Source organism: Bos taurus, chromosome 3, assembly GCF_002263795.3.
Source record: "Bos taurus isolate L1 Dominette 01449 registration number 42190680 breed Hereford chromosome 3, ARS-UCD2.0, whole genome shotgun sequence".
In the NCBI taxonomy this organism is placed as follows: domain Eukaryota; kingdom Metazoa; phylum Chordata; class Mammalia; order Artiodactyla; family Bovidae; genus Bos; species Bos taurus.
The window spans coordinates 102,746,851-102,890,703 of record NC_037330.1 but is presented as its reverse complement, the minus strand read 5'-3'; the positions used below and the strand labels follow the sequence as shown (position 1 = coordinate 102,890,703).

General features: G+C 45.7%; 4 protein-coding genes, 1 long non-coding RNA gene and 1 pseudogene across 13 annotated transcripts; 4 read left to right on the top strand and 2 right to left on the bottom strand.

Annotated features, from left to right (window-relative positions):
- Positions 1 to 25,424: 25,424 nt before the first annotated feature.
- Positions 25,425 to 38,778, top strand: CFAP144 (cilia and flagella associated protein 144). 5 transcript variants are annotated; one of them, XM_010803720.4, is made up of 5 exons: positions 25,425 to 26,080; positions 30,312 to 30,521; positions 33,532 to 33,591; positions 37,275 to 37,378; positions 38,455 to 38,778. In XM_010803720.4, exons 2-5 carry the CDS (start codon positions 30,389 to 30,391, stop codon positions 38,563 to 38,565), a joined length of 408 nt encoding a protein of 135 aa, XP_010802022.1. In that variant the 5' UTR covers positions 25,425 to 26,080; positions 30,312 to 30,388; the 3' UTR covers positions 38,566 to 38,778. The 5 variants fall into 5 exon arrangements, with proteins under 5 accessions (XP_010802022.1, XP_024845549.1, XP_059740899.1 ...); XM_024989781.2 differs by having other exon boundaries at positions 25,437 to 26,080; positions 38,587 to 38,778; XM_059884916.1 differs by lacking the exon at positions 25,425 to 26,080 and adding an exon at positions 27,181 to 27,268 and having other exon boundaries at positions 38,587 to 38,778.
- A 5,684-nt stretch (positions 38,779 to 44,462) lies between these two features.
- On the bottom strand, positions 44,463 to 51,399 carry EBNA1BP2 (EBNA1 binding protein 2). Its single transcript, NM_001034417.2, is given in 9 exon segments — positions 44,463 to 44,649; positions 44,787 to 44,949; positions 46,689 to 46,782; positions 47,200 to 47,275; positions 48,253 to 48,342; positions 49,902 to 50,025; positions 50,624 to 50,793; positions 50,997 to 51,080; positions 51,164 to 51,399. Coding segments are annotated over 9 exon segments (918 nt in total). The 5' UTR covers positions 51,230 to 51,399; the 3' UTR covers positions 44,463 to 44,598.
- CFAP57 (cilia and flagella associated protein 57) lies at positions 51,387 to 131,026 on the top strand. Of its 5 annotated transcripts, none has more exons than XM_059885170.1 (23): positions 51,387 to 51,473; positions 51,782 to 51,954; positions 56,882 to 57,198; positions 58,558 to 58,844; positions 61,012 to 61,219; positions 64,518 to 64,670; positions 68,898 to 69,037; positions 69,825 to 69,990; positions 70,969 to 71,082; positions 78,420 to 78,632; positions 79,911 to 80,084; positions 83,728 to 83,889; positions 87,915 to 88,070; positions 89,179 to 89,272; positions 89,885 to 90,075; positions 93,782 to 93,955; positions 95,365 to 95,523; positions 98,142 to 98,285; positions 106,529 to 106,645; positions 108,177 to 108,311; positions 108,394 to 108,537; positions 114,937 to 115,066; positions 120,117 to 131,026. In XM_059885170.1, exons 2-23 carry the CDS (start codon positions 51,798 to 51,800, stop codon positions 120,497 to 120,499), a joined length of 3,918 nt encoding a protein of 1,305 aa, XP_059741153.1. In that variant the 5' UTR covers positions 51,387 to 51,473; positions 51,782 to 51,797; the 3' UTR covers positions 120,500 to 131,026. The 5 variants fall into 5 exon arrangements, with proteins under 5 accessions (XP_059741153.1, XP_059741155.1, XP_059741154.1 ...); XM_024990185.2 differs by having other exon boundaries at positions 51,471 to 51,558; XM_059885172.1 differs by lacking the exon at positions 64,518 to 64,670.
- LOC132344927 (U6 snRNA-associated Sm-like protein LSm1) lies at positions 100,922 to 106,516 on the top strand (annotated as a pseudogene).
- LOC112446030 (uncharacterized) lies at positions 127,343 to 132,983 on the bottom strand. Its single transcript, XR_003034088.2, has 2 exons — positions 130,610 to 132,983; positions 127,343 to 127,618 (listed from the first exon to the last, which is right to left on the bottom strand). It is a non-coding gene; the product is annotated as an uncharacterized lncRNA (long non-coding RNA).
- Positions 132,984 to 133,045: 62 nt separating this feature from the next.
- On the top strand, positions 133,046 to 136,320 carry TMEM125 (transmembrane protein 125). The gene is given in 4 exon segments (NM_001046023.3): positions 133,046 to 133,153; positions 134,464 to 134,613; positions 134,860 to 135,020; positions 135,022 to 136,320. Coding segments are annotated over 2 exon segments (660 nt in total). The 5' UTR covers positions 133,046 to 133,153; positions 134,464 to 134,613; positions 134,860 to 135,001; the 3' UTR covers positions 135,663 to 136,320.
- Positions 136,321 to 143,853: the final 7,533 nt, after the last annotated feature.

Here is a 143,853-nt window from a genome sequence, read left to right as displayed (position 1 = left end):
TTCTTGGGAGTGAGATTACTGACTTGACTGCTCTCTCCCGCTCCTTTTTCTCTACCAGGTCACCTCTATCTCCTCCCTCCCCCTTCTCTTCTTTACCCAACTCTGTGAATCTCTTTGTGGGTTCCAGACGGTGGAGAACACTTAGGGAACAGATTACGGGCTGGATCTGTCTCTCTCCTTTTGATTCCCCTCTTTATCCTCCTGGCTACCTCTGTCTCCTTCCTCCCTCTTCTCCTCTCTGTATAACTCCGTGAACATCTCTGAGCGGTCCAGACTGTGGAGCACACATAAGGAAGTGATTATTGGCTAGCTTGCTCTCTCCTCTTTTGATTCCACCTCATCTCATTCGGGTCACCTCTAATTCCCTCCTCCCTCTTCTCTTCTCCATGTAACTCTGTGAACCTCTCTGGGTGTCCCTCACTGTGGAGAAACTTTTCATCTTTAACCTAGATGTTTTGTCAATGGTGCTGTACAGATGGAGAAGTCTTGAGGCTACTGTAAAAATAAGACTGAAAACCAGAAGCAGGAGGCTTAAGTCCAAATCCTGAGAACACCAGAGAACTCCTGACTTCAGGGAACATTAATCGACAGGAGTTCATCAAACGCCTCCATACCTACACTGAAACCAAGCACCACCCAAGGCCCAACAAGTTCCAGAGCAAGACATACCACCCAAATTCTCCAGCAACATAGGAACACAGCCCTGAGCTTCAATATACAGGCTGCCCAAAGTCACTCCAAACCCACTGACATCTCATAACTCGTTACTGGACACTTCATTGCATGCCAGAGAGAAGAAATCCAGCTCCACCCACCAGAACACCGACACAAGCTTCCCTAACCAGGAAACCTTGACAAGCTACCCATACAACCCCACTCACAGCGAGGAAACTCCACAATAAAGAGAACTCCACAAACTGCCAGAATACAGAAAGGCCACCCCAAACACAGCAATATAAACAGGATGAAGAGACAGAGGAATACCCAGCAGGTAAAGGAACAGGATAAATGCCCACCAAACCAAACAAAAGAGGAAGAGATAGGGAATCTACCTGATAAAGAATTCCGAATGACAGTGAAAATGATCCAAAATCTTGAAATCAAAATGGAATCACAGATAAATAGCCTGGAGACAAAGATTGAGAAGATGCAAGAAAGGTTTAACAAGGACCTAGAAGAAATAAAAAAGAGTCAGTGTATAATGAATAATGCAATAAATGAGATCAAAAACACTCTGGAGGGAACAAATAGTAGAATAAAGGAGGAAGAAGATAGGATTAGTGAAGTAGAAGATAAAATGGTAGAAATAAATGAATCAGAGAGGAAAAGAGAAAAACGAATTAAAAGAAATGAGGACAATCTGAGAGACCTCCAGGACAATGTTAAATGCCCCAACATTTGAATCATAGGAGTCCCAGAAGAAGAAGACAAAAAGAAAGACCATGAGAAATACTTGAGGAGATAATAGTTGAAAATTTCCCTAAAATGGGGAAGGAAATAATCACTCAAGTCCAAGAAACCCAGAGAGCCCCAAACAGGATAAACCCAAGGCGAAACACCCCAAGACACATATTAATCAAATTAACAAAGATCAAACTCAAAGAACAAATATTAAAAGCAGCAAGGGGAGAACAGCAAATAACACACAAGGGGATTCCCATAAGGATAACAGCTGATCTTTCAATAGAAACTCTTCAGGCCAGGAGGGAATGGCAGGACATACTTAAAGCGATGAAAGAAAATAACCTACAGCCCAGATTACTGTACCCAGCAAGGATCTCATTCAGATAAGAAGGAGAAATCAAAAGCTTTACAGACAAGCAAGAGCTGAGAGAATTCAGCACTACCAAACCAGCTCTCCAACAAATGCTAAAGGATCTTCTCTAGACAGGAAACACAGAAAGGGTGTATAAACTCTAACCCAAAACAATAAAGTGAATGGCAATGGGATCATACTTATCAATAATTACCTTAAATGTAAATGGGTTGAATGCCCCAACCAAAAGACAAAGACTGGCTGAATGGATACAAAAATAAGACCCCTATATATGTTGTCTACAAGAGACCCACCTCAAAACAGGGGACACATACAGACTGAAAGTGAAGGGCTGGAAAAAGATATTCCATGCAAATAGAGACCAAAAGAAAGCAGGAGTAGCAATATTTATATCAGATAAAATAGACTTTAAAACAAAGGCTGTGAAAAGAGACAAAGAAGGACACTATATAATGACCAAAGGATCAATCCAAGAAGAAGATATAACAATTATAAATATATATGCACCCAACATAGGAGCACCACAATATGTAAGACAAATGCTAACAAGTATGAAAGGAGAAATTAACAATAACACAATAATGGTAGGAGACTTTAATACCCCACTCACACCTATGGATAGATCAAATAAACAGAAAATTAACAAGGAAACACAAACTTTAAATGAGACAATAGACCAGTTAGACCTAATTGATATCTAAAGGACATTTCACCCCAAAACAATGAATTTCACCTTTTTCTCAAGCCCACACGGAAACTTCTCCAGGATAGATCACATCCTGGGCCATAAATCTAGCCTTGGTAAATTAAAAAAAAATAGAAATCATTCCAAGCATCTTTTCTGACCACAATGCAGTAAGATTAGATCTCAATTACAGGATAAAAACTATTTAAAATTACAACATATGGAGGCTGAACAACACGCTGCTGAATAACTAACAAATCACAGAAGAAATCAAAAAAGAAATCAAAATATGCATATAAATGAATGAAAATGAAAACACAACAACCCAAAACCTGTGGGACACTGTAAAAGCAGTACTAAGGGGAAAGTTCATAGCAATACAAGCATACCTCAAGAAACAAGAAAAAAGTCAAATAAAATAACCTAACTCTACACCTAAAGCAACTAGAAAAGGAAGAAATGAAGAACCCCAGGGTTAGTAGAAGGAAAGAAATCTTAAAAATTAGGGCAGAAATAAATGCAAAAGAAACAAAAGAGACCATAGCAAAAATCAACAAAGCCAAAAGCTGGTTCTTTGAAAGGATAAATAAAATTGACAAACCACTAGCCAGACTCATCAAGAAACAAAGGGAGAAAAATCAAATCAACAAAATTAGAAATGAAAATGGAGAAATCACAACAGACAACACAAAAATACAAAGGATCACAAGAGATGACTATCAGTAATTATATGCCAATAAAATGAACAACGTGGAAGAAATGGACAAATTCTTAGAAAAGTACAACTTTCCAAAACTGAACCAGGAATAAATAGAAAATCTTAACAGACCCATCACAAGCACAGAAATTGAAACTGTAATCAGAAATCTTCCAGCAAACAAAAGCCCAGGTCCAGACGGCTTCACAGCTGAATTTTACCAAAAATTTAGAGAGGAGCTAACACCTATCCTGCTCAAACTCTTCCAGAAAATTGCAGAAGAAGGTAAACTTCAAACTCATTTTATGAGGCCACCATCACCCTAATACCAATAACTGACAAAGATCCCACAAAAAAAGAAAACTACAGGCCAATATCACTGATGAACATAGATGCAAAAATCCTTAACAAAATTCTAGCAATCAGAATCCAACAACACATTAAAAAGATCATACACCATGACCAAGTGGGCTTTATCCCAGGGATGTAAGGATTCTTCAATATCTGCAAATCAATGTAATACACCACATTAACAAATTGAAAAATAAAAGCCATATGATTATCTCAAAAGATGCAGAGAAAGCCTTTGACAAAATTCAACATCCATTTATGATAAAAAAAAAAAAAAAAACTCTCCAGAAAGCAGAAACAGAAGGAACATACCCCAACATAATAAAAGCTATATATGACAAACCGACAGCAAACATTATCCTCAATGGTAAAAAATTGAAAGCATTTCCCCTAAGTCAGGAACAAGACAAGGGTGCCCACTTTCACCACTACTATTCAGCATAGTTTTGGAAGTTTTGGCCACAGGAATCAGAGCAGAAAAAGAAATAAAAGGAATCCAAATTGGAAAAGAAGAAGTAAAACTCACTGTTTGCAGATGACATGATCCTCTACATAGAAAACCCTAAAGACTCCACCAGAAAATTACTAGAGCTAATCAATGAATATAGTAAAGTTGCAGGATATAAAATCAACACACAAAAATCCCTTGCATTCCTATACACTAATAATGAGAAAATAGAGAAATTAAGGAAACAATTCCATTCACAATTGCAACGAAAAGAATAAAATACTTAGGAATATATCTACCTAAAGAAACTAAAGACCTATATATAGAAAACTATAAAACACTGGTGAAAGAAATCAAAGAGGACACTAATAGATGGAGAAATATACCATGTTCATGGATCGGCAGAATCAATATAGTGAAAATGAGTATATTACCCAAAGCAATCTATAGATTCCATGCAATCCCTAACAAGCTACCAACACTATTTTTCACGGAGCTAGAACAAATAATTTCACAATTTGTATGGAAATACAAAAAACCTCGAATAGCCAAAGCGATCTTGAGAAAGAAGAATGGAACTGGAGGAATCAACCTGCCTGACTTCAGGCTCTACTACAAAGCCACAGTCATCAAGACAGTATGGTACTGGCACAAAGACAGAAATATAGATCAATGGAACAAAATAGAAAGCCCAGAGATAAATCCACGCACCTATGGATACCTTAGGAGTGTCAAAGGAGGCAAAGAATATACAATGGAGAAAAGACAATCTCCATTGTATATGACAAAGGAGGCAAGAATATACAATGGAGAAAAGACAATCTCTTTAACAAGTGGTGCTGGGAAAACTGGTCAACCACTTGTGGAAGAATTAAACTAGAACACTTTCTAACACCAAACACAAAAATAAACTCAAAATGGATTAAAGATCTAAACGTAAGACCAGAAACTATAAAACTGCTAGAGGAGAACATAGGCAAAACACTCTCTGACATAAATCACAGCAGGATCCTCTATGACACACCTCCCAGAATATTGGAAATAAAAGCAAAAATAAATAAATGGGACCCAATTAAAATTAAAAGCTTCTGCACAACAAAGGAAACTATAAGCAAGGTGAAAAGAGAGCCTTCAGAATGGGAGAAAATAATACCAAATGAAGCAACTGAGAAAAAATTAATCTCAAAAATATACAAGCAACTCCTGCAGCTCAATTCCAGAAAAATAAACGACCCAATCAAAAAATGGGCCAAAGAACTAAACAGACATTTCTCCAAAGAAGACATACAGATGGCTAACAAACACTTGAAAAGATGCTTAACATCACTCATTATCAGAGAAATGCAAATCAAAACCACAATGAGGTACCATTTCACACCAGTCAGAATGGCTGCTATCCAAAAGTCTACAAGCAATAAATGCTGGAGAGGGTGTGGAGAAAAGGGAACCCTCTTACACTGTTGGTGGAAATGCAAACTAGTACAGCCACTATGGAGAACAGTGTGGAGATTCCTTAAAAAATTGGAAATAGAACTGCCTTATGACCCAGCAATCCCACTACTGGGCATACACACTGAGGAAACCAGAATTGAAAGAGACACGTGTACCCCAGTGTTCATCACAGCACTGTTTATAATAGCCAGGACATGGAAGCAACCTAGATGTCCATCAGCAGATGAATGGATAAGAAAGCTGTGGTACATATACACAATGGAGTATTACTCAGCCATTAAAAAGAATGCATTTGAATCAGTTCTAATGAGGTGGATGAAACTGGAGCCTATTATACAGAGTGAAGTAAGCCAGAAAGAAAAACACCAATACAGTATATTAATGCATATATATGGAATTTAGAAAGATGGTAATGATAACCCTGTATGCGAGACAGCAAAAGAGACACAGATGTATAGAACAGTCTTTTGGACTCTGTGGGAGAGGGAGAGGGTGGAATGATTTGGGAGAATGGCATTGAAACATGTATAATATCATATATGAAACAAATCGCCAGTCCATGTTTGATACATGATACAGGATGCTTGGGGCTGGTGCACTGGGACGACCCAGAGGGATGGTACGGGGAGGGAGGAGGGAGGGGAGTTCAGGTTGGGGAACATGTGTACACCCGTAGTGGATTCATGTTGATGTATGGCAAAACCAATACAATATTGTAAAGTAATTAGCCTCCAATTAAAATAAATAAATTTATATTTAAAAAAAATTTTGTGGACACAGAATATTTGAAAGGTAGCAGAAATTCTGAAGCATGTCTGTGTCAGTTCTGCTGGATAATATCAAGGATTTTTTCCTTTTTAACATACCTCATACCCAAGGTATGATCTATCAGAATTAGTCACAGAATCAGGATACAAACCCATCTCACCCAACAAGAAAAACGGTCTGAAACCAACAAGTCTGTGTCTTAAATACATCTTCATATTTTTATCAATTTGCCCAGACCCTTCCCTGAACTCCACATATCCAGCTGACTGACTACCTGAACTCTGCCTTGAATGTTTAATGGGCACCTGAAACTCATATCCAAAACTGGACTCCTAATTTTCACTATATGATCTAGCTCTTGCATCTCATCTCCTATTACTGTCTCCTTTGCTCAGTTCACCAAAACAACATTGTAACTTCTATTCTGCCAACTTGGCTTTCACCTAAATTCTTTTTTTTTTTTATAATAGCTGTTATCATTTATTGAACCTGTCATGTGTTGAATACATATCAGGTGCTCTATTTTACCTTATATAATTCCTACAATAATACTGAGACACACAGCATTATTCCAGTTTTACAGACATGAAAATTAAGGTTCAGAGAAGTTAAGTAACTTAACTAAGATCACACAGCTTGTGGCTACCTAGGATTTAAACTTAGGGATGTCTGCTTGCAATGCTGTTCTTAATCTTTACATATAAAGTTATTTCCGGTGAGGATCCACTTGTTCCAATGTCATCATTTGTGAACTGGATGATCTAGTATGAGGTTCAGTCCTTTGCAATGGTTTAGATCAAGATCAGCCATCTGGTCTCAGTGTGAATTTTAAAATCTTTTCCTTCATTTATAACATGAGCTAAGTAGTTGGACTAACTTGTCAAAGACATCCCTAATGACAGAGTGAATTTGATATGAAATCATAATCTCCAGTCAACTCAGATTTCTTTTGCCACGATATCCAGTACTTACATGCTCTTTTACCAGATATTTTCAGGGTAAGCTCTTTCACCTCCTTTGCTTTTCTGTCCAATTGTCACTTCACCAGAGAGCTCTTTCTTCACCATCCTATGTAAAGTACAACTATCCTTCACTGTCTCTTTAGCCTGCTTCACTTTTCTTCATTGTATCTCACTTCTCTAAAAAAATGTATCTATTATTTATCTAATTGTTGTATGTTGCCTCCAAATAGACTGTTAAAGCAAAGACTACTCACTACTATGACTCCTGTGGCAATCATTATGCCTGGCACATCGTAGGAACTTAAATAATATTTATTAAGTTATTAAATCAAGGATGCTAGTTTTGCACTCCATCCCAAATGTTGTGTTGGTAAGATAAGACATGATTGACATCTATCCTCTCCTGTGGAGCAAAAACATGTGGGTATGTAGAATTTACTCCCATGACCCCTGCCCTAGTGGGGTGTGTGGACAAGTTGCTGCATGTAGGAAGATATATGGTAATGGTGAAAAAATAAATCTAAGCAAGTGATAATATTTTCTCTGCAAAAATTTAAGCAAGGGAGGATGCTGTCTACAGAATATCCAAAAGGATGTGTTAGGAAAGGTTAATAAGATTGCTCTGCATAGACCCAGTTTTAGAATTATGTGTGAATTTTACCAGGATAACAAGTTTCAATTTGACTAGAGAAAATGTTCTGGCTCTCAGAATCGTCCATAGACGAAGAATTGTCCTGAAAAGCGATGAGCTCCCTATTGTGGGTTGAGCAGTTCAGGCTGAACCTAGCTGACTGAATGTCTGGGATGCTCTGGGATCAACCCAGACTTAGAGAAATGTGGGACAGGCAGACTCTTGCTGTTCATTCCACGTGGAAGAGTTAAGAACTTTCCCATCTTCTCTGTTCTCTTTGTTCTACAACTTTGTTCCTAATGCCTACTTCCTGGAGCACTGCAGTAAATTCTCACTTGTGACTTTCACCCCCTATTCCTACAGCATTTGCTAGAAGCAATTTTTCACTCACTGTGACCTCCATTCTCTTCAAGTCTCTTTAAGTATGGTGCAGAATATGTGCAGGAAAGACCACTGGGTACTTAGAGGAGAAGAAACAAGGGGAGTGGGGATAGAGGATAGATAAACAGGTTCCAAAAGCCCACTCAGTCCCCAATCCCTGCTGAGTATGACAGAGAGCATCAGTGGACTGCAGGTATCTTGTGGTAGGTGCCTGTCTTGCTCCCCACTCCTCAATGAGAGATCCTTAGAGAAACATCCAATTTCAAGGTGGTCCCCAAATCCCTGACTCCCCTGAGATCTCCTTGCAGCTCCCTTCCTTCTTTCCCATATCCTAAAAATCCTAATTGCTTCAGTCTCCCCAACAACACTTCCTCCTCCTCCTCTTTGTTGCTATTGGCAGCAGGAAGCCTTGAAGGAGTTGTGCAACTCAGATAAAGACAGAGAGTGAAAGGGCAGTTGGACAGAGAGAAGAAAACAAAAAAGCAAGTCAGAGAGGGAAGAAGAGATGTACAGAGAAGCAAAGGATAGAGCAAGAAGCACAGACATGAAAGGACATGCAGGTGTGAAGATTTGTGAACAGTAGAGAAAACTAGGGCAGGCAGAAGACGGGATGCCCCAAACGTTGGGCCCTGCTGTTGCACCCCCGCCATTCTTTACCTGCTGTTGGGCTCTGTGTGAGGGATGGGTCAGGAGTCTGAGGATATTTCCTTTGAAGCGCTCCTCCTGGGGGCCTTAATTCCTATGAGGAAAACCCAGTGCCTTACTAATGAGCTCTCTGTGCCCCAAGGTGTGAACATCAACTTCAAACTCCAACATCTAGTACTCAAGACTGATTAGCCAGCTCCCTGACCCCTCCAGTCTGAGTCCTTACCACTCCCTAAAAGTCTTCCTTTTTCTGTTTTTTTATGATGCCAAAGCTCAGTTTTTTTGTACACCAGTACCGAATCATATCTGGAAAACAGAACTTTGGATGAAGTATAAAAGGCTAGCTTTATTATTTTGCCAGGCAAAGGGGGATATAGTGGGCTCCTGACTTGAAAGTACATTTATCTCAACTTAGAGAGGATTGTGAGAGGTTTTATAGTCATGGTCCAAAGAGGAAGCGATTGGCTCACGGACATTCTTCTGAGGTAAGTAGGAGTCAAGCATCAGCAACATTCAGGTTCCACCTGGTCTGTGGTCGACAAGCTTGTGGGCAGCATACCACTGTTGATTAGTAACTTCTCCCTCCTGGAGGGTGTTTCAGTATCTGCAAAACAACTTAAAGATACTTTTGTGTGTGTCCCTTGATGGAGAAACAGGACTTTGCACCAAGGCTGCTCTATTGTTTCTCTTGACTGTTTCTTCCTGGTCTTGCATCCCTTCCCTTTCCTAAATAGCAACTGCTTGATCTGCCCATTGGAATTCAGGAAAGTTCCACCTTGGAAATTTCCAAGTTGGAAGTTCCAAGTTGGAACTCAGGAAATGTCATAGAGGCTGAACAAAGGCTATTTCCAGTAACCAAAAAAATGGGGGAGACAGAAAATCTTTGTGCCCAGGAGTCCCACTGTGTCCAGTAAAACTATCATCCAAAAATGAAAAATAAATTGAGTCATTCACAAACAAATAAGAACTGAAAGAATCTGTCGCTAGCAAGCACTATATGAAATATTAAGGGAGACTTTAAGGCTGAAATAAGAAGCTATTAGTAAATCAAATCATCATGAAATAATAAAGAGTACTGGTAGAGATAATTATAGAAGTAAATATAAAAGAGACTATATGTATTTTTGTTAGTAATTACTTCTCATGTAATTTAGAAGACAACTGCATAAAATAATAATTATAAATCTGTGTTAATGGGTGCACAACATATAAAGATGCAATCTGTATGACAATAGGAAAACAAATATACAGGAGGGAATGAAGACAAACAAGAGCAAAGTTTTTGTGTACTCTTAGAATTAAGTTTCAGTAGACTAGATGGCTATAAGTTATCAATTATAACTTTCAGGGAATCCAAACATTTACAGAAGACTTAATGCATAACTTTCTGAAATCATTGCTAAAAACTGCAGAGGAAAGAACACTTCTGAACTCATTCTATGAGACCACAATCCCCTGATACCAAAAACAGACAAAGATATCTATCACACACACAAAAAAGAGAAAATTACAGGCTAATATCACTGACAAACATAGATGTGAAAATCCTCAACAAAATGCTAGCAAATAAAATCCAAAAGCACATTAAAAGGATCATACACCATGATCAAGTGAGAGTCACCCCATGGATGCAGGGATATTTTAATATCTGCAAATAAATCTGTGTGATACACCACATTAGCAAATTGAAGAATCTTCTCAATAGATGCAGAAAAAATTTTTGACAAAAGTCAATACCCACTTATGATAAAACTCCCCAGAAAGCAGGTATAGAGGGAATATACCTCAACATAATAAAGGTCATATATGACAAAGCTACAGCTAATATCATGGCTAACAGTGAAAAGCTGGCATTCAAACTGGAAAAGAAGTAAAACTGTCACTGTTTGCAGATGACATAATCTTCTACATCAGATCAGATCAGATCAGATCAGTCACTCAGTCGTGTCTGATTCTTTGTGACCCCATGAATCGCAGCACGCCAGGCCTCCCTGTCCATCACCAACTTCTGGAGTTCACTGAGACTCATGTCCATCGAGTCAGTGATGCCATCCAGCCATCTCATCCTCTGTCATCCCCTTCTCCTCCTGCCCACAATCCCTCCCAGCATAAGAGTCTTTTCCAGTGAGTCAACTCTTCGCATGAGGTGGCCAAAGGTCTGGAGTTTCAGCTTTAGCATCATTCCTTCCAAAGAAATCCCAGGGCTGATCTCCTTCAGAATGGACTGGTTGGATCTCCTTGCAGTCCAAGGGACTCTCAAGAGTCTTCTCCAATATCACAGTTCAAAAGCATCAATTCTTCGGTGCTCAGCCTTCTTCACAGTCCAACTCTCACATCCATACATGACCACAGGAAAAACCATAGCCTTGACTAGACGAACCTTTGTTGGCAAAGCAATGTCTCTGCTTTTGAATACGCTATCTAGGTTGGTCATAACTTTCCTTCCAAGGAGTAAGCATCTTTTCATTTCATGGCTGCAGTCACCATCTGTAGTGATTTTGGAGCCCAGAAAAATAAAGTCTGACACTGTTTCCACTGTTTCCCCATCTATTTCCCATGAAGTGATGGGACCGGATGCCATGATCTTCATTTTCTGAATGTTGAGCTTTAAGCCAACTTTTCACTCTCCACTTTCACTTTCATCAAGAGGCTTTTTAGTTCCTCTTCACTTTCTGCCCTAAGGGTGGTGTCATCTGCATATCTGAGGTTATTGATATTTCTCCCGGCAATCTTGATTCCAGCTTGTGTTTCTTCCAGTCCAGCCTTTCTCATGATGTACTCTGCATAGAAGTTAAATAAACAGGGTGACAATATACAGCCTTGACGTACTCCTTTTTCTATTTGTAACCAGTCTGTTGTTCCATTTCCAGTTCTAACTGTTGCTTCCTGACCTGCATACAAATTTCTCAAGAGGCAGATCAGGTGGTCTGGTATTCCCATCTCTTATCCTAAAGACACTACCAGAGAGCAACCAAATATCACCAAAAATAAACAAGTAAAACTAAATTGTGAGGGAAAGGAGGGAAGGACATAGTTTTCTTTAGCAGAGGTGTTCCAATGTTTTAGCCAACACTTGGTTGAATCTTAGGAAGGGACAGTGTCTTAAACTCACTCCCATTTCATGACCAAATTGTAATTGGTACTGAAAAACTTTCTAGGGCTGGAATTGTGCAACTGATTGTTCTAGATGCATGACTTTATGTAAAACACAAAGTTCATAAGGAGTCAACATGTAATTTAAGAGACAATCATCTTATATAAATGGTGTATCTGTGGTTTTTAATCTGTACTAGACTTCAAAACTGTGATCTCCTGTTATTGTATGCAACTTGAACTCCAATTCTGCAGGGGTTCTTCTGTGATTAAATAGGCTATAATTATAAGTAAATTCAGAGTAATTGAGTTCTTATCTAAAAAGATTACCTTTGTCTGGAGGTGAGCTGCGCTGAAACTTCACAACAAACTTTCTCTGGGCATGGAGAGTGAGAGAAAAGAAACACAAGACACCAATTCATCCGTAATTTACTGTTGGCAAAAACAGCAGTAAATAAACATTGGACAGTTCTCTGATCTTGATGAATTTTTGACTTGCAGATGTTAACTGGAAAAGTTATATGTGTATAAATCTTGCTTCCTGGATTTGGCAGATATGTATAATTATATTAAAATGGTTCTAAAACATGCATACACAAGATACTATCAGAAAACTAGTAGAACTCCAATGAATTCACTAAACTTGCAGGATACAAAATTAATACATAGAAATCTCTTGCATTTCCATACACTAACAACAAAAGATCAGAAAGGGAAATTAAGGAAACAATCCCATTTACCGTCACATCAAAAAGAACAAAATGCCTAGGAATAAACCTATCCAGGTGACAAAAAACCTGTACTCTGAAAACCATAAGACTGTTGAAAAAATCAAAGATGACACAAACAGATGGAAAGCTATACCATATTATTGGATTAGAAGAATCAATATTGTCAAAATGACTATACTACTCAAGTCAACCTACAGATTCGATGCAATTACTATCAAATTACCAATGGTATTTTTTACAGAGCTAGAAAAAAAAATTTACAATTTTTACAGAAACACAAAAGACCCTGAATAGCCAAAGCACTCCTGATAAAGGAAAACAGAGCTGAAGGAATTAGGATCCTTAACTTCAGACTATACTGCAAAGCTACAGTAAACACAAGAGTATGGAACTGACAAACAAATAGAAATATAGATCAATGGAACAGGATAGAAGGCCCAGAAATAAACCCACACACCTATGGTGAATTAATCTATGACAAAGGAGGCAAGAATATACAATGGAGAAAGGACAGTCTCTTCAATAAGTGGTGCTGGAAAAACTGGACAGCTACTTGTAAAAAAATGAAATTGCAACATTCTTTAACACTATATACAAAAATAAGCTCCAAATGGATTAAAGACCTAAATCTAAGACTGGATACTATAAGACTCCTAGAGGAAAACATATAACACTTTTTTACATAAACCATAGCAATATCTTTTTGGATCTATTTCCTAAAATAATAGAAATAAAAGCAAAAATAAACAAATGGGACCCAATTAAACTTAAGAGCGTTTGCACAGTAAAGGATACCATAAATAAAACAAAAAGATAATCCACAGAATGGAAGAAAATATTTGCATACACTGTGACTGACAAGGTGTTAATTTCCAAAATATATGAAGAGCTCATACAGCTCAATATAAAAAAACAAACAAACAGCCAAATCAAAAAATGGGGGAAGATCTAAACAGACATTTCTCCAAAGAAGACATACAGATCACCAACAAGCACATGTAAAAATGCTCAATATCACTAATTATTAGAGAAATGCAAATCAAAACTACAAGGAGGTATCTCCTCACACTGCTCAGAATGTCCATCATCAAAAAGCCTACAAATAATAAACATTGGAGAGGGTGTGGAGAAAAAAGAACCTTGGTACACTATTGGTGGGAATGTAAATTGGTGCAGTGACCATGGAGAGTAATATGGGTGTTCCTTAAAAAAAAAAAACTAAAACTAGAGTTACCACATGATACATCTGAATCACTTTGCTGTATGACTGAAACTAACACAACATTGTAAATCAACTATCCTTCAATTTAAAAAAAGAAAAAAGATATAACAATTATAAATATATATTCACTCAACATCAGAGCATCTAAATATATACAGGAAATATTGAAAGATCCAAAGTCAGAAATAGATAGCAATATAATAATAATAAGAGACTTCCAATACCTCATTTTCAACAATGGCTAGAACATCCAGACTCTAATTAGTAAGGAGATATTTGACTAGAACTACATTTTAACACTTTTTGCCAAATGAACCTAACAGATATTAAGAGAACACTCAATTCAACAGCAACAGAATATGCATTCTTCTCAAGCACACATGAACCATTTTCTAGGATAGATCATATATTAGGTCACAAAGTAAGTCTTAACAAAATTAATAAGATTGAAATGATACCAAATACCTTTCCAATCACAGTGATATGAAACTAGAGATTTATAACAAGCGAAAATCTGGAAAATTCACAAATATGTGAAAATTAAACAACATATTTCTGAACAACCAATGGACTGAAGAAGAAATCAAATGGAAAAAATTTTTAAATATGTTGAAACAAGTGAAATGGAAACACAACATACCAAAACTTACGGGCTACAGAGAACACAGTTCTAAAAAGAAAGTTTATAGCAGTAACAAATGCCTACATAAAGAAGACAACCTGAAATAAACAACTTAAATTTATACTCTAAGGAACAAAGTAAGCCCAAAGTGAAACAGAAGGAGGGAAATAAAAAAGATTAGAGCAGAAATAAATGAAACACATATCAGAAAAACAATAGGAAAGATTAACAGAACTAATGGCCGTTTTTAAAGATAGACAGAAATGACCAAACTGTAGCTAAATTAACTAAGAAAAAAGAGAGAAGACAAAATGATAATGAATGAGAAGACATTTCAACTAGTAGAACAAATATACAAAGGATTATAAGAAACTACTATAAGCAATTATACACCAAGAAACTAGATAACCTAAAAGAAATGGATAAATTCCTAACAACATATAACCTGCCAAGAATTAATCATGAAGAAATAGGAAATCCAAACAGACCAATAAGAAGAGTGTGTTGAATCAATATCAAACATTTCCAAACACAGAAAATCCCAGGACCAGATGGCCTCTTGGGTGAATAATACCAAATATCAAAGAAGGATTAACACCAACCCTTCACAATCTCTTTAAAAAACAAAAACAGAAGAGTAGGAAACACTTCTAAACTTATTTTATGAGGTCTGCAATACCTTGCCAAAACCGGATAAGGATGCCACAAGAAAAGATTACAGATGTTGAACATAGATGCAAAAATACTAGCAAATCAAATTTAACAGCATATTGTAAGGATCGTATACCATAACCAAGTGAGATTTATTCCAGGATGCAAGAATAGTTCAATATACACAAATTAATAAGTGTGATATATCACATTAACAGAATGAAGGGTAAAAAATCATATGATCATTTCAATAGATGTATAAAAAGCTTTTGACAAAATTCAACATCTTCCATGATAAAAATTCTCAATAAAGTAGGTTTAGATAGAATATACCTCAATATAACAAAGGCCATACAGGATAAGCCCACAGCTAATATACTCAATGGTAAGAAGCTGAGAGATTTCTCCTCTAAGATCAGGACAAGTGTGCCTACTCTCACAACTCCTATTCAACAGAGTACTAGAAGTTGTAGCCTGAACAATTAGGCAAGAAAAAGAAATAAGGAAATAAAGGACAAGAAAATCAGGAAAGAAAAAGTAAAAATTGTATCTGTTTGCAGATTATATGTATATAGTGCAGGTATAATCTATATCTGTATCTATAAAACTAAAGACTTCACCCAAAAATTGTTAGAACTAATTCAGTAGAATTAAGTATTGCATAAAATTTCAAACCGATAAATTTTAAAATATAGATTCAATGAGTAGTTTCTTAGAACAATTTAACTGATCAAATCTCTCAAGAAGAAATAAGATCTCAGAATAGACCAACAAAGCAAGTTAATATGTTAATCAAGTATATATACTTTCTAAAAAGTTTGGGGTGCAGATGTTTTGTAAATGAATGCTACTAATCCTTTTACAGAACAGATTCTTCCCATGTTAACACAAACTGTCTCTGAGTGTAGGAAAAGATGGCTGCCTCCTAGATTACAAGACTGTTACTGTAGTAGGCAAAGAAAGAAGGATCGTACAAAATGTGAAAGTTAAAGGCCAATCTTTCCCTTACAAATAGATATAAATAAACAAATATTAACTGAAATGTAGCGGTATATTAAAACAATAATGTATCATAACCAAGTAGGGCTTTACCTATTGAAAGCAAAATGATTCCAAATTTTAAAATATACTAATGCATGTCCTATGTTTTCAGATTCAAGAAATAAGATTACATATAAGACAAACAAAGAAAACAAAGATAAAATACCTTCCAATTATTACCAATGTAAAGGAAAATAATATTTATAATTGCTATAAAATTATAGTTTTTAAAAAATTTATTTAAGATATTAAGAATTTAAATTTAAGAAATTTATTTAAGGTATATATAAGAAAGCTATATAGTTTTACTAATAAATAAATGCAGAATATATATGAATGGGAAACTTCAATATTGTAAATATGTCACTTCTGCAATTTATTAACTCAAAACCCAGACTAAGTCCCAAAAATATATTTATGGAAATCAGCTGATTCTCAAGTTCCTGTGGAACATAAAATATGTAAAAATAGCAAAAAGAGAAAATGACAAAAGAAAACTTGTCCTGCTAGGAAAGACAGGAAAACATACTAATTGATCAATAAGAGTAGAGTTCAAATTAAAGTCATAATTCCTTGGATCATTAGAATATAGTAATGATGGAATTTCAGATCACTTGGGTAAAGAATATACTATTCAATAAACATTATTTTGTACAATTAGCTCTCAACCTGGAGAAAATATTAGATCTCGTTCCCATCCCACAACAAAAAAATAATTCTTGATAAATTAAAGAACTAAAAGTATATAAGAAAATTGTAAAATATTTTTTATAGTTTTAAGATATAGATTAATTCCTAAGTAAGATCTCATACACAGCCATAAGGAAAAAGACTGATTGATTTGACAACAAAAAAAATACCAAAAACCTCAAAAGAAAAAATGAATAAAATGGGATAAAATAATTATAACATGGGTTTCCCTGGTGGTTCAGACAGTAAAGAATCTGCCTGCAATGCAGGAGATCTGGGTTCAATCCCTGGGTCAGGAAGATCCCCTGGAGAAGGGAATTGGCAACCCACTCTAGTATTCTTACCTGGAGAATTCTATGGACAGAAGAGCCTGTCAGGCTACAGTTCATGGGATTGCAAAGAGCTGGACATGACTGAGCAACTAACACACATACTTATAACATATTTAATACAGAAAAGAGATATATATGCATAACACGTAAGAGTATATACAATATACACAATGCATAAAGAATATATTCTCAGAATATATACATTTAAAAACAAAACTAATTTTAAAAAGTGTACCAATTATAATAAGTAATTTATAAAAAATAAAAATAACATAGTCAATAATTTTTAAATGTCCATCTCATTAGTAATTAGTGACATTCAAATTAAACAAGATGTCAATTCACTCATGAAGTTGGCCAAAAAAAAAGTTTTAAGTAATTGGTAAACAAGACAAGGGTGCCCTCTCTTACCACTCCTTTTAAACATAGTACTGGAATTCCTAGCCAGAGCAATCAGGCGAGAAAAAGAAATAAGAGACATCGGAATCAGAAAGAAAGAAGTAAAACTGCATCTGTTTGTGGATGACATAATTTTATATAGAGAAATCCTAAAGATTCCATCAAAAAGCTGTTCGATCTAATCAGGGAATTAGGTTAAGTGCAGAATACAAAATTAATAGACAAAAAAAAAAAGAGTAGCATTTCTTTACACTAACAACTAATATTCTGAAAAAGAAATGATTCTGTTTACAATAGCATCAAAGTAAAAACAAAAAATACTTAGGAATAAATCTAATCAAAGAGGTGAACTCTGAAAACTACAAGACATTGATGACAGAAGTTGAAAAGGACACAAATAAATGCAAAATGTCCTGTATTCATGGACTGGAAAAATTAATATTGTTAAAATCTCAATACTACCAAAAGCTATCTATAGATTTAATGCAATCTCTATAAAGATTCCAATGGCATTTTTACAGAAGTAGAAAACAATCTTAAAATTGTATGGAATCACAAAACATCCCAAATACCCAAAGTAATCCTGAAGACAAAGAATGGATTATCACACTTCCTGATTTTAAGCTATGTGCATATGCTAAGTCATTTCAGTCATGTACGACTCTGTGACCCTATGGACTGCAGCCCGCCAGGTTCCTCTATCCTTGGGATTCACCAGGCAACAATGTTGAAGTGGTTGCCATGCCCTCCTCCAGGGATTTTAAGCTATATATTAAAAAAAAAAAAAGAATTATGGTAATTGAAACAGCATGTTACTGGCTTAAAAGCAGACACAAAGACCAATGGAAAGGCATTGAGAGCCCAGAAATAAACCCATGCACATACAGTTATCTAATACTTGACAAAGGAGCCAAAAACACTCAATGGCAATCCTCAAAAACAATCTCTTCAATAAAAGATGCTAGGAAAATTGGATATTCACATATAAGAGTAAAATTAGACTCCTATCTTATACCACTCACAAAAATGAACTCAAAATGGATTAAAGACTTAAATGTAAGACCTGAAACCATAGAAATCCTAGAAGGAAAAAAAAAAAAGCTCCTTGACATGGGTCTTGGCAAGGATTTTTTTGGATATGACCTAAAGCACAAGCAAAAAAATTAAAAAGTGGGACTATGTCAAACTAAAAATCTCCACTGCAAACCATCAGCAAAATGTAAAGGTAACCTTCATAATGGGAGAAAATATTTGCAAATCACATATCTGATAAGGAATTGCAGGCCTTTGGCTCAGGCAGTAAAGAATCTGCCTGGGTTCTCTCTCTGGGAAGATTCCCTGGAGAAGGAAACAGCAACCCACTCCGGTATTCTTGCCTGGAAAATGTCATGGACAGAGGATCCTGGCAGGTTACTGTCGGGTTACAGTCTTGTGGGTCGCAAAGAATCAGATATGACTGAGCGACGAACACTTTCACTTCATCTGATAAGGAAGTATTTTCCAAATACATAAAGAAATCATACAGCTCAATAGCAAAAAAGGGGTAAAAATGAATCTGATTTAAAAATGGGTAGAGGAAATGAATAGACATTCTTCCAAAGAAAACATACAAATGCCCAATAGTTACTTGTATATTGATTCAGCATTACTAATCATCAGGAAAATGCGAATCAAAGCTATAATGAGGTATCACCTCATACCTGTTAGAGTGATTATCATCAAACAGACATGTGACAACAAGTGCTGACAAGGATGTGGATAAAAGGGATCCCTGGTGCACTGTTGGCAGGAATGTAAGCTGGTATAGCCACTACGGAAGACTGTACAGAGAGTTCTCAAAATTTTTTTAGAAAGAGCTACCATATGATCCAGCAATCATACTTCTGGGTATATATCCAGAGGAAATAAAAAGAGGATGTCAAAAAGATATCTGCACTTCCATACTCATTGAAGCATTATTCTCAATAGCCAAGATATAGAAACAAGCTAAATGGCAAAGATGGTGTGATATAGATAGGTAGATAGATACATAGGGACATGTATTATTCCTCCATGAGAAAGAAGGCAATCTTGCCATTTGCAATAATACAGATGGACCTTGGGGCATCATGTTAAGTGAAATAAGACAAATCCTGGATAGTATCATATATATTTCATTTTTAAAATATTAAACTCACAGAAATGAGAGTAGAAAACCTGTTGCAGGAGCTGTGGAAAGGGGAAAATAGGGAGAGTTTGGTAAATACAAACTTTCAGCTGTAAGATGAATAAAGTCTGAAGATCTAATAGAAACCATGACTGTTTTTTTAATGATGACTATAGTTGCTAGCACAGTATTATATAATTGAAATTTGCTAAGAGAGTACAACTTAAATGTCACACACACATACAAAATAGACAAATACATGAGTTAGTAGATGGAGGAATCCGTTCATAATGTATACATTTATCCAACTACCATGGTATATGCTTTAAATATCTTAAAAATTTACAAGTCGATTATACTTCAGTAAAGCTTAAAAAATTTTAAATATGCATATCCTTTTGATCTGGGCTTCCCAGGTGGTACTAGTGGTAAAGAATCTGCCTACCAATGCAGGAGACAATGCATGTAAGAGACGTAAGTTTGATCCCTGGGTCAGGAAGATCCCCTGGATGAGGGTATGGCAACCCACTCCAGTATTCTTGCCTGGAGAATCCCATGGACAAGAGGAGCCTGATGGACTACACAGTCCATAGCGTTGCAAAGAGCTGGACATGACTGAAGTGACAGCACCCATGCATCTTTTGACCCAGCAGTAAAAACAGTATGTCATTTGTATCATTATTATGTTATGATATCAGTATGTCCCTCACCTTTAAAAAAAAAACAAAATTATATTTCTATATGTTTCATATATATATATATATACACACACACAATGCTAAAGCAAATTTTCTTAAAATCTGGAAGCAGACTTAACCTCTGATGTGGAGACTAATATTGAAGTAAAGATCAAAGGAGACTTTTACTTATCTGTATTGTTTGAATGTTTACAATGAGTGTATTAATGTTAACTTGTATAATTAGCGACAAAATAAAAGAAATTACAAATAGCAGCTATTAAAAAACACTGCAATGGTTTCTCATACCAGGCTATCACTGCTACCTTTCAGGCTTCTGATAGCTCTGGTCTTCAGTAACTGAATAGTGTGGCAAGATTATCTCAAGGTGGTGAAAGCTTCTCAGCAAGGATGTGCTCCCTGAATTTAGGGGGCTGCCTTAGGTTAGTGATGTGGCTTCCCAAGGAAAATCAAAGACCCCAGACTTTGAGCTACTGAGAATTCCCCAGAAGCTCTGCATTAGCTTGATACTTCCCAGGAGGATGCAAGAACTGTCAATTATAGAAAACTATGCTTTTCTAATCCCAATTAAACTAAAAATAATGCATTGATCACTCTTCCTCTTTCTCCCCTCCTGCTATGTCTTTAAGTCTATTCCCCAGTTACTGGGAGCCACTCCTGGGTCCTTCTGCCCCAGGAGTGCAACTTCCTGGCTGCGGCCCAATTAATCCACAGCTGAGTTGCTCTGAGGTAACAAGCCCTGGGAGGCTTGTTAAATTCAGTGCTTAAGAATACGGGAGAAGCATCATTAAGAACTTCAGCTTATTAAACCTCTGGGCCAACAGCTGCAGCTAAGCAGAAAAAGCAGGAATGATTCCGTGTCCCTCAGAGGCACCTCAAGAAACTTTTTGAAACTTTTACCTAACTTTTTCCCAAGTGTGTACCTTAGTTACTCACACACCCAAGGTACCTTAACTTTCACCACCACCACTGCCCTGCTATTTTCATCACACATTACATCATCATCTAACTTCATCACCTCATTAGTATTATCATTATCATTTTCACAATCACCCCAAAATATCCTTTCTTTATTGCACTATCATTCACCATATGCCACAACTAAAAATCCCACGTGCTGCAACTAAAGAGCCTGAGCGCCAAAACTGAGACCTGGTGCAGTCAAATAAATATTTTTTAAAAAAGAAGTCTATACCTTCATATATTCACCTGATAATCTGTTCTCCACACTGAAGCTAGAATGATCCATTAAAAATGTGTTTTAGAACACCATCCTCAGTTTTAAATACTTTATTAACTTTCCAGTGTTTTTAAAATAAAGAACAAAGTTCTAAGGTGGCCTCCAAAGCCCATGATTTGACTCGGTTAATTCTCCACATGTGTCTCCTTTGCTTTCTGTCTAACTGACCTTTCTGTTCCTTGTACATGCCATGTTCCTTCTGACGGTAGGAACTTGTTATATTATTCCCTCCTCCCATTAATTTCCTCTACATACTAAATCACTTCAGTCGTGTCCAATTCTTTGTGACTCCATAAACTGTAGCCCACCAGGCTCCTCTGTCCACTGGATTCTCCAGGCAAAAATACTGGAGTGGGTTTCCATGACTCCCTCCAGGGGATCTTCCTGACCTGGTTAACTCCTAATTTAGGATCTCACACTTCACTTCCACAAGGAAACCTTCCCAGACCCAGATAGACTAAATGTACCTATTAATGCCCTTGTAGCACCATGCATCTTTCCAGTTTAGTACTTCTGACAATTGGGGTTTATATTTATTTGCATAACTCTTTTATTCTGTCTGCCTCTCCCTCAGAGTATAATATTCACAAAGGCCAAGTCAAGTTTCAAAGCATTATACAAACAGGCAGAATGTACACATTCCCTCACATTTATCCTCTCTTTTGCTCTTCAGTGACATCTAATGTCAATGTCAAATTTATCCTATTCACTGAGATTTTCTTATTATTGTTTCAATGACCATAGCTTTCATTCTGGCATTAGAGAGTGGCATGCCATCTAAAGTTCACCCTATCCATTGAGTCTTTTGTATCAATGGCTGTATCATTCATTCTTGATTTTTTTTCTGTCATCTGCTCTTTAGTATCTTATTCATTTTTTAGAATTTCAAGTCCTTATTTTATGACTTTAATTACAAGTTTCTTGTGAAGTATGTATAAATATTCTCCTTGTTGTATCTGCTGACTACCGCTCACATGAATTGCTTACTCATGTGTCTTGTAATTTTGGATTGTGAACTCATCTTCAGAGGAATTTTCCTATTGGGAGAACTTGCGGCCTGAGTTACAGACCACACTACAGCAGCCTGTAGTGTTCCTACAGAGTGAAAAGCTTTGCAGCTTCCTAATACCTTGGAGGTAATGTTGACCTGCCACTAATGTAATTATTGGCTATAGGTTTCTACATAATGTAGTTTAAATTCTGGACTCAAAACCAGTGCAAGAGGTAGACATGGGATTTTAATATCTCAAGAGAAACTTTTTAACACTAAGATGCCAGTCAGACACGTTATCATTTCCCTGTGATGTAAATAGATTTTTTAGTTCCACCCAGATAGGTGTTACCAAGGCCCTAGTACTTCTCAAAATTCACTATTCCACCACCCATTCTATTTTAGACTGCCATACTAATACCTAAAGTCTTTACATCTCTTTATTTTTTGCCTCTGGATATTTCCTTTTCATACCCCATGGTGTGACTGTGGTAGAATTTATTTAAATCCTTATTTATACTTATATATGCTGTTTTCCATTTGTTTACTCTAATAAGTAAACATTCTCAACATGAACATTCTCATGGGTATTGGTTTTTGTGGATATTGTTTAGCATACAGTTGAAGTCAGACTATTAATTTAGTACCAATATTCAAGGTTGTATAAAAATTTTTTCCAGTAGCATTCAGTAACACAAGCAAGTCAAATAGTTGGAATCACTCAGGTAGGGGTACCCCACTCAAGAAAATGCAATAAAAAGATATTCTGGCAGGACAGTTTAGAACTAGGGTAAGAAAGTCATTGACATTTTGAATCATAGATTCTGAAGTGGGTAAGGAGAGAAATAAAATCAGGGAAATCAGAGTTCACAGATTAAAACAAAGTAAGAGTCAGTGAATCACTGGCCCCAGAGAAGTGGGAAAAATGGAATGATTACAATGTAAGAGCAGGGAGCAGTGGTCAGAGAATACAATGTCCGAACAAATGATTTCAAAAGTGGGATAATTGTTTACTTTTTTAAAAAAAATATTTATTTATTTTTGGCTGTGTTTGGTCTTAGTTGCAACATGGGGACCTTTGTTGAGGAGGTGTGCAGGCTTCTCTCTTGTGGTGGCAGCCAGGCTCCGAGGAGGTGTGCAGGCTTCTCTCTCGTGGTGGCAGCCAGGCTCCAGAGCACACGGCCTCTGTATTTGGAGGCCCACCTCCTCAGTAGTTGCAGCGCACAGGCTTAGTTGTCCTGCAGCATGTGGGATCTCAGTTCCTTGACCAGGAATCAAACTCATGTCTCCTGCATTGGACGGTGGATTCTTAACCACTGGACCACCAGGAGAGTCCCCAGATAATTACTGAGTAATGCAAAAGATCAGGTATGACCACGGGTGGCTGAAAGTAGAGTGTTGGTTATGAACTTTAATGATAAAGAAATCAAAAGAAAGAGAGGCCAGAGCTTTGAGTGGGGTCATCTACATAGACACTAGAGTCCTTAAGGACGATGGACTCAAAACTGACTTTACAACAAGTACAAAATTTTCATAGAAAAAGAGTATCCAGGAGATCTGAAGGTGAAAGTACCAGGGAAATGCTGCTGGGTAGCACCAGTTTCTAAAGAGCAAGGGATGTTCTAATTGGAAGAGAGGAATAATGGTTTAGAAGGAGTCAAAAGGAACAAGGAGAATACACCTCATTCCCACCCTGAAGCATCTTAAGAGTCTGAGAGAATGAGCCATCTCTACCTAAGAGATATACAAGGGAAACAATGTCCTCAAGGGAGATCCAGGTGACAGTTAAAGCTGGCAGATGCGAACAATGAAGAAACAGTCGAGGAAATAGGGAAGTTTCCCAGTCCTGTAGCTAGATTTCCAGAGAGGACAATGAAAAGTTGTGTGAAACATGGGAGGCAAGGATATTGGGTCAGAGAGAACACTCAGAATACAGTGTTATAAAAGAGAATAGGTGACCAAATGGAATTATGATCTGGACGGTGATCAGAGAAACCAGGACTGCTAAGCAGAGAGAACTGCTAAATCAGACAGATGAAAATGGGAGTTGCAGCAGCCTCCTAAATCACCTGATTTAGGTGCCTTGGGCAGTGAACAGGAAAGTCCAAACCTAGTCATTAGGCACTCAGGACTGGGCAGTCATCCTGTCAGCTTTGACCCTGTGTCTCTGATTCCATATGAGGGTCAGGCAAAACACCAAGGAGCCACAAGGACCAAGAGGCAAGCTATATTGTAAAGTTCTGCTTGAAAGCACCCCTACAAGATTCTGTCCTGAAACATGGGAAGGGGTCATGCTGACTGTCAGTATTCTGTGTCATTCCGTGCTCCCTCCTGCATGCCCCCTACCTCGTGACGTTTGCCCCATATTCTAGTTTATACCTGCTTTGTCACCTACTCTGATTACCTCATCTTCACGGAGTGATATAAATGATGTGAGAAGGCTTTGTAAAATGTAGTAAGTTAAATACATGGGGGCATTGACGTCTCCCCCACTTTGACCATTTCTGCTTTAGATCCATTCTCCCAACTCCCAAGTCTATCCTAGCCCTTGGATCAATCTCTGCCTACTGAGGGCAAAACTGTACGTTATCCCAAGAAATAGGGGCTAATATTATAACTCCATTTATCCTCTTTGCCATTTCCCATAACCACTCTTCAACCTAGAAACTGAGACCATTGCTCTGGTTGGTGGACTCTTCTTATTGGCTCCAAAGGGAGGAGTATGTACGCTTCATAATGGGCATTCCAACATGGGGTGGTGCCAGTGGTAGTGTATCAGATAGGTTCTGGAGCAGGTGTGAGCTTCTGCCAGTTTATTTTCACAAGATGAATAACTAGAAATATGCCATTGAAACAATGACAAGAAAGCAGTCATTTGTCATTTTTTCTACCTCCAGTTTCCCCATCTCACGCTCACCTTCCACCTCCTCTTTCTGTTCCTTCTTGCTCTCATTACCCAAAGCTCCTTCCTCCCTGTATCCTCAGTCTTTTAGCCCTCAGCCTACTGCACAGCCCCATCCACCCCCTTCACACTTCAGGCCTACCCATCTCCCTCCTCTGACTAGCGTCACCCCTTCCTGCCACCCCACCTTAATGACATCCACGCCCAGCTCTTTCCCTGTCTCTTTCATATCAACTGCTTACCACCCTGTTCGTCTTGCTCCCCTTTCCTGTTACTCCTTTATCTGTGCCCCTACTCCCCCTACTGCCCCTTCTTTTAGTCCTTTGGACTCTGGTCCTCACCAACACTCCAGCCAATCTCAACCAGACCTGCTGACTCACAGATCTTATCCTGGAGAGATTATTTCTCTACTACCGGGACAGACCTGATACAGTTCAGAATTGCCAGGATTGTGGATTCCCAGAAGGCTTAACCTGGTGGATCTAGTGAATTCAAGATGATGGCCAAACAATATTCAGCTTGAAAGTAAGTTCAGTTCTTTGCAGAAGTCCTTTTCTATGATGATGTTTTTAGCCATGAGCAGACTCAGGTTATCTTACTATTATCTGTGTTTTGCCTTCATTGTAATTTTATCAATACTCTTTAGACACCAATAAAAATCCTAACAAAAACAGACTGGTTCCAAATTGGGAAAGGAGTATGTCAAGGGTGTATATTGTCACCCTGCTTATTTAACTTATATTCAGAGTACATCATGCTAAATGTCAGGTTGGATGAAGCACAAGCTAGAATCAAGATTGCTGGGAGAAATATACATCAGATACACAGATGATACCACCCTTATGGCAGAAAGTGAAGAGACGAACTCAAGAGTTTCTTGATGAAAGTGAAAGAGAATGAAAAAGCTGGCTTAAAACTCAACATTCAGAAAACTAAGATTATGGCATCTGGTCCTATCACTTCATAGTAAATAGATGAGGAAACAATGGAAACAGTGACAGACTATTTTTCTGAGCTCCAAAATCACTGCATATGGTGACTGCAGCCGTGAAATTAAAAGATGCTTGCTCCTTGGAAGAAAAGCTATGACCAACCTAGCAGCATATTTAAAAACAGAGACATTACTTTGCCAACAAAGGTCCATCTAGTCAAAGCTCTGGTTTTTCCAGTAGTCACATATAGATGTGAAAGTTGGACTGTAAAGAAAGCTGAGTGCCGAAGAATTGATGCTTTTGAACTGTGGTGTTGGAGAAGACTCTTGAGAGTCCCTTGGACTGCAAGGAGATCAAACCAGTCAATACTAAATACCAGTCAATATTCAGGAAATCAATCCTGAATATTCATTGGAAGGGCTGATGCTGAAGCTGAAACTCCAATCCTTTGGCCACCTGATGTGAAGAGCTGACTCACTGGAAAAGACCCTGATGCTGGGAAAGATTGAAGGCAGGAGGAGAAGGGGATGACTGAGGATGAGGTGGTTAGATGGCATCACCGACTCGAAGGACATGAGTTTGAGCAAGCTCTGGGAGTTGGTGATGAACAGGGAAGCCTGGCGTGCTGCAGTCCATGGGGTCACAAAGAGTCAGACACGACTGAGCGACTGAACTCACCTGAACTGAAGAACTCAGGAAGTTGTTAGACTCTTGATAGAAAAAGGGACCCAGGCATGAATCACAGTGACAAGTAACAGAGGTTCTTCTCCAACTCAGCCAGGTACAATGAAATCTGTTTGCATTTCAGCATGATGTAAAGGTTTATATAATGGTGTAAGCAAAGAAAAGCACAGTGCCATCTGGTTGGACATCCAGTCAGCCAGCAAACATTTACCAAAAGCCTGCATCTGTACATACTGTGCCAGGTACTGGTAATTCAGAGATGGCCAGACACATTTCTTATTCTCAAGTAACTTAGATCTATAAAATAAGTTTAGTATTCTAGAACTACAGAGTTGAAGTTGAGCATGGCACGAAGAAAAATTGGACTAGGGGCTATACAGTTTGGAAAAGTTTTTGAAAGAAGATTACATGTGAGCTCATTATAAATATTAGGCAATTGTTCCCCAGACAGACAACAGGGAAAAGAGCCTTCCAGGCCAAGGAGATGGAGCAGCAGGAGCTAAAGCAAGGATCATGATGTTGCTTGCTGGGCTTAGGAAACTGTAGACATGTCCACCCATCTGTCACGTTCAGCACTGTGTCTCCAAACCTAAATTTACCGGGAACACACTGTTCTGGATGGAGGGATGGATGAGTGGATAGATGGAATGTACTTGGGGGGAAGACCACAGGCTCTGGAGTCAGCATTTAGGTGCTTCCTGAAACCAGGGGTGGCTCCTTTCTTTATGCTAGGGCTACTTTTAGTCTTTTTTTTTTAATATAAACTGTATTAAATAAGGTATCTAAAGGAGTAAAATTCATAGAAAAAGTAAAATGGTGGCCACCAAGGGCTAAAGGGAGGAGGCAATGGGGAGTTGTTTAATGGATATAAAAACTGTCTGGAGATGAGTTTCACACAGTGTGACTATACTTCACAGTGGTGAACTACAATACTTAAAAGTGGTTCAGATGGCAAATTCTATGTGTATTTTACCACAACTTTAAACATTTAAATAAATAAACTGTAAAGTTCCTAAGTTACTTTTAGGGTTAAGAAAGGGTTATCCTGTCTATATTATTTATCATATGGGTGATATGGGGAGGAATGTCTTTATGCATGGGAAACCTCTCCATGTTTCTTAGATAAACATCAGTTCAGTTTAGTTCAGTCGCTCAGTCGTGTCCGACCAGGAGCTGACTGTGGCTCAGATCATGAACTCCTTATTGCCAAATTCAGACTTAAATTGAAGAAAGTAGGGAAAATCACTAGACCATTCAGGTATGACCTAAATCAAATCCCTTATGATTATACAGTGCAAGTGAGAAATAGATTTAAGGAACTAGATCTGATAGACAGAGTGCCTGAAGAACTATGGACGGAGGTTCGTGACATTGTACAGGAGACAGGGATCAAGACCCTGTCTTGATGGAAAAGACACGCAAAAAAGCAAAATGGCTGTCTGAGGAGGCCTTACAAATAGCTGTGAAAAGAAGAGAAGTGAAAAGCAAAGGAGAAAACGAAAGATATTCCCATTTGAATGCAGAGTTCCAAAGAATAGCAAGGGGAGATAAGAAAGCCTTCCTCAGGGATCAGTGCAAAGAAATAGAGGAAAACAACAGAATGGGAAAGACTAGAGATCTCTTCAAGAAAATCAGAGATACCAAGGGAATATTTCATGCAAAGATGGGCTCGATAAAGGACAGAAATGGTAAGGACCTAACAGAAGCAGAAGATGTTAAGAAGAGGTGGCAAGAATACACAGAAGAACTGTACAAAAAAGATCTTCACGACCCAGATAATCACGATGGTGTGATCACTCACCTAGAGCCAGACATCCTGGAATGTGAAGTCAGTTGGGCCTTAGAAAGCATCACTATGAATAAAGCTAGTGGAGGTGATGGAATTCCAGTTGAGCTATTTCAAATCCTGAAAGATGATGCTGTGAAAGCATCATGCACTGCACTCAATATGCCAGCAAATTTGGAAAACTCAGCAGTGGCCACAGGACTGGAAAAGGTCAGTTTTCATTCCAATCTCAAAGAAAGGCAATGCCAAAGAATGCTCAAACTACTGCACAATTGCACTCATCTCACATGCTAGTAAAGTAGTGCTCAAAATTCTCCAAGCCAGGCTTCAGCAATACATGAACCGTGAACTTCCTGATGTTCAAGCTGGTTTTAGAAGAGGCAGAGGAACCAGAGATCAAATTGCCAACATCCACAGGATCATAGAAAAAGCAAGAGAGTTCCAGAAAAACATATTTCTGCTTTATTGACTATGCCAAAGCCTTTGACTGTGTGGATCACAGTAAACTGTGGAAAATTCTGAAAGAGATGGGAATAGCAGACCACCTGACCTGCCTCTTGAGAAACCTATATGCAGGTCAGGAAGCAACAGTTAGAACTGGACATGGAACAACAGACTGGTTCCAAATAGGAAAAGGAGTACGTCAAGGCTGTATATTGTCACCCTGCTTATTTAACTTATATGCAGAGATAAACATAGAGGGTCTCAATTTTGGACATGTTCTTTAATGTAGAGAGGTTTCTTACTCCTTCCAAAATATTTTTCAGGAAATGACTAGTCAAGGTGAGGCTGAATCCTAAGCCCATTACATCTTGGGTCTGTCACTTTATCATTCAGTTCAGTCGCTCATTGTGTCCAGCTGTTTGCAACCCCATGGACTGCAGCAGCCAGGCTTCCTTGTCCATCATCAACTCCCAAAGCTTCCTCAAACTCAAGTCTGTTGAGTCGGTGATGTCATCCAACCATCTCATCCTCTGTCATCCCCTTCTCCTCCTGCCTTCAATCTTTCCCAGCATCAGGGTTTTTTCCAGTGAGTCAGTTCCTGGCATCAGGTGGCCAAAGGATTGGAGTTTCAGCTTCAGAATCAGTCCTTCCAATGAATACTCAGGACTGATTTCCTCTAGGATTGACTGGTCACTTCATGGCGAGTCTGTTTTCTGCAAGTGTTGGGCAGCGGTTCTGTAACCAGGCTAGATATGTCCTGAGAAGCTGGGGGAGGTGGGTTGAGCGCCTAAAGAGGGCGTTCTAAGATTTGGGGCTGGGGGATGGGCGAGCAGGAGCGAGGTCTAAGGGAGGCGGGTGAGCTAGGACCGGTTGCCTGGAGCCGGCTTGGGACTCTGTTGCCTGGAAACAGCCTTTGGCCTGGCACCTGGTGAGCGTCTGGCGAGGTGAGGCGGCGCTGTACTGACCGGACACAGCAGAGCCAAGGCCATGGCTGGACACCAGAAGGAGAAAGCGATCGCAGATGAGGTCCACCAGAACCAGATCCTGCGGGAACTGTACCTCAAAGAGCTACGAACCCAGAAACTCTACACGCAGTATCACGTGAATCCACTCCGCAAGGGTGAGGGGCGCTACCGGACGGGAGGGAGGAAAAGAGGGAAGGAGCCGGCAGGTGTGCGGGGCAGGGGGTGCAGGGTGGAGCCCAGTAAGAGACACCTCCTCTGACCTCGCCCCTATTCTCAACATTTCAGAACTATGACTTTGGGGTTGGGGAGGGGGTCTCATTCCCCATCACATCAAACAGATGTATTAAAATGCATCCACATCCTGATTAAATATTTTATTGTAACGAATTTGAAAGGTTCTTTATAAATTTGCTTTTGAAATATTTTGCAGGGTTTTGTGTTTTGCGTGTGTTTTGGTTTGTTGTTGATAAGTTAAAGGATTTCTTTCCATCTTCTTATATTGTCTGAGGACCTTCAGAAAATTTAAGGGGCACAGACTCAAGGCCCAATTAATTAAATGCCCCCTAATTAAGTGGCCCCACCCCAACTCTTCTCCCTTTGCACATTCCTGGGCCAGTTTCATCTGGTCCTGTAACATCAGCTCCCTCTAAAGGCCACTGAGTCTCAAATGGAGACCCAGACCCACGTCCACAACCACCTCCCAGCTCCCTTTCCCTGGTTCATCCCGCACCCCTCTCCCACCTGTGGCTGCTCCAGAAGATCTTGTTTTAAGCACAAGGCACCACAGCCACTCTTCTCTCCCTAGTTAGAAGCCGGGAGTCATCCGCAGTCTCTCTCTCTCTCACTCCACACAGCTCAGTAGGCACCGTACTGTTCCTTTCCTTAGCGTTTCTCTCACAGGAGGGTTCCCACGTTCCTGCCTCAATGGGAGACGCCATCGCGCAAGACTGCGAATCCTCACTTAGCTCCGCCCTCTCTCCATCTGGCCTCTGAAGCCTCAGCAGGGCCCTCCTCACTCCTGCCTGCATTGATCTGATGCTTTCCTAACTCTCTTTCTCCCTCCAGGCCCAACCCTCCAACCCTCCCCTATACCATGGCTGGTGAGAGCTGTCTCAGAGGCCCCACAGCTTCTGAGCTGAGGTTTACCCTGATCAGAACGTAAGGCCCCTGTGGATGTGGTTCTGCTGCTCACTCAGCTTTATCCCAACTCCCCTTTACCCGCACCCTGTTCCTTTAATAAACATTTTAGTGTCTATTCTGCAGCATGCACAGGCTCTTTTCTGTCCCACCATATCTGAATGCGTGGAATTCCTAAATCACCATGCTATTCCCCCATCTCTTCACTTTCTCTTCTTTCTGAATTCTCCTCCAGCCCTTGTCGTTTGTCATTCAGTCATGTCCGACTCTTTGCGACACCAGGCTTCCTTGTCCTTCACCAACTCCTGGAGCTTGCTCAAACTCATGTCCGTGGAGTCAGGGATGCCATCCAACCATCTTATCCTCTGTCATCCCCTTCTCCTCCTGTCTTCAATCTTTCCTAGCATCAGGGTCTTTTCCAATGGGAAAAGACCTCCCAGTCCTGGACCTGATTAGCTGTAGTCCACTGCAGCCCAGCTGTGTAGAAGAAATGGATTGTCATTATTTTAAAATAAGATTTGCATATAGTTAAGGTATGCTGCTGCTGCTGCTGTTAAGTCGCTTCAGTCGTGTCAGACTCTGTGCAACCCCGTAGAAGGCAGCCCACCAGGCTCCCCCATCCCTGGGATTCTCCAGGCAAGAATACTGGGGTGGGTTGCCATTTCCTCCTCCAATGCATACCATGTGACATTTAAATATACATTTATACAGTGAAATAATTAGGACAGTCATTTATTTAAGCATAACCACCTCCTCACATACTTACCTTTGGGGGTTGGGGGTGGGGGATGAGAGTACAGAAAATGTATATCTTCATTTTGCTTATGATAACCTGGTTTTCCTCTGGATCCTCCAACTACTAATTTCAAGAAAACCACTTAACATCCAATTCTGTTTAAGCTTGGCCCATTTCAACAATTTTCATAATCCCTTCCAGCAGTGTCCAGGCTTCCTAGGAAAGGTGCTTGGTCTCTCAGCTCACAATCGTCAGGCACATGATTAATATGATCCATTGGGATTAAGTGAGGAAATATTAGAATTTTTACTTATCATTATACTTATGTATAAAGAAAGAAATGATGCTTTGTTAATATAGGACAATAGTGCATAGAGACTATATCAATATACACATGTGGAAGTTTTTGGTTTTTTTTACTGGTAGGAGATAGGGATAAAACACATGGAGACCACTGGTTCCTTCTGGCCTCTGCTCACTTACTACTCCATTCCACCTAGCTCCCTCCACCAGAATTACTCTGCTTCTTGATATTTCTCTAACTCACCAAGCTCACTCTTGGATCTTCCCCATGTATCTCACACAGCAAGTTTATTCAGGACTCTGCTCCTCTGTCTGTCTTTAGAGACACATCACCCACACTGTGCCCCACCATCAACATGGGTTTATCCATATAATGTGCTCTATGTGGTTGCGCATCTTACTTATATTTGCCTAATATTATACATCTGTTTATTGAGCATCACCACAAGTAGAGTGAAAGCTCGGGGAGAACAGGGACCTTCTCTGTCTTGTTCACAGCCCTACCTCCACTGCATCAGTAATTATGAGCTGAATAGATGTCTGTGCATCCTCCACCTGGTACCACATGGCCTCCTGGGTATATATCACTATCTCTGGCTGCCTGATACATCTGCAGCTCCATAGATCAGTCTGTCCAAGAGACCATTCCGAGATAATGGAAATGTTCTCTGTCTGTGCTGATCTGAATGGCAGCCAGTAGCCATATGTGGCTGTTGATCACTTGAAATGCAGCTGTGGGACTGATTTTTAATTGTATTAAATTTAAATTACTCAAATTCAAGTCTCCACACATAGCTGGTGGCCATCATCAGGACAGTGCCTCTCAGATTGTGAGGTCCTTGAAGATCCTATGCCCTAGTGCCCAGCGTAATATCTGACATTGGACAGACACTCAAAAAATGCTAAATGGGTACCCAGCATAGGGAGTGTCTTAGAAAGGCCAGGGAGAAACTTTTTTAACTTAAACCTATGATGCTGTTTTTCTCCAGTTCACACAATCGCCAGAAAGCCCATGTCTTGGCATGATAACCTGGAAGAACCTGCAGATGGTAAGTCCAGGATTTGAGAATGATGTTGAGACAGAGACCGAGGCAGCTGGCTGGGAGACTCTCAGGGTAGTGGTTCCTTAGGGCAGGCCTCAGTCCTCTGTTTGATCATCTGAAAGCTGAACTCATACTGACAAAACTCACGAGAAACCAGCATTTTCAAAACTGCCAGTTTATTAACTGTCAAGCCAAAAAACATGCTCCTCATGGCCCTGACATTACATTTGTTCATCCATCCAATACTTAGCTGATAACAAGCACAGGTTCTGGAGTTCTACTAACTGAGTTCAAATCCTGGTTCTGCCATTCATTAACTGTGTGACTTTGGGCACTTTTTTTTTTTTTTTAACATTTCTGAACCTATTTCTTAGAGATGTTGTGAGAATTAAACAATATATTGCAAGTGTTTAAAACAGTATCTAGGGCCCCACGCTGCCCAGACTAGCAAACAATACAGTCAAGATGGCTAAAGGTGATCCCAAGAAATCAAAGGGCAAGATGACTGTTTATGTCTTCTTTGTGCAGACGTGCAGAGAGGAACATAAGAAAAACCCTGTCCCTGTTTTGAGGTCCCTGTCAAATTTGCTGTGTTTTCCAAGAAATGCTCCGAGAGGTAAGAGAAGTCTAAATTCAATGAAATGGCAGAGGTGGATAAAATGTGCTATGATCGATAAATGAAGGATTACGGACCAGCTAAGGGAGGCAAGAAGAAGAGGGACCCTAATGCCTCCAAGAGACCACCATCTGGATTTTTCCTATTCTGCTCTGAATTCTGCCCCAAGATCAAGTCTATAAACCCTGGCATCTCTATTAGAGACGTGGCAAGGAACCTAGGCGAGATGTGGAATAACTTAAGTGACAGGGAGAAGCAGCCATACATCAACCAGGCAGCAAAACTGGAGGAGAAGTATGAGAAGGATGTCGCAGACTAGGTCTAAATGGAAGTTGATGGCGCCAAAGGTCCTGATAAAGTTGCCTGGAAAAAAGTGGAAAAGGAAGACAAAGAGGAGGAGAAGGAAGAAGGGGAGGAGGAGGATAAATTTTAAAAGCTGTTGATCTGTCTCCTTGTGAATACCTTAGAGCAGGGAGCGCTGTGATTGACACACCTCTCATCCAAGACGTGTCTGTTGCCCTCATTAGGTTTAACTACCCGATTGGATCATGATCGTATCGTAGTCTCTCCAAGTGCTCTAGTAATTGCCAGCAGTTTACAGGAAATGGCCGTGGGTATCTGGAGCACCTGGAAACTGTATCAAAGTTGTACATATTTCCAAACATTTTTAAAACGAAAAGGCTCTCATGTTCTCCTCACTCTGTGCACTTTGCTGTTGGTGTGACAAGGCTTAAAGATGTTTCTCGCACTTTTTTTTTTTTTAATCTGTAAGGTGGTGTGTTAATTCTATGGTCATTGGCTAGAAATCCCGAGTTCTCAACTGTACATATCTATAGTTTGTAAAAAGAAGCAACCAAGGCACACTCTTGACGTCAAGCTCCTTGCTTGGTGTGGAGGCTGTGGGGGTGATGCCTTCTGGAGGGGCAGGCTCAGGGCGTGCACTGTGGGGCTGGACCTGTGAACACCGCAGTGGGCATCTGTTTAGCTTCAGGTTGGCTTGTTTTTGTATATAGTGACATAGCATCCTGCTGCCATTCTTAGCTGTGGAAAAGGGGGTGGGGGTCAGCTGGCATGAGAAGTGTTTTGGATCCTTTTTAGTTGAAGTACGGTAGTTTTAAACTGTTTTAAAAAAAAAAAACAAAAACCGTAGAACTCTTGTCAGCAAAGCCAAGAGCCACAGCACCAGTGAAAGTTCAAGAACCTTCTATACTAAACACAATCTGCAACGTTCTGTTTTTTGTTTGTTTTTTTGTATGTTTAGAATGCTGAAATGTTTTTGAAGTTAAATAGTATTTACGTTAAAAAAAAAGTATCTAGTACATAGTGATTGGGACATGTTATTAATATTATTTTCATTATTACCTGGTGATAGTCACTAGAATGGGGCTGGGAATGTCATACCATAGGCAAAGAGACAGACATGTAAATACCCAGGTAAACAGAGAGCTAGATTGGGATGGCAGCAGCATGGGAAATAGGTGCCCACCTCAGACAGTAAAGTTCTGGAAATTGCTCCTGGAGAAGGTGAGGTGGAGTATGTTAGGTGCAGAAGAATGTGGAAGGACATTCTGGTTACACGAGAAAGCACAGAAATGAGACACCAGCATGGCCAAGAACTGGGAGTATTTGGCATGGCTGTGATAATACAGGTAAGTGGGGCCACATTTAAGAATAGGGGAAGAAGATACTTGATAGGAAGCCTAACTCTGCTGACAAGCTTTTCTCCTTCCCCTCTACCTTCTTAGGGTGGAGTTTGATGGAGGAAGGGTTGGGAAATGGGGGTGGGCAGAAGGAGTGAGGATTTCATAGCATCGTGGAGACAGACAAGGAAATAGACTGATAGAGAACAAGGAAGTGAGATTTCCATCTGTAGTGGAGACACCAGCCTGGCTAGAGCAAAGTATACCAGCTGGGGACTTGTAGCAATAAGGAAAAAAGCAGGTGGTAAGGACTTCATTACAAGCCGCCTTGTATTCAGGATTAGATCGGCCCAGTGCCCAGTCCTTCATTTTTTAATTCCATTCTCGAACATCTTGCTGAGGTAGATATCTTCCTCCCATTTTACAGATGAGCAAAGTGAGGCCCAGAGAAGTTAAACCACCTGTCAAGCTAGTAGTAGAAGGGCCATGAATGTCTGACTACAAGCCAGCTTCCTCCCCTTGTCAGACTACCTCCCTCAAACAGAGACTGGATAAGGTAGAAAATGAAATCTACTTAAGTCCTTAAGGTGTAGAGTTAGAAATATACCTGGTGTTGACAGCCATGCTGATTTCAATCCAGAAGGATCTGACCTCACTTCTTATAGTCCAGCTCCTCACTGTCTCTTCTGCAGCTTCATTGCCCAAACTTGCTCATGCCCCAGGGCCTTTGTTCTTTCTGCCTGTGATGTGCTCCTCCTCTGCCTCTCTCAGGGCTGGCACCGGCAAGGCATCCAGAGAGGCCTCCCCTCGTCATCCTAAGTAGCCAGCCCTGCCTCCCCCTGCCCCCGGCCTACTCCCGTCTTCAGTGTCCATCACTGCCTGCCTCTACGTGGTTTGTTTTTCTTTTTATTTCTAACTTTCCATTTTATATTGGAGTATAACCAATTAATAATGTGGTATTTCAGGTGCACAGCAGAGCAACTCAGCCACACATATACATGTATCCATTATCCCCCAAACTCCCCTCCCACCCAGGCTGTCACCTGACATTGAGCAGAGTTCCCTGTGCTATACAGTAGGTCCTTGTTGGTTACCCACTTTAAATACAGCAGTGAGTACATGTCGGGTTTGTTTTTATACTTGTATATTGCATCCCCTGACCCCCTCACCCAGTCTACATTACCAGGAGACCAGGAACCATGTCTATCTCACTCTGCTCTGCCTCCAGGGCCCAAACAGTGCCTGGCACAGAGTTTGTTCTCAACAGATGTTTGTTGAGAGATGCGTGGAAGAACCAGATGCCTGTGTCTTGTCTAGGCAAGCCTCTGAGGCTGGTGCTCTGCCTGCCAGGAGGATGTGCCAGAGTCAAGGGCACAGCATCTCTCATTGGTCCCCAAACCTGACTCCTTTGTAACCCCTGCCTCATCTCCCAGCCAGGTTTCTAAATCTTATCCACCACGCTGCCCAGGGACCAAGAAAGAAATACCCAGAGACACAGACTGAAGGTCAAGAGATTGGATGGGATTCTGAGCCTTTGGTAAGTGGGTCTCCTTTACTTGGAAGGTCAGCGGTAATCCAGCGGTGGTTAAGGAAACAGAGTTTGGAGCCAGATGCCTGGACTTTTCTGGCTACCATGTACTAGCTGTGTGACCCTGGGAAGTGACTAAGCTCTTTTGTGACTAAGATTCCTCCTAGTACAATGGAGATAATCCAGTATGTCTCTCATAAAATTGTTCCAAGGATTAGATAAGACAGTGCTTAGAACACAGTGCCTGGTACAAAGTGAATACCACCAAGTGTGGATTAAACAAAGCTTGCTGAGGACAGATGGCCTGAGTTTGCTCTCCCAGCTGTTAGTAGAGTGGTCTCGGGCATGTCACCTACATCTCCAAGTTCTGTCCCCTTCTCTGGAAAATGTGAATGCTAGTAACATATTTGTGTCATTGATTGGAAAAGCACCACTAAGTGCAAGGAGCCTGGAAATGCAGTCTTTAGCATCGGTTCAGTTCAGTTCAGTCACTCAGTCGTGTCCGAATCTTTGCGACCTCATGAACCGCAGCACACCAGGCCTCCCTGTCCATCACCAACTCCCGGAGTTCACTCAAATTCATGTCCATCAAGTTGGTGATGCCATCCAACCATCTCATCCTCTGTCATCCCCTTCTCCTCCTGCCCTCAACCTTTCCCAGCATCAGGGTCTTTTCAAATGAGTCAGCTCTTCACATAAGGTGGCCAAAGTACTGGAGTTTCAGCTTCAACATCAGTCCTTCCAATGAACACCCAGGACTGATTTCCTTTAGGATGGACTGGTTGGATCTCCTTGCAGTCCAAGGGACTCTCAAGAGTCTTCTCCAACACCACAGTTCAAAAGCATCAATTCTTTGGTGCTCAGCTTTCTTTATAGTCCAACTCTTACATCCATACATGACCACTGGAAAAACCATAGCCTTGATTAGACAGACCTTTGTTGGCAAAGTATGATCTCCCTAAATGATATAGGGCTTCTGTTCCTAAGAAAGAAACACAGGATCACAGGATTTTGAATAGACTTGAAGAACTTCCTGTCGCACTTGTCTTTTAATTCTGATTATGTCATCTTCATTTCACAAACAGGGTTTAGCAAGAAAAAGCACCAGGGGCCACACATCAGGAGACTGGGACCTGAGTCAAGTCCAGGTCCCTACAAGACAAGGTCTTCCCCCTTCCCCACAGGCTTCTTTCTGACATCTGCCTGCTCCTCTCTAGGTCAACCCGCAACGTGACGACCGCAGGCTGAACCACTTCAGGGTCTACAAAGACATCACTCTGTACAAGGCTAAAATGTGGAGCTTGGGAGAAGACGATCGCCACAAGTAGTAATCTCTCAGCCCTGGCAATCCTTGTCATTAATGCCCAAAGCGTGTGCTGCCTGGGTAAATAAAGACACTTTTAAGCCTTGATCTGACTATTTCTGTGTCCAGAGTCTCACGTTTCTCCCTTCTGCCCAAGTGCACCAGTCCACATCCTTAATCTTATAAACCAGCGAGAGAATTCCAGTTAAAGATGGCAAACTAAATGTATACAATATCTCCTCTGCCTTCTAGACCCCGCTAAAAGACAATAAATTGATTTTTTAAAAGATAAATGAGAAACATTAGCAACCAAGAAAACTGAAGCCAGTGCTTAGAAGATGGAAAGCTGGTGGAAGAGGGTGGAGGAAACCACAAAATGTGAGCTGAGTGGGACACCTCTGAGCACAGAGCCCGGTCCCCCCAGGTCTCTGGAGAGGGGTCAGGATTCTGGACAGAATGGGTGTGAGGCAGGGAACTGAAGGAGGGAGGGAGTCTGCTGGGAGTCCCGTCGCACACCCCAGCGCCAGATGCTTAACAGCTCCCACACTGGAGGTTTACTCTTGCGGGAATGGGCAAAGGCCAGGGCTTGGAGACACTAAGACGTGGGCTAGGAGTAGGTGTGAGCCTGAAAACAATCAATGAACATCTGTGAAAGGAGGGATGAACCCCTCGCCCACCAGGCTGCATTTTTACCCTGGGTTTGAAGCTAGAGGGCTTCTTTTTGGGAAAATGAGCCAGCTCTAAAGAACTGCCCCCCAAAGACCCCCACATGGTACCATTTGAAGGTTCTGGGAAGAAAGAACTAGGGACCATCCAGGCAGCTGAACACACAGAAGTGCTGGGAGAGTCACTCACCCAAGGAGTGCACGGACATTCTGTGCACCACACTTCATCACTTCCCCCACACCTGCCCGATACCTTGCTCTCTGTGTATCTTCCATCTGGCTGTTCCTGACTTATACCTTGAAGAGTGAAGCCATATACTGCTGAGGTCACTCCTGTTTTTGAAATTGCCAAGACTGAATGGAAGCTGCAGTCCTGAGTGGCCCCACCCTGATGGACATTTTCATCCAAGGATGGCCCAGATAAATTATTAGTGACTACATGGGGATCTAGAAGTGTGCCAGTATCTCATGACTGTTACAGTGCATCTGCTGTAAGGAATCCATGGTCAATGACCAGGGGGTGACTTGTGATATCATAGAAAGAGATTTGGTCTTTGTCATGGTTCCTAACACAGAACTCCTAAATCCTTTGAAATTTAAGTGATAGAGGTGGTAGAAGGGTCTTTTGTTCTAATGAAGTGAGTCTTGGCAGCTTCTTAATAGTTTCAGGATGGGGGCTGCTCCCCAGGAACACCAAACCTTGGTTAGAAACTTAAAACTTCCAGCCCCACCACCCAAAATCTGGGGAGGGAGGAGGAGCTCAAGATTGAACTAATTACTGATGGCCCATGATTTCATCAATAATGCCCACATGGTGAAATCTCCATAAAGCCCCTAGACTGCAGGGTTTAGGGAGCTTCCAGGTTCAGTTCAATTCAGTCGCATAGTCGTGTCCGACTCTTTGTGACCCCATGAATCGCAGCACGCCAGGCCTCCCTGTCCATCACCAACTCCCGGAGTTTACTCAAACTCATGTCTATCGAGTTGGTGGTGCCATCCAGCCATCTCATCCTCTGTCATCCCCTTCTCCTCCTGCCCCCAATGCCTCCCAGCATCAGGGTCTTTTCCAATGAGTCAACTCTTCGCATGAGGTGGCCAAAGTATTGGAGTTTCAGCTTCGGCATCAGTCCTTCCAATGAGAACCCAGGACTGATCTCCTTTAGAATGGACTGGTTGGATCTCCTTGCAGTCCAAGGGACTCTCAAGAGTCTTCTCCAACACCACAGTTCAAAAGTATCAATTCTTCAGTGCTCAGCTTTCTTCACAGCCCAACTCTCACATCCATACATGACCACTGGAAAAACCATAGCCTTGACTAGACAGACCTCTGTTGGCAAAGTAACGTCTCTGCTTTTTAATATGCTATCTAGGTTGGCCATAAGGTTTAGGGAGCCTCCAGGTAGGTACACATTAAGGCACTGGTGGGGGAAAGGGGCAGAGATTTAACTATCAGGACTTGTGGCTTGAGTGTGCCTGGCACTTGGATGCACCTGGTCTTCCTTCAAGGTAGTGTAGATTGTTGCTCAGTTCCTTTCAGTCACTCAGTCATGTCCGATTCTTTGTGACCCCATGGACTGCAGCATGCCAGGCTTTCCTGTTCATCACCAATTCCCAGAGCTTGCTCAAACTCATGTCCATCAAGTTGCTGATGCCATCCAACCATCTCATCCTCTGTCACCTACTTCTCCAGCCTTCAATCTTTCCCAACATCAGGGTCTTTTCAAATGAGTCAGTTCTTTGCATCAGGTGGCCAAAAGACTGGAGTTTCAGCTTCAGCATCAGCCCTTCCAATGAATATTCAGGACTGATTTCCTTTAGGATTGACTGGTTTGATCTCCTTGAAGTCCAAGGGACTCTCAAGAGTCTTCTTTAACATCACAGTTCAAAAGAATCAATTCTTCAATGCTCAGCTTTCTCTGTAGTCCAACTCTCACATCCATACATGACTACTGGAAAAACCATAGCCTTGACTAGACGGGCCTTTGTCGGCAAAGTAATATTTCTGCTTTTTAATATGCTATCTAGGTTGGTCATAGCTTTTCTTCCTAGAAGCAAGCATCTTTCAATTTCATGGCTGCAGTCACCATCTGCAGTGATTCTGGAGCCCGAGAAAATAGTCTGTCACTGTTTCCATTGTTTCCCCTTCTAGTTGCCATGAAGTGATGGGACTAGATGCCATGATCTTAGTTTTCTGTATGTTGAGTTTTAAGCCAACTTTTTCACTTTCCTCTTTCACTTTCGTTAAGAGGCTTTTAGTTCCTCTTCACTTTCTGCCATAAGGGTGGTATCATCTGCATATCTGAGGTTATTGATATTTCTCCCAGCAATCTTGATTCCAGCTTGTGCTTCATCCAGCCCAGCATTTCACATGATGTACTGTGCATAGAAGTTAAATAAGCAGGGTGACAATATACAGCCTTAATGTACTCCTTTCCCTATTTGGAACCAGTCTTTCGTTCTATGTCTGGTTCTAACTGTTGTTTCTTGACCTGCATACAGATTTCTCAGGAGGCAGGTAAGGTGGTCTGGTATTCCCATCTTTTGAAAAATTTTTCACAGTTTGTTGTGATCTACACATTCAAAGGCTTTGGCATAATCAATAAAGCAGAAGTAGACGTTTTTATGGAATTCTCTTGCTTTTTCGATACTCCAACAGATGCTGGCAATTTGATCTCTGGTTCCTCTGCCTTTTCTAAATCCAGCTTGAACATCTGGAAGTTCACGGTTCACGTACTATTGAAGCCTGGCTTGGAGAATTTTGAGCATTTTCTTGCTAGTATCTGAAATAAGCACAAGTTTGAACATTCTTTGGCATTGCCCTTCTTTGGGATTGCAATGAAAACTGACATTTTCCAGTTCTGTGGCCACTGCTGAGTTTTCCAAATTTGCTGGCATATTGAGTGCGGCACTTTAACAGCATTATCTTTTAGGGTTTGAAATAGCTCAACTGGAATTCCATCACCTCCACTAGCTTTGTTCTTAGTGATGCTTCATAAGGCCCACTTGACTAAGGCATTCCAGGATGTCTGACTCTAGGTGAGTGATCACACCATCATGGTTATCTGGGTCATGAAGATCTTTTCTGTACAGTTCTTCTGTGTATTTTTCCCACCTCTTCTTAGCATCTTCTGCTTCTGTTAGGTCCACACCAGTTCTGTCCTTTATTGCATTTCATGCAAAGATAGGCACAATAAAGGACAGATTGTTGCTAGATCCCTGGATTTTCTTCAGTGGTCATTAACTTACAAATCTCCCAAACTCCTTTAAAACTACCTATTTTTAATATCTAGTGGGATTTCTAAACTAATTATCCTACGCTATGCCTATCAGATTCGCTTTCAACATTGTATCATTTGTACTTTCAATGTCACAAAATACCTCCAAGAGTCCCTTTACTGTGAAGTTTTCTGCCAGGGTGACTTCCTCTGGGACACCATCCTCTCCACCATTTTCCTCATTCTGTTTCAGTTCACGTTCACTAGCTCTCTAGCTGCATCTCTTTTTAGTTCTAGAACAGCAGCCATGCCTCCATTCCCTGGCAACATATTCCTCCCGTAACTCCATTTGCATCCTATTCAACTTTACTTCCAATTTTATCACTTTCCATTTCTTTGGTCAATTCCCTCTTTCAGTTATTTACTTTCATAAAATGCCATGTGGGTTTATTGCTGAAGATGAGGAGGCAACACAACTGCACTCTTTGCCACCTGCGCGTGAACTAAGTAACACGTGCAGTGACCAATCACCCACAGACTTTGAAAGAAGCAATTTGGGGTCAGTAACCATTATGTATCTTTTAGGCAGTGGTTTTATGGACTGAAGAGCCAGCAGCAAAATCTCTACTTTCCACAGTTACTCGGTTAACAATACTTTGGTAACTGAAAGGTGAACAGTGTTGTCCAGGCACCTTGACAGCTGAAGTCCACACATATCGGTACAAAGCAAGAACAGCCTGGACTTGGTCATGGCAACTACTAGCAACCTACCCATCCTTCAATGCACGGAATTACATCTTAAAGCAATGTGAGAGCTAATACTGAATGTAGCCCAATTATACTTTAAGAGTGGGATGATAAAGTGATATAAATAAGCTCTATAAAGTATATCTCTGAAATTAAGTGATTCCATTTGCTATAAAAAGAAAAAAAAGGAAAGAAGGTACATCATCCAAACCCTACAGAAGTATTCAAGTCAGTAAGTTACTTTTGTCCCTACTAGGGTAAACTCTATCAATGTTAAAACTCTCCTATGTTCCACTCATAATTCAAAGTTTCTTAAGCTAAGGCTCCTAACTGGAATTACTATTCGTTACCCTATTCACTACTATTGTACAAATTGTCAAAATAGGCTGGGGTAAAACATTGTGGTCTTCTGAGAATATGACCCATGTGCTTAGACTTTTGTTCATTGAAATTAGTTTCACACAAACTAAATTCATTCTTTTTGTTCTAGAAACAGTATCATAGGAAACCAGAGAGATCTTTTAGGTACCAATGATGCTATAAGAAAACCATGCAAAAGTGAGTTGTTTTTTCTGCTTAAGCATCTAGAGTTCTCAGATATTTGTAGACTCAAAATTTCTAAACTGGAATGGGGGCGGGGGTGGGTGTGGTGTGGTGGGGGAAGCTGTCTTCCCTTCCTACCTCTCAAGACAGAGAAAATCCCAACACGAAACACGGCCTGCTCACAATGTTCAACCTGCACGCAGCTCCAAGCCGGCACGGGAGAACTTCAAATACACACACACCACACGGCTCAGCACACATTATGGAGAACCACCTCACCCAGCAAAATCATCCCACCAAGGCATGTACGCTTCATTATACGGCAGGAGTGTGCTAAGCGTTTTGCACATATTAACTCACTGCTGACAGGAACCGTCTTTGGTAGATTCTATTATCATGTCTATATACAGATGACAGAGCACAGAAAAATCAACGTGCCCAGGGTCAAACAGCAAGTACACAGCAGAGCCAGGCGTCAAACCTGGCAGTCTGGCCCTCGAGTCCATGCTTTTAACCTCCACAGGGCTCGTTTATTTATTATCAATAAATGGCAATATTATTTAATATGTAAAAGTAACTTCTAAATCTTTTAGTCCTGAGTTTTTAACCAAGAATATATATTTCTCTGAAAATTTTTCTTTAGTTTATTGAAAGAATTTTTACAAAAAGAAGCTGACAGAAGGGATCCAATTGCCTTGTGAAATCCCAAATCTCCATCTCTTTCTCCTGGTGTTTGTATACAAAGATGTGGCTTGTTTAGTGTCTTCTGCTCTTCATTTTCTCTCTTGTCCGTTTTCCAGGTCTTTTCTGCAGAAAAGGAAATATCACATGTGTTCACACAGCAGTTGGCCTTCTGCCCCAGGATCCGGACACAAGGAAAGAAAGGGAGGGAGAAGGGAGGGGTGGCAGTGGAGGCTGCTCCAGCCCCCTCACTCCATACTCACATTCGATCCTTTCTTTCCAGGCCTCTTGAGGCCCCTGCCATGAGCTGTCTTGGCCCGGAAGCTGGATACATCATCATAGCTCTCACGAGTGTTCCACTTGGAGCCTTTCTTCTTCCCACCATAACCAAACTTCTGGTTTTTATAGCGTCGCTTGGCATTAGGCCTGGAAAAAAGCAGTCTTACAGGTTACCTTCAACACTGCAAATCCTGACGAATGTTACGATCCAACCATACCCTGTTTCCTCTCTGTAAACGAAGCCTGTAGATACTACTGTACCCAAAATCTCATCCTTGACCCAATATTTCTACTCTATAAACTCCCCAGACAAGATCATCTACCTACAGCCTTAACCACCAAAGCAGGAAAACAAAGTGAGAATCAGGAAAAGATCTATCAATGTGGCTCATCATTTATCTTCAGAGCCCATGGACTGTAGCCCGCCAGGCTCCTCTGTCCATGGAATTTTCCAGGCAAGAATACTGGAGTGGGTTGCCATTCCCTTCTCCAAGGGATCTTCTGCACTCAGGGATCAAACCCAGGTCTTCTGCATTTCAGGCAGACTCTTTACCATTTGAGCCACCTGGGAAGCCCCATTTTTAAACTAAATCTTATTAAATCACCCTCAGTTCTTCCTAGTCCTCTCAAGGATATTAAATGCAGTTAATGTTTGAGTGTAATACATGTTAAAACTGATCATCCCACAGGAATCTCAATTCACCATATCCGAAGTCATAGTCACCTCCCTCCTAGACTGGTTTCACCTCCTGTATCTACAGCCTAACTTGAGGTTGGTGGTCCTACCATATACTCAGCTGTCCACGCTATGAACCTAGAGTGGATTATAATTCCTTCTTTCATTTTCTGCACCCAGCTCAATTACTGAGTCCTGCTAATTTGACCTCTTGAGTATTTCTTCAACCAATTTTCTCTTCTTTACCCCTATTACCACTTTCAGGTCATTATCCTTGTTCTCTGGACTTTAACGGTCCCCTGATCAATTCCCCTGCCTCCCTCACTTACACAAGTACCACTGTAATATTGAAAACATGAACATGACCTGCTCACCACTTTGAGTAAAGCCCATGAGCACCTCCCTACTGACTACTGGAAATAGCCCAGGCTCCTCACAACACTGCCCTGCAATCAGCCCACGTCCTCCCAGCTACACCTCACCACTCCTTGCCTCATGGTAACCCCCATGACACCAAATGCTGGCTGTTCCTCACACACAAACCTGCTGTTCTCATCTCTACACTTCTGCTCATTCATGTTCTTCCATCTTCCCCAAATCCATGTCTCTCCTGTTCTCCTGGTTAATTCCTACTCATCTTTCAGACTAAGCTCTGGTGAACGCTTCTCCAGGAAGCCATCCCCAGACTCTGACCCCTGGATCATGTCACATATTTCTAACATGGGCTTCCAGACTTCTCCCTCAATGCCTCTATCACAGCATGGACTATATTATACAGATATGATCATTCTCCTCAGGATGGGTGTCCAGGAATGCATAAAGATGAACAAAAAGAACCAATAATAATATCCAACATTATCCCTTTTAATCTTTCTAATATAAAAGGTACTTACAATTTTTTTTTCATTTTCACAGACGAGGAAATTAACATTTAGGAAGGTGAAGTAACTTGCTCAAAACTACCCTCCTAATGAGACAGAAACCAAACCAGAACCCTAGGTCTGCACACAACCCTCACACGCGAGGAATCAACTTCTACTGCGTATTCACTGAAATCACCTCACTTGAACCTTCAAAGACCGATGTGGTTGAACAGGCCCATCACGTGGCCCACAGTTCTGGCCGCAGCACAGCCGCACTGCATGCACCGAGGCCACACCAGGAACTGCGGCCCTGCATGCACCACCACCAAAACGAACGCAGCACTCACCCCTTCCTCATTTGCTGGCCTTTGGCTCCTTCTTTTGTGCTCCGTGCAGCAGGCTTCTGATCTCCCTCGAGGAAGTCCAGTTTATCAGAGAAACCTGGGAGTGAAGCACTTCGATCAGCACCACGGTGCTTTAAAAGAAAGATTCAACTTCAAAAGAAGGATGTTACTTATGGAGCTGGTATTAAGAGGCACATCTCGCTCCCCGTGCCGTTCCCAAATGTGAGGTGTTACTTATGGAGTTGGTATTGAGAGGCACATCTCGCTCCCCGTGCCATTCCCAAATGTGAGGTGTTACTTATGGAGTTGGTATTGAGAGGCACATCTCGCTCCCCGTGCCGTTCCCAAATGTGAGGTGTTACTTATGGAGTTGGTATTGAGAGGCACATCTCGCTCCCCGTGCCGTTCCCAAATGGGAGGTCCAACAGTTCCAAATCAATCAAGCCTTCAGATGTGTTTGATGGGAGCAGCAGGTGCCCCTGCTCCCCGCAGCCTTATGAGAGAACACACTCACCTTTCTGATATTTCTTAATGGCGCTCATCATGTGTGACTTCTCCTTCTGCCGCTTCTGAAGAACCTCTGTTTGCACCTGGATGTGGACACAGGACTGTTACACCTACTCCAAACCAGCACTCCAAATGTCTAAGTGTCTCTCAGTGACCAGGCTGTGACCATCCTTGAACACTGACTGTGTGCCACAACCACGTCAAGGCCCTAAGTATATTCTCAATTTCTCATCCCAACAACCCAGTGAAGCAGAAATTCTTATGACCCCAAAACGAAGCACAGAGAGACGCTATAATTTGCCGAAGTCACACAGCAAGCGTGGACCTGAGATTCACACCCAAGCAGTCTGCATTCTTACCTATGACACAACCTGCTACAAAACTGCACAAATCATGTTTATGTCAACATCCAATTCTCTCCCTGATTATATCTGGGCAGATTAAATACCTAAACCACTGTTGCTAGGCATGAAAATACCAACAGAGAAAACAATCTCCCCAAAAAACAAACCAAAACAACCTTTAAGGATAACAAGAGATGCTTTAACTCTAAGGCAGGGTTTCTGCATCCCAGCACTATGACAGTTTGGACAGGATCATCCTTTGTCAGGGGGGAGCATGGCCTGTCCTACGCACTGCAGGATGTTTAGAAGCCTCCCTGCTCTCCACCCACAAGCTGCCAACTGCACACTCCCCACCAAGGTGTGACAACCAAAAATGCCTCCAGACATTGCCAGATGTTCCCTGGTCAAACAAAATTACCCCCCATCAGACTGTGCTGGGAGGTCGGGTTTGGAAACCACTGATCTGGACCCAGCGCTTCACTGTACAGGTGTGTAAAGTACCGCCCAGAGAAGTGCCTGACTCGCTTGTAGTGACCATACTACTTCTAGTGACACAGAGGTGTCCAGGAGGGACTGTGTTTGTGGACACTAGCAACCCACACTGCTACGAGATAGTAAACACACAATGGAACACACACCAGGCACAGAACCAACCCAGACCAGGCAATCTATGGACAAACACCCTTGGCCCCATCCCTGTCTGTTGTCCTTCCCACCTTCTTTCCATATTTTCTAAGTGCTCGCAGCTGCTTAGCCTTTTCCGACTTCTCCATGGCGGCCTGTTTAGCCTGCAGTTTCTGTCGAATCTAAAACACAAAATGTTGTCAGCTTACGTTAATTGAAAATGGCATGGAAGCTGCTTAGGGTGCACTGCAGCAGGGAGCGGACATACTCTGGAGCTCAGAGGAACCTTGTGAATCATCTACTCCAAGCCCTGTGTTTCACACACAAGGATAATAAGGCCCAAAGGCTAACACCTTTATCCAAGACACCAAAAGTCTCAGCCTTGGAACCACAACATCAGGGTGACCTTATTCCCAGTGTGCTATTTGCTCTGATAAACAAAACAGCTTGCTTGCCACTGAATCAGGAGAAAAGACTAACTTCTCTCCATCCATACCATCTGCAGACTGTGGTGAAACCAGTATGCAGCTTTAGCCTCCTTCTCCAGTATACCATCTGCACTATAAAAACTCAAACAGATATCAGGTACCTAGCCGTTGGCATTAAACATATACATTTCCATTAAAGAATGAACAGTTATGAATTTGAATGTGCAGAAATGGGTCTGGGTTCATCTCTAGATTAGCTTCCTTGAGTACCACTGAGACGAGAAAATCCAGCTTGAGACCCAAGGGAACTATTTAGGTATATCTTGCATTAGACATTAGTAATTCTCTGCCTCCCAAAGTTGAATAAGGACCAAATTCTACCTAACTGTTCAGTTCAGTTCAGTTCAATCACTCAGTCGTGTCCAACTCTTTGTGACCCCATGGACTGCAGCACGCCAGGCCTCCCTGTCCATCACCAACTCCTGGAGTTTACTCAAATTCATGTCCATTGAGTCGGTGATGCCATCCAACCATCTCATCCTCTGTCATCCCCTTCTCCTCCCGCCTTCAATCTTTCCCAGCATAAGGGTCTTTTCCAATGAGTCAGCTCTTCACATCAGGTGGCCAAAGGATTGGAGTTTCAGCTTCAGCATCAGTCCTTCCAATGAATATTCAGGACTGATTTCCTTTAGGATGGACTGGTTGGATCTTCCTGCAGTCCGAGGGACTCTCAAGAGTCTTCTCCAACACCACAGTTCAAAAGCATCAATTCTTCAGTGCTCTGTTTTCTTTGTAGTCCAACTCTCACATCCATACATGACCACTGGAAAAACCATAGCCTTGACTAGCCTTAACTTACCTAACTGTACATTATGCCAAATCTGAGCCATATATTAATCCTTCATTTTACAGCAGAGAAAAACTGAGGCTCAGAGAAAGGTAACTGTCTACAAGTTATAATGCTGCCCAGGCAATGGCAGTAAAGAACTGTTCTCTCTTCCACACACCATGCCATGACCATGCCGGCTAGAAGATGCATAAAGATCATCTTTACCTTAGGGACCACACTTCTTACATTATCTTCCTCCCTTAACTGTTTATATTAGGAAAAAGTCAACCTTACATTTGTCCACCTGGTGTTGATTAGCATGAATCTGACATAGATAACTGAGATAATAATTTTCCTCTGACAACTGGCTCCCTTTTAATGTGCTTATGCCTTTGTTTGTTTGAACATTAAGGGAGACAAGCCAGCTGTATAGACTTAAGTCCAAAGCTTCAGTCTTCCATAGAAAACCTTTTCCATTTCTTACCTTCTGCATCTGCTGATCAGACTTGGCCATCTCTGCAAAATAATCCGTAGGCCGCTTGGTAGGCACTTTGAGCTGATGGAGGCGGGGCAATACTGCAAGCACTGCTGCCTGGGCTTGACGGTAGCTGCAGAAGTAGGACAAAGTGTGAAATAAGCTAAGGCAGAGAGGTCTTATTACATCCTTCTGATTGCCTCTCATAAGGTATCCAAGGTCGGAAGAGCCCGCAACACCTGACCTCCACCAGCAAGAACACACACACAAACAAAATGGTAATAAAACCTCATTAACTCAGGAGAAATTTAGATGTACACGCTTTTAAAAGGGGTGGGGAGTATTGCTTAAAATGAATTAGTAGTTTAATAGAATGACCACTTTAGAAGTGCTCACTAGCTTACAAATGTGAATTACACATTCTTACTTAGTCACTAAAAAAAGTCCATATAAGGATCCCACATAAGCAACTTTTTGTTCTCATAATCAACTGCACAAAAAAATTTAAAACTTAATATTTGAAAATAAACTGGACTTTAAATTGTGACTGCTGGACCACGGGGCCTTTCTCTCAACCACGGAGCATCTCCTACTCTTTAGTCCAAAGAAGCTTTCCTCCCTACTCCCAGGCTCAGGACACCTCGGAGGAACACAGGCTCACGGCTTCCACCCTCTCCCCACTCTCTAGCACAGGGACCTACAACTTTTCCCACACTTAAAAACATACATACAAGCTCATCTCACGCTTAAAGTCATCTTCTGGATCAACAGCTTTCGGATCCTGGTTCTGAGATGTTGACTGAGGTCCACTGATTTCTGGTACCGGACCCAGGGTCACATCAAGCCTTTCAACCCATTCCAGATCCCGCTTGAATTCAGCCAAACACTGCTTCAGGCCATTCTAGGAAATTCAGACACCAAGCTCACAAAAAGGTAACAGACCAACAAACGAAGAGCCAGCCTCCAAAACCCCGACAGGTAGTTGACACTCTTGGCAATGCTCGGGTTGTGTCTTTCCTAGAACTAGAATGCAGTCTCTGGAGCACAACAGTGCCTCGCGCGCATCCCAAGTCTAGCATCCTCCGACCGGGCGCCCGAACTCACCACGTCGTTCACGGCCTTCTTCGGCCCCTCTAGCACCACGTTGAGGCCTGGCTTCAGAAGCCCTCGGGAAAACGCCTCCTGCAACTACAGGGCACGTTCCGCGGTAAGAACAGGAGAGTGAGGAACCCTCTCCCTCGCGCAGCCCCGCGAGCTCGGATGATACCTACCTCTCTGTCTGTGACAAGACAGTCATCAGAATCGGAGTCCGAACCTGAGAGCGGGGGGGTGTCCATCTCACCGCGCGCGAGTCCACACCTACCGGAGGAAGCGGAGTAGCCCGAGACCCCCAGCGCCTGGAAAAGGGCGCCCCTCGCCGCTGCCGGTTTGCAGCCCCCTGCCCTCCTGCAGCGGACCCACGTGGACTCGAACCGCACTGAAGCAAACAGCTGCTCCTCAGCTCTCTGAGCAAAGGAGTTCCGCTTCCGGGTGCTGACATACTTCCGGTTTGCCGTTGCTATAGGAACCGCTCCGGCGTCGGTGAGTGCCGGGTTGCTTCGGATTCGTAGGGGTAGTACCCTGGACACACGCGTGGTCTGGTGATCCAGAGAGCAGAAGCTTACAGGTGGGAGAGATCCCTGGGGGTCGTCCAGAGGAGCAGGAAGCCGCAAGGGCGAAAGGAACGAGCAGACGCAGGAGCTGGGTCTGGGGCACCGGAGGAGATTGCTAAGGAGAGGGGGCTAAGGAGCAGTTCGGAGGCGGAGCCACGGGCGTGTCGCGGGGCGGGTGCGGCAGAGTGGGCGGGGTTTCGCGCTTCTCGGTGCTCACCAGCTGCGTTGCATCTTTAGCGGAACTACCGGGACCATGTCCACTGTGGTAGCTCAGTCGCTGCATGTTTTTGGTCTTCGATCCCACGTGTCCAACAATGTCTTCTTCTTCGATGAACAGATCATTATGTTTCCTTCAGGAAATCACTGTGTGAAGTACAATGTGGATCAGAAATGGCAAAAATTCATTCCAGGTAAAACTGTTTCCAGTCTGACACCTAGGTAACCATGTGAACCAAATATAACACCATAATCCCAATACGACGATTGAAAGAAAACTTTTTTGGACAACTTGAATATACGTATAGTTTTATAAATGTAGAAGAAATACATGTCTACTTGCCTTATTTTAATGTATAGATTAATGAATCATACATAAAGTCACATGTAAATCCTGTTAATTCAAAGGTACTTATTTTCACTGTGATCTAATGGAAAAAAATTCTTTTGAAGAGTTTCATGCATCTTCAGTATCACTCTCTTTGTCATCACCAGGGCTGCTTTTTGACTTCTCTAACAGTTTTCTAGAGTACACCACTTTCAGTACAGACCTTTTGAATCCATTTATGATGAAGACACTAGAGATTTTACCCCAGGTCAGAAATAACCATTTGTATACTGTAACATTTGGTTTTGTTCACATTGGTCCTGCTAATGATATACATGATTTTCACACCTTAGCCACTCTTTCCCACTGTTTTCTACGCTCAACTTGTTTTATTGTGACATGCATACAAAAGACTGTATACTACATATGTGTAGTATTTAAAGAACTATAGTAAAATGAAGCTTTGAAAGTCTGCCAAAAGGAGAGCAAATAGTACATTACCAGTTCCAGTGTTTCTCCCTGACTTCATTCATCTCACATGTGCCCACTCTCACTCCATCCTGGAATTTGTAATTATTCCCTTATTTCTCTGTATAGTTTTACCACATATTTATCTGTGTGGCCTTATGTAAGATATTGTTTTTGTTTGTGCTGCTTTCCAACTTCGTATAAATGTAATGGTAGTGTATATATTCTGTGACGTGCTTCTCTTGTTTAACAACATACTCTGAGATTCATGCATTTTGTACATGTTAACTGAGTTCTTTTTATTACTATGCAGTATTCCCTCATATGACTCTAATGTCTCAAATATATTTATCCATTCTAGTGTTGATGGATATTTGAGAACCAACATTTTTTTTTTGCTTCTCTGTTGGCTCAAATGGTAAAGGATCCGCCTGCAATGAGGGTTCGATCACATTGGGTTCGACTTGGGTTTGACCCCTGGGTTGGGAAGATCCCGTGGAGAAGGGAACAACTACCCAATCCAGTGTTCTGGCCTGGAGAATTCCATGGACAGAGGAGCCTGGCAGGCTACAGTCCATGGGGTTGCAAAGAGTTGAACACAACCGAGTGACTTTCACTTTCTTTTTTTTTTTTTTTTGCTATTTCAAACCATGCTGCTATAAGCATTCTTGCATTCAAGTGTTCTCATCTACTTGTGCAGAGATTCTCCAGGGCACACACCAAAACAGTAGTGTGGCAGTACTAGTTCACACTGCTGTTACCCAACAACCTCACCACCCCTTGCTATTGTTCTACTTCTAATGTTTTGTGCATTTACCTACTACTAATGAGGATGACTTCCCTGGTGGCTCAGATGGTAAAGCGTCTGTCTACAATGTGGGAGACCTGGGTTTGATCCCTGGGTCGGAAAGATTCCCTAGAGAAAGAAATGGCAACACACTCCAGTACTCTTGCCCAGAAAATCCCGTGGACGGAGGAGCCTGGTGCAGGCTACTGTCCATGGGGTCACAAAGAGTCGGATACAACTGAGCGACTTCACTTCACAATGAGGATGAATATCTTTTCACATGATTAAGGGGCTACTCCTGTTTAATTTTCTGTGAAATGTCTTGTTTAAATCTTTTATCCATTTTCTATGTTTTGGGGGGTAATTTTCTTACTGATTTATGGTCACACTATATTTTCTGTCAGCCAGGGAAGCCAGCTTCCCTGGTGGCTCAGATGGTAAAGCGTCTGCCTGCAATGTGGGAGACCCAGGTTCGATCCCTGAGTTGGGACAATCCCCTGGAGAAGGAAATGGCAACCCGCTCCAGTATTCTTACCTGGAAAATCCCATGGACAGAGAAGCCTGGTAGGCTACAGTCCATGGGGTCGCAAAGAGTCGGACACGACTGAGCGACTTCACTTTCTTTCTTTCTTATATTTTCTGTATGCTAATCCTCTGTCAGACGTATACATACTACAAATAATTTCTCCCGGTTTGGGGCTTGTGTTTTCTTCCTCCTTATGGTATCTTGATGGACAGAAATTCTTGGTTTTAATGAAGTCAAATTTATCAACCTTACTCAAGCTTATTAATATATTCTCCTATATTATCTCTTTGATGCGCTCCACATTTACCTTTCGTCTTTTAGGCTCTGGGTTAGGAGGGTGCTGAGTGTGTTAGGGGAATAGTGAGGAATCCAGTATGCCTGGAGCAGAGTGAATAGAGGAGCAGGAGCGAAAGGTGAAGCAGAGAAGTAAGCAGAGCAACATCACATGGGCTTTGAGATCAAGGGCTCCTACTCTGAGGAAAATGAGAAGCTGGGATGGAGGATTCTGAGCAGAGTGACATGATCTGACTTATATTTCAAAAGGTTCTTTCTGGCTACTGTTCAGAGAATAGATTTAAGGAGGGACAAGAGAAGAAATAGGAGACCAGCTGAAGGACTATTGCTGTAATCCAGCTGGGAGAACATAGTGGCATGGAGCAGGTAGCAGGTAACAGGGATGGTGAAAAGAGATCAAAGCCTGGCTCTATTTTGAAGGTGAGGGTGACAGGTTTCCTCATCGACCTGATGTAGTTGGGAGAGAAAAGGAAGAAGCAAGGGTTCTGGCCTGAGCAACTGAAAGGATGGAGTTGCTGCTAATAGAGACAGGAAAGACTGCAGAAGGAGCAGGTTTTGTGTGGAATGTTAGTGTTTGACATGGGAAGACTGAGATGCCTGCTAGAGATGCAAATAGGATCTTAAGTGAGCACTTTGATGCCAATTCTTGCCTGGAGAGTTCCATGGACAGAGGAGCCTGGCAGGCTACAGTCCACGGGGTAGCAAAGAGTCAGACTTGACTCAGCAACTAGCACTTTTTCAATTTCAATTGATGTCGATTGTGGATTCAAGAGAAAGAGGCCCTGGCTGGTGACAAAAATTTGAAGGTTGTTAGCATAGAGGTGGGAGAAGGCAATGGCACCCCACTCCAGTACTCTTGCCTGGAAAATCCCATGGATGGAGGAGCCTGGTAGGCTGCAGTCCATGGGGTCACGAAGAATCGGACACGACTGAGCGAATTCACTTTCACTTTTCACTTTCATGCATTGGAGAAGGAAATGGCAATCCACTCCAGTGTTCTTAATCCGAGGGATGGGGGAGCCTGGTGGGTTGCCATCTATGGGGTCACACAGAGTCGGACACGACTGAAGTGACTTAGCAGCAGCAGCATAGAGGTGAAATACAAAGTCCTTAGTATGAGGACTTCCCTGGTGGTCTAGTGGTTAATTCTGCAGGGGACATGGGTTCAACCCCCGGTCAGGGAACTTAAGATCCTACATTCTTGCAGCATGGCCAAAAAATAATTAAAAAAAAAAAAATCCTTTGAATGGATTAGATCACCCAGGGAGTAAATGTGTTTGTGAAAGAAAAGAAGGATAAAGATTGGGCTACGGGGCCTTCCTACATTTAGTGCCAGGAAATGAGGAAGAACCTGGAAAAGAGTCTTTGGAGGAGTAGCCAAAAAGAGGAAATCCATATAGGAGGTGAACATATTTCAAGGAGAAGTCAGTCATCAACTAGGTTAAAACAACAGGAAAGTATTTACAAACTGCGATCAGTCAGCACATGTTAAGCACCCACTGGGAGTCAGGCACTAGTGATTAAAAGAATGAATAAGCCAGAAAGCCAGGGCCCCTGGCCTCCAGGAGCTCTGAGCATTGTAATGGGGACAGGTGTGTATTCAAATGAGCACTGGGACTGTGTAAACGAGCAGGACACCTGCTAGGCCAGGCACAGCCCTGGTACAGAAGCACAGAGGAGGGGAGTCACCTGTTGTCCTTTGCCTTCTCCTGGCAGTCTTGTCTACACTCACACTTTCAACGCCCCACCATGACTTTTACCTCCAATCTGTATTTCAGTCCAAACATCTCCTCTAGCTTTCATCATATCAAGCTGCCTGCTAAGACCTCTTTACTTGAAAGTTCCACAGTACGTATCTCACACACAATATATCCAGAATGGAATTTATCATTTCCTTTTTTCTCCCTCTTTCCTTGAGACTCTACTTTGCAAGGTATTCAAACACATGATGAAGATATGATTACAAAAATAAGCTAGTCCTAGTATAAATATCTCAGAAACCCAATAATACACAAATAAATAAATACAGTGGATAAAGAAATACATAAATGAGTTTCAGTTCAGTTCAGTCGCTCAGTCGTATCTGACTCTTTGCGACCCCATGAACCGCAGCACACCAGGCCTCCCTGTCCATCACCAACTCCTGCAGTTTACCCAAACTCATGGCAACCCACTCCAGTATTCTTGCCTGGAAAATCCCATGGACAGAGAAGCCTGGGAGGCTACAGTCCATAGGGTCGCAAAGAGTCGGACACGACTGAGCGAAAAGTGGAGGAAGAGTATGGAGTGCTGGCTGTTTAGGGCATAATGGCCTGTTATCTGACCCTGCTGCACCTTCCAGACCCATCTAGGTCATCCCTGGCTCACAGAGGATGCTCAGCCATTGCCTACTGTGTGTAGTTCCCCCACCATCTACACCCTTTCTCACGTCCACACCTTTGCCCTTCCTGACCTGCCCCACCCCCATCCTGTTCTCACTTTGTCCTCATTTAGGAATCCTTCCCTGACTTCTCCCACCACGACCTCAGTGAGGGGCCCATCCTAGTTATTTTCAAAATAGCCAAGGCACAGTTGTACTGAAGGATACAAGGATCAGCGGTTATCTGTTTCTGCACTTTTCTCCTGTTGCCTTGGCAGCACCCACCACGGTGCCTGGTTTGTGCTGAATCTTGGTGAATGCATGGTCACCCCTCATCAGCCCCTCTCCTCTGTTTGCAGGCTCAGACAAGAGTCAGGGCACGTTGGCCTTGGCCATCAGTCCCAACCGGCGCTACCTCGCTGTCTCGGAGACTGTGCAAGATAAACCTGTCATCACCATTTATGAACTGTCAGCCATCCCCTGCCGGAAGCGCAAAATCCTTAATAATTTTGACTTCCCAGTTCAGAAGTTTATTTGCATGGCTTTTTCTCCAGACTCCAAATACCTCTTGACTCAGACTTCACCTCCAGAATCAAACCTTGTCTATTGGCTGTGGGAAAAACAGAAAGTCATGGCCATTGTTAGAATCGACACTCAGAACAATGCTGTCTTCCAGGTACTGCCCGGAATAACAAATATTATGCAAATTATTAAAAAATAGTACAAGCTGTCCCTCATTGAATACTTTCTATATGCCAGGAATAGTGCTGATTTCTTAAAATGCATTTGGAAATTTGCCACACAACACTATATAAAGTATACATAATTATTGTCTCTGTTTTAAAGATGAAGGAACTGAGGCTCCAACAATTTAGCAGAACCAGGACTCCCTGACCCCAGGGCTTATGTTCTTTATTTTGGCCCAGAACTGCTTGCTGGTCACAAGTCAGGTTCAGAGGCAGTTTGATCAATTTGCTCTCTCCCCAGACCTGGCCTCTACTGGGAAGCGTTTCTGGGCAGTGGGAAGACTTCAGGAAAGTGGTGTGAGGTCGTAAATGTTTAGGAAGCTATCCATGAAATCGCCGTTATGTGAGGAGCAGAAGTTTCTATTGTGCTTTGAGGGTAAAATGCAGAGGCCGTGTCAGGAGGCTGGTCGGGTCCCAAGGAGACTTTGCTTGGAGCAGTCAACCTGGTCTGAGATCTAATGCTCAGTTTTACAGGTCCACGCACAATTCTGTTCAGGTTCAGAGATACTGGCTAATCAGCATCTTGGGCACAGACTCTGTTATTCTCACAAGAGGCTGGTGTGTGAACCAGCATGTCACAACCAGAACACACATCATCTATCCAGTGTGTTTCCTCCCTTGAGAAGTGAAATTGTTAATCAACAGGTTGCTTGGTGATTACAGAATCAGAGCCAAGACAAGTAGAGCCTGAGGATTATTTCATCCAGGTCATAGTAAGGCATGCTACAGCATCCTATTCGGAGCAGGGAGCACCTTGTCTCAAACAGATTCAGGAAGCGTTCACCGGATGCCTGCTCTGAACCTGCCCCTGGGGATACAGAGATAAAGCTGCAGCCCCTCCAGGTGCCCACCATCCAGTGTGGGTGCCAGATTGACTGTGACTGCAAATGGGGATGAGGGTAAAGGTAACGGAGGCTAGTCCCTGACATGTGGCTCCTTCTCCCTGGACAGGCCACATAAACCTGCCTGACCCTCGTTTGTCTGTTTTTAGCTGAGCTTTCATTCTGTTTTGCTAACACAGAGTTTGGTGATTGTCAAGACCTGCTCATCCTGCTTTTTGGTCTTCATCAGATGACTTTTGAAGGTTTCCTAATTTGACTCATGGACCCTACAAATATAATGGACATAGATCTGTCCTCTTATCAAATATGTCTTAAAATTATATGATTTAGTGATGTTTAAAGGATCCTGTGAACTACTTGGACTAACTAATAATTAGTTAAATGGGAAATAATTCCATCAAGTTTAGTTTTATGTCTCTTTTTCTTTCATTCTTTCATATTTTACAGGTGAGCTTCAATCCCCAGGATAACACTCAGATTTGTATCACTGGAAATGGGATGTTTAAGCTTCTCCGTTTTGCTGAGGGAACCCTGAAGCAAACTAATTTTCAGAGGGGAGAACCCCAAAACTATCTCGCCCACACCTGGGTGTCCGATGACAAGATTATTGCTGGCACTGATACAGGCAGACTCTTCCTCTTTGAATCTGGAGATCAACGCTGGGAGACAAGTATCGTGGTCAAGGAGCCCACCAGCGAGACAAAGAACCTGGGGGTGATCCAGGAATCAGAGAGGTAACAATGCCATCTGGGCTGGAGTTCTTAGACAAACACACTCATCTTGCCAATAGCAACACCCCTAAAACAGCACTCTTTAAAAATCATTCCTTTATCTTTTCTAGTGTTCATCCATATGCAGGGTCAAATTTGATGTTTATAACCATAACCTAGGTACAACTATTTTTATTTTTATACCTAACCTCATTTTATAAGTGTTTCCCTGGTGGCTCAGACAGTAAAGAATCCATCTGCAATGCAGGAGACCCAGGTTCAATTTCCAGGAAGATCCCCTGGAGAAGGGAATGACTACCCACTCCAGTATCCTTGCTTGGAGAATTCCATGGACAGAGGATCCTGGTGGGCTAGAGTCCATGAGGGTCACAAAAAGTCAGACACAATTGAACAACTAACAGTTTCACAGACTGGTATGACTTAGTCTTCAAAACTACCTATTTTCGAAAATATGGCTTCCCAGTTTACTAAATCAATTAAATAAATGTCCACCAAGCCTTTGCAGTGTGCAAGGCATCTTGCTAAATGCTGGGGACACCATCCTCAGGACCTTATAATTCGATAGGAAGCAGCAGACTAATAAGGAAATACAAGGAAATGTCAGTCAGGGTGACAGAAGTGTATGGACCGGAGAAGGGGCTCAGGGTGAAGCTGCCGATTTTACCTCTATTGCAGCCAATCATAGTCATCTCACTCATATTGGACAGTACCATTGTGTGGTCTAGACACTGCCTTAAACACTCTGTGTATAACCTCGTTTGAGCCTTACCCACCCTACATAGTACATATTATTATCACACCCATATCGTAGACTCTAAGAGGTTAAATGCCTCACCCAGGATCACAGCACTGTTAAGTAACGGGCCAGGATTCAAAGCCAGATGTCTGATCCCAATACCCAAGCCTGCAATCAAAACAGCACCCTGTAGATTCCTCTTCTTCAATGTCCTTGGATTCACCCCTTTGTACCACCCCCATGCCAATGGCATTTCCTTTTTGTCATGATTATGTTGAGAACTTCCTAATAAGGCCATTTCCCTCCAGTTTGCTGTGTTCACCATCTTTGAGTGAGTCCAGGACTCCAAGGATAAAGCTCAGACTCTCGAACTTGGCCCACATGCCCTTGCTACTCTGACACTTCTCTATATCTGCAGCAGCAGCTCTTGCCTCTGTCTACCGCATATCCCTCATGCACTCTCCTACTTCTGGGCTCAGTCTGCCCCTACACTGACCCCACTCCTCTGGACACTGCCACATCCCTCTTTGTCCTTCCGGTCTCAGCTGGGAGCCCCCAGGCTCTGCTCATCTCAGACAGGTGTTCTTCTATATCTGTCCTTAGGTTTTCTTGTTAGCTGATAACTGGCCACTGCCATCCTACTCAGCAGTCCCTGACAGTCCTTATCACACGCCCCCTAGACCATCAGCTTAGGAACTGGGTCAACTTATTTATCATTGTTTCACAGAGTCGTTAACATAACTCTGGTAAATGTTGTATAAATGAATGAGTGAATGCAAATATGCATAAATGAATGAAAGAGAAAGAAAGGAAGGGAGGGGGAAGGGGAAGAAGAAGAGAAGGAAGGAAGGAAAGAAAGGGAAAGGGATGGAAGAGAGGGAAGGAAGCAGAAACCTGGATTTAAATCTCAGCTCTTCCCCTTACTAATTGTGTGATCTTGGAAACAACCCCTCTGAGCCACTTTTTTCTAAACAACAAAATGAGTATGATAATAAAAACAGTGACCACAGAGGATTACAGATTTCCATATAAGTGTATAACCTTCCATCTCCCATGGAGCCCCAGTAGCACTCCCAGCCAAAGGGGCACATTTAGGCCATGGGAAGGGGCTCACACTGAGTGGTTTCTCCCATGTGCATGCATGCTAAGTCACTTTGGTTGTGTCCAACTCTTTGTGACACCATTGACTATAGCCTGCCAGGCTCCTCTGTCCATGGGATTCTCGGGCAAGAATACAGGAGTGGGTTGCCATGCCCTTCTCCAGGGGATCTTCCTGACCCAGGGATGGAACCTGGGTCTCCCGAATTGCAGGCAGGTTCTTTACCATCTGAGCCACACTCCCACGCCCAAGGACAGTCCTTCTTTCTCATCCCTGGCACAGTTCATCTCCTTGGAATCATCTCTGTTATCTGTATGTGCTATTTTCTTTTCCAGCCTGATCGAATTTCCAGCAGTCACTTCCCCAGTCCCTTCCTACGAGCAGGTCATGATGACCAGCAGCCACAGCCAGCTGTCGCTGCCCCAGGTGTTTGCCATCGCAGCCTATTCAAAGGGATTTGCCTGTTCTGCTGGGCCAGGGAGAGTTCTGCTGTTTGAGAAGATGGAAGACAAGGAGTTTTACCGTGAGAGCAGGGAGATCCGGGTAAGGAGGGGAGGAAGCAGCAATGCTGGGGTCCAACTGGCAACTATCCTCCAGGAGCAGAGCACTGACGCAATGTTCGACCAGGGAAGGGGGCTGAGCGCAGAGCACAAAGGGACTCGAGCCATTTGTCCTGAGGGCAGTTTTAGGATGGATTGGACAGAGTTGTGGTATAGAAATAGGGAGCTCAGGATCTGAATCCTGGGGGAGAACTTGGGCAAATTGTTTTCTCTTCAAGTTCAGTGTTCCCATAATGTATATGGATATTTTAACATCAAGAACACCACCTGATATGGGACTTCTCCGGTGGCCCAGTTGCTAGCCTCTGCACTTCCAATGGAGAAGGCAGTGGCACCCCACTCCAGTACTCTTGCCTGGAGAATCCCATGGACGGAGGAGCCTGGTGGGCTGCAGTCCATGGGGTCGCTAAGAGTTAGACACAACTGAGCGACTTCACTTTCATGCATTGAAGAAGGAAATGGCAACCCACTCCATTGTTCTTGCCTGGAGAATCCCAGGGACAGGGGAGCCTGGTGGGCTGCCGTCTATAGGGTCACACAGAGTTGGCCCCCGACTGAAGCGACACAGCAGCAGCAGCAGCACTTCCAATACAGGGGACCTGGCTTCTAGATCCTTTGTCAGGGAACTAGATCCCACTTGCCACAGCTAAGAGTTTGCATGCTACAGCCAAGATCTCGTGGGCCACAACTAAGACCCGGCACAGCCAAATAGGTAAATAAACATCTTTTTTTAAAAAAAGGAAAGAAAACTACCTGGGCTTCCCTGGTGGCTCAGAGGTTAAAGCGTCTGCCTGCAATTCGGGAGACCTGGGTTCGATCCTTGGGTCAGGAAGATCCCCTGGAGAAGGAAAAGGCAACCCACTCCAGTACTCTTGCTTGGAAAATCCTATGGACAGAGAAGTCTGGTAGGCTACAGTCCATGGGGTTGCAAAGAGTCAGACACAACTGAGCAACTTCACTTTCACTTTCACCTGGTATGCAGCAGGCATTCAGTAAATATTTGGGGAAGAAATGATACAGACTTTAGTGGAGAGAGATTTCACCTGGTTGGGGAATAACCAGGAAGGTTTCAAAGTGTTTGAAGGTCATCACTGAAGAAGGGTTATAGAGGATGGATAACATTAGACAGGAAGAAACAGATCAGGAAGTCCAGGTGAAGGGAGGAAATTAAGCAAAGGTACCGCTGACAGGGAGCAGTGGTGTTTTGGGGAGATATCTGTTCCCCAGTGGAGGGGCCTTAAGTCACTTGAAGGGAACGAGAAGACTAAGGCTGGTGAAAAGATGGCAAACGCCAGCCTGAAGAGTGAGTATGTAAACGGGCAAGGCATCCTGTTTTCAGTGGAGAAGCACTATGCTTCAGAAAAGTGATCTGCCTGTGATATTAATACACAGTGTGGGCAATTTGAAGTCATTGGATATGGAGTGGTAAACACACATTAAATGAGACTTGACTCTTAAGGTTTCCTGGCTGAGTGACTTCACATGAGTTGCTGAATGTAACAAACCTGTGTCTCTTCATTAAGGAAACAGCTCACCCTGGTGGTTATCGAAAAGATTAAACATCTGTGTGATCACTGGATGCGGTTCAGTTCAGTTCAGTTCAGTTGCTCAGTTGTGTCCAACTCTTTGCTACCCCATGGATTGCAGCATGCCAGGCTTCCCTGTCCATCACCAACTCCTGGAGTTTACTCAAACTCATGTTCTATCACGTTGGTGATGGCATCCAACCATCTCATCCTCTGTTGTCCCCTTTTCCTCCCACCTTCAATCTTTCCCAGCATCAGGGTCTTTTCCAATGAGTCAGCTCTTCACATCAGGTGGCCAAAGGATTGGAGCTTCAGTTTCAGTATCAGTCCTTCCAATGAATAGTCAGGACTGATTTCCTTTAGGATTGACTGGTTGGATCTCCTTACAGTCCAAAGGACTCTGAAGAGTCTTCTCCAACACCACAGTTCAAAAGCATCAATTCTTCAGCGCTCAGCTTTCTTTATGGTCCAACTCTCACATCCATACATGACTACTTAGTGTTTCCCAATTTCAAGACTGAGACAGGATGACAGCCCAGCAGGACACTGAGAAGGCGAGGTCGTTCACTCATTCAGTCAACCAATGTCTGTCGGTCACCTGTCAGGGGCCAGGCTCCAGGGTGGGACCTGCGGTGGGCACATCGGATGTGGCACTTCCCCCACGGACCTCACTGCCTGGGGGAGGGTGTGAGGCCACACCACGCAGTCACTGAGCACCTGCCATGTGCCAGGCCCTGCTCCAAGCACCAGGGGACACAGACAAGGTCCCCAGTCCGCAGGCTCCTGTTCCCCTTTATGCAGTGTGACACCTGGGACAACAGAGGGAAGTCCTGGGTACTCTGGGCACATTGAGGGACTGTCAGGGCCCACTCAGCCCAGGGCAGTCAGGGAAGGCTTCCCAGAGCCCTCGCTGCCCAGAGAGAGCAGAGGGAGTAGACTTCATGAGGACGGGCTAGAAGGTGCCGAGGAAGACAACTCCACGCAGTGGGAGGGCAGCACAAGATTCCAGGATGTTCAGAGGAGGAAGGTGCCCAGGTCATGGCTGAAGGCTCTAGGAAAGCCCAGAAGATGAGGCTGAGCAGGGCGTCGGGCTTTGGTGATAAGGGAAGTTCTGATGTTCAGGAGGACAGTTTCAGTAAATGAGGCAGTGGAAGCCACGTTATAAGGAATTAAGAACTGAGTGGGTAGTGAGGATGCAAAGGTGGTATATGCAGACCAGATTTCAGTAAGTTTGGTTGTTCGTGGAAGGAGAGGAAAAACAGGGAGGAGGAAACCTCATTTAATACTGTCCACTGGGAACTCCAGGCCCCTGAGACTGCTGCAGGAGCTGCGGGACCCCTTCTCTTCTCTCTGCCCTGTCACCCACCCCACGTGATAGAAAGACCTCAACCTTCCCCTCCGCTGCCCTGAAGCGCTGTGTACCTGGTGCAGATAGGCGCCTGCACTGAGCTCCCACCCGCTGGGCGAGCGTGGGGCTAGACTAACGCTTGTTCTGAGGGGGGATCTCAAGCAGATGTACAGATGGATCAGTTTCACCTGTGCCGCTGCTTATTATTCAGCCGCTAGTCACTTAAAGGTGCGTAGGAAACCCACAGAAACTGAGACACCTCAAGCCCTCCCTTCTCTGCATCTGAGGAGATCCAGGACGCAGGCTGATCAGGAGTCTGGAAGCTGCAAGTATCCAAGAGCATCTTAAAGCCCAAGGACACCTGACAATGCAGAGGCCTGCTGACCGCTGTCCTGTGTCTCGGGCAGATTCCTGTGGATCCACAGAGCAATGACCCAAGTCAGTCGGACAAACAGGACGTGCTCTGCATGTGCTTCAGCCCCTCCGAGGAGACGCTGATCGCCAGCACCAGCAAGAACCAGCTCTACAGCATCACCATGTCCCTGACGGAGATCAGCAAGGTGAGTCTCGCCAGCAGCGCTTCCTGCCAGCCTGGGGACGGGTCACCACTGGGCAAATTGTAATCCAATTCCTGAGAATAGGCCCATGCACCCCTTCATAATAAAGCAAAAGAAACTCTGATTTCAAGTTGTCCTTGTAGGAGCACTCCAACACCTGCAGGGGGCCGGGGTGGGGGACACCAGAATCTGATTGTTGTAGCCTCTTTGGATGGCATCACCGACTCAATGGACATGAGTTTGAGCAAACTCCAGAAGTTGGTGATGGACAGGGAAGCCTGGCGTGCTACAGTCCATGGGGTCGCAGAGTCAGACACGACTGAATGACTGAACTGAGCCTCTTTGAAGAACACCTTGAAGGTCTCTCTCAGATTTAAATTGTACCTATCTTTTCCTCAGCAAGCAAGTGTACTTCAGGTATTTAATGTACTGCAGTACCTGCTCCTGTGCACAAAGATGTTTATGTGTAAAGATTTATCATTGCTTTTGTTTTTAAATAATAAAGCCAGTATGAATACACTGTAGATATTGCAGCAAAAAGGATTAAAAAAAAGCACTTTGTACTTAGAAAAGGTTCATTTTATCAAGCAGACATTACAGTTTTAAATTTGTATGCAGATAATAGCATGGACTCAAAATATAGCCTGCAAACTTTGGCAGAACAACAAGGAAAATAAACCACCTACAATCACAGGAGGTTTTAATATATCTTTCTCAGCAATGATGGTTTTTAAAATAATAACACTATTGAGTTATTCATACACTATACAATTCACCTACTTAAGGTGTACAATTCAATGGTTTTTAGTATATTCATAGAGTTATGCAGCCATTACCACCATCAATTTTAGAGCATTTCTTCACTCAAAAAAAAAAAACCTGCTATTATGCTCCCATCATCCCATCTGCCTCCCCCCAGCTCTGCTGATGCTGCTGCTAAGTCGCTTCAGTTGTGTCCGACTCTGTGTGACCCCATAGACGGCAGCCCACCAGGCTCCCCCATCCCTGGGATTCTCCAGGCAAGAACACTGGAGTGGGTTGCCATTTCCTCCTCCAATGCATGAAAGTGAAAAGTGAAAGTGAAGTCTCTCAGTTGTGTCCGACTTTTAGCAACCCCAAAGACTGCAGCCTACCAGGTTCCTCCATCCATGGGATTCTCCAGGCAAGAGTACTGGAGTGGGGTGCCATTGCCTTCTCCACCCCCCAGCTCTAGCCAGTCACTAATGTCTGTGTCTCTATAGATTTGCCTTTTCTGAATGTTTCATAGCAATATGTAGACTCTTGTGACTGGCTTCCCTCACTTAGCACAATGTTTTCAAGTTTCATTCATGTTCGAGCTTGTATCGGTACTCCATTCCTTTTCATAACCAAATAATAGTCCATTGCATGGATATACCATTTTTGTTGGTCTAATTATCAGTTAATGAACATTTGGGTTGCTTCCACCTTTTGAATATTATAAATACTGCTGCTATAAACATCTATGTACAAGTTTTTGTGTGGAAATATGTTTTTATTCTTCTTGGGTATGTATCTAGGAGTGGAATTCTTGAGTCAAGTAGGAACTCCATATTTAACCACTTAAGGAACAGCCAGATAGCTTTCCCAAAGTGCTGAACTGTTTTATATTCCCATCAGCTGTGTACGAGTGTTCTAATCTCTCCGTATTTTTGTCAGCACTTATTCTTATCTGATTTTAAATTTACATTCATAACAGCGGTTGGTCTGTAGTTTTCTTGTGATGCATTTGGTATTGGGGTAATACTGACCTCACAGAATGAGGTGAAGAGATAAGGTGGAAAAGAGAGAGTTGCTTTTGTTTCAACACAGGGGAGATTTGAGTGTATTTAAAAGCTTGTAGGCTAATATGTAAATCATTCTGTCATATACCCCAGACTAAGACATTGTTATCATTTCACGTGGGGGGACCTCATTCACAAGGACTCAGAAAGGACTTATTTGATGGCTGGATCTCCAGTCTGTCCTCTTTCTCCATGGAGAGGGGTGAGCTCACTGCATAGAGCTTCTCTCCCTGCTGTTAGGCGTGCCTCTCAGAGGGAAGGTTGCCTGGAAAGGAGAGAACCAGACCAGAGAGCGGGATCTTCTGTAGAGTGGGGTGTTTTCACTCTCACTTCCAGGACGTGTAAGTCCCCGGCATGTCTCCACATGTACACTCTGCCCTTAGGCCCCCGAATTATACTCTGTTCGACTGCCAGAGTGATCTTTTCAAAACCCAGATGTGGTTGTCACAAAATTCACATGTTCCACCACCTCCACCACTGTCACAGCCTCAACCCCTCGGTGACCCTCTGGTGCTCTGAGAAGAACTGAGCTAGGACACGGGGCTGGGTGATGTCTGGCCCGGGCTGCTCTCTGCAGCCCCATCCCATCACTCCATCCGATAGAATGGGCCCTTTGATCACTGGGAGTCTGCATGTTCCTTCTGCCAAAAGGCATCAGCGCTCCTGCCTCTGCCTGGGACACTCGTACCCTCCTCTCCCCCACATTAGTTCTTGTTAGTTCTTGCTCAGCCTTCAAGGGGGAAGAAAGCTACCAGGAATGTGCTAGTAGAGACAGGGTCGTTGAAGATATTAGAGAAAGTATGGGAAGCAAGCGGAGAATGGGAATAATCTGTGCCTACCCCCTGTTGGCTCAGACGGTAAAGAATCTGCCTGCTATGTGGGAGACCTCGGTTCGATCCCTGGGTCGAGAAGATTCCTCTGGAGAAGGAAATGGCTACCCACTCCAGTATTCTTGCCTGGGAAATCCCATGGACAGAGGAGCCTGTCAGGCTACAGTCCATGGGGATCGCAGAGTTGGACACAACTGAGTGACTTTCACTTTCACTTTTCACCCCCTCTTTCTGACAGCCCAGCACCTCTTTCTGATATAGCAGAGGCGGGTAGAATATGCAGGTAGTTTCTAAGTAGGGAAGGGTCTGAATTTGAGGGAGTTGCCAGTTCAGCCTTTGTCTTGGCTTGTGAGCAAAGTATATACACCTCATTGAGTTTCCCAATCATCACTTCTCATGCAGAAGTCCCAGGTATAATGCTTCTGATGACAAACACCTGAAATCTACACATAACATGCAGACCAGTGCAATAGGATACATTTTAACTTAAATCATTCACCCAGTTCTCCTAGCTGCAGCAGACAGAGTCATACAGTCTCTCTGCAGAGAAATTTGGGAGTACTCATTAAGATCCTTAACACCATTCAGATCATTTTGCCCTGTATTCTATTTCTAGAAATGTATCTGTTGTGTGGGGCCCAAACTATTGGAAGTGAAGCCATCAGCTAGGAATGCTGGAGGCACTCACCCACGGCTGCGTCTCTCCCAGCAAGCCCCACACACACTTTCCCCGACCAGGGCCAGTGCTGGGGCCAGATAGGCCCTTTTGGTTCTTATTACAATTGAAGGATGCACTTGAGCAAAATCCATGAGGGAACTTTGAGGAACAAGATTTCTTACTCACAGGTCCTGGAGGGCACATAGCTGCCCAAGGGCCATATGCAGTGAGGCCGTGCGTAAAGAGAGAGGTGGACTGGGGGCTCTGCCTTTATCAGTGTTTGAGGATGGGGTGTCAGGGTTTCGAGAGTTCACTATTTGTTTAATGCTCATTTAGCCATGAGTGTGGGAATTAGGGTACAGGAAGAGTGGGATCATTCAAGAAGTCAGTTATTTAAGTATCCGGGACTTTCTACGAAAGGGATCTTCAAGGGTGGGAGCAACAATTCTTTAGCTGATTGTTTTGCTGGTAACTGCGTCATACAACTGCAATATGTTTATTCAAGCTGGAGGTCCTTTGAGATAGATGCCTTGAGATTCAAAAACTTACTGTCAGGCACTTACTCTACAATATCTAAAGAAGTAATCAGAGAGGTACACAGACATACTTGCAAGAATATTTAGTCCATGTTACGCCTTGATAGAAAAAAATTGGAAAAAAAAGAAAAAGAAAAAAATTGGAGACCACCTAAATGTTCCCACAGTAGAAGAATGGATAAAGTAAATCCTGGTATATTTATAGAATAAAATATTTTATTGCCATTAAAATGTTTTAAAATAATAATAGCATGGGAAAATATGCATTATGTTAAAACAACTTGCCCACAGCCTGATTTCTGTGTATCTGGGCTAATTAACATCCATAAGCAGTAATGAGAGCTGGCGTGCCTGGCCAGTCTTTTGCTTCCTCTGATCAGTCTGATTCTGTGTAACTTCTCTAGGGGGAGCCTGCCCACTTTGAGTATCTGATGTACCCGTTACACTCGGCGTCTATCACTGGTCTAGATACTTGCATCCGCAAACCCCTCATTGCCACCTGCTCTGTGGATCGGTCCGTCCGCATCTGGAATTACGAATCAAAGTAAGAAATGAAAGGCTTTGCTACTGCGGTATGCAAGATTCTGGTTGTTAAATTTTTCCATGCAAATTATTTTAGAGAGTTTTCAATTTTAATTACTTAGAAGCTTTCAGCTGGAAACCGTTTATAAAAAAATCAAGTCCGTCAGACTTCCTTTTTCTCTTTTCCCTCTTGCATGAGCTAGAAAATCACTTTGTACTTTATTAAGTGTTTACCATGTGCCATACATATGCTTGGCCCTGGGGACAGAAAGGAACCAATATCTCACCTCCTTCCATACCCTCCTGTGTCCTTCGGCCTTTCCTGTCCCCTCACCACCACTGCCCGACCACTGGATCAGTTCTTTGTCTCATGGAGCTGTCCAGATCACTGTTTCCTCCTTTCAATCCTGATCACTTCCCCAACAACCCTCAACTTCCAGCGATTTTATCCTCCGGGCACAGAATCCCTGAGAATCTCCAGCCTCAATTGGCCCCAGAACATAACTTCTTTGCTTTTACATACAGCTGCTGGGGCTGCTAGGGAAAAAACTGTGCAATACTTCTGAGTTGGAGATCTGAATGGAGCTGTATCTTCCACATCCCTAAACACCCCTTGATCAGTCCCTTCACATGCCATACTCATTGCTGAACACTATCCTCAAATAACAAAAATCTAGAAAAAGAGGTACCAGTAATTACAAGTAATAAAGTATCTCAAATGCCGTTATAAAAATACATACCAGATACAATGGAATGCTCAAGGGACTTAGTGGGCTAGACTTTTATTCAGTAATGTATCTTTTTCACAGTTCTTTGGAACTATTTAAGGAATACCAAGAAGAAGCTTATACAATCAGCCTTCACCCATCTGGACACTACATTGTAGTAGGGTTTGCTGACAAACTACGCATTATGAACCTACTTATTGATGATATACGTTCTTTCAAGGAATACTCCGTCAGAGGGTGCAAAGAGGTAAGAGCTTCTGGAGGTAAGTATCTTGGAAAGTCAGAGTTGAAATATCATGAACTAACACAGCTGAAGAGGTAGACCAGAGAATGTCTTAGAGAATTTTAGTGGCTTAAAAAAATCCAATTTTTCCACCAAAGTTACTGAGTGTATTGGTCCTGTCCCTTTTCTTTTTTGCTCACCTTTGAACCAAACCGTGTGAGATCCCACCTGCAATCTGTCCTCTCTGTGACTGTGGAGTAATTTTTTTTAAGCATTGAAAAGAAAGTTATCACATATTCAGAGTCACAGTTGGGAGGACAGGGTTGGCAATTGGGAGGGATCAGGGAAAATGAGCAACAGTGAAAGACAGTAGCTGCTGCTGCTGCTAAGTCACTTCAGTCATGTCTGACTCTGTGTGACCCCATAGACGGCAGCTCACCAGGCTCCCCCATCCCTGGGATTCTCCAGGCAAGAACACTGGAGTGGGTTGCCATTTCCTTTTCCAATGCGTGAAAGTGAAGTAGCTCAGTCGTGTCTGACCCTCAGCGACCCCATGGACTGCAGCCTTCCAGGCTCCTCCGTCCATGGAATTTTCCAGGCAAGAGTACTGGAGTGGGGTGCCATTGCCTTCTCCAAAAAGACAGTAGCAGCCTATCTGATTTCCCCCATCCCCATCCCGAAGATGACTTACAGAAACAAGACAGAGTTTTAAAGATCACTGTCCCACTCTGAAACTTCTACAGGCAAAATGAGTATTCCATTCTCTGATCCAAACAGCTTCATGATTCATGCGCATGGTAGTGTCAGCATCTTGGCCAGTATGAGCTATAGGAATAGTTACATCAAATAGGCCAATTCTGAGTCCTATTTACACCTTCCCCCAATTCCCAGTCCTGCACGTGGTATCAGCATGAACTCTTTGGGAAAAGAAGCTCTCAACTACAACCTCCAGGTAAACCGCTCTTTCTTTCACTATTGGGCTCTCCCTATATTTCTTTGCAGTGTTCCTTTAGCAATGGAGGTCACCTGTTTGCTGCAGTCAATGGGAACGTGATTCACATTTTTTCCACCACAAGCCTAGAGAATATCTCAAACCTTAAAGGACACACAGGGAAGGTGAGTGAGTGAGCAGTGTCCAGGGAAACAAGGGCACAGAGTCAAACATCCTGCTGGCCAATGGGATAAAAGAGAACCAGAGAGAGGTGATTCTTTTCTTCTCGGAGGTCCCTGTCTAGTTGAGGGAAAAGACAATAAAACAAATGCACATACAGATTTAAGTACTAACTGCAGAAAACTCAATGAAAGAAAAATATGGGTTGTTAGAAGAGGAAGTAATGAGGAGTTGACATGATGGAGATTGGGATGTTCACAAAGGCATAGTCCTAAGGAGTGAGTCAGAATTAACCAGACAGACCTAATAGGTCAAGTAATTGCCGACAGGGATCCAAAGACCCTGAGATGGAGATGGCTAGGGGTAGAGGAGGAACTATCTGTGGTACTGAAACATAGGTATCAAGAATGAAACTTGGCGTGAGCTAAGATTGGTGAGGTTAGCAGGGCCTGAGTTCTTGAAATCTTGTTCATGGAACCTTATAGGCCCTGGTAGCTCAGCTGGTAAAGAATCCACCTGCAATGCAGGAGACCCTGGTTCCATTCCTGGGTCGGGAAGATCCCCTGGAGAAGAGATAGGCTACCCACCTCCAGTATTCTTGGGCTTCCCCGGTGGCTAAGTCAGTAAAGAATCCACCTGTAATGCAGGATCCCTGGATTGGGAAGATCCCCTGGAGGAGGGCATGGCAACCCATTCCAGTATTCTTGCCTGGAGAATCCCCATGGACCGAGGAGCCTGGAGGGTTACAATCAGTGGGATCACAAAGAGTCAGACACCACTGAGCGACTAAGCACAGCATATACTTTATCCTCCTTTTTCCTTGAAATCACTGAAGACTCTCAGACCAAGAAATGATATGACCATATTTGCATTTTACAAGATTACTTTGGCTTCAGAGTAAAGACTGTATTGAAAGGGATGAGGGTAGAAGTGGTAAGGAGATTGTTGTCTACGTAATGATAGTATTTTGGAGCAGGATGGGGCTGGTACCAATAGGAAGAAATGTATGCATTCAAAAGATATTTAGGAAATTAAACCAGTAGCACCTGAAGGTAAAGTGGATATGGAGCATGAAGAAAAGGGAGACACCAAAGACTGAAAGGGTAAGAAGTCAGCAGATGAATTTAGATAGAAAAAGCAGTGGGAAAAGAAAGGCATTCTAGGCAGCAGGACATGTTACAGGTAAGGGGATGGGAGTATGGAACAGGACGGTGGTCTGTGGTTTATAGGCTGGAACACTGAGCACATCTGAGAAGTGATACAAAGAGGAGCTGGAGAAGTTTGTTGCATCATGGAGTGTGTGTGTGCCGTGCCAAGGAATTGGACATTAGTCTGTAGGGGATGAGAAATAACTGAAAGGATTTAAGAAAACAAGTAATGGGATCAGAAAGAGAATTTTCCAGACAGTACTGAAAATGGTTTAGAGGGAAGGGAAGCTGGAATGAAAGAGGTCAGCTAGAAAGTGAGGGTGAGCGAGGAACTAGGAACTAAACCATGGCTTTCATAGTAGGGACAGAGAGAAGAAACCTATTACGCTCTATTTTGGACTTGTTATGTTTGCTGTGTCCAGGAGTGTGGTATGTGAGAGTAGACGTCAGAAAGAAGTCTGGGCTAAAAATTTCAATTCAGGGAATGAGGTGGTAGTTAGTGGAAGTCAGAGGCGTAGATTAGATCACTAAGCACTCGTGCAGAATCTGAGATCATGGTCAGGAGACAGGTGAGCAACATGTAAGGGACTGGTAAGAAGAGAGAGACTGCAAATGAAGGTGCAGAGAGAACCTGGAATCAAGGAATTGTATCAAAGCAGCCAGGGAACTAGTTTCCAGACAGATAAAGAAGTCAGTGACCATTGACTTCAGCAACTAACAGGTCATAAGTGTAAGTGCTATTAAGAACAAGTGTATTGAGAGCTACTGAGCGTCCTCCACTCCAACAGTGTGTTGCAGAAATTTAGAGGAAAGCATACCAGGTGAATGTGATGCTCTTTCTAGACCCGTGCACATCCCCATAGGAAGCCCCACCTCACCAACCCGGGGAGCAGCCATTTGTTCCATCACTTTACCAGAATCTATAACACTTGTCTCTAATCAGGGATATATGTTAGGTTTACAGGTGTGCTATTAAAAGAAAATACAAAAACAAACAAAAAATATAGATGGAGCATGCAGCCAAAACCATGCATATAGGGAAATTTTTAACATTAAACATGTATTGGAAAAATGATAAAGATGAAAATCAGTGATACAACCATCCATTGAAAAAGATAAGAAGTAGAACAGCAAATTAATTCGAAGAAAACAAATTGAAAGACATCATAAGGATAAGAGCAGGATGGAACAGAGAACATTTACACGATAGAAGATCATCAAACCCAAACTTTGTTTTTTGAAAGCCCAAAATGGACAAACCTTTAGCACAATTGTTTAAGGGAAAAAAGAGAGAGAGAAGATACAAGTAACCAACATGAGTAACAACAAGGAGTTATTACTACAGGTCTGATAGACATTTTAAAAGATTATAAGAGAGTATTATGAACAACTTTATGTAAATAAATTTGAATAAATATCAGATCAGATCAGTCACTCAGTCGTGTCCGACTCTTTTCGACCCCATGAATCGAAGCATGCTAGGCCTCCCTGTCCATCGCCAACTTCCGGAGTTCACTCAGACTCACGTCCATCGAGTCAGTGATGCCATCCAGCCATCTCATCCTCTGTCGTCCCCTTCTCCTCCTGCCCCTAATCCCTCCCAGCATCAGAGGCTTTTCCAATGAGTCAGCTCGTCACATGAGGTGGCCAAAGTACTGGAGTTTCAGCTTTAGCATCATTCCTTCCAAAGAAATCCCAGGGCCGATCTTCAGAATGGACTGATTGGATCTCCTTGCAGTCCAAGGGACTCTCAAAGAGTCTTCTCCAACACCACAGTTCAAAAGCATCAATTCTTTGGCGCTCAGCCTTCTTCACAGTCCAACTCTCACATCCATACATGACCACAGGAAAAACCATAGCCTTGACTAGATGAACCTTTGTTGGCAGAGTAATGTCTCTGCTTTTGAATATGCTATCTAGGTTGGTCATAACTTTCCTTCCAAGGAGTAAGCGTCTTTTCATTTCATGGCTGCAGTCACCATCTGCAGTGATTTTGGAGCCCAGAAAAATAAAGTCTGACACTGTTTCCACTGTTTCTCCATCTATTTCCCATGAAGCAATGGGACTGGATGCCATGATCTTCATTTTCTGAATGTTGAGCTTTAAGCCAACTTTCTCACTCTCCACTTTCACTTTCATCAAGAGGCTTTTTAGTTCCTCTTCACTTTCTGCCATAAGGTGGTGTCATCTGCATATCTGAGGTTACTGATATTTCTCCCGGCAATCTTGATTCCAGCTTGTGTTTCTTCCAGTCCAGCATTTCTCATGATGTACTCTGCATAGAAGTTAAATAAACAGGGTGACAATATACAGCCTTGACGAACTCCTTTTCCTATTTGTAACCAGTCTGTTGTTCCATGTCCAGTTCTAACTGTTGCTTCCTGACCAGCACACAAATTTCTCAAGAGGCAGATCAGGTAGTCTGGTATTCCCATATATGAACTGACAAATTCCTAGAAAAATTGAATCTGTAATTTAAAACCTGACAAGGAAAACTATCACTGGAGAAGTAGATCGAATTTTAAGGAAAGCATGACACTAATCTTGGGGCGGGGGGGAAACTCTTCTAGAGAATTTTTTTTAAAAAGTAAATACTTCCAACATTGTTCTAGGAGGCCAGCATAGTTGTGATACCAAAACCTATCAAAGACATCACAAGAAAGGAAAATGGCAAGCCAGTCTTGTGTGTGAACATAAAGATGTCCTAAATAAATTGTCATCAAACCAATCCAGCAATATGTTAAAAGGATAATACAACATGACCATGTTGATTCATTCTGCTGCTGCTACTGCTAAGTCACTTCAGTCGTGTCCGACTCTGTACGACCCCATAGATACAACATTGTTTTAGATTTTAAAATCATTAGTGTATACAACATTAATATAGTAAGGATTAAAAAGCATATGCTTATCTCTATAAATCCAAATATAATAATCAATAACATTGACAGTGTATCAATAACATAACAGATTTAAAAAGCACTTAAAATAATGGGGAATGTACTTTATTATAAAAAAATCTTATATAAGACATTTATTTTAAAAACCTACAACAATCAGCACACTTGATTATGAAATTGTGAAAGAGAACAAAACATGATGCCTTCTGTTAGCCCTTGTACTGAGTTCTATCCAGTGCAATAAGGTACGAAACGGAAATATACATTAGTCCATGCTTAGTTGGCTCCTCAGTCATGTCCAGCTCTTTGCGACCTCATTGACTGTAGCCTGCCAGGCTCATCTGCCCATGGGAATTCTCCAGGCAAGAATACTGGAGTGGGTTGCCATGCCCTCCTCCAAAGGATCTTCCCAACCCAGGGATCGAACCCAGGTCTCCCACATTACCGGCAGATTCTTTACCATCTGAGACACCAGGGAAGCCCAACATTGGTCCATGGGGCTGCCATAACAAAATAGCCCAGACTGGATGGCTTATGAAGAGCAGAAATTTTTCCTCACAGTTCGGAGGGTGGGGAGTCCAAGATCAAAGTGCCAGCACGATTAGAAGAGGGCCCTCTTCCTGGTTTCAGACTTCCTGTAGCCTCCCATGGTGGAAGGGGCGAGCTAGCACTCAGGGGCCTTTCCTAAGAGCGCTCATCCCATTCATGAGGGGAGAATTCAGGACCTAATCACTTCCCAAAGGCACCACTTCCTAATACCATCACCTTGGGATGTCAGGATTTCAACATGAATTGAGGTGGGGCTGATGAGAGACAGAAACATTCAGACCATAGCAAAATAAGAGGCATGAGGGTTGGAAAGGAAGAAATAAAGCTATTGCCACGGACAGCATAACTGAGTTTGTAGAAAATTTAGAGAATTTTCAGATAAACTATTAAAATTCGTGAATCTGGGAATATTGTTGGAAATTATTATATTTAAGTCCCTTTTTACATAATAGTGACAAACGATCAAAAAATGTCATTTAAAAGGTAGAGCTCGGGCTAAGACATGGCTAAGGATGTGGCTGGCAGAACTGGAGTCATGGGAACACCCAAAAAGGTGTCCAGTTGGTCAGGAGGTTGGCTACGTAGGAGGAGATTGAGAAAATGTGTCGGAGATATTAATGTATTGGAGATTATGGGAGCCAGTCGCTCTACTGGAGAACGGAGTTACAAATATGGAAAAGGGAAAAAGTTAGAATGTTGTTTTTATTTGGCAGTTTTGTTCAGTGACTTGGTAACCTAATTCTGAGAAGTCTTTTTTTCTCCTGCAGTGGGCAGCCTCAGATGTCGCTGCTCGGATGTTTTTCTTTCTTGATCTTTTAGCCTGGTTACCTAGGGCTTGTCCCTGGGTTGACCTAAGCCACTTAATTAGTCATAGATTATGCTTAAGCCCCCTTCCCCAGTTATATTTTCACCCTTCACTGTTGGATTTTTGTTTAGAAAACAGAAAACTGTGATTTTCCTGTCACAGTTCATGGAGTTTATGCTTTTGCTCCATGTTTAGCCAGAAACTAGTAGTTTTGAGGTTCCCTTTATGACTATACCTGAGAGGGTGCAGCCTCAGCCATGCACCCCACCTTCCAGGCTGCCAGGCATAAGCATGATGTTATTTCTAAGCCTGACTTCCTGGGAAATGCCCCTGGGTCAGAAGCTTATTGTTCAGTTGGTGTTGGTCAGATGTTGTATTTAAACCCTTCGTGCCTGTGAAGCTTCCACCCTGTGTCAGTGGGGTTTTGTACAGCACAGGAGATGCTTTCAAGTGTCCCCACATCCTGCTCTGATTTCTCCTGAGTGTGTGCAGCACAGCACACACATCAGCCTTCCCGATCCCCACAGTTGCCTCTCATCCCGGAAGGGCTCTCTCAACTGTCCCCTTCCCTTCTTCTTCCTGTTCTAATTCTGTTACTGCTCTGCCATTTTGCTTCTGTCAGGGAGTTTCCAGCCTTCTCTTAACTGCCCTCCACCTAGATCTCCACCAATTTAGATGATGTCCATAGGATGAAATTCTCCATGCTCTGTTCCAAATAAGTCAGTCTCCTCCAGCAGAGCTGTGGAGCTCATTGTCTTATGACCAACATCCCCCTGGGAAGAAGTTCTGCTCCACTGCACCGAGTGGAGGGTGAGGGGTATCGACTTTCTTTCCCAAGAGTGACCTCCCTACTCTGTGCGTGGAAAGGGGGTGGGATCCCTCGTCTCTTCAGCTCTCCCCTCATGGTGTAGAACCCCCACCCATTGAGTTAACTGGGGCAGGGGCAACTGGGGTACCAGTATTCTCAGGCTTCTGCACTTGGAGTAGAGCTTCCCCAGCAGGTGGGGACCGGCTAGGGGAAGGGAGATGAGGCCCTCTTGGCCACACTTGCCTGGAATAGAGCTTCTGGGTGGGGATAAGAAATGCCAGCAGGTTTCCCAGGATGAAACCATAGCCAATGACTAAGCTCTGGGGCAGAGAGGGAGCCCCACCTTTTGGCTACAGCTGCCCAGAGTACACTGGAATAAAGTGTTTGAGGATGAGGAGGGTAAAGCAGCAGAACAGTACTTATCTCCCCCAGTCTCTGTTCCTCCTGAGATTGAGTAGATTTTCTTGAGTGAATGTTTCTGCATTTTCTCTATGCCCTTAAGACAATTGCCAGAGACTTTAAATAACTGTTTTTATAAACTTTTTGGCCACACCACGAGGCGTGCAGGATCTTAGTTCCCCAACCAACGATCAAACCTGCACCCCCTGCAGTGAAAGCGTGGATTCTCAGGACTACCAGGGAAGTCCCTAAATAACTGTTTTTATGATTTTTAAGTTACCTATTATGTAAGGGATAGGCCAGCTGAAGTTCTTACTCTGCCATTTGGAAGTACTCTCTCTATGCAATTTTTGCAACTCCCTTTGAATATATATATATATATATGTATAATTATTTCAAAATAAAAAACTTTTGTAAAACATAGCAGTGATTGATTGCAGCATTATAGGAATTATTATGATTCAGTCTTTACATTCATAAAGCAAGACAGAAATGAGAATATTTAATCTTCAGTATTTTGCAAACGTCTGAGGAAATAGAATGCTAACTTTCCTACAAAGCTATGATTTGTGTTTACTGAAGGGTATGTTCCAGGAAAGGACACTCTGCCTCAGCATAGTGAATCACATAAGGGGTTCTCCTCCTCTCCTTGAAAGGTGTGTGTGTGTGTGTGTGTGTGTGTGTGTGAGTGTACATGCGCACTCCCAACTGGGCGCATCTTCATCCCCCGTAGATTCGTTCAGTTGCGTGGAATACCGATGACAGCAAGCTGATTTCCTGTGGCACAGACGGTGCTGTGTACGAATGGAGTCTGTCCACAGGAAAGAGAGAGACCGAGTGCGTGCTCAAGTCCTGCAGCTACAACTGCGTCACCATCTCCCCTGACGGCAAAATCATCTTTGCTGTTGGGTCAGACCAGACTCTCAAGGAGATTGCAGATTCCTCAGTGAGTCTGCCCCTGTCCCTCCTCTGGGCTGCTGCCTCGATCTGCAGAGGACAGCTTCCTGTGTTTACAGCAGAAAGGGCTTCTCTGAGAACAGGGCCCTTCTTCTTGGGAGAACACCTGCCTCCTCATCCCTAGAGGATCAGCTCAGTAGTTGTTACTTCTGGAATTTCCTGCCCAGTGCCCACCTGACTCGTTTAAGTTGTGGGGCTCTTTTCCATTCCTCCTTTGCTTGCTGACTGTAACTTGTCTCTCACCCTGGAGGGAAGGAGGTCAGCAGCATCTCTAAATGGCGCTCTAACCCGTGATTTGCATGTACTTCTGTGGGCTAAAAACAGAACCGTAGTTATTGCTATCACCTAAGCTTGCCTCCATAATTGTTTGGAAATCCCCAAACTCTGAAATTTTAAAATTATGCACCTTGGCTCCCAAATAGTTAAGGGAGGAAAGAAGAGCTTGGCAAGGACACTTCCTGGAAAAGGAGCAGTGTCCTCCTCCATGAGTCCAACCGAGAGGAGGGTATCTCTCCAGTATACCCCCAGGTAGCCCCCAGCGTGGTGGTTTCCACGGTGCTGCACCAGAACAAAGCTTCTTAAGGGGAGGGCCATGGTTCACATCTCACGGTATCCCTACTAGGTGGCACAACACATGGCCCACAGAAAACACCCAGTAATAATTGGTGGCTAGGTGGATGGGTGGGTGGATGAGTGAATTAAAGAGTGAAGGAATGAAGTAATTCCCTGAGAGTGTAGTTTTGTTCCTATAATGGACATTAATAACTATTTGCTGGATAGATTTATGATCCACATCCCATTATTAGTTTGAGATACACGATAAGAGTAGCAGTTGAGAGCATACTCTCAGGAGCCTGAGTGCAGTGGGTGAGTTGAGGTAACTGACCTAGCCTCCCTGTGTCTCTGTGCCTGTGTTTCATCATCTTTAAAATAAGGATGGCAGTAACTACCTTAAGGGGTTTTGTGAGGGTTAAATGAGTCACAACCTGTAAAAGCGGGAGAGCGCTTCTGGGTATCTTAGGAAACTTTCCCTAGTGTTACTCCTAACTCCTAGAACTGTTTGCTCACCAGTCAAGCCACCAAGAAATATTTAGTTTGTGCCCTTTTATGTGCTAGACACTAAGCCAGATGCTAAAAGGGATGGAAAATACACATTTTAAAATCCAGAAGTTGCCCTAATGTTGCTATTAAAAGCAAGGAGAGTGACCTGGGGACACTGGGGACGCGCTTCAGCCCCTCGCCCTGAACAGAGCTGGCTGTGTTTCAGGTAATTCGAGAGATGTCAGCATTTGACGTCACCTACACGGCCGTCGTCATCTCCCACTCCGGGCGCATGATGTTTGTGGGCACCTCGGTGGGGACCATCCGTGCGATGAAGTACCCGCTCCCTCTGCAGAAAGAATTCAATGAGTACCAGGCCCACGCAGGTCCTGTCACCAAGGTGAGGGGGACTTTCCCTGGGGTTCAGTCCCAGATTCAGGTCTTGAGCGATCCACCTGGTCCTGCCTGTGGCATACCTGGTTCATCCCTTCCCCCTCCCAGCACCTTGTCTCTCCCCTTATTTATTAATCCAGCCAAGCATTTAGTAAACACTCACTGGCTCTTAATGCTCTTTGTTTGAACTACTCCCAGGAATTTGTCCTAGGAAGTGGTCAGAGGTGCTCCTGAAGATGTATGTACAAGGTTGTTCATCATATTATTTTGCATAATAACATGGGCCATTTGAGAGATGCTGAAGGTCCCTGCTCAGCTGTTCTCTACAGGCCAGCACCCTCCTGTCCCAGCTGCTAATGGCTCACAGCTGTCCTTCTCCACAGGGTTGTTCTGGACTAAAAGGAGACAGCCTGGGAGATGAGCCCCCATCCCTCCCCAGGGGCAATAACCTGAGCACACTTTTGTAAACTGTCCTTCCATCCCCCCTTCTAAAAAAGCAGTGTCCCTGTTTACAATGGGATCCTGAAGAACAGCCTCTGGGAAATGTGTTCTCTCTCCCTCCTCCCTCTCTCAACTCCAATTGAACAATACCAGCCCCTGAGGTTTCTCATTAAGTCCCAACCTTTAAATTGGCTTGCCTGCAGACACATCCTTATTAGGAAAGGATTTTTTCATTATAAACCAGAACATTCCTGTACTGAACCTGAGTCTTGGGTCCAAAGTAAATTACTATCACATATCTCCCCGCTTTGCTTTAGAACCACTAAATTTTGTGGATGTTTACTTTTCTGATTATAAAAGCAGGACATGTTTATTTTAGGAATAAAAATCCTAATCAGTTCAGTTCAGTTAAGTTCAGTCGCTCAGTTGTGTCCGACTCTTTGCGACCCCATGAATCGCAGCACACCAGGCCTCCCTGTCCATCACCAACTCCCGGAGTTCACTCAAACTTACATCCATCGAGTCAGTGATGCTATCCAGCCATCTCATCCTCTGTCGTCCCCTTCTCCTCCTGCCCCCAATCCCTCCCAGCATCAGGGTCTTTTCCAATGAGTCAACTCTTCGCATGAGGTGGCCAAAGTACTGGAGTTTCAGCTTTAGCATCATTCCTTCCAAAGAAATCCCCGGGCTGATCTCCTTCAGAATGGACTGGTGAATCTCCTTGCAGTCCAAGGGACTCTCAACAGTCTTCTCCAACACCACAGTTCAAAAGCATCAATTCTTCGGCGCTCAGCTTTCTTCACAGTCCAACTCTCAAATCCATACATGACCACTGGAAAAACCATAGCCTTGACTATGCATCATTAATATGCTGATGCATTTTCTTCTACATTTTTGTGCATATGCTTTATATAAATTAAGATCATACTATATGTACTCTTTTGTTGGCTGTTTTTTTTTTAATTTGTGCTATTGTAGGCATTTTTTGTACAATTAAATATTCCTCAAAAGCATGATTTTAGCAGCTATTCAAATATCCTATGATAATGATGGATCATAACTTATTTAACTCATCTCTTACAACTGGGCATTTAAATTATCCCATGAGCTCATGAATATCCTAGTCTGTAGATTGCTATGAGCATCTCTGATTATTTCCTAAGACTAAATGTCTAGACAGAGAGTGAATCCTGAGGGAAAGAGAATGGCCATTTTTAAAGTTCTTGACACATTTTGGTGATTGTGAGAAGAGAGTTTCCATAGTTGATACTTCAGTTTTCATTTTTTACTTTGAAGTAACTATAGATTCACAAGAAATCTAAAAGATAGCAGCAAGGTCCTGGTGCTCCTCACTCAGCTTCCCCCAGTAGTTACATCTGATGCACAGCGTCAAACCAGAACACTGACAGTGGCACACGAGGGGGGCCCTACGTCACTGTTTCTCATGCGCAGATGTGTGTGGCCACCACTGCACGAAAGGCGCAGAACCAGTCCAGCACCACAAAGAGCTCCCTCCTGCCCCCATCACAGTCCCACCACCATGCCTAGTCCTCGGCAACCGCTAATTTATCTTCCTTTTCTATAACTTTGACATCTTGATCATTTTATGTAAATAATCCTAACAGTATGAATATGAAATTATCAAAATGTCAAAGTTATAGAAGTGGAAAATAATCATACAGTACCTGGAGAAGGAAATGGCGACCCACTCCAGTATTCTTGCCTGGAGAATTCCATGGACAGAGGAGCATGGCGGGCTACAGTCCATGGGGTCACAAAGAGTCAGACACGACTAAGTGACTAACACACAGTCATACAGTATATGACCATTTGAGAGGAGCTTTTTTTCACTCAGTGTAATACCTTTGATCTCCATGTCAGTTATTTCATATATCAATACTTTATTCTGTTTTCTCTGAGTAGAATTCCACGGTAAGGGTGTGCCGTGATTTGTTTAACTGTCTACCCCTTGTAAGATATTTGATTTTTCCCCATAGGTTTCGGGCTGCTACAAATAAAACTGCTATGAACAATTCCATACTGGCTTTTATGTTAACATAAGTTCATTTCTCTGGGGTAAATGCCCAGGAATACTGTTGCTGAATCATATACTGCAAGTATATTTATTTAGTTTTTCAAGAAACTACCAGGTTCTTTGCTATTCCTTTCAGCAATACACAAAAGATCCAGTTTCTCTGCATCATTGCCAGCATTTAGTATTATCACTATTTTTTTTATTTTAGCTGTTCTAATAGGTATATAGTGACATCTCATCATAGTCTTCATTTGCATTTCCTTGAAGGAAAGTTACGACCAACCTAGACAGCATATTAAAAAGCAGAGACATTACTTTGCCAACAAAGGTCCATCTAGTCAAGGCTATGGTTTTTCCAGTAGTCATGTATGGATGTGAGAGTTGGACTGTGAAGAAAGCTGAGCGCCAAAGAATTGATGCTTTTGAACTGTGGTGCTGGAGAAGACTCTTGAGCATCCCTTGGACTGCAAGGAGATCCAACCAGTCCATTCTAAAGGAGACCAGTCCCGGGTGTTCTTTGGAAGGAATGATGCTAAGGCTGAAACTCCAATACTTTGGCCACCTCGTGCGAAGAGTTGACTCATTGGAAAAGACTCTGATGCTGGGAGGGATTGTGGGCAGGAGGAGAAGGGGACAACAGAGGATGAGATGGCTGGATGGCATCACTGACTCGATGGACGTGAATTTGAGTGAACTCCGGGAGTTGGTGATGGACCGGGAGGCCTGGCGTGCGGCAGTTCATGGGGTCACAAAGAGTTGGATATGACTGAGCTACTGAACTGAACTGAACTGAATGACTAATAATGTTGAATATCTTTTCATGTGCTTATTTGCCATCTGTATTACTTCTCCAATGAGATGTCTCTGTATCTTTTGCCCACTTCGTAATTGGATTATTGGTTTGTTTTTTTTTTAACTGTTGATTCTTTTGTGTACCTAATAATTGACTCTAAATATTCCAAATCCACAGAGAACATATACATAGCCTTGTCTTTTCATTCATTCCCAGAAGCCCGTGAGGGTTTCTGTCTCACTCTTTTCTAAGATCAAATTTTCCTCCCAGGGAGGCTGTGCCCGGGCTTGCGTGGGGTGGGGATCTTGCACAACCACTGACTCAGTCCTGGTCTGCACGGCCTGAGAATGAAAGCCTCCTCACCATGCTCGTTCTCCTCAGATGTCGCTCACCTTTGACGACCAGTTCCTGCTGAGCGTTGCCGAGGATGGCTGCCTGTTCACCTGGAAGGTCTTTGATAAAGATGGTCGGGGAATCAAGCGAGAGAGGGAGGTGGGCTTTGCTGAAGAGGTGCTCGTTACCAAGACAGACATGGAAGAGAAGGTAAGAATTGGACCTGATGAAGAGCAACAGGGAAATTGCCTGTCAGGCCACGTCCAGTGTCCTGGGACCGGCATAAAGCCCCTCCCCAGCCTGGTTTCACCTGTGCCCAGTGCAGACCACCCCCCACCTCCACTGCATCCTATGTCCTTCCCACCCGCCTGCGCTTCTGCCATGTAGTCATTCTGACTTACACTGAGCTGTGCTCTCAGCCTGTGACCTAGTTCTTCTCTCCTACTCTTTGCAAGCAGGTGCGGCTGCTGCTAAGTCGCTTCAGTCGTGTCCAACTCTGTGCAACCTCATAGACGGCAGCCCACCAGGCTCCCCCGTCCTTGGGATTCTCCAGGCAAGAACATTGGAGTGGGTTGCCATTTCCTTCTCCAGTGCATGAAAGTGAAAAGTGAAAGTGAAGTCACTCAGTTGTGTCCAACTCTTCGAGACCCCATGGACTGCAGCCCACCAGGCTCCTCCATCCATGGGAGTTTCCAGGCAAGAGTACTGGAGTGGAGTGCCATTGCCTTCTCCTTAAAAGCAGGGACTGTGAAATAATTCGCATAATTATTGTGACATAATTAATGACCAGCAGTTTCCAGCACATGCCAGGCATGCGGGAGACAGTCAGTAAATACTTACAAAACTAATGTGACACACTGAGTATTCCAGTTGTATCTGTGAAACTTAAATAACAGCTGGTATCTGGAACCTTTTTTTTTTTTTTTTTTTAAAAAGATATTTATAAAACAGTCCTGAAATTCACTGCTTTCAATAATAAAACAATAAAAGTAATAATATCCAGTAACCAACCGTTTTTTTTTTTTGGGGGGGGGTGGACTTCCCTGGTGGCTCAGTGGTAAAGAAGTGGCCTACCAATGCAGGAATCATAAGTTCGATCCCTGGATCAGGAAGATCCCCTGGAGGAGGAAATGGCAACCTACTCCAGTATTCTTGCTGGGAGAATCCCATGAACAGAGGAGCCTGGTAGCTACAGTCCTTGGGGTCACAAAAGAGTTGGATACAACTGAGTGACTAAACAACAACAAACCTTTTATTTAGGTTTGCCACAAACCAAACACTGTGCTAATTACCAATACAGGAGATACAGGTTTGGTCCGTGGGTTGGGAAGATCCCCTGGAGGAGGAAATGGCACCCACTCCAATATTTTTGCCTTGGAGAAATTCAATGGACAGAGGAGCCTTGTGGGCTACAGTCCATGGCATTGCAAAAGAGGTGGACACGACTTCACGACTAAACAACAGCAAACCTTTTTTTTAGGTTTGCCACAAATCAAACACTGTGCTAATTACTTTATAAGTATTTTCTCATTTGAATCTCACAACTGGAGAAGATACTATTGTTTTCCCCCATGTTTCAGGAAGTACTTTTGGAGAGGTCCAGTGGCATGTCCATAGCGCTACTACACATAGAGTATTAGTTAGGAGAAGGCCCAGAGCACCAATCCAGACTTCGTCCACAGCCCACTCCATCATCATGACCTCAGAGCACCTTTCCTCCTGTTGAGGCAGCCAAGAGTCCAATCACATGTGTTTGGAGAGCTCTTAGCCCTGTGCTCCCCGAGGAAGAAGCCCAGTGGGCGGTATTCTCTCAGGGCGTACAGAGCGTGCACAGCTATGCACTCACTGCCGTTCATGCAGAGTTTACTGTGCATTCGCTGAGTACCTGCTGTTTGCTGGTCACTGGGGCTGCATGTGTGGAAAGACAGGCGGGGCCCTGTGATCAGGAAACTCACGGTCACGCAAGGAACAGCGACAAGTGAAAGCAGCGGGACCGCAATGCCAGAAGGGCCCCATAGTAGGATGATAGTCCCCAGGGGATTCCCGGAGATCACTCCGCGAGCTCCCTGGAACTTCCTGCAGGAAAGGGAAGTGGGAGGAAAGGCTGAGGGAGAACCTGTGACAGTTGGGGTCTAACCTCCTGCAGGCAGGCACCTGTGTCTCCTCCTCCTCCCTCTTCTCTCTTCTTCCCCGAGCAGAATACACCAGGCTGCACCGAAGCCTGAGGTGTCTGGGCTGCCTCCTGACCCCGCCCCCAGCTAGGCCTGACAGCGCTGCTGCCAACCGGAAGTGACCAGTGTGTGTTCCCCTCGCTTCTTGAAATTCCCTTGTTTCTCGGGCTCCATGCGCCCACACTCTTATCATTGCCTGTAAGCCACTGACTGTTCCTCCCCAGCAACCTTCCTGGCCCTTCCTTCACCCGGCCTTAAAAGTCACATTGCCCAGAATTCCCAACTCTTTCTTTGTCTTTATACTCTTTATGACATTGTATGTAACTCTGTGATTCACCCAGCCACTTAGTCATTCATTTATTCATGCATCCAACTAGTACTTGCAGAGGGATCTGCCACGTGCTGACACTGTGCTAGATCTGGGATTACAGAAATGAAGGACATAGACAGTCCTGGAGTTTATATCACAGGAGAAGGTGTGGTTAAAATTTTATTTATTTATTTGGCCCTGCCACATGGCTTGCAGGAACTTAGTTCTCCAGCCAGCAATTGCACCCACACCCTTGGCAGTGAAAGCATGGAGTCCTAGTCACTAGACAGCCAGGGGATTCCCTAGGTAAAATCTTAAAGGGAATCAAATGTGTAGTGAGTGTTATGAAGGAAACGGTGCTGTGGGAGCCCAGGGAAGGGACCCTGACCCAGGCAGACTGGTGTCTGAGGAAGTGAGCCTTGAACAGAGCCTCCAGAACATGAGTGTGTGCAGATGGGTGAGGGAAGGTGCTCTGAGGAGGATGCCCCTAGCTAGTGGGGCTGGAGTGGAGGGGGTGCTGGAGAGAAAGTTTGGAGGTGAAGCAGAGAGAGGTGCTGAGGGGGCTTCTATAGCAGGTTTCAGACTTTGGAGACGGTTCCTAAGGCCCCATTGATGATCTGAGTTAGGCAGTGACTTGGTAGACTTGCATCTGAAGAGACTTCTCTGCAGCAGCCACGTGGAGTAGGACAGAGGCAGGAGGATGAGCAAATGCTTCCAGTGCAGCGTGTCAGAACCGGGGGTTCCGGCCAATAAACATATCCCACTCGTCCCCGGCAGACCGCCAGGGCCACGTGTTCATCTGATAAGTGTTTATTTGGTGCTGACTCTGTTGCTGGTCCTGTGCTGGGCTCCCAGGATCATGCAGGGAAGCAAGCCAGGCCAGGGCAACCCTCAGGGAAGGTCTGGTCAGCGGAGGTGAGCTTCACCCATAGTCCTCTCACTCATCTTCACCACATCAGGTACCATTCCCTAAAACCTCTCCGACATCTTTCCACTCTGCTCTGCTCCCCGACCTCTGGCCAGGCTCTTACCATCCCGCAGCAGGACCATGCAGGGCCCCTCAACCAATGCATCTGCCCTCAGTCCTTCTCTGACCCAGCCTGGGTGCACACTGCCTGTCTTTGGGCACTTCTCACAATTGGTAATGATGTGTCTACCTGGCTGATTCAGTAGGCTGTAAGTTCCATGGAGGCAGGAATCCTGATTCAACAAATACTTTTCGAGTGCCTACTGTGTGTTCAGCACCATTCTAGGTACCTGAAATACATCAGTGTACAAGACCAACAAAGATCTCAGCCTTCTTGGAGATTGAATTCTGGGGCGGGGATGAAGCCAAAAGGCAATAAACAAAATAATACATAACATTTAAAAGTGCCAAGATCTAAGGGGATAATGAAAAATAGAGCAGGGTAAGAGGTGGGGAGTCAGAGTGCTGGGAATGGGAACAGCAAGGGGAAGGAAAATCAGGTCCATGTAGACCTGACTGAGCAGGTGACATTTAGGCGTATCTGCGGGAGAGATGTGAGTTATCAGCATAATGCCTGTCGCTCAGTGGAGCGCCACACTGAATAGGTGTTTTGGAGATAGAGGAAGAAGCTCATGTGTCTCCAAGTGTCTGATCTGTGTCTTATGTGGAAAGATGACGCATGCTCTGAGCAGAGCTGCAGGCCCCAGAGAGCTCAAGGCCACGGGGTTTAAATAGTCCGATTCAGCTGCACTGTGAATGTTCTTGATTCTGTGTCCTCCTTTCAAAGGCTCAGGTTATGTTGGAGCTGAAGACTCGTGTGGAAGAATTAAAAATGGAGAATGAGTATCAGCTTCGACTAAAGGATATGAACTATTCTGAGAAGATTAAGGAGCTAACAGACAAGTTCCTCCAGGAAATGGAGTCCTTGAAAACAAAAAACCAGGTCTGTTGAATCAACAGCCGCAAATAAGAAATTTCCTATTCACTCAAAACAACCAGCACTCGCTCAAACAATAAGACATATGATCATGTTGATAACACCATAAATGCTTACAGCAAAGTGCTAAGTGAAAAAAGAGAAAAAAGCAGAATATAAAAAACTCTTTATGGTGAATACTACTAATGAGGTAAAACAGACACACCTAGAACAATTTTTAAGAAAATAGATAATGATATGATCATCTCTGCAAGTTGAAATTGTGGATAGTTTGAATTTAGTTCTTTAGGCTTTTCTATAATTTCCAGATTCTCCACGAGGAGAATATATTACCTTTCTGATCAAGAGAAACTTACTTAATAGCAAAATGAAAAGTAACAAGAAAAATAAAGTATGTAAAGAGAAAGCGTACAGAATATTGATCTCCAGATTGTCAGTAAGTTAAGTAAAATTAGTCTAAATGACCTCTCTGTCATTAACATTGGTCTAAGATTCTCCTGGAATGATTCCTCTATTCCATACAAACCTGCCTGGCCCTTCTTCCAATGCTGCCAATTTTTTGCTCAAGTGATATTTGGTTCTTTTATGTTATCTCTATGGGTCTAAAAACACCCTGGCAGTTAATTTTAGTATTTCATTCATTTAATCAACAAACATCGGCGCCCTCTGTACACAGAGTACACAGTTAGGTCCCTCCCCTGTCTGCAAGGACCTTTGCTGCTCCATTAAAGAAAACACTTTCTCAGAAGCTGACACATTAACATATCCAAGGATTTCCTTTGAGAGCAACGTGCTAACAACAGAGGATTCAAATCAATCCTTACCTTTTCCACCCAAAAATCCATTTGGTGCCTGTCCGAAACTGAACTCATGATTGACAAGATCCATTTCACAGAAGGGATCTGTATAGAGATAATGTAGAACTCTCAGAGCAGACTATCATACAAATAAAAATGATAGCTTGAACGTTGTTCATAGAACAAAGTAAGAGTGCAAAGTAAGGGCTTGGGAAATGTTTGTGTGTGAAGGAGGCTATTACTTATACAATGGGTGCTCTCACAGTGGTGCTTTCAGCAGACGTGTAGAAATGCGAATATTTGACTCTGTGTCTTAGGTTTTAAAAACGGAAAAAGAAAAGCAGGATGTACTCCATCGCGAACGCATGGACGACCTCCTGGACAAACAGAGCCGGGAACTGCAGGACCTAGGTGAGGCCACCCGTGCAGGGCCCTGGGCAGAGGGCCGTTGGTTGGGGGCAAAGTCCGACAGCCCTCTGGATTCAACCCCATCTATAAACAGCCTGCCTTTATCCCCTGGAGCTCACTGTGGTTTTTATTCCTGTGTATTTACTCATTCTTTAAACACAGGTTAAATACCTACTGCATGCCAGTAGGAGATACAAAAAAGTGTGGGTCTGGAACCTAACAGACTGCATTGGGTTCCAGACTCACCCTGACTTGCTGGGTGCGCTAGGGAGTCACCAAACCTCCCCCAGCCTTACTTTACTCTTCCATAAGATGGGGGTACTGGCGCCTGTTTTGCATACTCAGGACATTCTTCTTGGCCCTGAACCTCCAAACATCCCTCTGCACTTTCCTGGAAACCTTTCTGCCTAACATCGAAGGGAGGGAATCGGGTTGCCTTATAAGACGATAGCGTGGGGTCCTGTAAGGAAGATGGGTGTGCATTTGAATCTGGCCTGTCGAAGCAGAGGCTCTAGCTGGTGCTGAAAGGGAACGGAAAAGCAGCCAAGGCTCCTGAGTGTCCCCGGGGCTGGTGCTACCGTCTCTCCTGAAGTAACCTTTCTTGCTTCTCTCCAGAATGTTGCAACAACCAAAAGTTGCTTCTGGAATATGAGAAGTACCAGGAGTTGCAGCTCAAGTCCCAGAGGATGCAAGAGGAGTACGAGAAGCAGCTTCGGGATAACGATGAGACCAAGAGCCAGGCCCTGGAGGAGCTGACTGAGTTTTACGAGGCCAAACTACAGGAGAAAACCACCCTCCTGGAAGAGGTACTCACAGGAAGCCAAGCTGTGCCTCCTGTTGACAGTGCCATCCTGCAGCCCTGGCCTGGGAACAGCGCTGAGAGCTGTGGGGAGCCCCACTTGGCCTCCTTTTCCTTCCCCACCTTCCTTCCTGAGTGTGTTTCGTGGCCTTGTTTTGTGCTGTTTCTGTGTTTGAGTCCCTGGCAGCTAGGGGCCTCCCTGAGGGGGGAGGTGCTCAGCTTTTCAGACCGAAGTTCCTTGGCTTGACTAAGTTCATCCCCATTGTTCTCTTCTAACTGTATCTTCTCTGGGGAGAGCTTTCTAGCAGAAGCCTGTAGAACCTGGAGACGAACAAGGTACCTGAGCCATGGGGAAGGTGGTTGCCTGAAACCCTTCGTAGCTTCTCATGTCTCACAAGATGAAATCATTCCTTCACGGACTGAACAAACAGACCTGCCTTACAGGTTTACCAGCATACGTGCTGGGTGGTCAAGCAAAGTGAATGTGGGGCCAGGTTCTCGGTTGGGTGAGAGAGGCGGTCACACAGACTAACGTTCATCAAAATGTAGACGGGACAGTGGGGGACACAGACGCAGAGCACCTGCCCCCTCCACCTGCTAACCCACCACCCGCCCCCCACATCCCCTGCCACTGGCCTGCAAGGTCGGGAAAGACTGGTAGGAGCTACAGAGATCCTGGAGGCATGGAAGCTGGAATTAACCAGGAGACAGGGAAATGCAGGAGGTTAAGAGAGAGCATCCAGGCAGAGCAAAGTCATAGAATGTTCCAGCAGATGGGGTTGCCGCAATATCTCATTTCCCGAGATGAAGAGAAAATTGAGAGAGGCCAGATGGTCTCCTTTTTGGCACAAAATTCTGGCAGATGGTGTTCTGAGAGTGACGGGGCAGGAGAGTCATGAAGGTGTGGAGTGATTTTAGTTTTTGTTTTTTGTGTTTTTTTGGCTGCTCTGGATCTTCATTATGGTGCCTGGTCTTAGTTGCCTCATAGCATATGGGATCTTAGTTCACCAACCAGGGATCGAACCCACTTTGGAAGGCCCATTCTTAACCACTGGACCACCAGGGAAGTCCCATATGGAGTGATTTTTGAAGGGAATGACCAAGAAGAGGATGGGCAGGTCTGTAGCTGAAGGCCTAGCTGCCTGAGGCTAATTCTGGCTGCAGTGACCCACCAGGCTGTGTGCTTTTCCACAGCAGGGCTCTGCAAGAAAATGTGTGAGCAAGGAAGGCCAGGGCAGCCCTGACCCAGAGCCAGGGCTTCACCAACTGGTGAAAATAATGGTCGGCTGGGAACCAGCCACTGGGTCCAGGCCAGAGAGAGTCAGTAAGGAACCAAGAGACAGTGGATGAATCAAAACTGGGCCAGGGAACATGGTGAGGTTGAGAGCCAGGGTGGCATACCTGGGATCCAACAGAAAAGTCACCTGTGCTCAGGGAACAGGGCCTGTATTTTAAGACTCAGAGGTGGCACCGTTCCAGGGGGTGGGCCTGAGAGTGGATGCAGGAAGATAAGGGTCACAGCATCAGGAGACATCCTAGGGTCCTCTGTAACCACCCTGATGATGGCAGGGAAGCTGCTGAGTCGGCATCCAGAAGTCCTCGGTGAACTGGGACACTGCCCAGGTGGTGGGGGTGGACTCAGTGGGAAGTAGAGGGTGGAGGCCCTCTACTCGGCAGAGGCTGAGCTCAGAGAGCAGAGAGCCAAGAGAATTCCACCCCGACCCAAGCCCACCTGATTCCAGTTCGACAGCTGCCCTGCCTACCTGCCCAGCCCCATTTCCGGTTGCCCCATCCAGCTTCCCACATCCAGTGATGTGGAGCCTCTGGAATTCTTCTATACCAACCTCTGAGCCCCTGCTCAGGACGATGCTTCTTCACTTGGCTGCTGGTGTGCACCCTCAGGGACTCAGGACAAGAGCCAACTCCTTGACAATTTTTCCCCAACCACTCACCGTCCTCCCCCTTTTACAGGGCTAAGCATCCCTCTGTGTTCTCAAGGCCCCCAGACCCCTTTTGTCCTTGTGGCTTATACAACAACATCTCAGTCTGCCGGGCTCTGCTTTTAGGGTGAATGGATCCTCCCAGAGTAGTGAAAGGCCAGCCTTCCTCCCCAGACCTCTCATAGTGATGACAAGGCTTTTTTTCTTTTGAGTCAGCAGGATTTCAACTCAGAACTTTGCTAGAGAGATGCCTCCCAAATGTCATCTTACTAAGCTGACTGGGATTCTTCTACTTTTTAGCAACATCTCTTAGATCAAGAGCAGGGGCTTGTGGGCCCCTCTAGGTTACAGACGGAGTCCACTGGCCAGACTTCCATCCAGCAAGAGTCTGGCAAAGAGAAGCCTTTGTCAGGAAGTCACTGAGCTCAGTTTTAAAACACCTGCCTCTCTCAATCTCCAAAACACTCGGTCAAGGGATGGTATATGCAACCTGGGAGAATGCCAGGGTCAGAATCGGAAGAAAGCCACTGATTCTGCTGAGATCTACAGTGTCTACCCCCAGGCAGCAGTGAGCAAGGAGGGGTCCTGCCCCATGCTCCACCAGGCAGAGCTTGTTCTCCCAGCATCTGAGCTCTAGGCTTTTACTCATTCAGCACCAACTCTATACCATATACTGTGCTGGGTATTCACTGCAGTAGAGAGATGTGGCCCTGCCATCATGGAGCCTCCATGTCAAACAGGCATTTATTATGTGATGGGGGATATACAGGCTTCACACAGGAAATGATACCTCAACCAAGAGCTGGAGGAAATGTCAGAGAAAGCCACGGGAAGAGGCTAGAACCAGAGGTACAGTGAGTACCACCTGTAGCTGAGGACCAGGCCCATTGGGGGAACTGCAGTTAGTTCACCCTGGCAAGAGCTCAGGGCGGGAGTGATGGCTGAGGCTGGAGAGGTGAGCCAGGCCTGCCTCCTGAGGGTCTGTGGACCGGGTTCAAGAGTCCAGGCTCTACCCTGAGGACAAGGGTGAGGCAGAGAAGGCTCTCAAGTTAGGGGCGGCATGACCAGGTGTGTGGTTTCGAAAGCTCCCCTAGACTAGAGGATGAGATCAGACTGGAGGGAAGCATGACCAGAGGCAGGAGGCCAGCTAGGAGGCTGAGAACAGTCCAGGCAAGAGATAATGGCCTGGGCAGAGGCAGAGGCATAGAGAAGTGGCTGGATTCAAGAGGTGGAAAGGGTGGTACTGATGGGATTAGGGAAGGGGGAGAAATTAAAGAGCCACTCATTCATTCAGTATTTGAGTACCTGCTGTGGGCCAGTGTGCATTGTACACTGGGAACTCATGGTGGGCATGATAGGCTAGGTTTTTACCCTCAGGGAACTTAACATCTAATGGGAGAGACAATCAAGTAATTCTAGAAATAAATATAAAGTTGTAAGTATCACAAGTTTAGTGAAAGGAAGATAGAGGGGGGTGCTGGTGTCAGTGTGAAGAAAGCCAGAGGTGGAATGGCGAGTGTTCTGATGGGACAGTGATCAAAGCAATGGAGCGTGAGGCCTGATCTGGTAGGGAGAGAGGGACAGACAGGACAGGAAGAAAGTGGAAGGGCCAAGGGACCCATGGCCTTGTTTTCCATTTCTGTGCTAACACTCGGTCTTTCATCCCCATGATGGCCTTCGATGCTCACCTTGCCCTGGGCTCTCTGAGCTCCAAAGTGCCACCTGTCCCCACCTCCCCAGGCTCACACTCTTCTTCTCTTCTTTCCATGCCAGGCACAGGAGGATGTCAGGCAGCAGCTGCGGGAGTTTGAAGAGACCAAGAAGCAGATTGAAGAAGATGAAGACCGTGAGATCCAAGACATCAAGACTAAATATGAGAAGAAGCTTCGGGATGAAAAGGAATCAAACCTGAGACTCAAAGGAGAAACAGGCATCATGAGGAAGAAGGTACCGGGCTGGTCTCTGAGAGGCGTGGGGGGCAGGCCTGGACCGCACTGCAGAGAAAGCATGGGGTGGGTGGACGGACATGGAGTCAGCGAACAGTGGCTCTGCCCAGGGTAGGGGCTGGTGGGGAGTGGGGCGACTGGCAGAATTCCCACCTGAATGTCCTCATCTCCAGCAAGTGGGTTTGGAAAGCAACGCCAGCCAGTGTGAAGGTTCCCCCTGCACAGACAGGCAGACAGATCCTTACCACACCCTCTGATGGGGTAACCACTGGGGCTCGTCCTCCTCTCTCCTGTTTACAGGAGACAGGGAGGTTCACCATGGCCCTGGTGAACCCTTTGGGCTTCCCTTTATTGGCAAGTGGGATTTAGAGTTTTCAGAGTTAAACCTTAAAGTGGAAATGAGGTCTTTGGACGTGAGATAGACGTGGAGGTGTCCTCAGGCTCTCAGTGTAGGGAGTCAGGGGTGCTCCTGGTCGCACACTGGGGGTGGGAGAAGGATTGGGAGTAGAGAATACTTAGTTTACAAGGCGGGGGAGATGTTTGTAGTCACTGACGGCCAGGCAAGGAGGCATTCAGTTCACAGATCCTTACAGAATTGCCAATTCCCCCCCCAAACATTTAGCCTTTGTTGTCGTTCAGTTGCTCAATCATGTCTGACTCTTTTTGACCCCAGGGACTGCAGCATGCCAGGATTCCCTGTCCTTCACTATCTCCCAGAGTTTGCTCAAACTCATGTCCATTGAGTTGGTGATGCCATCCAACCATCTCATCCTCTGTCATCCCCTTCTTCTGCCCTCAGTCTTTCCCAGCATCAGGGTCTTTTCCAGTGAGTCAGCTCTTTGCATCAGGTGGCCAAAGTATTGGAGCTTCAGCTTCAGCATCAATCCTTCCAATGAATATTCAGGGTTGACTTTCTTTAGGATTGACTTCTTTGATCTCCTCACAGTCCAAGGGACTCTCAAAAGTCTTCTCCAGCACCACAGTTCGAAAGAAGCCAAATGCAAAGCCAGTTCACATTCTTTCCTATTAGAAATCACACTACTACCCAATCCAGGGGCAGTCATGCCTTCCCTTCTTGGACATGACTAAGATGGCTCATCACTTAGGTCACTCATCTGTGACCTTGATGGAGCATGGAGCCCAACCTTTCGAAGTCTGTGCAGTCATGGAAAACTCTGGATCCGCCAGGGGAACTGGTCTCTGGAGGCTCTCACAGCAGCTGGTCCTTCCTCACATAAGGGATGGGACTGGATCTTCTTACCCAGAAGCCCACATCGCCCATTTGGCCTGGGAAATTCCTGATAGTCCCAAATTCCGATGAGGCGCTCCTAAAATCCTCAGGCAGTGGGGAGGAATGGAGGTGCGTTCACAGGCTCTGGGGTTCTCTGCTGTTGCTGTTTGTTCCCCTAGTTCAGCAGCCTGCAGAAGGAGATTGAAGAGCGAACCAACGACATTGAGCTCCTGAAGGGGGAGCAGGTGAAGCTGCAAGGGGTCATCAAGTCCCTGGAGAAGGACATCATGGGCCTCAAGCGGGAGATCCAGGAGAGAGACGAGACGATTCAAGATAAGGTAAAGGCACATCCTCTGTCCCTCCTCAACTCCAGCCCAGTTGGACACAGGCCATGAGGACAAAGCTCTAGGCAGACTCCCTGCCTTTTGACCTCAGTGGGGGATGAGCTGTCAGTGAAGTGCCTACTGTGTGGGTGGCACGGGGCTAAGTGCTGTCAATTCATCCCATTCAATTCCCCTCAAAACGCCAGGGACCGTGAGCAACCCAGTTATATAGCTCAGGAAACTGGTTCCCAGGGTGAAGTGTCTCACCCAGGATCGTAACAGTTTATAGGTGACAGACTTGTGGTAAGAACCTGAGTGCTGACTGCCAGGCCCCGGCTCGCCTCTGTGCCAGGCATCCCAGGGTGACCATCTCATGGACTGGGGGCAGCTCGCCCAGCGCATCGCCCGTGTGGTCCCCCTGATCAGAGAGGAACTCCCCTGCGGTGAGCCCTGTAACCACTGGGGACCGCAGAAAGTGAAATCACTTTTCTGGATAGCTTTCTCACAAAACAGTAAGAGACACATCACCTGTTGTGAGGTACACCACCTCCGTATCCAACATCGCATCTCCTCCTGAGCAAATCCAGGCTCCTCGCCCTCCTCTCGTCCCCTCTGCCCTTGTTGCCTTAGCTGGATGCAACTCCCGGGTGGTTGAGGACCTGGGTTTCCGCCTAGTGAGCTAGGTTCCCGGGCAGCCTCTTCCGCTGGCCACATGGCAGCCTCCGGCAACTGATCCAAGCCTTGTTTTCTCACCTGTGAATGGGGCGCTCAGGGGGTCTGACAAAGACAAAATGAGACCGTGCCTGCATGTCATTTCTGCAGGTGAGCATTTGCGTTTATATCTGGGCATTTTTTTAGGTAGGAGCCAAAGCTCTCTGCAGATTCTTAAAGTGTTTTTTTTTATTAACTTTTATTGGTGTATAGTTGATGTACAATGTTGTGTTAGTTTCATGTGTGCAGCAAAGTGAATCAGTTATCCATATGCGTGTATCCACTCTTTTTTAGATCCTTTTCACATATAGGTCATTACAGAGTATTGAGTAAAATTCCCTGTGCCATAAGTAGGTCCTTACTAGTTAGCTATTTTTACATAGAGTGGTGTATATATATATTAACCCCAATCTACTGATTTTTTGTCCCCCCCCCACTACTTAAAGGGGGGTTTGACAAGAAAGAGGTTAAGACCTCTAGAAAATTGCACCAGCCTAACGGGTCTAACAGCCTTCCATCCCACTTCCCATCCAGGCTCCCTGCCTCCACACTCTGTAATCATTTCAGTCTCCCACTTTAAATTCTTTCACAACTCTCAACTGCATGTGGCAAGGGTCAGCAACCTTTTTTTCTGTGAAGGGCAAGGTAGTAAGTATTTTTGTCTTTGCTGGCAGTGTGGTCTCTCTGCCACAGTTGCTCAGTTCCGCTCCAGTAGCATAAAATCAGTCATAGACAAGACATCAATGAATGGGCTTGGCTATGTTCCAATAAAACTTTATGAAAATAGGCAGAAGGTCAGATTTGACCTGAGGGCTATAGCTAACCAGCTCCTGGCCTCCTGGATAAATTCTCAACTATTTAGACCTTTGCCTTCCTCCCCGCTTCCCCTCCAGGCCTATTTCTCACTGCCTCCATCTACCACCACCCTAACTCATGTGAGTTCTTCCCAGCACCCTCAGTACACACCATGCCTTCTGTGTGCCAACCTCTTCTATGACACCTGTCACAGTGTAGCTTTACACTTGTTGGCACATCTGCTCTCCCAGCTAGTATGTTTTCTCTTAAGGGTAGGGACTGTGCATATTTCTATTTGGCATTTGTAACCTTGGCAAAAGATCTCTGTTTAGCAATAACAGATAGATCTACACTCCAGTTGTCATTGCCTTGCAACACATCGCCCCAAGACTTAGTGGTGAAAAACAACCGTTTTATTATGCTTGCAGGTTGTGTAGGTCTAGAATCCGGACAGGGTACAATGGGATGGCTTGTCCTTGTCCTTGATGTCTGGGTCCTAGTGGGCCCTCAGTTGGGTGACTCCAGCAGCAGTGGGCTTGAAGACCAACAGCCAGTGTGGCTTCTTTAGCCCCCTATCCAGCCCCTTGGCCAGCATGACTGGAATGCTGGGCTTAGCTGGGACTGTTGACAGAGCAGCTGTCCAGCCTACAGGTCTCAGAGTGGTGGGACTTTTGACATAACAGGTGTCCTCCCCCAGAGCACGTGTTCCAAGAGAACCAGGTGGAAGCCGCTCGGTCTTTTCCGAGATAGCCTGGGAAGCCACAAGGCATCACTTGAGCTGCGTTCTTTGGGTTACAAGGAGACCATAAATCCAGCCAGACGCAAAGGGAAGGGATTAGACCCTGCCTCCTGATGGAGAAGCGTAAGGTCATATTGTAAAAGAACGCTTAGGATGAGAGGTGCTGTCCAGGTGAGCTTTCTTCCACGCAATCGACCACAACCTGTCCGGATGAGTGAGTAAATGACTGAAGTCTGGCACAGAAGCTGGGGAGTCAGTGGTGCCCCTGGTGGGGGAGCCCCTGTTTGTGTCCCCTCAGGAGGTCACAGGATTTGTGTTCTGTGCCTAAAGGGATTCCATACCAGGGCCTCCGGATAGCTGTTTCACGCTTCCCTGCTCTCACCCACAGGAGAAGCGAATCTATGATCTGAAAAAGAAAAATCAGGAACTAGAGAAATTCAAGTTTGTGCTCGACTACAAGATAAAGGAGCTGAAGAAGCAAATAGAACCTCGAGAGAATGAGATCAAGGTGATGAAGGAACAGATTCAAGAGGTGAGAGGCCATCTGGACACCCTGGCCTTTGTCCCGACCATTCCTGGCTGGGGTTGGTGTTGCGAAGGTGAAAGCAAGCTCTCCTCACAGCCTCTCTCTGCTCCCAAGGTCCACACCAGCCTCCACTCCGCACAGGAAGTCAAAGGGAAGGCCTGAGGAGGGGTCCAGTGGTGCAGAAGCAAAATGCTTTGAGATTTGGCTTCCCCGGGCCCTTGGGTGGGATTTAACCCTGCTCCTCCCCCGACTCCCTTCTGTGCCCATGTTCTGAGCCCTCAAAGGGAAACCGCAGCCTTTTAGGCTTCAGCCACCAGGGGGCGATGTCAACTCAGCAACCAGCTTGTCCACCAGAAAGTACATCCCTCTGGATTCAACATTTTTTTCTTGGACTAAACATGTTGGTGGGGGCCCTACGGGAGGCGGCGGTGTTTGGACTTCATCTGACAAGGAGCAGGAAATCCTCAGAGGCTCTTGAGCAAGAGAATGGCAAAATGAAGTGTGTGTTCTGGGAAACAAACAGGATGAAGGCAGAGAAAAGAGAGGGCTTCTGAGAGTCCAGTGCGGTACAAGTGTTCCCCTTCAGCCCCTCTGCCTTTCCTTATGGCAGTGTTTACCCGGAAGCCTGCCCATGCTGGGCAGAGAACAGCTGCCTGGGGTCCATGGCTGATCTGAAACTGAACTCCTAACATCCCCCTAGGAGAAGGTGATGGCACCCCACTCCAGTACTTTCGCCTGGAAAATCCCATGGATGGAGGAGCCTGGTGGGCTGCAGTCCATGGGGTCGTGAAGAGTCGGACACGACTGAACGACTTCACTTTGATTTCCCACTTTCATGCACTGGAGAAGGAAATGGCAACCCACTCCAGTGTTCTTGCCTGGAGAATCCCAGGGGCGGGGGAGCCTGGTGGGCTGCCGTCTATGGGGTCGCACAGAGTCGGACACGACTGAAGCGACTTAGCAGCAGCAGCAGCAGCAGCAACATCCCCCTAGTCGAGTTCCCCCATTTCTCAGTCAGTGGCACCAAGACCCACACCAAGGTGCTTAAGGTAGAACTCTGTGCACTTTCTAAGGTCTTCCCTTGTTAACCCCCGTATCCAAATCACTGATGCCTGTCTGATTGATCTCCAAATGATATTTCAGATCCAACCCTCCTTGCCCTCTGCTGCCACCCACCACTCCAGTCCACACCTCCCTCCTCTCTTCCGGACTTGACCCCAGCCTCCAGTCTGGTCCCTGCATCGACACCACAGCAAACTCCCAGTGGTATCCCATCCCACCTAGAATAAAATTCAGACTCTGCCAAGGCCCCTGAGGCCCTGCATGATCCCCTTTCTACCTGCCCCTCCAGCCGTATCTCCAGGCTCCTTCTCCAGCTCCAGCCTGTAGGCTTTCTGGCGGTTCCATGGACGAGCCACGCTTTCCCCATCCAGAACCTTTGCAGATCTGTTCCCCCTGCCCGGAAGGCTCTCAGGATGACCATCACCTAACTGGCCGCTTTGAGTTGTTCACATCTCGGCTCCTGTGTCACCTCCTCAAGGAGGCCTTCCCTGACCATCCTATCCAAAACAGCCTCCTGCTCCCCCTCCGTCTTCTCTAACTGTGCTGAGCAAAGCTAAACGTAAAAGGTATAGGATGTACCGACAGCCCCATTAGGACTGGCTCCACAATAGCTGTGGTGGAGCAAAGCAAAGCCTCTTCTCCAGGAGGCCCAGAAAAGAGGCCAGATGGTGTGACAGGTCCAGGGCTGGTGCATCCAGAGAGGACTTGTCCTCGTGACGGTGACTTTCTCCCTGGCCTCCGGGATAAGGAAGAGTGTTCCCAGCTGGCCACAGAGCGGCTTCCTGGTGCCCTCCTGCCATTCTTGAATGACCTCAGGCCCCAAGAATGGCAGCCTGAGCAGATAAGACAGAGCAGGGGCCCCACCTGCCTGGAAGGTCGAAGTGCCGCAGGCCCCAGACCATCACTGCCTCCCTTCTCCCCGCACTTCATCTGACATTTGTTAAGTGCATTTCAGGTTGGGTCAGTTGTCTTGCACTGCCACACACCTGAAAGATTATTCACTTTCCCTTCAGTACCTGGACCAACCGTGACTTTGATCCTCAGCAGGGAATATGCCCCCCTTACTTTGGGAATGAGTCAAACAGGACCCCTTCAGCCCCACCACAGGTGCCAGTCTCCGCCAGGGCTGATATCTGGGCCCAGTTCCTTCCCCAGGGCCCCATGACCCAGGGGCTTCCATCCGGGGCTCAGACACCTCTGGCCCACCTGCTGCAGCCCTGCCTGGAAGTCCGTTTCCCTGCAGGAAGGGAGCTGCGAGCCCTTGGTGCCTTTGCAGAGCTGAGGCCTGTGCGTGGAAGGAGAATACTACCCCTCCTCCACCCCAAATGCTTTTCCAGCTTCTCCTTGATGAGTCATGACTATCTCCTTCCTAGGGCAGGAGTTTCCAGAACCTTATTTTCCTTCATATATTTGTTTCTTCGTCTAGTGCAGGGTTTTTTCTCCTCGGCACTAATTACACTCTGGGGTGGATAAGTCTTTGTTGGGGGGGAAGGGGGCTATCCTGTGCCTCGTAGGATATTTAGCAGCTAGATACCAGTAGCAGCCCGCACGCCCCCCCCCCCAAGATGTGACACCAAAAATGTCTCTAGATGTTTTGCCACATGTCCCCTGAGGAGGCAAGCTGCCTCTCCCCAGCGCCCCACCCCATTGAGAATCTCTGAACTGGATGAGTAACACATGACAAGGAGATGGAATTTCCCCACCAGGAACAGGATGCTTGCTCCGCTATACCAGCTAGTCTCCTGGCTGTCCAGCCAGTGACTCAAATTTAACATATTTCACAATTTTTCCGTGCGCTATATTTTTTTTCTCAGCGTGGTTTGAGGCTTTGCTCATATCACTTCCTTTCTAACCTAATCTGCCATTGCTGACTTTAAGATTGTAGAGAAAGAGGCACAGCCAGCTACAGGCACTCAGATAGACCTTGGAGAAGCCCCTTTCTCTCTCTCTTTTTAAAAAGTATTTATTTAGCTATTTCGGGTCTCAGGTGCAGGGTGTAGGCTCAGTAGTCGGAGCATATGGGCTTAGTTGCCCTGAGGCATGTGGGATCTTAGTTCCTTGACTAGGGATTGAACTCGTGTCCCTTGCATGGCAGGGCAGACTCTTAACCACTGGCCCACCAGGGAAGCGTCCCCTTTCACTCCCGCAGCGGCCATCTCCTTGGTCTGGGGCAGCAGCCTCTCGCCTGGGCCACAGTGGCGGCCTCCTGACTGGCTGCCTGGTTCCAGTCTAGCTCTCGCCATCAAACCTTCTAAGGTACACATCAGGCCATGCCACACCTTGGGTGAGACCTGTCAGCAGCTCCCTGAACTCTCAGGATAGAGGCCATGCTTCTGACCAGTTTAAACTTCCGGCCAGGATAGAGTCTGAGCTTCTCGCCATTCGAGCCTGAGCCCTAGAGCCCTGGATGACCCAGCTCAGCTGACCTGTCCAGCCCCCTCTCCCCCTTCCTCACATGCACCCCTCCAAGGTCCAAGGGTGCCTGAACCACTCGCAGCCTGCAGAGATGGACCAGACTTCCATGCTTTAGGTCCTTTCTGTGCACGGCTGTTCTCCCTGCCTGACATTCTCCTTCCCAACTTGCCCTCTAAACCCTATTCCTCCTACAAAGCCCGACTGAGCATCCCTTCCCTGGGGGCCACCCCCACTCTCCACTGTGCACACACAGGGCTCTTTCTATCCTGACTGCAGACGATGTTTATCCTGCTCCACCTGAACTTCTCATTGACTTCCCACTAATCCCCCTAGACCCAGGGCTTCTTGAAGACAGAAACTGCCTCTCAATCAGGTCCGTATCCCCTATGCCCTTGACAGCCGGCCAGTCCTTTCTAACAGATACATTCTTTGGTTAGCTGTGCAAATAACCACACTTGTTCTGTGTCCTCCATGAGGCAGCTCCACAGAGCTCTGCAAACATTGAATGTTTATCTTATCATTCTTCTTCCAGAGGCAGGTTGTTTCAGGCCCCCCTCCCTTCCCCCTCTTTCGCTCCCCTTTGCCCTTCTACATTTGCGATGCATTCATTCATTCACATGAATATTTACCGAGTACCACCTTTATGCCAGGCATTGGGTCAAAGGGCTCCTCTGTCCATACAAAATGCTTCCAGTAATCAGGCTGACATTCTTCTAAACGTTGCCCCTCCCTGTCCAGGATGTGGTTCCTTAGGGCTTGCTGGTACTCTAGAACATGACTGGGGAGCCTTGAAATCTGACCAAAGGGCCTGGGTTAGAGGAAAGGGGCTACTCCATTCAGTCATGAAAAAACCCTGTAAACTCCCCCAACCTCCCCCCTCCAAAAATAATAGTCAGCAAACCTCTCTAATAACAGGAATGCTGCTGCTGCTGCTAAGTAACTTCAGTCGTGTCCGACTCTGTGCGACGCTATGGACAGCAGCCCTCCAGGCTCCTCTGTCCACAGGATTCTCCAGGCAAGAATACTGGAGTGGGTTGCCATTTCCTTCTCTGACAGGAATGCTGGTGTCCATCAGATTTGGCCTGTCAATCAGACTGCACTCCATTGCTTTTGGCAGGAATTAAATCCGTGAAGCGCTCACCTACAGCTGGTCTCCTCCTAATTAGAAGGTCTGATCGTCACTCACAGGTCTTTGGTTAATAGCACCGCAACAGTGAATAGTCTTTCAGAAGCAAGCGGATAGCTTCTTTTTCTTTTGAAAATAAGACACTCTTGAGTTGTACTTTTCAAGAACTTTTCAACAGAAGGATGAGGGAAAGGTGCCTTCTCAGCCTCCTCTTTCCTGTTTGATGCTTTAGACTGGGGATGCCTGCCTGCTGGTCCCGTCAAAACTTTCTGCCTTACAGTCGGCCCTGCTGACCTGTGGCCGCAAAGAGTCAAGATTCACTCACGCGACTTCACAGAGTAGACAAGGAAGGGGCTTGTCTGCAGAACCTTGCCTCAGGCTCCAGGTTCCAGTAGTCAGGAGTCATCAATTTATAAGGAACTCAAGAAAAGAAAGTTGAAGGAACAGAGAAACTAAGGGGAAAAAAATTCATAGCCCAGAGGCCCCGGCTGCTGAAAGCCGCGGGGGCGGTGTTGGTCCGGGTCCGGGTTCCTGTCCCGGTCCCGCAGAGGCGGCGACCGCGGTGGGAGGAAGGAGGTGTGGGACGTGCTGGCCCACCGCCGCTATACGCTGCAGCTCCATCTCGACTCAAAATGAACTATATGCCTGGCACCACCAGCCTCATCGAGGACATCGACAGTGAAAAAGCACTTGGTCCTGCTTCGAGATGGAAGGACACTTACAGGCTTTTTGAGAAGCATTGATCAATTTGCTCACTTAGTGCTACATCAGACTGTGGAGCGTATTCATGTGGGCAAAAAATACGGTGATATTCCTCGAGGGATTTTTGTGGTCAGAGGAGAAAATGTGGTCCTGCTAGGAGAAATAGACTTAGAAAAGGAGAGTGACACACCTCTCCAGCAAGTGTCTACTGAAGAAATCTTAGAAGAACAGAGGGTGGAACAGAAGACCAAGCTGGAAGCTGAGAAGCTGAAAGTCCAGGCCCTGAAGGATGGAGGCCTGTCCATCCCTCGGGCAGAAACTCTCGAGGAGTATTAAGTCTTCTGCGCAGAGACTGTCGCTCTTGGGGAGCAGGGCTGTCACTGAACGAAGTGACAGCCTGGTCACCTCACACATGTGATGAGAGACTCTATAGAGTTTTGAAAAGTCATTTTTATTTTTAATTCTTTCACAGATGCAACATGAAGAAATCATGTGTTCTGTTTTTGTTTTTGTTTTTGTTTTCATTTTAATTACAAAATCATCGTTTAAAGAAATAGTGGCATGGACTCCTCTCACTCATCACTGTGGAACCAACAGCTACTTCTTTACATTGCTCTTCTCACCCCAAATGAGCGGCTACAGGGGACAGTCTTCATTTACTTGTAAATAAAACTCGAATCTCAAAAAAAAAAAAAAAATTCATAGCCTGGCTATAGAAACACATGGTCTGGGCTACCATATCAGCCAAGGGGGTCGGGGGCTTCGAGGATGGCCAGGAATAAGAGGGAACTAGAAGGGAGGTGCCCTGGTAGTGGGGGAAGTACTCCCACTGAAAGACTTCAGTTCTCAAATATAATTTTCATTCCCTTACTTTCTTCGTGGAGGCACCGTTGGTTTGTAACGTCATGTAAGTTTCATGTTACCACACTGTATCTCTACCTCTGCGTGCACTACAGCATGCAGACTTGGTTTCCACCCATCAGCACACAGCTGCTCCCCTTTATTCATGTTGCCCTCCCCTGTCCTTCCCCCTCTGGTAACCACTCCTCTGCTTTCTGTATCCTGTGCTTGGTTTGTCCATTTACTTTGTTTTTTGCTTTTTTTCAGTTGAATAATAGTTCATTTACAATGTTCTATTAGTTTCAAGTGTATACTTTAAGTCATTCAGTGATGTGTGTGTGTGTGTGTGTGTGTGTGTGTGTACACACACACACATGCATGGGTTTCCCTGGTAGCTCAGCTGGTAAAGAATCTACCTGCAATGCAGGAAACCCTGGTTCAATTCCTGGGTCAGGAAAATCCTCTGGAGAAGGGATAGGCTACCCACTCCAGTATTCTTGGGCTTCCCTGGTGGCTCAGATGGTAAAGAATCTGCCTGCCATGTGGAAGACCTGGGTTCAGTCCCTGGGTTGGGAAGATCCTCTGGAGAAGGGATAGGCTAACCACTCCAGTATTCTTGCCTGGAAAATCCCATGGACAGTGAAGCCTGGTGGGCTACAGTCCATAGCATCATAAAGAATTGGACACGACTGAGCACAGCACAGTATAAGATACTGAGTATAATTGCTCGTGCTACACAATACATACTTGTTTACCTATTTTATACATAGTGGTGTTTATGTGTTAAGCCCAAACTCCTAATTTATCCCCCCCCAACCCTTAATATCCCCTCTGGTAACCGTAAGTTTTTTATGTCTGTGAGTCTATTTCTGTTTTATAAGTAAGTTCATGTGTATCATTCTTTTTAGATCCCACATATAAGCAATATCATACGGTATTTGTGTTTGACTTACTTCACTTAACACGATAATCTCTATGTCCATCCATGTTGCTACAAATGACATTACTTCGTTCTTTTTTATGGCTAATATTCCATTTTACATATGCACCATATCTTCCTTATCCATTCATCTGTCAATAGACATTTAAGTTGCGTCCATGTCTTTTATATTCCAAAGACGAGTGAAATCATACAGTATTTGTCTTCCTCTGTCAGACTTGTTTCACTTAGCATAATACCCTAAAGGTCCATCCATGTTATTGCAAATGGCAAATTTTCATTCTTTTTATGGCTGAATAGTATTCCATTGTGTGTGTGTGTGTGTGTATATATGTGTGTGTGTGTGTGTGTGTATGTGTGTATATATATATATATAATATATATATCTTCTTTATCCATTCATCTGTTGATGAACACTTAGATTGCTTCCATATCTTGGCTATTATAAATAATGCTACAGTAAACATAGGGATGCATATCTTTTCTAATTACTGTTTTGGTATTTTTTGGATGAGTACCCAGAAGTAGGATAGCTGGGCCCTCTTTTAATACTTCTATTCTTAATTTTTTGAGGGATCTCCATACCGTGTTGCATAGCGGCTGTACCAATTTACATTCCAATGAATACTGCGCAAGAAGTTCCTTTTCTCCACATCTTTGTTAATCCTTATAGTTTCTTGCCTTTTTGATAATAAGCATTCTAACAGGCATGAGGTGATATCTCATTGTGGTTTTGATTTGCATTTCCCTAACAATTAGTGATCAGTCCTGGGTGTTCTTTGGAAGGACTGATGCTAAAGCTGAAACTCCAATACTTTGGCCACTTCATGCGAAGAGTTGGCTCATTGGAAAAGACTCTGATGCTGGGAGGGATTGGGGGCAGGAGGAGAAGGGGACGACAGAGGATGAGATGGCTGGATGGCATCACTGACTCGATGGACAAGAGTTTGGGTGAACTCCGGGAGTTGGTGGTGGACAGGGAGGCCTGGCGTGCTGCAATTCATGGGGTCGCAAAGAGTTGGACACAACTGAGCGACTGAACTGAACTGAATTGAACTGAACAATTAGTGGTGTTGAACATCTTTTACCATGCTCATTGGCCATCTATATGTCTTCTGTGGCTTACTTTCTTATTCTTGACTCTTTCCCCACTGCTTTCTATAGATGGAAGCTGAACTGGAGCGTTTCCATAAACAGAACACACAACTAGAGCTGAACATCACAGAACTGTGGCAGAAATTAAGAGCCACTGATCAGGAGATGCGCAGAGAGAGACAGAAGGTATGAGGATTTTCAGAGTCTGGCAGCTCTTGGATGCAAGAGCTGGCACCTGTCTGCAATGGGCAGCTGGCTTCCAAGAGACAGAGCCAGCCCATCGCTAAGATACATTCCCATTTTAACTTGCATTCTTTACTTGCTCACAACCCTGGCCTATTTGAGGCTCATGTAAATTTACGTGACTGAATCCATCTGAGACTATAAAATAGCTTTGGGTAGAGCAATCAAGGAGGTGGAAGGCAGGGTTATAAGGATGCTTACAACACTGGCTTGTGCATCCTGGGAAGGAGCATGCTCAGAGAGGTCCTCTGTAGTAGGTTTTTAAAGGCTTGACTACCAAAACAGTGTGAGTTCAAGGGACCTCAGAGATCACCTATTCTGGTCTCTCTGTAATAAACAAGGAAAGCAAGGTCAGAGAGATTATGAGATTAGAAACTTCACCCAGAACTCATAGCTATTTAGCACATAGAGGCCAGTGCTGGAAACCCAGTCTTCTGGTCCTAGGCCAGGACTTGGCTGCACCCCTACCCCCTGGTGGTTCAGACGGTAAAGCGTCTGCTTACAATGAGGGAGACCTGGGTTCAATCCCTGGGTTGGGAAGATCTCCTGGAGAAGGAAATGGCAACCCACTCCAGTATTCTTGCCTGGAAAATCCCATGGATGGTGGAACCTGGTAGGCTACAGTCCATTGGGTCGCAAAGAGTCGGACCTAACTGAGCGACTTCACTTTCACTTCACTTTCACCCCCGGCATAGAGCACCTCATAGTGTTGGTAGAATCAGATGGAACTTTTCCATCTCCCACATCAAGCCTTGACTCTGGACTTGATAATACTAGAAGCTGCAGAGCTATCACCGTGAACTGACACAGATCCTGCCCTTTCCAAACTGAAGAGGTTAACAGGTGATTTATGATGTGTGCATAATAATTAACTGTGCAAGGTAGAAAATTATGGAGCATGATTAAATGGGCTGTAGGAGCAAAGAGAGAAAAGAGGCTCTCTAGGTCATGGGTAGGGGAAGATGGGTACCTGAGACAGTATGGTGGAAGAGCCCAAATTTCCAGATGAACCATTCTGCCCAATTTTGTCATTCTCTTCCCTACCCACTCATTCATAGCAACCCTTAGGAAGGAGAAGCACTGGATGAGCTAACTAGGGGGCAGGGAAGCCCTGGCCTGGGATCCGCATGAGGGAATCAGTGCTCGCCATCCTGGCTCTGAAAGGAGTAGGTGACCAGTGGTACCTCCTTTAGTCTTTTAAGGCCTGTGGTCCTGGAAGAAATCCAGAGCCAATAAAGAAATCCATGTGTGCAGCCTCTTAAAGATGCGAAACTATTCAGGCCAGGGGCATGGGAGTTCAGTGCCTCCCCGAGGGCTCGTGTGCCCCTCCTGATCTCTGGGCCCCATGTGGCCCCTGGCAGTCAGTGATGAGTCCCAGATGAGCTGTTTCTTGTCCCTTTAAGCAGCCACGAGGCTGCAGCCCCTGTCCCTGGAGAGTCCCTGCAGGGCCAGAAGTAAATGCCTCTGCTCGCAGGAGTGGGACTTGGAGGCACTGGTCAAACGGTTCAAGACGGACCTCCACAACTGCGTGGCCTACATCCAGGAACCGCGGCAGCTGAAGGAGAAGGTCCGCGCTCTCTTTGAGAAGTATGTGCAGCGGGCAGATATGGTGAGCTCTGCCTCCCACCCCTGCCCTCCCCTGTCCTCTGGGCTCTCCCCTCCCTCGTGGCTAACCCCTTCTGCCCTGTCAGGTGGAGATCGCGGGGCTGAACTCAGACCTGCAGCAGGAGTACGCCCGTCAGCGGGAACACCTGGAGAGGAACCTGGCCACTCTCAAGAAGAAGGTGGTCAAGGAGAGTGAGCTGCACCGCACAGATTATGTCCGCATCATGCAGGTACCCACACGCGCCCTTGGAGACCAAGCCATCAGAGATGAGAAAGTCTGCCAAGGGCCCCTCTGAGACCACTGTCCTCAGGGCTCCCCCAGTGTCCGAGGGAGCCACTAGCTTTCTCCAAAGTTCCTTCTTTGACTCATCTCCTCGAACCTCCCAGAGCTCATCCTGGCGGTGACCATGGCCCAGAACCCCGCCCAAGGAGGTTTTCTCAGCATTTTCATACCTACTCCTGCACTTCCAAGGCCCATTCGTTTCTGCCCCATCTCTCTTCACCAGGCACCTGTTTCCTTTTTCAACCCCCTCATCTTCATGCAGAGCACTCCTGCACCCTGCCTCAGGCCTCTCCTTGACCCCGTTTCCCCTGGACCTGCATCCACATGACTTTAGCTCTCCAAGTCACTCCCTTCCATCTCCTCTTTTCTGTTTCCAACTCTTGTTTCACCTTACTTTGCCTTGCTGTTTTTAGTCTGCTACCTGTATCATATGATCCCTGCTGGCCAAGTCCTCTCCCGGGAGCATGGCCAAGTCTTTTGTCCTCTCCCGGGAGCATGGCTGTCGCCTCCCACCTCCTCTGGCTTTTCTGATGCCTCAGGTCCCAACTCTTCTCTTAGGTCCAGAGCCAACTACACCAACCCTAAGGGTTGTCCTCCCCCTGATTTAATGAGGCCTCCCAGGACCCTTCCTCTGGCTATTCAGAGAGCCTAACCCCATTACTACCGCTTCCACTCAAGTACACTATCAGGACTGCCAGGCAGGATTCTGCTGAAAACTTCTATCTGGGTATCAGTATCATCTGAGGCAGTTAATGTGAATTAATAGTAAGAGAAAACATCAGAATTACGTTTATAAGGCACATATCTTTTAACATTTGTATTTCCTTAATGCTATAATTTAAATACCAGAATGGGAATGAACTGCAGTTGGACTATAACAAATCAGTTCCGAACACAGCTGGGAAGAGCACGGTGCCATCTAGGCCAGACCCAGGCATGGTGGGCCTCATGCCACCATGCCCCTGCTCATGGCCCAGCTCCTGAGTCCTGAAAGCAGCCAGAGGCCCAGAGATGGAAGCGGATCCAACAGATGGGACTCTTCGCAGCAGCTGATACACTAGGGGTATTGAGCCATTGCTAGGGGTATTGAGCCATTGCTAGGGGTAGGAGCCATTGCTAGGGGTCTTGAGTGTTCCCTAGCGTGGAGAGGCCCCGTGGATGCTGCAATGCAGCATGCAGGGCAGGGGGACCAGGTGACTACAGGAGAGGTTGTCAGCTAGAGACACTGCTGAACTCTCGTCTGTGATTTACCGCCAGAGCACAGGCCTAAGGGGTCCTCCAGGGGCTGTGTTCCTCTCTCTGTGCCAACCAGGCCCCCAAAGCAAGTATCAATCCCAGGAGAAGAAGGAAAAGGAAAGAGGGCGGAGACTACAGGATAGATAAGAGTAAGAGTATCAGCAGGAGGCTGCTCAGGGCTGGCAGAAGGTCCCCCTTTGGCTCCCCCATCCCCCAGGGACTGCCTGCCCACTCCTGCTGAGCCAGGGTGAGAGTCAGGGGAGCAGAAGCAGAGTTGACCCAAGCAGGGGACTCTGACAGCAGGCAGAAGAAGCCGTCAACAAGGAGCTCCTTGGAGAGTGTTTGCTGCAGCGGCATCGTAAACCTGCGTGCTGCAGAGCCCTGCAGATGCATAGAAGTGCTGCAGACAACCACAGGGGGCAAGAGAGGGGTCAGGATACAAGGCTCTGGGGCCCCACCATCCCCTCAACCAGGAAGACGCCTTGCTTATTTCAGTGGGCTCTGTGTAGGATTTTGTTTGGAGGACATAAAAGAAACTTTGAAAACCTCTATTCTAGATGATAAAAATTGTTTCCTTCTTTGATCTTAAGGGCCAGGCAAGGTGTTGGGGTGGCGAAGCATAGCCTTGCCTGAGTTCAGAGCCCGTTTATCCTCCTGCTAGCCACTCTTGCTGGCAGGTTCGGGGGAGGGGAGATGACTTCAAATTCTCCAGGAACCACCTTTCTATCTGTACAAAGAGGAGAAGATGCCAACCTCAGCCAGTGACTGCGAGGATTGAATGAGCTAACTAACGTAAAGCATCAGGCACTGGCCCTGTACAGAACAGGGGTTCTAAAAAGGCAGTTTTCCTTCCCTTCTCCTGAGCAAAAGACTTACTCAAAAACCAAGGCAAAATCCAGTAGGAGAGCCTAGGAGTCCATCACAGCATGGACTGGGGGTACCCGTGAGCTGGGGACATGGAGATAGGATGGTGCAGTCAATTCCAGACCTCCCAGCTGGTGGCCTGGGGCACCTGCTGCCTTGATACATGTTTGTAAGGAACTGCATCTACAGGAACCAAGGCCCTGACACTGAAGTCTCAAAGGGCCGAGGAAGGCTGGGGCAGATATGGCATCTGAGAGAAACTTGTTAGAAGACACGGAGAATGAAGTCGCTGTTTCATCTGTATGTTCAGACAGGAGCACTTGTCACTTATTCTCATGCATGCTTGCAGATATGAAAATAGGATTTGCAATAGAAAACAAATATCTAGGAAACATACTTTATTCATTCAGGGCACATGTTTTGCGAGCTTCTCACATGCCAAGCTACAAGCTGACCATGGAGGATTCCCAGATGAATGTGAAGACTTGCCTACTCTCATGGGGCTCACCTAGGGGAGTGGAGCCCGACACAAGCAATCACTGCTCCACACCAGGCATGTGGTCTGGCCAGCGCACTGGAGAAGCGGGCTTCAGCTAGGGGGTGTGGCATTTGAGCTAGGCCTTGAATGGTGAGTAGAGGGGGTCAGGGAGCAATGGAGGAAGAACCTTCCAGGCCAAGGATACAACCTGAGAACAGTCAGAGAAGAATGAGACCTTTGGGGTGTTTGGGGACCCTGGAATTCTCTGACCTAACTTTATACTAGAGCATGGGGGCCTCCTGGAATGGTAGGTAGCTTAGGGTCACGTTGAAGGGGCTTTTTGTGTCACACCAAGAAGCACGCAGTTTATCTTATAAGCTGGTGCCACCCAAGTTTTATTAAGTAAGTAGGGGTGTTATCTGTTCTGGAAATGTTAACTCTATGGGCAGAAGGGAAATACCGGTAGGGAAAGGCAGGTGGCAGGAAAACCCTTAAGAAGATGACTCTCATGTTAAAGAGAGATGCCAGGCCTTGGGAGGGAAGGTTGTGATGTCAGAAGACATTTCAGAGTAGAGATGATGCGTAGAAATGTCAGGTTGGATGTGAGAGGAAGGCTGAAAGAGAAACAAAGAAATGGTTCACTTGTGCATTTAGGCAAGTGGTGACCCCACCAGTTTGTGGGCTCAGGAAGGACACCACTGGATGCGGGGCTCCCAAGTTTCTGGAATAAATCTGTTGCCTACTTTTTGCACGCTAACCAGACGCTGCTGTATTCTTAAAGATGTCAACCCAAGGTAGGCCAGTAGGGGGTGCTCTAGGTATTTCCTCTCCATGCCCTTCTTCCTGGGAGTCTGGAGTTCAACGTCATTCCCATCTGGAGCTTTCTGGCGTTGTCCTCAACCAAAGGCAGTCCTGGACAGCTTGGCATAGCTTCTTCATTCAGAAGGCTTTCTATCTAAACAGACCTTGGCATCCCTGAGTGTGTCTCTTTCACATAGCCCAAATCCTGGTGCTCAGGGGATCAGGGTTAGATTTTCCCTGCCAGAGGAGCTGTGGGAGGTGGGGGAGGGTGGAAGCTCTGAAGGATTATAGGAGTTTTTATAGACCATCCTGACCAAGGAGGGATCCGGAACAGAAGGCTCAGGAAATCTGTTGCATTCACATTGTAATTTCACAAAACTACTCAAGGTATATACAGTTGACCTCAGTGTGACCTCTGGACTCCTCAGAACATGGGCCACACCAGAAAGCCCTCTGGTACTTTTATACTAAGACAGCCCCACTTGTACTTTTGTGAGCTTCCTTGGCCATCATCCTGTGTGAGGTGTGGCTGGAGGTGATGTACATCAGTGGTGAGAGCAGCAGAGCCTGGGAGGCGCCTGTGGGCAGACACAACCAAATCTGAATCCCAGCTCTGCCCTCCATGCACAGCCTTGGATTCCTCTTCTGAAACTGAATCTCATTACAACTTTCTCTTAAGGTGGTTAGATAGATCAAATGATGTCATGTATGCAAAGTATCTGATATGGTGCAGGAATCTAGTCAGCCCTGAAGTTATTATCTTGTTGTTATCATCATCAAGGGCTTCTCTGATAACTCAGTTGGCAAAGAATCCACCTTCAATGCAGGAGACCCAAGTTCGATTCCTGGGTCGGGAGGATCTGCTGGAGAAGGCATGTGCTACCCACTCCAGTATTCTTGGGCTTCCCTCGTGGCTCAGCTGGTAAAGAATTGGGTGGCTCAGTGCTTGCTCCCTCTTAGCTCTGGGCCTGAAATACTCTTCCCTATCCCCTGCCTCCACAAGGAGGCTTCCTTACACTGGTGACCCCCCCCTCACTTCTCTACATTGGTCCACACTGGACCCCCGCGTCTGGCATAATAAGCACCTAATAGGCTTCCCATTTTTGTGAATGAATGAACAGAGCAGAGGAATCAGGTTGCGCTGAGTCCTGGGCCTCAGTGATGCTCTAGTGAGGACTGAGCCATGTTCTGGAGACCCGTCTAGGAGGCCATAGAGCTGTCCAGGGATGGCAGTGGGGTCAGAAATGCGTATATCAAAAGGTTGCAGCCAGAGGTCCCAGTCATGGCCACAAGGTTGTCGGGGTGGAGGAATTGGCAGGGGCTCCATGTGGGGCCACCACAGTGGCAGAGGAGACATGCTGAGAGCTGGTGATGAATGAACACGAAATTCAGTTCAAACACAAAGTCATCAGGATTGAGTGACATGATGAATAGAGATTGCCTGGGAAGAAGTACCTTAAAATGTTTCTGAAGAGAACTGTGGAAATGGCACTTTTAGTCTCTGATCTTTATTCTGATAACTATTACTTTATTGAATGAGGCAGAGGACGTGAAACTAAGTGACCTCAACTAAGAGGAGGTGTGGAGAGAGCCCCTGAGCAGGCTGGTGTCCCCAGGGGTTCCCTGGGGCTCTCTGAAGACTCCTTTCTACCTGGTCTCCCCTGACTTTACCCCTTGATTTGTAATTTCCTCATTAGGAACATTCATCTTATTCAACTTGGCATCTTGCATTAGTTATTCATTTGCTTATCCCTTCCACAAATATTTATTAAGAACCCCTTATGGGTCAGGCAGAGTCCAAGGTCTTAGAATCCAATGAATACATATTTAATTCATTATGTCATGATATAAAGTCAGCAGGGAAGAAACAGAGCATCTGAAAGAAAATGTGGGCTGTGCATCTCCAAGGTTTGGGCTGCTTAAAGGGGTTAAAAATGAGGAGAAAACCTGCTGACTTTATCGAAAAATAGGCACAAAGCTGAGCCTGAGAGAACAAAGAAGTGGCAATAATTGGGCATTTCATCCAAGAGAAAGAACTTTTTTTTTTTTAATGAGGAATAGTGAAATTAAGTGATATACTATAACTCTGAAGGCAGATCTGACCTGCTTAGATGAAGAGGCGCTGGAGGGAGGGCCTGCCAGGGTGTCTGCCGTTCACATCCTCCTAACAAAGAAGGCTTATCCCACTGGCTCAGGATCACCCTGTCCTCTGGGCTCGGACTCCCCACTCGCCACTCTGAAGATGGACTCCCCAGCTGAAGCACAGAGCATTTCCAGAACTGGTCCATCCTAGGTAGATTTGGCCAGTGTTTGCTGCGTCAGTTCAGTTCAGTTCCTAGGAATCCATCCTGGTCACTCAGGCAGGGCTAAGTGCCTTTGCTGCGTCCCGCTCCTCCATCCCAGTAAGGTGGCCATCTCACTAAAGTGTGCCCAGACCACTCACCAGACCCTAAGCTCTTCAAGTAATGAATGGAAAAAAGCAAAGTGTAGTACAGCACTGAAGAGCTCTGAGCTCTGGGGCCAAACTGGGTCAGAATCCTGGCTCTGCCACATATTATCTATATAGTTTGGGTAAATTATAGCACCTCCCTGTGCCTTGGTTTTCTCGGCATTCTGTGGTCATAACAGAATCTACGCATTGGGTTATTATGAAACTTCAGTGCATCGAACCCATGAAAAGCATTGTTGTCGCTACTGATGGGAAGAGCCTGGATGGATGGGAATGGTGCATACTGTCTGTATCTTACACTGCCAGAGTCCACCTGAAGGTGAGTCAACTGATAAACTCAAGAGACCAATCCACGAGCCAGAATAAAGACTCATGCCACCAGAGGAACCAGAGATGTAATCTAGAGCCAGGACCAACCCTGACCTTCCCCTACACCCTCAGCCCCAGGCCAGGGGAGCTCCTGTGCCCACTGATCACTTATCCATCTATACTCACTCTCTCCTCCTCCTTTTCAATAGGAAAATGTCTCCCTGATCAAGGAGATTAATGAGCTCCGCAGAGAGCTGAAGTTCACCCGCTCCCAAGTCTATGACCTTGAAGCAGCTCTGAAACTGACCAAGAAAATTCGACCAGAGGTTTCAGAGACAGGTAATATCATCAGTGGCCCAGAAAGACAGGCACTGGGATCCAGGGGACAGAGGCAGCCACAAACAGGTCTCCTCTTGGCTTCCAAAGCTGCCTCTCCCAAGCTTCCTCCTGCATCAGGCCACACCCACCCCACGGCCTTCTGGGCACCTCTGCCACGTGCCTGCTCCCCAAAGGCTTTGTGAGGACCCTACTGCATTCAAACACTCACAAACCCAAAATCCTTGGGGTTAGATAAGGTTTCAGAATTCAGGATCTTTGAGATCTTAGGAAGAACGTACTATATATACTATACGTGAGTATACTATACATTATATAACATCCCTAGAGGAGTCTGGGGCAGTGCCCTGAAATCAAACATATTAGTCTTTCTGTAGAGAAACATATGAATATTCACATTCAAGTTCATGAATCTTTAATGCTTTCCATTTTTAAAGTTTTTAGCATTTTACAATTGTGGGTAAGGGATTGTGGACCTGTACAAAGAAAATAAAGGCAAAAAGAAGGACCAGAAACTATTTAAAGGTAGAGCAGGAAGAATGACCCTAGAAATGTTAAACAAGTTAGTTATTGCAGTTATAAAGTTCCTCTGAATTTCTGATAGCCAAGACAAAAAGGGGAAAAATATAATAGTTTATATACCTCTTGTATGGAGAAAGGATGTTTTTTCTGGAGAAGCAAACCTTTCTCTGGTACAAAATTCTATGAGAAACTTAATACATGGAGCCTTATGTATTATATATAATACATAAGCCTTATATATAATACATAAGCCTTATAATAGATATAAAATTGTGTGTGCATGCTAAGTCACTTCAGTCATGACTGACTCTTTGTGAGCCTATGGACTGTATAGCCTGCCAGGCTCCTCTGTCCATGGGATTCTCCAGGCAAAAATACTGGAGTGGATTGCCATGCCCTCCTCTGGGGAATCTTCCCTACCCAGGGATCGAACCTACGTCTCCCACAGCTCCTGCATTGCAGGCAGATTCTGTACCATTGAGCCACCAGGGAAGCCCATATATATGATCATATATATAGACTTGTCTCACATGCCATTTTTGTTCGAGTTGGAGAGAAGTTGAGAGGGTCAACTCTGTGAGTAGTACCGGAAGAACAGTATCAACTGTAAAGAACTGACATGAGCGTACCACATGTGTCAACATGGCTGAGAACCTGACTTCTTGGAGGTGAACCCATCTTCAGTTAGAAGTGATGCATAGATGCGTCTGTGAATAATTGCAAAACTTCTCTTTTAAAAAATATTTCAAATACGCCCGCGCAGTCTAGCAAATAACCACTTGAGACCTCCTCAGGATGCTGTATGATACAGCCAGGTTCTTCTTATTGCTGCTGGGTTGGCCAAAAAGTTTTTCGGGGGTTTTTCCATAAGCGCTTCAGAAAACTCTTAACAAAATTTTGGCGAACCCAATACAGTAGAAACTGTCAGACATAGACAGACATTGAGAGAAAAGTCTAATGGATTTCCACAAATCCATTCCCCAACTCAAACAAGGGTCAGCTCCTGTCACTCTTGCTTCCTTGGTCTCTCCAGCCCCAACCCACTTATTTCCTGCCTTTTCCACAGTAGGTTTTTCTGGAGCAAATCAAACATCATGTCACTTGTTTCATAGAGCTTTACTCAAGGGAGATTTCATCTCTCCTAGTTGAAGACAGGTATTACCAATTGTCTGCCTTGAAATGAAGAAGGCTGGCTTCTGATTTTGAACATGAGGCCAGCAAAACAAGTTAGCCCCAAATACACATTCCCAAGTTGTTTAAAATTAACCAGTTCATTTATTAATAGTTTTAAACTAGGCAAAGGCAAGCGGTGCAGGCCCAAGAAGGTGGATAGGCTGATAGGCCTTTGTGTGCGGTACCTTCGCAGGGTTGCTACTCTCCCCAGGGTCCAGGGCTTGACTGAGGAAATGGTTACCAGGAACGCTGAGTAACACAGGGAGGATAAAAGGTCAAGAGTCTAGAAGAAATAGAGAGCCTAGAAAGATCAAGAACCTAAGAACTGCAGCAAAGAGAAGACAGAAGGAGCAGCGGCAGAAAGAGAAGCAGCCAGACTTCACCTGGAAAGGATGAATGCCGAATGCTGGCCCCATCAGACCAATTAGAGGTCCAAGGCGAGGCTGCCCACTGGCCATTGCCAACCACTTCCTCTTTGGTTAGCAATCTCTCTCTTCCTTGGCCATCATCATTTGTTCATTTCTAGTTTTTCCTCCAGGGAAGGGGTCGGCAGTGGATAGGAAGGAGACCCCTCTCCCACTGAGAGGGAGAAGCTTGACTGTGGTACGGGAGCTGGAGACATAATTTCTCAGTTAAGAAGGTGGCAAAGCCATTCGTTAAGGGCAGAGGAGAGGGTGGATTTGACAATAATTTCTTGGATATGATGCCAAAAGCACAGGCAACAAAAGAGAAAAATATAATAAACAAGACTGTCAAAATTTAAAACTTCTGGGCATCAGAGGACACAATCAACAGAGTGAATAGGCAACCTATGGCATGAGAGAAAACATTACAAATCATAAGTCTAATAAGGGGTCAATGTCCAGGATATATAAAGAACTCCTACAACTCAAAAAAAAAAAAAAAAAAAAACACCTGACTGAAAAATGGGCAAAGGACTTAAACAGACACTTTTTTCCCCAAAGAAGATACACAGATGGCCAACAAGCACATGAAAAATGCTCCGTATCATTAACAATCAGGGAAATGAAATCAAAGCCACAGTGAGATACTGCCTCACACTCACTTGGATGGCTACTGTCAACCAAACCAAACCAAAAAGAAAGAACCAAACAAACAAACAAAAAAATCTGGAAAAGACTAAGTGCTAACAAGGGTCTAGAGAACCCGAAACACTGGTGTACTGTTGATCTGAACGTAAAGTAGTACAGCCACCATAGGAAACAGTAAGGTGTTTTCCTCAGAAAATTAAAAATAGAACTACCATCTGAACCAGAAATTGCACTTCTGGGTTTATACCCAAAAGAAGTGAAAGCAGGGTCTCAAAGAGATATTTGTAAACTCAAGTTCACAGTGGTGTTATTCACTGCCAAAAGGTGGAAGCGGCCCAAATTTCCATCATAGATGGAATGGATAAATAAATATGGTGCGTGCATGCTAAGTCGCTTCAGTCGTGTCCGACTCAGTGCAACCCTTTTGACTGTAGCCCACCAGGCTCCTCTGTCCATGGGATTCTCCAGGCAAGAATACTGGAGTGGGTTGCCATGCCCTCCTCCAGGGGATCTTCCCAACCCAGGAATCGAACCCGAGTCTCCTATGGCTCCTACACTGCAGGCAGATTCTTTACTGCTAATCCATTGGGGAAGCCCTAAAATGTGGTATACTGCTGCTGCTGCTGCTGCTAAGTCGCTTCAGTCGTGTCCGACTCTGTGTGACCCCATAGACGGCAGCCCACCAGGCTCCCCCGTCCCTGGGATTCTCCAGGCAAGAACACTGGAGTGGGTTGCCATTTCCTTCTCCAATGCATGAAAGTGAAAAGTGAAAGTGAAGTCGCTCAGTTGTGTCCAACTCTTAGTGACCCCATGGACTACAGCCTACGAGGCTCCTCCGTCTATGGGATTTTCCAGGCAAGAGTACTGGAGTGGGGTGCCATTGCCTTCTCCCAAAATGTGGTATAGAATGCAATGAAATATTATTCAGCCTTAAGAAGGAAGGAAATTCTGACATGTAATATAGATGAAGCTGAGGACATTATGCTAAGCCAGACCCTAAAGAACAAGTACCACATGATTCCACTGATCTGAGGTACCTAGGGTCGTCAGATTCAGAAAGACAGGAAGCAGCATGGTAGCTGCTGAGGCTGCAAGCAAGGAAGTCGCGGAGCTATATAATGGGTATGAGGTTTGAGTTTTTCAAGATGAGAAGAATTTTAGAGACTTGTTGCACAACAGTGTGGATGTACTTAACACTACTAAACAGTACATTTAGGAATGGTTAAGAGAGTAAATGTGATGTCATATAGACTTTATCACAATTTTCTTTCTAAGTGGGAGAAAGGAGTTGGAGTAGGGATTGAAGTTCCTGAGTGCCACTGTAGGATATGAGAGTTTGCTGATGTACATAAAGTCCGTCTTTTGGAAACCAAGAATTCGAATCTCACATGTTACTTTTACAGGTAGTGTGCAGCAGGCCAGATGTGAAAGTGGAGACCCTGGATGGTCGGGTTATCTCCGGTTTGTGCTAGGCAGGGTACCTGGGAGCAGAGCAACAAGGCATCTAGTATACCAAAGTTGCTGTCATGATGACAGAAGAAACTCACCGTGGGTCTAACTGGACAGAAAAGGGAGTGAATCTAAGAGGCGCCCATTTGGTGGGTAAAACATGGAGCTGTCCAAGAAGATGAGCTCTAAATTCAGCCAAAGAAGAGGTGAATGGAGCACTGGACTGAAACACCCTGGACGTGGCGAGGGAAGGGAAGGCACAGAGCTGGCGGGCAGGCCAAGCACATTAATGGTGAGAGTTGGACCTTGTGAGGCCCGGCAGTAGGATGAGCCATGGACACCGGCATTGCTCAGGAGGATGGCAGCACAGAGGCAGGAGGAGGGCTGAGGGTCTCCGGGGATGTCCTCAGGGAACATGCGTGGGTGACCACAGCAGGAGGCATCTCCAGGAGCAGGTTTACATGAGGCCGGGCAGCTTCGAGGCCAAGCTGTGTCAACAAGGAGAGCAGCACCCTCTCTCTGTGGGGGTGTGGGGGATGAGCAGCGCGCATGGAGGGACCTCAGAGCAGGCAGACTGGGGGGATCAGAAGAGGGGCCGGGCTGAGGTCAGGCTCCGCATTTGCCGTATCACTCCAAAGCACGTCTCTTCACTTCTCCACTGCTAGAGGGTGAAATGGCTCCTCTCTTTATTCCTAGTGTCTGGGATGGTGTGTCTACCCCATAATAGGTGCTCCATGAACAAGTACAGGGGTGGGGGTCGGGGCTGGTGGGGGAAGGAAGGATAAGCTGTGTCTGAAAACCTTTACAGCAGTCCGGGGACAGACCTCCCAACCTTAACCCTGCCCTGTCCCCTGCAGTGTCCAGCGAGGACTTGCCCAGTGTCCCTCCCACCATGAGGTTGAATGTGCAGGAAGAAACTGGGAGAATCATCGAGATGCAGCGCCTGGAGATCCAGCGCCTGAGAGACCAGATCCAAGAGCAAGAGCAGGTCCCCGGCTTCCACCCCTTGGCCGGGATGCAGCTGCCGTGCCCTCAGTGGAGAAGATTTAAAGGCCCAGACCAAGTGACACCCTCTGGTGAGACGTCTCCAGCCTCTCCAGAAGGTGTTCCATGTGCCTGTCCTGGACTGACTCTGGGCTGCAACCCAGACCACACGAGCCTCTCCCCCAGGCCCTGGGGAATCTGGGACACAGGCAGAATAAAGGTGTTGGCCCACAAGCACGTCCAACTCTCCGCTTAGCCACGGAGCCAGGGACGGGGGAAGGGAAAGAGGGACCCTGAGGCCCAGGGGGCTTCTGCTCACCCAAAGCTGCCGCTGCCAACCCCTGTCCAGGCACCTGGCTGCCCACCCCTGCAGAGATCCCATGCCCCTCCCCGCACCACGCCTCAAGGGCAGGGCTATCTGTTACTTCTGACCTGCTTTTTCCTCTGCCAGATGCATCAGGGTCAGACAAACCTTCCTATGTTTTCTTCTCACTTATGAAACTTAGCGAGGTTTTCTGAGGATTTTCACATCTGTGTGAAAGAGTAGCATTAGGAGCATGGCGCCGTTGGTAGCGTTCCCCGACGTCTTCCATCACCTGCAGACCCCGGTGGTAGGACCATACGCAGAGCTCTGCCCTTCCTTCTCTTACCCCCCATGCCTCTCTGCACTTGTCATCCTCAGTCTGCAGGGCCCTGCCCCCCTCCTCCATTTCTGGGGGATGCCTTTTCCCCACAACCCTACACTGGCTGGTCCAGCCGCACGCACCAGGAAAGGTGGGTTTTTGTGCACTAAGAACCCATATGTCTTCTCCCACCTGGAGAAGACACCCTTCTAATACCCAAATAACAAATATGAAGCCCCCAGTCTCTGCTGCCCCACTGGTTGTCTTAAATCTGGCATTTGCAAGGCATCTCCCCATCTTTCCCAATCTGCTTTACCCCAACTCTGGGCACTGCTCTTGAGTTAGTTTCCTAAGTAAGAGCTGAGACAGAACTGTGAAGCTTGCCGAGGCTCTCCCGAAGGTTGAGAACAACAAAAGGAGATGCAGAGCAGAGGCCCCAAAGCAAAGTCTGCATGGATCTCTCTCTCTCCTGAGCGACTCCCCACCCCCACCCCTAGCCCACACCGTTTTGCAGGGGCCAGCTTATTCCCTCCAGACCAGGGTTCACCCAGCAATGTCCCCTGCCCACAGGGAGACCAGGCCCAGAACATTATCATGCCGAGTAGACGGGCTCTTCTGGGAACTCAGACTTCTCCATCCCAAACTAGCTTTACCCTCTTCCAAAGAAACTGACTCGGAATGAGGTTGGGGAGGTCAGTAGGGCCAGATGGTGGGGATCATGAAGGCACCTTACAGGTCGGGGACCATCCAGAGGCCACCGCTGAGCCACTGAGAGTCACTCCCCACTGCTTCCCAAGCTTTGCCAAATAGGCCTCCTTTCAGTCCCTGCCAAATTCTTTCTTGCCTCTGGGTCTTTCCACATACTGTTTGCTCTGCCTGATATCTTGCCACCTCCACCCCTCGCTCAGTGAGCCTCTCCTCATCTATCAGGTCATAGCTGAAATGTCACCACCTGAGAAAGACCTTCCCTGATCCCTTCCTCCCCCACTCCATTGTCTTCCCTCCTAGTGAAAGTGAGAAAAGTGTTAGTTGCTCAGTTGTGTCCTCTTCCAATGTGCCCTCTTTGTGACCCCGTGGACTGTAGCTCACCAGGCTCCTCTGTCCATGGGATTCTTCAGGCAAGAATACTGCAGTGCATTGCCATGCCCTCCTCCAGGGATCCAACCCCAGTCTCTTGCATTGCAGACAGACTCTTGATCATCTGAGCCGCTAGGGAAGGCCCCCTAGCCCTCCCTATGACATATCCCTTCAGTGTGATGCTGCCTCCCCAGGCTCTCCATTTCATGGGGCAGGGGCTGTCTGCTTTCAAAGTTCACTCCAGAGCAGAGCTTTGGTTAAGGGACCCAACTGTGGTGGCAGGGACCATTAGGTGGGCTCCATGACCAACCGAGAGGACAGCTGCTGGGACCAAGATGGTGACCATGGACATTCAGAGAAGAGAGTTCTTTTGACTTGAGGACTAAAGGGAGTTATCCAGGCAAAGCAGGAGGGAGAAGGACCCTGCAGGGGTAACTGGGGCTCTTCTGAGGGCCAGAAGGAAAGTCACTGGCTAGAGTGTCCCAACGTTCAGGTGACAATTTTTTCACCTTAAAAATGGCTTAGGATGAAGATGTCACATTTCACCTACAAGATGGGTCTTATGTTACTGATGAAGTAGCTGGCACGGGGTCAGGATTACAGCCTGGTTTGTCCAGAGGCATCCACATCCCATGCTCTTAACCTGGGACTGGAGAGGTGCCCAAACAGAACACTGGGCCAAGCGGTGGAGGTTACAGAGTTTGAGGCCCATAGCGTCTAACGCGGAAGTCAAAGGAGCAGACGACTCCGACGCTAAACTCACCTAAGCCCGTGGCTGGCTGTGGTCCACTGGGGAAGGAAGAGGTGGGGAAATCCCAGGCCGAGGGAGAGCCCCACCCACACGCAGAGCCTGGCACCTCGGCCACCAAGTCAGCAGGGCACTTTCTCAGCTGCACAGGGGTGAGCACAGCTTCCTGCTGGCAAATTTGGGACCAAAAGGACAATCTTGTTTATGTCTCCATGTTGTTCTCTGATCGATGTATAGTTGATTTAAAGTGTTGCGTTGGTTTCCACTGTATAACATAATGATTTAGTTATACATGTGTGTGTGCCTGCCAAGCCACTTGAGTCGTGTCCGACTCTTTGCGACCCCATGGACCATAGCCCGCCAGGCTCCTCTGTCCACAGGATTCTCCAGGCAAGAATACTGGAGTGGGTTGCCATGCCCTCCTTCAGGGGATATTCCCGACCCAGGGATCAAACCCACGTCTCTTAAGTCTCCTGCATTGGCAGTTATGTTCTTTACCACTAGTACCACCTGGGAAGCCATATATATACATATTCTTCTTCTTATTCTCTTCCATTATAGTTTATTACAGGATATTAAATATAATTTCCAGTGCTATACAGTAGGACCTCATTGTTTATCTGTTTTATATATAACAGTTCATATCAACCAGTCTCAAACTCCTAATTTATTCCTCCCCCAGCCTCTTTCCCCTTTGGAAACCATAAGTTTGTTTTCTATGCCTGTGAGTCTACTTCTATTTTGTAAATAAGTTCATCTGTGTCATATTTTATATTCCACCTATAAATGATATCACATGATACTTCTTTCTCTTCCTGAAATACTTCACTTAGTATGATAACCTCTAGCTCCATCCATGTGGCTGCAAACTGCATTATTTCATTCTTTTTTATGATTAAGTAGTATTCTATTGTGTATATACACATACTACATCTTCTTTATCCTTTCGTCTGTTGGCAGACGTTGTTTCCAACGTCTCTCTGTTCTGTCTTCCATGTTTCTATACCAGACTGTTGGGTGGCATTGGTTAGGTGGCATTGCTGAGTGGCTGCTGCTGCTGCTGAGACTTCCCTTCACTTTGCCTAAGCTGACTCCATGGGGAGGTTCCCACCCCACTGGTGCCACCTTCTCCTTCACAGGCTCCCTTGAGCCAGTTGAGCTCTCACTGATGGAATGGGCCTGGCAGTCACCTCTGCTGGTCACCCAAGCGCCTAGGCATTAGCATATGGACTCTGCTTTTGTTCTTCTGGTTACAGTCTACTGGGGATCCACTCAATGCTGGTGTGACAGCTGTGCCTTTGGGGGCTACCCTCTTTCTGGATCCCAGACATCCTTTGGCTCTCTTCCCCTTCATCTGGAGTCTTAGCATCAGTGGTGGCCAGACAGGGTGAGCTGCTCAGCTGAGACACCTCTGCCATCCTCTTCTCCCAACACTGAAGACACTGCCCTGTAGGAGCTCATACATCGGTGTCTACCTCTCCCTACTGCTTCGTTTGCTTGTTTTACAAATTAACATTAGGCTTTATTAGAGTCTCAGGCAGTGTGGGGATGGGGCAAGAGATACACTGCAGCATTCATAGGAATTTCTATATTCATTGGACCTGGTCTTGTGAGAAGACACACAAACATGGCAATTAATGGAAATGCAACCCTAGAGGCATAAAAATATTTCAGTAACATGGAGTTGCTAGAAAAACACATTTGAGAAAAATGGAAAAACCTGAGGGTCGCTCTTGCAGAGTCAGAGAGAGGAAGATTGCCATTAAGGATGGAGTCATCACAGAAACCAAATGTTGCTTCAGAACAAAGGGAAAGGATGGGCTTCTCAGAATTCCTGTTGTTATTCTCAAAATTAAAAAACCAGTGTGATAAAGGAATAGCTGACCTCCTACATATTGCCCACTCAAGGAATACATTTATTTTTGGTGATTAAAAACCTGTTTTCTAAAAGGTTTTTCTGTAGGAAAATAAGAGGATTTGCTGAATTTAACCTCCCACTTTCCCTCAAAGATAATATTTATTATTTTGCTCTTCTATTAAAATTCATCTCAGCGATGCAAATAGTCATAGGTTATTGCTTCCGTTTACTACTTGCCATGTTAAAATTTTTAACCGATTTACAAGAATGAGATTTAAATTACTTGTATTTGTCTCTTATAATGTAGGATTAAATATTCTAAAATTATTACTCCCAAAATCATAAAAGTTGCATTATATTAGATATTTATAGTCATTATTGCTTATCAATTATTAATAAATATCATCAATATTTCACAGCAAGTACTATGCTATGAAAATATTTGCAGGTGTTTGATAGTGTGACTGGTTTTAAGCCTAGAATAGTTTTCTAGTCTGATTTTTTTTTCCTCTTTTCAACAGTCCCTTCCTTTGCGAGAATGAAATCCCCTCACCTTATTTAGAAAATTGTGGATCATCAATTGTTTTGGTTATTTATTGTTATATCTAAAGCTACACCAAAACTTTGCAGCTTAAAGCAACAGCTTTATTTTGTTTATCACTTTATGGGTCAGAAGTTCAAGAAGGACTTCCCTGGATATCTTATCTCTGCTCTAAGTGGTATCAGCTAGGAAAGGTGACTGAGGCTGGAATATGGCTCACTTACATGGCTGGCAAGTGTTTGTACAGTAAGTCCCCTTCATATAGACAAGTTCCATTCTGAGAGCAGGTTCATAAGTCCGATTTGTTTGTAAGTCCTACAAAGTTAGCCTAGGTATCCAACTAACACAATCAACTATCCAGTACTGTACTTTAATAGGTTTATAATAGTTTTCACACAAATAATACAGAAAAAATTAAAAATAAACATTTTTAATCTACAATAGTGGAGGTGATGGAATTCCAGTTGAACGATTTCAAATCCTGAAAGATGATGCTGTGAAAGTGCTGCACTCAATATGCCAACAAATGTGGAAAACTCACCAGTGGCCACAGGACTGGAAAAGGTCAGTTTTCATTCCAATCCCTAAGAAAGACAATGCCAAAGAATGCACAAACTACCCCACAATTGCAGTCATCTCACATGCTAGCAAAGTAATGCTCAAAATTCTCCAAGCCAGGCTTCAACAATACATGGACTGTGAAATTTCAGATGTTCAAGCTGGTTTTAGAAAAGGCAGAGGAACCAGAGATCAAACTGCCAACATCTGCTGGATCATGGAAAAAGCAAGAGAGTTCCAGAAAAACATCTATTTCTGCTTTATTGACTATGCCAAAGTCTTTGACTGTGTGGATCACAATAAACTGTGGAAAATTCTGAAAGAGATGAGAATACCAGACCACCTGACCTGCCTCTTGAGAAATCTGTATGCAGGTCAGGAAGCAACAGTTAGAACTGGACATGGAACAACAGACTGGTTCCAAATAGGAAAAGGAGTATGTCAAGGCTGTATATTGTCACCCTGCTTATTTAACTTCTATGCAGAGTACATCATGAGAAACACTAGGCTAAATGAAGCACAAGCTAGAATCAAGATTGCTGGGAGAAATATCAATAACCTCAGATATGCAGATGACACCACCCTTATGGCAGAAAATGAAGAAGAAAGACCCTCTTGATGAAAGTGAAAGAGGAGAGTGAAAAAGTTGGCTTAAAGCTCAACATTCAGAAAACGAAGATCATGGCATCTGGTCCCATCACTTCATGGCAAATAGATGGGGAAACAGTGGCTGACTTCATTTTGGGGAGCTCGAAAATCACTGGAGATGGTGACTGCAGCTATGAAATTAAAAGACGTTTGGTCCTTGGAAGAAAAGCTATGACCTACCTAGATAGCATATTGAAAAGCAGAGACATTACTTTGCCAACAAAGGTCTGTCTAGTCAAGGCTATGGCTTTTCTAGTAGTCATGTATGGATGTGAGAGTTGGACTGTGAAGAAAGCTGAGTGCCAAAGAATTGATGCTCTTGAACTGTGGTGTTGGAGAAGACTCTTGAGAGTCCCTTGGACTGCAAGGAGATCCAATCAGTCCATCTTAAAGGACATCAGTCCTGAGTGTTCATTGGAAGAACTGATGTTGAAGCTGAAACTCCAATACTTTGGCCACCTGATGCGAAGAGCTGACTTATTTGAAAAGACCCTGATGCTAGGAAAGATTGGAGGTGGGAGGAGAAGGGGATGACAGAGGATGAGATGGTTGGATGGCATCACTGACTCAGTGGACATGAGTTTGGGTAAACTCTGGGAGGGTGATGGACAGGGAGGCCTGGCGTGCTGTGGTCCATGGGGTTGCGAAGAGTCAGACATGACTGAGCGACTGAACTGAACTGAATCTACAATACCTTGAAAAGTACAGTAGTACAGTATAACAGCTGGCATACAGAGGCTGGCATTGAGTCAATAGGCAAGAAGAGTTACTGACTGGAGGAGGGAGAGGCGGTGGGCGATAGTAAAGCTGAAGGATGGTCAGCAATGGGAGACAGAGGGCAAACCGCACTTTCACTCACGGGTGACGTTGATGGCACAGGTTCTGGTTCCTTGCTGAAACCAAATGCACGTTTGCATCTTTGAAAGTTTGCAACTTGACGTTGGCATGTAGAGGACTTAGTATGTTGTCTGTCAGCCCCAAGCTCATTTGGGAAACTCAAGGACCTCTACGCTGAAATGTGTGGACCTTCTCATAATGGAAGCTGGTTTCAACACCTAAGAAATGTACATTTTATTTCTTTTTAGTCCTGGGCTTGGAAACTGGCATTATTATAACTTCTTCCATGTTGTTGATCAAAGTGGTCAAAGTGGCCAAAGACCCACTCAGATCCAAAGAGAGGAGGCACAGACTCTCCATTGCTTCTTACAAAGTGTAACAAGCCATTACCAACCAGCAGGTCCCAGCAAGTGTGGAAGGGGGACTGGGGAGCCTGGGAATATCTGCATGTTCAGCTTGGACCCCCAACATTCACTGTTCAGGATCTGGAGTGAGAGATGAGAGAGGAGGCATTTCAGGGTTGAACATGAATGAACCCCAAGGGTTCTAGGGCTCATTCTCCCTGAGCTCTGTTGGGGTGAGCTTCCTTAGGCCTTGGAGGTTCTGGGGCCTGCTTATGCTCAGGGCATGTCTGAGATGCCATCAAACTCCCCACAGCTGAGCAAAACTGGGGAGCAGATTCTCAAGGAAGGAAATGTGCTGTGTGCCAGGCAGCAGGAAGGGCTAGCATTCTTGATCACCTATGATGACCAGTCACGTAAAAGAATCTGTATTTATTGCTCATCTAGTATACGTCACATGGTGGGATTTGGTGGGGCAGCATGTGTAGACTAGTATTGCTAATGTATTAAAATGTATGCCCTAATGTATTAAACGTAGTAAAATTGGGACCATGAGATTATAGTTCTGAACAGAGAACTTATGGGTGCACTTCTTTGTTCACAAAAAACAGAAACCAACTCTAGCCAGTTTAAGCAAAAAGGAGAGTTTATTGTCTAGCCCTGGGGGTGTGTCATGGAATCTCAGGGCTGAAGTACAACCAGGTCTCGAGAAAGACTTGAACTAAGACCTGGGACATAGCTAAAATCACCCCCTCTCTTATTCTCGGCTCTCTGCAGACCAGCCTCGTATTGCCAGTTCAGCTGGGAGAAGGGAACCCTTAGCATCCTGTGAGTACACGCCATAAAGCTGACATGGAGTCTCTACTCTGACTTCAAATTGCCAAAGGAGACTGTTTGGCTTCCCAGGTGGCACTAGTGGTAAAGAGCCCACCTGCCAGTGCAGGAGACGCAAGAGACTAGTGTTTGATCCCTGGGCCGGGAAGATCCCCTGGAGGAGGACTGGCAACCCACTCCAGTATTCTTGCCTGGAGAATCCCATGGACAGAGGAGCCTGGCAGGATACAGTCCATGGGGTTGCAAATGTCCATAGGGTCGCAAAGAATTGGACCCAACTGAAGCGACTTAGCGCACACACACACAGCTTGAGTCTGGAGTTCACTTCTATCCAATCAACTGTACCCGTAGTGCTGGGTCACAGAATGGAATCCTGGTTACCGGGGTTCATTCCCAGAGTGAAGTTGGTCATTGTGAGCAGGGTAGATACTCCAAAAAATGTCTATCTGGGGCAACTGTCAGTCATGGCATCTGGAGTAAGGGCAGAGGGGATGGAGCCATCAAAGACCTACTGTTGGACCTGTGCTTTGAGCCCCTCGTCCTCCCACCGCCTTTCAGGGTAACAGGGACAGGACTGCTTTTGCTCACTGCTGGCTCCAGCACCTACACAATCCCTGATCCAGAGAAGGGAAACAGTAAATGTTTGCTGGATGAATTATATTCTTCATTCTCACCCGCAGCTGTTTAGACTAAGTACTATTGTCCGCTTTTTGCAGTCTTGTAAATGAAGAGATTGGGACACACGGAGGTTAAGCCATTTTTCTAAGGTTGCACAACTAGAGCTGGGACTGGGACCTTCAAGGTCAATCTAATTTTGAAACCAGAATTTTCTCTACTGTCCGTGTGTTTTCTAAACACCTATATTTGCCAGGCCTGTTCTAGGGGCTAGGATCTCTCTACACAAATCTCTCTCTTCATGAAACTTATCTTCTAGTGGGGTAGACAGACAATATTCCAGACAGATAAGAAGAATATATGGCATATTAGACAGCAAAAAGCTAAGGAGAAACATGAGAGAATAAAGGAAATCAGAGAACTAAGGGCAGGGAGATAGGAAGTATGTGAAAGGCTGTGATTTCTTTTTTTTTTTACTTTTTAATTTGTATTGGAATATAGCCAATTAACAATATTGTGATCGTTTCAAGTGAACAGCAAAGGGACTCAACCAAACATGTACATGTGTCCATTCTCCCCCAGACTCCCCTCCCATCCTGGCTGCCACCTGACATTGAACAGAGGTCCCTGTGCTATATAGTAGGTCCTTGTTGATCATCCACTTTAAATATAACTGTTCATAAGGTGCATAACTCCCTCACTATCCCTTCCCTCCATCTTTTTCCCCTGGCAACCATAAGTTCCTCCTCTAAGTCTGTGAGTCTGTATCTGTTTTGTAAATAAGTTATTTGTATCACTTTTTAGATTCCCCATTTAAGGGGTGTCATACAATATTTCTCCTTCTCTGTCTTACTTCCCTCAGTACAACAGTCCCCAGGTGGGAAGGCTGTGCTGTTAGACAGGATAGCAGGGGGGGAAAGCTCCCTGAGAAGGAGCATTTGAGCACCTTCCTGAAGAAAGGTGAGGGAGGGAGCCCAAAGGAGGAAAGTGTTCCAGGCAGAGGGAACAGTCAGTGCAAAGGCTCTGAGCAAGCACAGGCAGAAGAGAGACAGCAGGGGATGAAGTCAGAGAAGGTGTTAGAGATGGTGAAGTCAGAGAAGGTGTTAGAGATGGTCCCAAGGTCCAGCCTGCCTCTCCCCTTTTTCCTTGAAGGGAAGTCATCACTCTGGCTATTTCTCTGGGTAAGATAGGCCATTGGAGGGGTGACATTGGAGGCACACCAGTGACATTATCTGCTCGAACCATAACAGTATCACTGCAGCTTACTGGGTGAAGAATAGTCTGAGGTGGGAGCTTGGCCCAAGCAGGGAGGCTGGGCTGCAGGGCCTCTGCCTTCTCCTGGGTCCTCCCACTGGCTAAGGGATCAGTTAGGATCTACACCTGCACTCTCTGCCCACTGTCGCCTCCTTCCCCTGCCTTCAGTTACCACCCATCTGAGCTGTCCCAGCGGCCTCTGCTTTGGGGACAGAGTTCAACAGCCCTGCAAGGAGCCTGCCTATCCACCTTAACTCCAAGTTATTCGATAGACCCATAATGAGAACAGAGTGTCACTTGACCAATGTTTAAACTGAAGAAGCTTTTAGGCTTTGCTCCCTCCGCCCAGAAAAATTCCCTTCAAATCCCCAGAGGAAGCGGGGCAGGGGCGGGGGGGAGGGTGTTGGGCAGGGGGCGAATCTCATGACTTACCCTGTCTAGCTCTATTCAGGACAGCTAGACCATGGGTCTGGCTGGAACTGGCCCCTCCCTGGAACCAGGAAGAAAAGGAATGTCAGAGGAACAAGAGGAATACACAGCCACTGAGTCCTGCCAGACCCTTGCTGCATGCCCGCCCCAGGGCAGGAAACTCTGTAATGTTTTGCGAAGTAGTAAAACCACATATTTGTCCCAAGGTCCAGCCTGCCCCTTCCCCTTTTTCCTTGAAGGGAAGCCATCCAGTAAAATATCTGCAAGCCATACCTGGAAAGCTTTAGACAGATGGCTAGTCTGAGCTGAGGTGCACTATAAGTATAAAACACACAGACAAAAGATTAAAATAGCTCAATCACTGTGTAGTAAAATGAAAATATCTGGGGCTTCAATAAAAATTTTAATGTGTTCATTTCACCTGTTTCTTTTTAATTTTTTCACGTGGTTACTAGATAATTTTAAATTACGTATGTGGCTTGTGTTATATTTCTACTGGACGATGCTGCTGTATAGTTATGACCAGGCCCCAATGATCTCTACAGACAAAGCAATGGACGGGTCCAGCATAATGACTTTGTGAGCTGATGATGGAAAGAAAATGTTGATTTTGTCTTTCTTGTGTGTTTCATACACACCAGAAGGAAGAGAGAGCGGGTGGTATTACAGGGGGTTCAATCCAGTCTAAAGCCACTTCCAACCAGCCCCCCTCACCCATTATGTGGTGTGTGGTGCCAGATTCGCCCATCAGAAGCAGAGCCCTGCCAAAGTTCTTGTTATACTTCAGAACCCTCTGTGAGTACCTCGAGTAAGTCCAAATGCCTCGCCAGGGCATTCAAGGCTTTGTGCCCCTGAGCCAAACTTGTCTTTCCAGCTTCATCTTACAAGCTCCCTGCGTAAAAACTCCACATCCGGCAGTTCGCACATTCATTCATTCAGCAAGTGTTTACTGATTACTTCCCAGGTGCCAGGCACAGTGCTGTCTGCTGAGGTCACCACGGTTAGCAAAACAGGCACTAAACCTGTATGCACTGGGAACGTATATTGAGGGGTATTGCTGTTGTTCAGTCACTCAGTCGTGTCTGACTCCTTGTGACCCCATGAACTACAGCATGCCAGGCTTCCCTGTCCTTCACCATTTCTCAGGGCTTGCTCAAACTCATGTCCATTGCGTCAGTGATGCCATCCAACCATCTCTCCCTCTGTCATCCCCTTCTCCTCTTGCCTTCCGTCTTTCCCAGCATCAGGGTCTTTTCTAGTGAGTGGTGACAGGCTAGTAAATAAGGGCACTCTTAGTACATATAGTGAGAGCAGTGGCAGGGGAAGCCCCAGAACCATGGGCACCCCAGGGAGGCACCTGAACCAGCCTGGAGGTCAAGGAGAGCTTCCTGGAGGAGGTGACATCTCAGCTGAAGAATTCTAGTTGGTCAGACTGAAGTCGAGGGTGTTGTAAATATCCCAGGGAGAAGGAACTCTGAGTTCAAAAACCAAGCAAAAGGGCAGAGCAATGCAGAGCATGCATAACTGAAAGAAAGGCATTCTGGCTGCAAGGCAGGGGCCAGAGGAAAATGACTGGCCGGTGCTGATGGGTTTTGTGAGCCTGTGAAGGAGAAAGGCATTTATCCCCAAGTGTTTATTCTGCAAGTGTTTTAAGCAAGGGAACCCTTGATTTCTACCTGAAGAGCCATTACCCACTTCTCCCTGTCCACTCAAACCCTGCCTCCTCAGCGGGACCAAGACGTGGGGCAAAGCTACCTTGGTCAGGCCCTTGAGGCTTAGAAGGAAAGTGGGCAAGGGTCTTGGGAGGGCTCCTGCCTAGGGGAAAGTGACAAGGAAGTGGTGGGGCTGGGTTTGTGGGACAGCTGGTTTTGGAATTTGGGGCAGAGGCAGGATTTGAGTTTGGAGTTAGAATGTGGGGGCTACATTCAGAAACGGGTCAAGTTTGGGGCCAAGGATGAGGTTGCAGTCCAAGACCTAATTCCAGAATTTGGGACTGAGGTTTCAAGCCAGGTTTGGGGTTGGAATCTGGGGCTGGGACTGGAATTGGATTTGGAAATGAGGCTGGGGTTAGGATTGGGATTTGAGATTGAGTTGGGGCTGAGATGTGAGGTAGGGGCCTCAGTTAGATCCAGGAGTTCTAGGTAGGGTTTAAAACTGCAGCTGGGTTTTGGGGTTGGGTTACAGGCTGGAGTTAAAGCTAAACAGAGGTTGGAGCTGGGGGATGGGCTCAGGCCCAGGCTCTGGGGCAGATGGACAACATTCCTCCTGCTGTCCAGGTCTAGGAATTGTGTTTGAGCCCTAACAGCAGCAAACAGAAGCCCCTCCCTTCCCTGGAATGCCTCAGCCCAGCAGAAGGAGCAGTGCCACGTCAGCCAATTGGCTCAGGCTCTGCCTTGGAAACACCTGTTGATCCTCCTCCCCCTCCCCCACCTCAGCTCACCTAGGCGCAGGTTAGGCAGGTGAAGCGCCTCCCCGGAAACGGAGCTGGAATGCCCCACCTGCCTGCCCTGACTGCTCGGGATCGGATCCAACCACTCCAGGCTTCTTGTGAGTGCCCCATGATCCCCTACCCCTGCCAGCCCACCTTCTCCCACTGGCTCTTCCCTTGAGAACCCCCAACCTCGCGTCTGCGGTCCCAGCACACCTGTGCAGCACTTTCAGACCAGTGAAGTCACAGTCCTGGGGAAGCTGGGACTGATTCCAGGGCCCCCTCCTCGGCCCCTCCCCCACCTCCCTTGGGGACACCTGCAGCTCCCCTTCCTACCTCATGTGCCAGGCAGCCCCTGCTGAGGGATTGGGACAACAGATACCTCATCAGGGGTGTAACGCACGTACAGTCATGAAGTCACGTTCCCAGAATGACCTAGGGCCTGCGTCCTCCATATAAAGCAGTAGTCTTCGTCCTGAATTGGATGAAAGAATTCTGGGTTCTTTTATTCAGAAAGCACACTCTGGGCATCTTTGCAGGCCCTAGAATTCCCACTGAAATTCTGACCTGATTTTTAATGCCCCCTCCCCCCAGATAAAGGTTATTGGCCTCACTTTTCAGATTAGGAGCCTGAGGTCCAAGAGGTGAACTCATGGGGGCTTTTCTGACCTCCTGCAGAGGAGGTCAGACCTCCCTCTCTGACTGACTCACAGCCCAGCACTCATCACATCAGCACCCATGCTGTAAACTGGGGCTCCTGTGGCAGGGCCTGGAATGCTGTACTTTGCCCTGTGGGAGTCACTCTGACTGGGCTCTGGAGGACGTGTTCGATGAGGAACCCCTGCAGGATCCCTCGCCCACATACCCACGGTGGAGGGATGCAGTCGGGGGCCCAGTCCAGAGCCCTCCTTCCCGTTGTACCACGTTAGAGAAATTGTGGCATGGGGGGCGGTGAGAGGAGAAGCATGGGGGAGGCAGGAAGAGCAGTGATGGAGTTGTGGGAGGACAGAAGCTGAAGTGCAGGAGCAGGGGGATGAGGGCAGGGCTGAGATGGAAAAATGTTCAGAGGTGGCATCCCCAGGACGTGCCCACGGGAGGAGCACAAGGGAGGAGCAGGCTCGGGTGAGATGACAAGCTTGGGTTGGGACCTGTTGTGTCAAAGGTGCCTATGGGACGTCAAAGTGACTGCCATCTTACAGGTCTGGAGCTTGGGAGGGAGATCTGGGTTTGGCAGAGAGTGGGATTTGGGAGCCAGTAGCTGTGGCTATGAGATTGGATGGGACCTCAAGGGGAAGGAGGGTATTACGGGGTCAGATCCTCACTCACAGAGAAGGAGCCGCAGCCCCAAGAGAGAAGATGCAGGGTCAGGCTGCTGGTCCCAGAAGGGTTAAATCATAAGCCCCCTCCCTCCCCATAACCCTCCCCCCAGGAGCCAGCGGTGACAGCTGAGGCCATGTGAGTCAGATCCTGAATGAGGCTTTATCTGAGAGTCTTCATCCAGTCCCATCATCCACCGTGACACCAGCTCCATCGGCCAGCCGGAATGGGACAGGCAACTGAGACAGCGAGAGCCAGAGAGGTCAGGGGTTGGACAGGGGGTTCCCTAGAGGGCTGGGGGTGTTTTGGGTGGAGGAGCTCTCCTAGGGTCTCTGGAGAGGCGTTCCCAAAGGAAAGTGCTAGGGAGGGACTTGGGTGCCCGGGAGGATTGCAGGGGACACGCACGGGAGGATTCCCAGGGGACACGGGAGCATCCCCAAGCCTCCCAGGAGAGACCATGAGGGGAAGGTGGGCTGGGGAGATAGCAAGTGTGATTCTTCCCTGGCAGGTGATGGTGACCAGATCCTGGACTGTGCGAGGAATGAGACTCTGGGCCTCTAGCTGCCACGCAGGTGGTGGGGGCTCCAGGCCATGACCTGCACCTCTGCCCCCTGACACTGCCCTCCGCCCTCACTCGTGCCAGATCAGCCATGTCTGAAGGAGAGGCTCAAGGCCCCACGGGGTCGGGGGCTGCCCCCTGATGTGCTGGCGGAGCAGGTGGAGCTGTGGTGGTCCCAGCAGCCGCGGCGCTCGGCGCTCTGCTTCGCCGTGGCCGTGGGCCTCGTGGCCGGCTGTGGGGCGGGCGGCGTGGCCCTGCTGTCCTCCACCAGCAGCCGCTCGGGGGAGTGGCGCCTGGCAGTGGGCACGGCGCTCTGCCTGCTGGCCCTACTGGTCCTGGTTAAGCAGCTGATGAGCTCGGCCGTGCAGGACATGAACTGCATCCGCCAGCCTCACCACGTGGCCCTGCTGCGCAGCGGAGGAGGTGCGGACGCCCTGGTGGTGCTGCTCAGCGGCCTGGTGCTGCTGGTCACCGGCCTGACGCTGGCCGGGCTGGCTGCCGCCCCCGCCCCAGCCCGGCCGCTGGCTGCCATGCTGTCCGTGGGCATCACCCTGGCTGCCTCTGGGGCGCTCTTGCTGCTGGGCCTGCTGCTCTATCAGGTGGCTGTGAGTGGACACTGCCCCCCAGCCCGCACGGCCGCCCCCACCACCCGCAGTGACCGCAGCGGCAACGGCAGCGTCTTCAGCATCTCAGGACAGCTGTCGGCCGGTCAGCGTCACGAGACCACGTCCAGCATCGCCAGCCTCATCTGACCGAGCCCGGGCCCTCCTTCCCCCGACCTGCCCTCAGCCTCCACAGAACCGTGCCCGAGCGTGAGTGAGTGTGTGTGCAAGCGTGTGTGCATACACGTACCAAGGGGATAGTGACAGCGCATGTATCCCCAGGACTGCCCAGCCCTCAGGACTGTGTGGCTAACCTGTGACGAGGAGCCAGCATGCGCCCACAGGTCACATCCCAAGGAGAGGGCTGCTTCTCCTCGGAGCTCATGGAGCTGTCACGGTCTGCCTGTTGGTGTCCCGAGCCTCTCGGCAGAGTAGGGTCTGGGATCCCTGAAGATTCTTGACCCCTGTTCCTAACACCTCTGAGAGCCAGCTCTGCCTGTAACACCCATCACCTGTTTGCCCAGGAGAGGACGCTGCCCACCCCCAGAGACTGCAAAGTGAGCCCTCTTCATCGAGGAGACTGTGGCGGCAAAGTGGACAGAACACGGGCTCTGGCATGACAGGCCGGGGGGGCAGTGCCCCCTCCACCACTCACCAGCCGAGGGCCTTGGGCAAGTGGCTTAACCTCTCTGAGTCCCAGTCTCTGAAGAGAAACAGTCATGGTCATCGATTGTTAGGATCCAATGACATGATGTGTGCAAGGGCCGGGCCCGTGGCAGGTGTGCAATAAAAGTGGTGGCCGCTGTCACTAGTATTGTCTTTAAGCATCTCCCTCAGAGACCATCCCTTCCCCTGGCCCTGCCCCTTCCCGCACAGCCATCCCTCCCAAAAGGGACACTTTGTGCCTCTCTCAGGCTGACAGAGGTACCTTGAAGGTGTCCTCAGCCGGGCCTGTGGCTTCTCCTCATAAGTACTAGGAAGCTGGAGAGGGGTCGGGTGAGGGGCTGCTCACCCTCAGGAAGGTGGTGAGCGTCTGGTCCCAGGGAGAAGGCAGCGTGGGTGGGGAGGCTGATGAGTCCTCATCTGCTTAGGTGCTGGTTCCACATGAAGCCTGAGTATTTAGGTTTTATTGGCTGGTTTCTCCAGAGGCTGCAGCTCCCAACCCCACCTCTGAAACCAGAACATCCTGGTCTGTGTAATCGCAGCACCGGCTGGCCTGCCTCTGGGTTCCCAGGCATGGGAGGAGTGTTGGATGCCCGCTGGGGCATAAGAGTCTCTTCCTGCTTAAGGTCAGCCCTGAAAGGGCTCTCCCTCTGCGGGTGCAGGGACACTCGTTGCGTGAGCTATTGTTTCATCACTTCCTGCTTCACAAGGTGAAGACCGTGGGATACCCCACTGAGGAAACCAGGAGCGGCGGGGAAGCCAGGCAGACGTGCTGCCTAAGAGGTGTTAAATGTGGAACTACTGAGGCTCTGACAGGAAAATCACTTTCAGCTGCCAAGATCAAGGCAGTTTCCTGGAGAAAACGCTGAGCTGATGGATGAGGGGAAGGGTGTTGCCAGCCATGGCAGGGAGCAACGTGAGCAGAGAATAGGCAAGTTGAGGAGCACCAGGAATTCCATGGGCATCTCAGACTCCACATATTCAAATGTGAGCCCCTCTCCTCTCTACCTTGAACTAGCTTCCGGTCTCACCCTTCACCCAGCATCCAGGTTAAAGACCTCAGGTGCCAAGGTGCCCCCCGCTTTTGCAGGCTAACGTGCAGACTCCCCGACAGGACTGGCCTCCCTCTCCTCAACGTACCCATGAGCCAGCCATGGTGCAGCATCAGCGTGACTCCAACATGTTCTCTCCCTTCTCCCAGGCTTCATGGCTCCCTTCCCCTGCCGTGGCACTTTTCAAGACCCTGGGCCCTAAGAAGCCACGTTCTTGGGGAGTCTTTCCTGACCCTCTCCCCCTACACTAGCAAATTACCCCTTTGCTATGGCCAAACCCTCCATTGTAGACACCAGCCTGCAGTTCTTTCTCTGTGAATCTATTCCCTTAACCAGACAGTGATCTCCTTCTGGCAGGGTCTGTGTCCTGCTCATCCATGTGTTCCTAGCCCCCCACACTGGCCCAGCATGTAGTAGGGTATGGATGTGTGGACTAAAGACTCAGCTCATTGAGACCCTCCTAGAACTGGGAAGGGTGGGAGGTTATACCACTGTCTGCTGTTGGCCCTGAATCTTTCCCTCCTGAGGCCCCACACCATCTGCCCCAGTAACTCATTCTTCCAGGGCTCACAAGAGGGAGCTCTCACTCTCACCCAATTCCTGGCCCATCAGAGACCCACCGAATGCCTCCCCATCCTGTAAAACGGGGGTTACATCCTGGGTTTTTTTCAGCTGAGACGAGATTAGATACTTTCACAAAATTTCTTTCAAGAAACTAAAGGAAAACAGAAACACAGAAAATTGGGAGGGGGAAGAGTTACGTATGAAAATGTCTGGATGAGCAGTTACCGTAGGTCAGGCCGTGTCAGACTCTCCTGGGAAGGACGCTACACGAGGAGCATGGTTCCTGCCCACAGAGGACCTATTTCAAAGGGCAGTGTAAGTCATCATCTATACACCCAACTGTAACACAGGAAGGACAGTAACAGCTGGGCGGAGGCCCAGGCGCGGTGAAAATGCTGATCCTTCCTTATTCACTAAAGCAGCCCCACAACCTCCCACTTCCAGCTCGTGTGCTCAAAGCATCTCACTAAACCCCATCTTGGTCTCCATCACCACCAGTTATCCACTGACCACCTCTGCTCTCTCCCTCTCTTAAAGCAGTCCATTCTGTCTTCTCATTCCATCTGGTTAAGATTCTGTGACTCATCCTCTCACTCACTCCTTGACAGACTCCTCAACAACTTAGCTGCCTGACCCTTGGTCCCTCCCTCCCAGAAAAAATCCCCTCTGTGGATGAACACTCACAGCAAGTGGCTACTAGAGAAATCTGAAGAGCCAGGCAGCCTGGTGTCACCGTGATTCCCCATCACTAATCCCAGCCTGGTCTTAAACTCAGCTCACAAGTTACCCTGTTTCCCAGGCCAGCTCCTGCTCCCACACAGCCCTCAAGGTCCCTCCACTCCCTTCACACCCCAGCATCATTCCGCTCGCAGGCCCCAGCACTGCTCTCTGCAGACAACTTGGCCTCCCTCATTATGATAAAATGAGAGTCATGGGGCAGGAAACCTTCACCCTGCTCCCATGAAATTGCTCCTTCTTAACTCCTGCCCATCAGATGGTCTTGTCAGCCAAGCTGAGGAATTTGGCTTTTGTCCTCAGGACACTGAGAAACCTGGGAAGGTTTTAATTAGGGTGGTACCCTGACCAGAATGGGACTGGGGACTCACCTGGCTGCCCTCTGAAGCCCAGACTGGTCTAAGGAGAAAAAGAGTAAGAAAAAATGACTAAACAGCCCCAGAAGTGCCATCTCAACTAGCTCCTGAGGGATGGGAAGCAGTTGGCCAAGATAGGGAGGTTGGGAAGAGAATCCCAGAAAGAAGAAAGAGCAAAAGTACCCAGAGATGAGAGAACTGGCCCTTTGAGGAACCACAGAGATTGTGCGTGATGGAAACATGGAGCATTATCGGACAAGAGGCCAGGGCATACCTGAGTGGAGCCCTGGGCCCCTCCCGGGCTTCAGAGTCTCCTTAGCAGGTAGCACAGTTTCTTGAGGTCAAGAGGAACCCAGTGATGGACTGTAAGGGAAACAATGGCCTGGCTGAAATTGTAATTTAGAATTCATTGGAAGAGGCAAAAATGGAGGCAGGGAAAGCCTCTGCCTCTGCTCACAGAGGACTTGTTCCAAAGGGAGCAGAAGTCATCTTCCATACACCCGACTATAACATGGGAAGGATGGTATCAGCTGGGTGGAGGCGGAGACGCCAGTGGTAGATTGATGCCATCTCCAGATGACGGTGGAGAAGGCAATGGCACCCCACTCCAGTACTCTTGCCTGGAAAATCGCATGGACGGAGGAGCCTGGTAGGCTGCAGTCCATGGGGTCGATGGGAGTCGGACACGACTGAGCGACTTCACTTTCACTTTTCACTTTCATTCATTGGAGAAGGAAATGGCAACCCACTCCAGTGTTCTTGCCTGGAGAATCCCAGGGACGGGGAGCCTGGTGGCTGCTGTCTATGGGGTCGCACAGAGTCGGACACGACTGAAGTGACTTAGCAGCAACCAGATGACGGGGCTTGGACATGGAGGTGTCTGCTGGGACAGTCTTATAGGTTAGGTTCTATGGATGCTCAGAAGGTAGGACTCACAGGTCTTTGACTATCTACCTGGAGGAGCTTCTTTAGGACCAGACAGGTGTGATGGGTCCACATTGATAGAGAAGAAGTAGGTCTTTAAGTCCCTGAGCAGGAAGGTAGGGAGAGTGGATCAGAGCCCACAATGGAGTGACTGGAGCCCACAGTGGAGTGACTGGGCTCACGATGCTATTTTGATAGGAGAGAAGGAAGAATGTGGACACAGGTAAGTTTGTGAATTTTATAACAGGAAACTGGCCAACACCCATTCTTTCTGTGAGGCAGTGGTGATGGTGGTTTAGTCGCTAAGTCATGTCCAACTCTTGTGATCCCATGGACTGTACTTTGCCAGGCTCCTCTGCCCATGGGATTCTCCAGGCAAGAATACTGGAGTGGGTTGCCATTTCCTTCTCCAGGGGATCTTCCCAACCCAGGAATCAAACCCAGGTCTCCTGCATCGCAGGCAGATTGAGACCATTTTAAAGAACTTTTAGGGAAAATGAACAAGGAAACAGCAAGGTTGCCACAGGCTTTGAGAGCCTGGAGAATGTTGGAGAGTGGAGACTTTGAAAGCCCAAAGGAGGCTAGAAAACGGAGTCTTTGAGAGCCCATGGGAAGCTGGAGAATGGGCAGGAACAGAAGCATGGATTGGGCGATGCAGGTAGCAGTGAGAGGGTGGGAAGGAGGGTTCTTCAACAGCATGCAGAGGTTAAGATGCAGGCCTCAGGTTGGAGTGTCACCTGGAGTGTGCAATGGTGACATGATGGGGCAGGTAGTGGCAAGAGAGAGGTTAACATAAAGGTCCTGTAATCTAAACAAGTGTCAGGGACAAGGGGAGCTGATAAAGACAGCATAGAGTGGTCAGGACCTCCTAAAAGCTCCCACTGGCAGCAGGCAAGATGAAGAGAGAGAGAGACTTGCCCCATGTTCCTTCTGGGTCTCCTGGATGCCTGGATCCTAGAAGAATATGTTCCAGAAATCTCCAACTCTGTTCTAGTTCAGGTGGTCCTTCCATCATATCCAGTCACACCCCACAGGAGTCCTCAGGCTCCCCTTGAGGAGCTTCCTCAAGGGACCAGGGGACCAGTCGGGCCTCAGTGTGTGCACACTGACCAGTCTGCCTCCTGGACTGTTGCCCAGGACCTGCCCTGGGCACAGCAGAGAACAGCCTGCTCTGGTCCCCTCCCCAGTCAGGGATGGGACACACCACTTCTACCCTCCCAGCCTGCTCTCCCAAACCTGGAACTTCTTGGCCCTGATTCACGGGCAAGGGGTGCCAACCAAGGAAGGATGGGGGTGAATTCAACTACCAGGAGATTCTTTCTCTGGGTCTGTTTGATCATGACTTAGAGGTAAGATAATAGTGTTATTGCTGAGTGAAGCAGGCAAGTTGTAGTTAACCTGTTTGAGCCTCAACTTCTCAGTCTATCAAATGGGCTGCCTGTCCAGCACATCAGTGTTATTATTGTTGCTATCATTATATCCTACAGCATCAGAACTTTTCACCCCCTTTTTTTCCTTTTAATTATGCTGCTGCTGCTAAGTCACTTCAGTCGTGTTCGACTCTGTGCAACCCCATAGATGGCAGCCCACCAGGCTCCTCCATCCATGGGACTTTCCAGGCAAGAGTACTGGAGTGGGTTGCCATTGCCTTCTCCTTTAATTATGACAGTATGATAACACATTTACAGGAAACAGAAAATACAGAACAAAATTACATATAGTTCTACTATATATTAGAATTATTTTTAAGTGTATAAATTAAGATGTTTAGTTGCAGTTTCAATATCAAACTCTCAAAAATTAATAGAATGAATGGACAGAAAAGTAGAAGGATATGCTGCTGCTGCTGCTGCTGCTGCTGCTAAGTCGCTTCAGTCGTGTCTGACTTCAGCGACCCCATGGACAGCAGCCCACCAGGCTCCTCCGTCCCTGGGATCCTCCAGGCAAGAACACTGGAGTGGGTTGCCATTTCCTTCTCCAATGCATGAAAGTGAAAAGTGAAAGTGAAGCCGACCAGTTGTGTTCGACTCCTAGTGACCCCATGGACTGCAGCCCACCAGGCTCCTCTGTCCATGGGATTTGCCAGGCAAGAGTACTGGAGTGGGGTGCCATTGCCTTCTCCAAGAAGGATATAGTAGACATGAAAAGCACTGTGAACCAATTCAACACAATTAAAACAGCAGGATACAGATTCAAGTTTCCATAGACTATAAACCAAGAGACATTGGAATATATCCAGGAATGTAAAGTGAAAGTAAAAGTGAAGTCGCTCAGTTGTGTCTGACTCTTTGTGACCCTATGGACTGTAGCTTACCAGGCTTCTCTGTCCATGGAATTTTCCAGGCAAGAGTATCAGAGTGGGTTGCCTTTTCCTTCTCCAGGGGATCTTCCCAACCCAGGGATCGAACCCAGGTCTCCCGCATTGCAGGCAGATGCTTTACCACAAGTCACAAATACTTCATGGCCTAAAGGTACTGAAATCGTACTGAGTCAGTTCTCTTTATCACTGTGGAATTATGTTAGAAATCAATAGCAAAAGGTATTTGAAAACAACCCACGTATTTTTAAGTGCAATGTGACATTTACCAAGAGAGAGCATCAGAACATCTAATTCTAGTCTTTTGCAGCTTTGAACTAGATCTTCTGACCTGAGTCCTGGGAAACAAACATGTTCAAATCCCAGTCTAGAGAGAATGAGGAGGAAGGAGGCATGGCAAGCTCCTTCTTCAGGATGATCTGTCGTGGGGAGAGATTGCCCTGGTGGTGCCCCTACAGATATGGCTAATACTTGCAGATGCTTGCTCTATTCTATTTTACACATGTCACTCATTTAAGCCTTCTAAAACCATGTGAGGCAAGTGCTACTATGATCGTTATTCTACTGAGAAGAAATTGGAGCACTGAGGGGGTAAGTAACTTCCCCAAGGTCACACAGCAGATAAATGGCAGAGCTGGGATTTGAATCCAGGTCTTCCTGGTGGCTCAGATGGCAAAGAATCTGCCTGCGATGTAGGAGACCGGGGTTCAATCCCTGGGTCAGGAAGATCCCCTGGAGAAGGGAATGGCAATCCACTCCAGTATTCTTGCCTGGAGAATTCCATGGACAGAGAAGCCTGATGGGCTACAACCCTGGGGTGGTAAAGAGTCCGACACGACTGAGTGACTCACACTTTCACTTTCACATCTGTACTCTCAACTCAGTTTGTTGTTCTGCCAGCCTTCTTCAACTTCACATCCCTGACTTGTGTGACCCCTGTTTTTGGCCTCCTCCACAAGGACAAGGGTTGTGGCCTTGCTCTGGGGTCAGAAGGATGAGGCTGCCAAGAAACTGGGCTATCCTTTGCAGTCTGGGTTGGCGCTCACAGGGGAGAGAAGGTAGTGACAGCTACTGAGGGATGAGGACAGGTTGCACGCGAGGGGCAGAGGTGGGCTGGGATCGTGGTCTGAAGCCACAGGAGGGCAGACCAGAGAGAAGCCTGGCTGAGTCCCCGGCCTCCCAGCAGTTCCCGCATCCCCGTGCCCTTGAACCTGTGGACCCGAATGGTGTTTCCTCTTCGTGCCTGGGGCCAGGCATGCGAGCCTGCTGGGAACCATCTCTCTGGGAAATCCAGCAGGGCCGCTCTCTAGGTCCAGATTTCCCACCACCCACAGCAGGTTCTGGAACTCTCTTGCTTTTTCGATGATCCAACAGATGTTGGCAATTTGATCTCTGGTTCCTCTGCCTTTTCTAAATCCAGCTTGAACATCTGGAAGTTCATGGTTCACGTGCTGTTGAAGCCTGGCTTGGAGAGTTTTGAGCATTACTTTACTAGCGTGTGAGATGAGTGCAATTGTGCGATAGTTTCTAGTTTTTCCAGTAGTCATGTATGGATGTGAGAGTTGGACTATAAAGAAAGCTGAGAACAAAAGAATTAATGCTTTTGAACTGTGGTGTTGGAGAAGACTCTTGAGAGTCCCTTGGACTGCAAGGAGATCCAACCAGACCATCCTAAAGGAAATCAGTCCTGAGTATTCATTGGAAGGACTGATGCTGAAGCTGAAACTCCA

Coding starts and splice junctions, on each gene's coding strand:
- CFAP144 (XM_010803720.4), top strand. CDS start 30,389: ATGGCTGGACACCAGAAGGAGAAAGCGATCGCAGATGAGGTCCACCAG. Junction 30,522..33,531: donor CGTGAATCCACTCCGCAAGG/GTGAGGGGCGCT, acceptor GTTTTTCTCCAG/TTCACACAATCGCCAGAAAG. Junction 33,592..37,274: donor CCTGGAAGAACCTGCAGATG/GTAAGTCCAGGA, acceptor CTCATCTCCCAG/CCAGGTTTCTAAATCTTATC.
- CFAP57 (XM_059885170.1), top strand. CDS start 51,798: ATGTCCACTGTGGTAGCTCAGTCGCTGCATGTTTTTGGTCTTCGATCC. Junction 108,312..108,393: donor ATGTGCAGCGGGCAGATATG/GTGAGCTCTGCC, acceptor CTGCCCTGTCAG/GTGGAGATCGCGGGGCTGAA. Junction 115,067..120,116: donor ACCAGAGGTTTCAGAGACAG/GTAATATCATCA, acceptor TGTCCCCTGCAG/TGTCCAGCGAGGACTTGCCC.